The 144,179-nt window shown below is 43.0% G+C and overlaps 1 protein-coding gene across 2 annotated transcripts; it reads right to left on the bottom strand.

Moving 5' to 3' along the window:
- Positions 1 to 10,356: 10,356 nt before the first annotated feature.
- SOS1 (SOS Ras/Rac guanine nucleotide exchange factor 1) lies at positions 10,357 to 93,225 on the bottom strand. Of its 2 annotated transcripts, XM_075536104.1 has the most exons (23): positions 92,512 to 93,225; positions 66,008 to 66,133; positions 63,259 to 63,390; positions 61,818 to 61,982; positions 59,751 to 59,960; positions 57,353 to 57,496; positions 55,310 to 55,420; positions 55,125 to 55,223; positions 46,169 to 46,296; positions 44,727 to 45,382; positions 35,481 to 35,562; positions 34,456 to 34,578; positions 33,832 to 33,935; positions 32,589 to 32,811; positions 30,735 to 30,854; positions 25,728 to 25,890; positions 24,828 to 24,945; positions 22,640 to 22,812; positions 22,331 to 22,447; positions 20,802 to 21,063; positions 15,165 to 15,209; positions 13,533 to 13,651; positions 10,357 to 12,258 (listed from the first exon to the last, which is right to left on the bottom strand). In XM_075536104.1, the coding sequence occupies exons 1-23, from the start codon at positions 92,596 to 92,598 to the stop codon at positions 11,767 to 11,769; spliced, it is 3,999 nt and encodes a 1,332-aa protein (XP_075392219.1). In that variant the 5' UTR covers positions 92,599 to 93,225; the 3' UTR covers positions 10,357 to 11,766. The 2 variants fall into 2 exon arrangements, with proteins under 2 accessions (XP_075392219.1, XP_075392220.1); XM_075536105.1 differs by lacking the exon at positions 15,165 to 15,209.
- Between the last annotated feature and the right edge of the window lie 50,954 nt (positions 93,226 to 144,179).

Consider the following 144,179-nt stretch of genomic DNA (forward strand, 5'->3'; position numbering starts at 1 on the left):
GAAAACAGGCTTGAGGGTAGTAATTCTTTCACTCCTGTGGTTATGGACATGAGGAAAGGGAGTCTAGAATGTGGGGGTCAAGGAAATAGATTCCCTCATGTGGGCTGTGCAGGAGGATGCAGTCCAGCACCAGCTTTCTAGAGCCCTCGGGATTCAGAGACCACTGGTGCTCCCAGGCCCCTTGGGTTGGGGGGAAAGGCACCGACTTAACCACAGCGTCTTAAAACTTTCTTCCATAAAGCTGGCAACCCTGCCGATGCTGTCCTGGCTCTCACACAGTCATTGCTACTAAAGTCAGAATGAGATCTCAGGGCTGGCAGGACCTGACTCAGCCAAAAGTCAGCTGTCAAGGCACAAAGTTCCTGCAGCGCAGAGAAAGGAATCCTCCCAGGGTGAGGATGGCCTGGCTGTGGGGTCCTAAATTGAACTCATTTTCCCACCCTCTTTGAAATGCCCAAACATCACGGGGAAGAAAAAAAACCAAAGAGTTTTAGCCATTAATCTCCATCCAGGCAGTTACTGATAATACAGCAAGGGCATTTGGTCACAGTTCATTGAAAGTCTTGGTGTTCTCAACGGACTTCACAGTGGGTTCCTCTGAGGAGCACACCATTTGATACAGCACAGAAGCTTCACTTTCAGGTGTTACAAGTTTTCTTCTACTTTCTGATGATTGGTCAGCAACTCACTCATTAGCTTTTCGAGCCACAGGTGTCTGGAAAACTTAGAGGGTCGCTGGAGTGGTTTCCAATATTAGGCTTAAGTCAAGCTTTTCATTCCACCGAAATTGACACTCATTTGAAATTCTATTTCTATTCCCAGGCCAAGAGGTTTGGGGACAGGGCTTTGAAAGCAAAATACCAGATGGATGGGACATGGAAAGGGAAATGAGAAGTCACAATCCCTTAAATAAAATGTAAAAAGCAACCAAACTCCTTTCCCCTTCCTATTCTGTTACTCTTCAAAATGAATAGTTCCTAGGGAAGATTAAAACTATCACACATCCCCCAAATTTCATCCCCCGAAAAACCCCGAGGGCACATGTGTGGCAAGCTATCTATTGGTATGACGATTTTATGAAAAGTAGTCTAAACACTAGTAAATAATCAATGCTGCCGTTCTCAGAGTCTGAAACACAGATTCCCTGAGATGCTCTGATTGTACCTCTCTGCCCTGCATCCCTCCAACACACGTGCAGCTGTTCTTTGCCTGTAGTCCAGTCCCAAACTCCTTGACCTGACATTCAAGGTTCTCCGTGTGTGGGTGTCTTAGTGATTCCAAGTCCTATACCTTTCTCAGGTTCACTCTTATCTCCTTCCTCTCAGTTCATCTTCAAGACTCGATTTAAGTCCTTGTTTGTGACCTCTGGTGGTGTACCTGGGTTAGCTTTACATGTATATGCCTTGCCTTCCTAACAAGAATGCAAGCCCCTCCTTCCTGCAAGTGCTTAGTTTAACGGCTGTGTGCTAACATGCAGTGGGGCTAGAAAACACCATTTCTATGCAAACTTGACAAAGGGCTTCACGGTTGTCACTTTTAACTCTCACACAGAAAGAATATTTTTTTAAAAAACAGTCAAGGGAAATCAAATGCAGTTATCTTAAAAAACAGGTAAAGTGTTAACAAGTGTAGACAAACTTTAGAAAACATCTAACACACACACACAATTACTACTACTTTTTGCCTGTGTTGTTCATTTCACAGTCCTTGTAGGTAGGACTGTGAATTAACCGGCAAGATAGGCACTTGCAGTGCCAACTCAATGAGCAGTTAGTTTCTGGGAGTTAGGGTTCTGAGATGAGTGACACTTAATGTAAAGCTGCTTGGAGGGGTGACGTGACGTCAGGACAGGAAGGGGCCTGGCTGCGTCTATGATTTCCAGTGCCCAAGTAAAGCACAGTTTACATAGGAGACCACAGCTGTCTCCTGGAAGAGTTTGGGTTGATAAGCAGAAAAATACTCTCGAAGAGGAAGTTGGATATTCTTACTACACAAGCCTCGGTGGCAACAGGCTTGTGACAGCCCTCTGGGCTTTACCTGCAAGACCAAGAAAGGGGAGACTGAATTTTAGGACGGAGTAAGGAATCAGTGATACTTATCTTGAGATATAGGAACACTGGTGGAACCGTGGTTAAGCACTGTGAACCTACTAGCCAAACTGAAGGAGAAAGATACGGTGGTCTGATTCCATGAAGACTCCCTAGAGCAGTGGTTGTCAACCTTCCTCACGCCGCAACCCTTTCAGACAGTTCCTCATGTGGTGCTGACCCCCAGCCATAAAGGTATTTTCATTGCTACTTCATAACTATAATTTTGCTACTGTTATGAATCGGGCGACCCCTGTAAAAGGGTCATTTGACCCCCCAATGGGGTGTCGTTTGACCCTTAATGGGGTCTCGACCCACAGGTTGAGAACCCCTGACCCAGAGCTTAGGAACCTTAGGGGAAGTTCAGTAATTTGGGATCAACTCAACACACAATCATCACATTGAGGTGTAGAAAATGGAAAACAGCAGACCAGAAACCTATGTAAATTTGTTTAAACTGACCTTCTGTAGTCTTTAGTATCATATACTTGTAAGATTTCCATTAAATAATATCTACTTACATCAGTACTCATAATAAATGGGTAAAATTGATAGGCTGTGTAGTTCCTGAGTGCAAGTTGGTAACTTGTACTTAAAAAAACCATGAAAATAATATTATGCATTAATTTGTTTGATAACATTAAATCTACTTTCAGACTAAATTTTCTTTGGAAACATCATCACTTTCTTCCTGAGTCTTAAGAAAATAATGCTTTGGGGGATGCTTGGGATTCTCATCTCCGAAAAGTGATTTAATTTAAAGATATAGGTAGAGCCCTCTTAGGGTCTGAGCATCCTATTGCTTATGGTCTATAGACCTTAAAAAACTCAAACTCACTACCACCAAGTCAATTCTCACCTACAGCGACCCTATAGGACACGGTAGACCCTATTGGTTTCTGTGTAACTCTTTTTGGGAGTAGAAAGCTTCATCTTTCTTCCACGGAGCAACTGGTGGTTTCAAACTGCTGACCTCAGGCTTATCAGGCCCATGTGTAACCACCATGCCACCAGGGCTCCCAAGCCTGTAGATCAATGAGTCTCACATTGGGGTTGGGAAAAGGAGGGGAGGAGCTGTGGAACATGGGGAGTGAGACATAGTTTCTTAAAAAGGGATATGGGTTTGAAAAAAAGGAGAGGCTGAGAAAACTCTCAGAGATATATATTTTAAGGGGAAAAATAAGATGCTGTGTGAAATTAGAGCTTAATTTTAAACATAAGGGTATGAATTAAGGCAATTCTGAAAATACCTTCAGAATTATTTTTTTTGGTGGGGAGGGTTATTAGATGTTCACCATAGTCAAGATTCTTCTCAAATCAAGTTAACATTTATTTTAGAGCATTTGTTTTATGAAATGCTCTGTGCCTGCTCTGTAGGAAGTCGTCTAACTTTGTTTCCTGTCTACGAAACAGGAATTTTAATTCCTCCATCTTGTCTAATCCCTCTAGAGATTATAGCATTGAACACTTGATTCTCAGCAGGACAGTGAACAGTGTGTTGTGTACATGAACCTGTCGTGCTGGAAGGGAAGGACCGTCGGTGCTTCCGTCTCAGCGAGTCCTTTCAGGGCGGGACTAGTTCAAGTCCCCCTCGCTTCCTTTCCATCAGCACAGTCTCCCTTTCAGCTGGGGCCAACCCTTCAACATAAGAACAAGCTCTTATTTCTTCCATCTTTAAAGCATCAAGACCCTTCCAGCTTTTTTGACATTTTTTTTGACCCAGCTGTACCCCATTTCTGTTTCCTTTTCTATAAAAACGTGAAAGGGGCCATGTCTCAGCCTCTCTCCACCAGCTCTAATGACCCTCAGGGGAGTCAGTGACGTGCCCCTGTCAGTGTCACCACTGACTTCCATGTGACTTAGCGAGTGGCCTTCCTAGTGGTGTTTTCCCGTCGGGTCGCATTTGACATGCTGATCACTCCCTCTTTACATCCTTTCCTCACTGGGCCCCAAGGACACAAGACTCTGGGCCTCCATCTTTCGTCACTGGTGGCTGCTCCCTGGTCTGTTTGCTGGTTCCTCTGTTTTCACCCCTCTTGAGGTTAGAGTGGCCCAGGGCCTCCTTGTGCTCCAACCTCTCCTCTTTCCAGTGAGTATCCATGTCCTTGGTGATGCCACGCTTGAAAATCAGCTCTTTATGGAGGTAACTCCCAATGTTCTCTCTTAAGCCAACCCTCTCTCTTCTGGACCCCAGGCTCACATACCCAACTGCCTCCTGGCATCTCTAGATGTCTAATAACGTAGCTACTGAATCGAACACTTGCAAGCCGTCTTCCACCAGCCCTGCTGCACCTCAGCCCACAGTAGCTTTATCCTTCTGGTTGCTCGGGTCAAAAACTCTGAAGTCACCCCTGACATGCTCTTTCTCCTATTCCCCACAGCTAATCTGTCAGCAAAGCCCTCCACTCTGACCTCTTTGCCCTCCCTCCACCATCGCCCAGGCTCCTCTGTCGGACCGACCTTTTACTCCCTTTTCTCCTCATTCTCACCACAGCAGCTAGCCTGCTAAAGTGCCCTTCAGCCCCTATCCCTCCTCTACTCCAGCCCCAAGGACAAGCTAAAGTCATTACAAGGGCCTAAAGCCATCTGTGACCTGGACACCGTGACACTGCTGGCATCTCCTGTTCGGGTCACTCTCTCCTCCTTGTTATATACAGCAGACTTCTTTTTTCCAGGATGTATTTCCTGTATTTTATTTTTTATTGGGGGCTTATACAGTTCTATTTTTAATTTTTATTTTACAGCAAACTTCTTAGCCCTCACGTATACCAAGTACATGCCCCACATGGGGCTTCTGAACTGGCTGCTCCCTGTCACTTGTCCTTTGCTCTTAGGCACCCTGTCTTTCTCCTAGATGCAAACTCTAACCACCCCACTTAAATGTCACCTCTTGGCCCCTCACTGACCCAGCCACCTTCCCCTGCCTTTTTGTGCAAGGTGGTTACGATGTCCCAGTATATCATCTTTATTATCTATTTGCTATGCTTATTCAATCCCTCTAGCTCTCCTTCCCATTCTAAGCCCCTCGCTGATAATGGATTTGTCCTGCTTTGCTCCTGTTTGTGTTGCTAACATCAGATCTGACCTTGCAATGCAAACTGAACATTGCCTAGTCTGAGAGACCTCCAGACCAATTTAAGTGACGTGACAATAGCCCTCAGAGGAAGCTACTTCATAAACAATCAGCTCATGAGGGCTTCAGGATGAACAGCGCTCTCTTGAAAGCTATAAGGGCAGGCAAACCTTGTCAACATCTCCGGGATGACAGGGTCGGTCTCAACTCCTGGCCGCCCCGAGTGTGTCTGAGGAGCACTGTGCACGCAGGGTCTCCAGAGGCTGACTTTTCTGAAGCAGCTCGGCAAGCCGTTCTTTGGCAGAGCTGGGGGTGACCTGGAACCTCCAGCAGCGCACATTCCCTGTGTGCGCCACCCAGAGGCCGGAGTGGCCATGACTAAGCCCCTCCTGGGGTGAGGAAGGGTGCTTTTCATATGCCACTTGCACACTGCACAGGAAGCCCACCGAGGGTCTACTCACTCTGTACCGACCAGGACTGGAGACACTGACTGGTTACACAACCCCACACACCACAGCACACCACACCAAACCGAGCTCGCTGCCACAGCGAGCCCATAGGACATGGCCCGACTGCCCCTGTGCGTTTCTGAGGCTGTAACTCTTTTATTATGGTTATTATTAAAGACTTTTATTGGGGACTTTTACATCTCACCACAATCCATCCATTCATCCGTTGTGTCAAGCACATCTGCACATATGCTGCCATCGTCATTTTCAAAGCATTTTCTTTCTACTTGATATCAGCTCATTTCCCCCCTCCTGCCCTTCCTCGTGAACCCTTGATAAGTTATAGGTTATTATTATTTTCATATTTGACATCGTCCTCTGTCGCCCTTCACGGCACAGAAAGCATCATTCTTCTCAGGAGCAGCTGGTGGTGAACACAGATGCAGCTAATTGAAAAGCACTCGCCTTGGACTCTACCCACCACATTGCTTTTTCTGCGTCACCGGGAAGAGAAACTAGCTTCTAAATGAGCTGTAGTTCATGTTTTGCTTTTTGCACCCAACGAGACTCAAGAACCTACAACATTAGACTGCCCCTACTAACTGTATGTTTGGGTTGCCGCTCAGCCCTCCTAGCCCCTAGAATCCGTGTGTGTGTGTGTGTGTGTGTGTGTGTGTGAGTGTGTGCACAGATACCCTGTGATGAGCTAAAATGTCTAAGTGAAAAAGCAAACCACCTGGTTAAAGCTTACAAGAAGTGACATTTCAGGAGAAACTCAGAATCAGGTTCAAGTGAAATGATTGTGAACGTTATTTTCCAGAGAGCTGTTGTAAAGTCTGGTGACTACTACACACATGTTCAGGTTGTCTGGTGACTACTACACACGTGTTCAGGTTGTCTGGTGACTACTACACGTGTGTTCAGGTTGTCTGGTGACTACTACACGCGTGTTCAGGTTGTCTGGTGACTACTACACGCGTGTTCAGGTTGTCTGGTAACTACTACACGCGTGTTCAGGTTGTCTGGTGACTACTACACGCGTGTTCAGGTTGTCTGGTGACTACTACATGCGTGTTCAGGTTGTCTGGTGACTACTACACACGTGTTCAGGTTGTCTGGTGACTACACACGTGTTCAGGTTGCACAGGGGCCTTTTGTAGCGACCATGGACGACTGTCTTTGAACTAGGGCAAAGACTAGCCAGTGGAAGTCAGGCTTCCCGAGGCTGTAACTGTCGGCACTGATCTTGGCCACTTGCCATTAAGGCACCGTAGCCTAGCCCCCTCATTGGCCTAGGCCTCACTTGCCTCAGTGCGTGAATTTGAGAATTAATTGGGTTCCTATAGATTCATTTCTTTCTGCCTTCTGTGGTTCACCCTGAACAACCTGACATTTGCCTAAGTCTTTACAAGCTCACAGCCATGAACTCTTCTCTCTCCCCGGCCACCTAGAAAGAATTGCCTTCTTCAGGCCAGGCGGACCTGCTCTAACAAGTGGTCCCTGCCTCCCAGGGACCTGTGAGGGCTAAAACGTTCTCTGGAATGCCAGTGGCCCCACCTTCTGACACCAAAGGCCATTTCAAATGACTCATTTTTATCCAAAGCCTCTCTCACTTCAGTGGAATATGGAATTGTTTCCATAATAACTGGACACAGGAAATGTGCTACTAGAAGCAAGACCGAGGTGAAGAGTAACATTTCTATCTGCAAAGAATGAGCGAAACGAAAATCCGAGTGGCATCCCAGACTGCCCTATAAAATAAAGACGTGCAAAGAGAATACACGTGTTTGCTATGTAAGGCATTTTTCTTTATTTTTTTCAATTTATCTTAGTAATGCCAGAAAAATAACAGCGATTGTTTTCACTTGAAATGCAAACCAAACACCGCTGCGCAGAATGCAAAGAATACCTACAAACATGGTTAGGCACACAGGCCAGGTTAGCTGAGAGACCGCCCTGGGTGCTCCCTTCAAAGTAGGACGGACAGAGCTTTGGACACTTTTTATTTTCCCCTTTGACAATCATCTCAGCAAATCGCCGTGCTGCCAAAGGCAAACGCACACATATATACACAGACACATCTCAACTAAAGTTATACACATCACTTGGACAAACAAAGGCTTCTTCTCTGGTGGGGTCACCAGATATTTGCACCCCAAAAGTCCCCTGCCCTAATCCCGCCCCCAAATGCTGACTTGATCTGAAGGAAACACCATGAGAGATGTTCTGAATTGAAGGCACATTTGGCAGCTCCGGAGAGTGGCATGCATCGGGCACAGGCGCGCTCCCTCCAGCCTCACCACGCGACTCCCATGGCATGCTTCCCACTGCCTTGAGCACTCGTCCAATGCGATACACCTTTAGCTAACTTGCTTTATAGTTCTGCAGCAATTGGCTACTTAATGCACTATTTTTATTAAAGGCAAAAGGGAAATTTGCTCACAGTTGACAGAAAATGCACTTCACGGTGTAAAAAAAATGGAAAATAAGGCGTGGAAGTTACAAAACAAGTTACAAGTGCTTTTGTTATTTAGATTTACCATATAGACTTCATGCTGCTTTTTTTTTTAACTTAACAGCTGAAAATATTTCATTGACTCAGGAGGGATTATGAAGTGATTTCTAAAGTTAGTAATGAAATGTTTCAAGGGAGAAGAATACTGACTAAATTAAGCCTTCACTTGCCCTTGTAATTTAACCGCATAATTCGGCCTAACCAGCATTAGCCTCATGACGTTTATTTGACTGGTTAAGATTTGACTGCTGCAGCCCAACAGGACCTACACTTTATAAATCACACGATACAGGTTAAGAGGGTATGTGTACCTGCAGTGGCAGATAAATGGTACAGATGGTTTCTTTTCTAAACTCAGAGGGAAAAAGGTTTCCCTCAATATTTACACGAATAAGCTGGGGTGGGGGTGTTGCTTCCTCCTATCTCTGTTGTTTGTTTTGCTGAGCCACTTAGAAATCTGGATTTAAATTGTTATATTAAAAAAGCCAAACACGATTAAAATAAACTAGAGAATCAGGACCAGATCATGATCGCAGATACCAACTCACTTTTGGTTTGTGTACGGTGATTGTGACTTTCGGGAAACACTAAGGAAGAATGTAGGACCTCAAACACAGCCTCCAAATGAGACTGCTGCGGGACAGTCAGCAGGCATGGTTGGCTAAATGCAAATCCAGCAAGGTCCACGAGTTGTGAGAGCAGTTACCCACTGAACTCAAAATGTGAAGCCCAACAGCCATCTCTAATTAAGCAAACCTTTGACATAATATGTAGTTCTAAAATTTAGAGACTGGGAAGAGTCAAGAGCCTTTGAATAAATTTAGAACCACATTTCTTCTCTGTTTATGTTTTTTAAAGTGCTTAGATGTGAAGGGTCCCTCTCTGCTATACTGGTTATCTCTGCCCACTAAGCATATTCCAGCCTTGAAATATTCCCTTTGTGCTGTGATGCGGAGATCATGAACCATAGAGGAACCTTTCCATTTCTAATAGAAAACGCTCCATATAGTTCGGAGGCTCCTGCTGCACTGTCTTGTGAGGCCCTGGATCCCAAAGCAGCACTGTGTAGTGATACCATTGTCTTCTCAGCCACTGATCCCCCTGATGAAGTATACACTGCTGGCTACTGATGGTTGACATGCGAAGAGGGCCAACCTACAATTCCCCGACCTGTCCCTAAGGGGCTCTAATGTGAACTTTCCTAGTCGTTTACCACCGCAGAAAACATTTTTTACTCAAGTGACACTTCAGAATAAAAAAATCCACTTTCTCCACAATGCATCCGAGGCAGTGCACAGTGGTGTCCTAGAAGCCCCGTGTAGAAGAATGGCTCCCGGTGGGAGGAGGACTGGAAGTCTAAATGGGAGTCTCGCATGACAGGAGCAGGCCACTTGATTAGGGCCATCATGATTAAGGGCCCACACCCTGGCTGGACAGACACTGAATGGGCTGCAACTCACTTTTCTTGGGTTCTTCTTTGGAGTGGGGGGTAATTAAAGTGATCAGTAAGCAATTCAAAGGGACACCCTAAGGACATTGAGGTTCATCTAAGAAGCAGTCGTGGGAGAGTGGAATGTGTATTGTGATTCGTTGTAGCAGCATTGATAAGTAGGCTTAGATAAATCTTTGTTGCCTGCATGGTCTCATGGACACATTCCCTTCAAGAGTTCACTTTTTAGACTGTTCAGAGACATTTTACAAAGAGAAAACACTGGTGACCAGAAGAAGAATGGGACAGATGTTAAACAAAAAAAGACTCAATTCCAACAAATAAATAAGGGTGAGATAGGATGGACCACTTGATACAATCAATATACCTTCTGGTCTTTAAAAACCTATATACTGTACTATCCTGATGTATGTACATTGCAATGCTTTAAGAAATATCACTGGAACTTAGTAAAGTCCTAGGTTTCCACTGTGATGCAAGATGTCTAAAAATATTTCTAATGGCATGGTAAACAGAGCTGCTAAAATGTGGCCTCGTTATTCAGAAGCCACGTGCGGCTATGGATGAGCTGATCACTCTAGATGGATGACTGCACATGTCACAGACATTACAGTGGTTAATTAAGCTTTTTTTTCTTCAACAGGTTGCATGCATTTCAGTCACAGTATCTGTTAGACTCAGAAGAGCAGTACATAGGCTTAATGAGTAATTCATATTACGTTATTAACGATGCAGGTAGATGTTCTATTACGAATAATTCTGATAGAGCAAAAGACTCCAAGCAAGGTAATAGAAATGTTTAATATAAACTTTAACACACTGCATATATGTTGCCTAGGAAATTAAAAAAAAAACCAAAATCACAAAATTCCACTTAAAGGAACCCATCCCAATCTAACCCAACATTTCCCTGCATGCCAAACTGCAACTTTAGATCATTCTTCAAGATTAATACATACATACAGAACTAGAAAGCCAAGGCGTACCACAACACGTGCTTTTCTTCTTAGTGTTTGTCTGTATGTTTCAACTGATAGAAATAAAAATCAACCATTTCCCCCATATAATAATTTAATATATGCCAGCCAAAAAGTATTTTTATCTTTATTCAATTAAATTAAAACAGACCTGCCAGGTTTATTACGTAACATTCACTATATACACATGATTTAGGCAAGGTAATTCTAGATACGCTGATTACTCCACTATTAGTAAAACATGAATGGTGTCAGTGATGCCCAGCAAGTGGCTCGTTTCACATTGGATGCCTGCATTTCCGTAAGGGTTAGAGGGACAGCTACCAGCTCGGAAGTGGATTACCAGTAAACCTCGGTGGGAGGAGGAGGCGGAGGGGTGTTTGACAATCTAGCATGGATTAACAGTCTCCTGAATGTCAATCGTGTTCTTATCAGTTATGTTTTTGAAAAAGTTCTCCTCTCAGGTAATTGTCACAAAACTTCTCGTTTGAAGGCAACACCACCACATGTTGTGGGTGTGTGGGGAGGGCTGTAGGGGTATGTTCTTAAAATCGGTATAATTATTCTCTTTAAAAAAAAAAGTACCTCTTTGGTGAAGCCTCGGTACCCATTCAGTTCACTGTAATAATCTGTAAACAGGACTGTGGGACAGTGTGGGCCTTGCGTCCAACACGGTCAGGTGCCACAGCCTTTCCTCACAGTCCTTTGAATGATTTTTAAGAAAATATTCTAAAGTAGGAAGAATAAAGCAAAGAAAACCAAAGGCGGGTATTAAGATCCCTGTTTGAGTTTTTTGTTTTTAAAAGTGCATAATATTTTTAATTACAAAAACTGTCATTATGTGGGCCTGCTGGACACTAGGCTGTGTTTTCCATCCCTTTAAATGATAAGGATCACTTAACACACTCGCGCGCGCACACACACACATACACACAAAGGACTCCTGCCTATTGGCCGGAAAAAGTCCCTTTACTTGATTTTCAGGTGCAATCAGTTGTCCAGTCCCTCTAGCACAGTCTTCCATATTCTGAACTGGCATTCCATGTTCGTTGCATGATCGCGTCCAGGTGAGAATTCACTCGTCTTATACTGCATCTTGACTTGAGTCATTAGTGTTTGGAGTCTCACTGCAACTCCTCAGTGCCGGCACAGCAGTGCATCCATTGCCAGCAATGGATTCCGGGGTGGGAAGGTGCCCATCCCAGGAGCGCGAGCTCAGGAAGAATGGGCATTCTCCAACAGCGGGGGTCCGTCTCGGTGCATGGATGGGTGGGTGTGCTCCCTTTTGTACGTTTTTGGAGGGAGTTTGGGGATAAGCTGAGCAGTGCTCTGTCGTGGAGGAACAGGCGGCCCAGCAATGGAATGAAGCTCCATGTCGTGCGGCAGGGGAGGCGATGGCAGATGCCTTCTTGTGCCGTGAGGAGACGGTGTCTGAGGAGGCAGCGGCGTGAAGGGAGAAGGGCTGTTGGGGAAGAACGCGTTGCCGTGCTCGCTTTTCTTGCCCAGCGGGGGAGGCTGGAGATGCAGTGGGGAGCTTGAGAAGACGTCAGGCGTCCTCAGTGGTTCTCGAGGCGGCAACAGGGGAGGGCTTTTAGGAGGGTCTGAGAGAGAGGTCCGGTCCGATATGGAGTATCGTGGAGAATAGACTTTTGATGTGGGTTGTCTAGGAGGAATTGCCGGAGGATTGTCCAAATGCTTAGACATCATCTAACACAAATGAGAGGGGGGGGGGGAAGAGGATCAAATGCACCTATATTCATGGTTTAGTTGATATAGCATGCTGCATATATTAAGAATTATGGTGAAGTTCTCAAACATGCTATTGGCAGAAGCCTCTATGTGAACCAGGAGTTCTCCCATACACATGCATGTGTCGCTTACACATCCATGATGCGATAGGATGCTAGGTGATTTGGACATTGTACAGACATCCCACTAACACCCTGTGGGAGCCCACCTCAAGTTGTCCTTGAGGCAGCAGCTGCCAGAGGCTGGAGGGAAAGGGCACTGTGGCTGAGAGGGTGGGGCCAGGAGCTGAGTGAGCAAAAGGAATCAGGTGGAAGGGAAGCCAAGTTCACCCAGCTGGCCCACTCTGTCTGGATTTGCTTTGTTTTGGTTTCAGATCGTCACCGAGTTGATTTCTACTCGTAGAGCAGAGTAGAACTGCCCCTTTGGGTGTCTGAGGCCGCAAATATTTACAGGAGCAGAAAGCCTCATCTTTCTCCCTTGGAGCCAGTGGTGGGTTCAAACTACTGACCCTGTGGTTAGCAATCCAATGCATAACCCACCACGCCTCCTTTTAAAAACCATTAGCGGTAAATACTCAACAAAAGGAGAGCAGCTTTCCCTGAAAAACAAACAAACAAAAATCCAATAAAAAGCATTATGGGACCATGAAAGTGTATGCGGTTGGATGATGCCCAGGGATGTGAAGCAGCACAAATCAGTCTTTGAAATGGGGGCTTCTGTCCATTTGGAGAAAACACAGCTTTTCCCCAGTTTTAAGTTTATCTTGAAATATCTTTTGTGATTGCTCACCTACCACTCAATCTAGCATAAGATGATTTCTGATTTAGTATAAATTACCTGCCGATGTTTCCACTGCAAATGTACTATGTGAGCCTAACATGATGTTCTGCCAAGTGTGTTGGACTTGCTCAGGCCTTCTACCCGCTTTTGGGACAGGCCTGGGAACCACCCAGTTGACAGCTGGCCAGGAAAGAAACTTAGACAGCTGGAACAAATAGCTATCCTGAGCCGTACCCCCAATCCTGGGTTTTCATGAAAATCCCATTTAAAAGCATGTTGAGTTCACTGTTAGACAGACTTCCGGTACACACAATGATCCCCTTTCATTTGTAATGCGCTCCCATACAGAGCTGCATACCTCTCTGTGTTAAAGATTTAAACTTCCGTTTGCCCTTGACGATCGTGTAACTGTCATGGTTCCAGTCTGCAGGTAACAGGCTTTTCTACTTTACCTTAGATGGCGAAGATTCCGCCGGGGCAGATTCCGGTCGTCTTCGCGGAGGAACAGGAGGGGGGACAGGCACTTCATCAGTGCCCTTGGTTAAACTTATAGATGAAACTGAAGCAGACCCTGTAGGATGTTAAATTAAAAAAGAAAGAAAGAAACAAGTTTACAGGAAGTTCGTTTATTATTCCTTTAAAGGCTTAGCTGGAAACTGCTTATATTTACTAAAAGAAATGTGTGGAAGTATTTCCTTTAATAAAGCAAACTGCCTTGAACACATGCAGATTTTTAGCAGAATTTTCAGTGGGGCGCGGGGAGCTTCCTAAGAGATCCTGTTATTTTACCACTTGAACAAAGACCATTCCCACTGGTAATCGATTGTTAGCCGTTTTAACTGGGCTCCAGTTCTCCAATTTCTGGGTGAGGCCGCACAGTCCCGAAGGCCTTTGGAGCAGAATTGTCTTAGGTTTTTATGATGAGCTCGGCCGTGTTTTCTGCCATCGGCGTCGAATGCCCTGCCTTGTCTCTGGGAGCAGCCTTTCTCATCTTCTGGCGGCCCCCTGCCTTCCCCACATCCTCCCACAGAGGGCGCCCTCGTCTTGCTTGTGCAGAGGTTCTCAGGGGTCTCAGGGTTGCATCCATAAAAATCCGTGATGGTCCTTGCTTTCAAGCTGACCAATGCAGTAAACCCAAGCCAACGCCGTAAATCCCAGCCAGGCGAGCTTGACTTAAGGACAATGGGTGAACTGACACAAAAAGTTAAGTAAAACTTCTAACCAGGACCTAGCTTCGAAACACAGTAACAAGGGTGTCATTTAGGCTTATAAATAATTATACTTTGAAAGGCAACATTTATGTATATTGTTAGCTGGTGCATTAAAAAATGATGAAAAAGATTTTGAAAAAGTCTTATTTTGCCAATAAGATATTATAACAAATTCTAACTTAAAGAGTACTTGGTGCGCTGCTACTCACACATGATCTGCATTTTGGATCACTTACCTTTCCCCCCAAGAAACTACAGTTAAGTTAGTTCATCGCTAACATTCCCGTGCCACACATTTTAAAAACATTTGTGTGGAAGGCCAGCAAGAAAATATTAATTCATTAGCTTGGAGTTTATGGAATAACTTAGTGAATTGTTAGTTTACTAAAAAAATTTTTTTAAGCAAATAGCTACAATGCAATCAATCCTTAAGCTTATTAATATGAACAGCTAGAAATACAAGGGAGCTTTTTTCTCAAGCCACTGCAAGTGACTTCCTACAAGCTCGGCTGCCACCAAGCTCAGTCAGGCCGCGTGCAGTTGCCAGCATCCCCACACGCTCATGCATGGTCTCGCTTCTTGCTCAGAGGTAAATTAATATGTACTTAAAACTCTATAGAGTTGGAAATGAGAAATGGTTACACGTGGAACCCACCCATTTAGTGCATTCTTTAAAAGGAAGGGTGGGAAAAAAAACTTTAAAGCAAATTATTTACGATCCAGATAGCGTAAGTGAAGGCCTTACTTCTAAGGTTTTGCAAGCAAGGTCCCAATGCTGCCAGACCCAAGAAGAGTTTTAGCAGGAAGGGTTACCCTTGGTTTGAATTTCAAAGCCAAAGCAAGTATTATGAGTCTTAAACCAAATATACTAACTTGGGCCATGGGGCAGTGTAACTTGGATAAAGACGGTATCGCTGCCTGTGAAAAAAAACAAGAAAGAGTAGATTTTTTTTTCTTTTATTGATAGTCGACTCAGCTACCAAAACTGATTTATGATAAAAATGTCACGATCATTCCAGTTTTAAAAGAATGAGATAACAGTCTTTAGTAAAAAGCACATTATCACTTAAGTTTGAGAGGGAAAAAAAAAGAACAGAGTTAATATCATACTGGGAATTTCAAAGATTCTAAAATTCACAGTAACTAAATGAAAAGCATTCATGAGAGAATGAAATATTCTTATATATTAATGTAAGACTTTAAAAAATGTGGAACCCCAATGCAGGCAGAGAATTTAGCAGGACATATGAGACGTATGCCACCAACTAAAGATTACTTTAAGAAGGCAAACTTGTGAAACAAATATATGTTATATAAAGTGAAGGCTAAAAGGGAGATTTCTAACTAATATCATTATTCAAACCTTTAAAAAATGTTCGTGGGGAGAATAATCTCACTGCAAAATAACTACAAGCAGGCTTGAGAAAGTGACATAGCTATTTCCTTCAAAGGTTTTAAAAGACCAATAAATATTTGATGATTAAATATATTTTAAAGAAACCTAGTGGCACAGTTGGTCAAACACTGGGCTGCTAACGGAAAGGTTGGTGGTTTGAACCCACCAGGGACTCTCTGGGATAAAAATGAGGTGTCTGCTCCCTCGAAGGATTACAGGCCCAGAAGCCCAAGGGAGAAGTTCTACTCTGTCCTGTACGGGTGTTGTGAGTTGAAATAGATTCGACTGCAGTGACTTTGGACTTAAAAAAAGAGATATATCTTACAAAGAAAACTAATTGATAAATTAAGAATGCCCAAATTTAACAATATTGATTCTCTTAAGGAAGAAAAAGAACAAAAGAAAAAGGCCAAACCAGGAAAGTAGGGGAAGTGAAACGAAAAGACAGGATGCTCCACCCAGGTAGCCCTCCATTTACAACGGGCTTCCATGCCAACATCTGGCTCTGACAAAGCCAAACGCCTCATTAAAACAAATTCATTATCATGGTCTTTTATTATCATTATCTTTATAAATCATAACATTGAACATCATAGAATTATAACATCAGCAAATTAAACACTACCACCAATACTGTATGTAGCATGTACTACTAATGATTAGATATACCTAGAAAACCCCACAAAAATAGCTCCAAGTGCAGTTTGTTGTAACTTATCCATCTGGCATTGAGGATTCCCTGTGTTGGTTTTAAATAAACATTAATTTTTGTTACACTGCCTCACATGACCAACACATGGGGCACATACTATCCAAGAGACTTAAATATCCTGGGCTATTGTTTAGTCAAGCTTATTTGGTCAGAATGAGAGCAATGTTATGCTCCAGGTTCAGTAGGCACCCTCCTGGTGATCTGATTGGTCATATTGATACAGTGGTCTTATTTTCCAAATAGCCCCCATTTCAAATAATCTATCCCACTATCTTGCTTCTATATGTGCTGACATTTACTTAGAAGCCACAGTCACTTCTAATAAGATTATAATTAATTTTTATACTTGATTTATTCATCCATGTACCTGTTGCTGTCAACGATTTCACTATCAAGCATCTAGAACTTGATGGGGAGTAAAGGAGGATCTAGCATTAGTACTTACCCACTTTTCTTGGAAGGGAAAACATGATTACGTACTCTTGCCTCCTGAAGTTTAGTCTCAAGAATATGGTAGAACATTGAACACAGGTAGGGATGAACTCAGAACCCGAAGCTGCGGAGTGCCATGACCTGCAGTCTATTTTTGAAAGGGTGACCACTTGGGTGCACAGATATACAGCTAGAGACTTGGCTTCAGTCATGTTGGTAAATAGCACTGGGTTGGATCTGTGTTCCTGACAAGTTTGGGGGATTTTTGGGGTGGGGGTGGGGATAAGCTGGGATTTTCGCTTTAAATAGTTTGACCCCATTGTTTGGGAAATGTAATTTTAAACATCTTAGAATTAGTCTTGCTCCAATCAGTATATGCTAGAAATCAAGATGAGCCAGGTGGTCTTAACTTCCAAGCATGACCAGGTTCATTCATGACAACATGGAAGTGAAATCCAATTAATTAAGCAAATACTAGTTATGAAGTCCAAATCCCGGAGAACAGGCCAAGAATGGTTCTTAGTCCTGGCTGCACTTCAGCATCCCCTGGGGGCTTTGACAACAGTAATGATGCTCAAGTGTCAATGCCAGCCTGGCTCAGGTGGGAGCTGGGTGGAGGTGTTTCTTAAAGCTCCTCGGGGGATAATAATGTACAGTGAGGGCTAGAATCACTGCTGAAGATCTTCTCAATTTATAGAGGGGCCATTCTTAAAAAGCATTATCCTGTAGAGGAAAAAAAAATATCTATATATATATATGTATATATTAGCAGGCTTCTGTGGGGTTAAAATATTGTCCATCAAAATGGACACAAGCTGCTACACTCCAATACGTTTGAGATTGGAAACTAAGCTCCTACAACGATGCCACCCTGAAGAAAAAGTCTTGCATTCCAGCTCCAAATGCTCGAGATCCTGCCCCTACTGGCAGAGGAGAGGAAGTGCATCTGCAGCCACAAGCCTGGTTCATGACGCCTCCGGGACCTTCCAACAGGAAAAGGCACTTCTTGGTCTTCCCTTCCTTGCCCTATCAGCAGAAACAAAAGCCACTGGCTGGGTGGCCTATTCTCTTTCCCCAGCCACTGACACCTAAATCTCAGAGGTGGACCAGGCCAGTAGAAGCTAGGGTGTAGGTGGCAACCCCAAGAAAGTGGCCAATTCCCTCCCCGGACATCCTTCTCTGAAAGCATCCTCAAACCATTCTTGCTTGTTTTGTGGTCTTTCTCTAAAATCCTAGAGCACTCATGCTATTACCACCCGGCATCTGACTGTCAGTCTCCCGACTGCGGGTAGTTCTCGTCTCTCAGTAAGATCGTAGTCTTTACTAGAGAAGATGTTATTGCTCAGCAAGGAGTGAGATATGCAACAGACACTGGATAAATGAATGAGTTAGATGTTTAAATCTAGATTATAAGGGAAGGAGGCTACTATAAAAAGAATAAAAGAGTAGTATTTTTAATTGATCAACAAGTCTAGTCAAACTCTGCCTTGTGAAAAAATTAAGCAATGGAACTTTTTGGCAGCTCTGAGGGAATCAGGGCAGCACAGAGAAGGGGTGTTCACTCTGGTTGGTGACACAGTGGGGGGGGGCAGGTCAGGGCTCTGACCTGATAGCCCCAGGATACTGGCCAAGCAGAAGGGGGGTGACAAGCAGACGAGGACCTTTAGTAACACTGATGAGTCAAGGTCAAATCAGAGAGCGACTGTGCACGTGGGCACATTTGTATTGCGCTGGGTGACTTGATTTCAAAATTGGTTGTTTTACATTTTAATAAGAACAAAGGGGCCTTCTTTATCATAAAGAATAAGATGTCAAAAGAAGCCACAAGTCTACTTCTCCAGAGCCAGCCTCCTGAACCATGCTTCCCAACTTGCCCAGTGGTTTCAATGAATCCTGCTCCACTGCCCAAGCCTGGCCCCAGAGCACCTAGCTCCTACAGTGGCCCTCTTCCCTGCTTGACCAATCACAAGATTCAGCACAAAGAGGAAACTTAATGCGCATCTCTTGTTCCTCCATCTCTTCCTTCTTTTGCTACTTCTTTAGTGAAGTAAAATCTGCAATCAATGGCTCTCGTGTAAAGTTGCAGTAATTCAGTCATGTGAGAACTCATATACCTTAGTAATCTGCTGGGGGGTGGGGTGGATGGGAGAACTTGCAAGCAGTTAAATGAATGCAAAAATACGTCAGGACAGGCATACTGGAAAAAATGCAGGTATTGTTGTATTACTTAATTTAGGGGGTTGGGGAGAATACAGTTTTGATTTTTACTTTTTAAATCTAGTGTTTATTTAAACATATAAAAAATATGAGAGTTTACTGTGTGAATCCCATGACTTTCACTATCTCAGTGGCCAAATAAAGCTGAGATGTTGTAACTCTCAAGATAGTTACATTTTACTATTTGTTTTTACTCACTAACAATTTTATTTGATTGTTTTCAATACTTAACCAATTTTATTTATAATGTAAAATAAATTAAAAAGTGACAATATCAAGATTGTTACACTTTAAGTAGTAAAAATAAGAGCAGTTGTTGGTAATTTGAAATAGATGAATGACACATCAAATTCTGGACCAATTCACAACATAAGATTCCTCAAAGAATCGTTTTAAGTAGATTTTTGTTTAAAAGTATATGCTCTGGAAAAAAACAAAGTATATGCTCTGAATTGGAATAAACCTAGTTTGATCCCCAGGAGGCAGAGGGGGAGGTGTTTTATTTAAACCAGAACGTGCGTGAATAGACTTGGATGGCACACCAGGTCTGTGAACCCCTGGGCCACAGTTTCTACCCACTGCCTGGCTCTCACTAGGGGAGAGGCTACTCTGGCATATCTGAGGGTGAGGCTCAATCTGCACCTGGAGCTCAGCCAGCTAACGGGAGTGGCACAAGGAAGCTGTGAGACAGGGTGAAAGGGGCCTGAATTCAAGTTTGGATTTAGTAATGACTAAATAAAAGCAAGCTGTGTGTCCTGAGTGGTGCTTTAAAGTGCCCCATGACATCAATTTGAGAATTATGGTCTTCATACAAAAGGTAGCGCCTGCCAAGGGAGGCTGGACAATTTGGTAGTTGGCAGCCACTTGTATTTATCGAGCATTTGAATATGGCTAATCTGAATGGAGATGTGCTGTAAGTGTATAATGTATGTTGCATTATGAAAACTCTGAACAGTAACACTAAAAAGACTGTAAAAGATCTCATTAATAAACTTTTATACTACATACATGTTCAAGTTACAGTATTTTGGAGATATGGGGTTGAATAAAAATATTCTTTAAAATTAATTCCACTTAACTCTTTTTGAACTTTTGTTTCATCTGGCTGTAGGTAATTAAAAAGTATACAAGTAACTGATGTTTTTTCTACTGGATGGCACTGGTCCAGAAGCTGGGAGGGAGAAGCAGCAGGATCTAGTTTGTGCGAGCTGTTGGACTGGGCTTAGTCACAGGCAGTGAATCCTATCAACCCAACCCACTGCAGTCGAATACTCTCCAATTCACAGTGACCGTATTGGCAGGGTCAATGATCAAATGATGTTTTAATGAACAATTTCATTCTTGGGCCTTTGAGTGACCTATGTTACATTTTAAAGAGCGTTGTTCCAATAGATTAAAAAACAAACCAACCTAAAAGTTGCTCACTCAAAACAAACGTGTTGCCATCGAATCGGTTCCGACTCCCGTGACCTTACACGACAGGGTAGAGCTTCCCCTATGGGCTTCTCAGACTGTCACTCTTTGCAGAAGTAAAAAGCTTCCTTGTTCTCCCACTCAAAGTTGCTAGATTTTAGAATTTGTTTTACATTTTTTATAAGATTTGTTGAAGTAGCATTGCCGTGTCTACAAGGTCACACACATAGACAGGTGATAATAGTTTTTTTCCCTTTAGCATATCTCTAATATTGATAATTACTTGGAAGCCCAGAAACCGTTTTCCCACCTACGTGAGTGACAGATGTTTAGCACCTACTTGAGTGAAAAGGGCTCGAGTGATCAGAATCGAACACGCTGCACACGTCTGTGGCACTGGAAGCACCAGAAGCAGGAGGTGTCAGTGGGGTTCGTGGAGAATTTGGCGCCGAGGCTGTACATTCGGTTTCACTCTCAGGGATCCGACTGTAGCTAATCTTCCTGGGCTCCTGCTGCAGCGGTGTGGGGTGTCGCATGGTACCTGGTCTTGGGTTTGATGGACGGACACCAGGAGATTTTAGGGGATAGCTATATTTTTTGGGCTGTAGACACATCGAAAGAAATATATTACTCACAACATCATAACAGAAAGGAGGCTTTTCTCTATGTGCCTGATACAATGCAGCTACTATCTAGGGAGACTATCAACTGATGATAACGAAATGCCGAAAGAGCCCATTCAGAATGTCCGGGTTACACCATTAACAGCCCACTTGGCTAAAGCCATGGCTGTCTGAATTGTTAGGAAGCGCTTTTCTTAAAATAACTGAGCCTTTATCCTATCAGTACCGGCGTGCACGTTATTTACGAGCAGTGCTGCGGGCGGCGCAGGACCAGGCAGTGTTTCGTTCTGTTGTGCACAGAGGTCAGTCTGAGTCAGAACCGTCTCAACGGCACCTAACAGCAGCAGCACGTCATTTCATTTGTGGATGGGAATCTTTCAAAAACGTTGTTGTCTTTGCTGACTTTTAAAATGGCCTACTGTGAAAAACTGAATTCTGATGATAAATTTATCATGATGATAAATTACAACTCCTTCAAGTGCTACAATAGTGATGCCATCAGGACCCCTTGACTCACTGGTAGATGCGTTATGTTGCTACAGTTTTCATCTGCGCGGCTTAGCTTTACAGCGTTTTCCTCGCACAGAAACTCTCTCTCAGTGATGTCAGCCTGCTTCCAAGGACCAGACCACTACCTACTTATAATCTGCTGTTTGTATTCATCTCATCACAAACTGTGAGCTGTTTCCTGGTGAGGTAGCATCAGGTGTTAAGAGGCTTACTTTTACTTCCGCATTCCCGACTCATGTGTGAGAAAGATCACAGTCATAGCACTGAGGTGGGATGACACACTAATTTGGCTAAGCCCCGAGAAGTAGTTCAAAACACAGCAGAAACTTTACTTTCCCAAAGTATCTGTAGCCCAAAGTGGCATTTTTATAGTTAATGATTTATAATAAGTTCTAAGAAGTCATTCATGTAAAAAATGACTATAAGTTAATCAACATGAAGTAATCAAATTTTCTGCCCTTAAATTTGGAATGTCACTTGTTGAAGAATACAATAAACAATTTACCCATTTCGCCCAATTTCTTTGTCTATTATATTGGGATATGTTCAAATTCATATTAATGTTCATGCATCTGGAATCACGTGAGGTGTTTCTAGGCATACCTGTTAAGCACCTTTTATTTTTAACCGTCACATATGCACTATATCTCTGAACAACTTTATAAAAATTGACATGATACATATATTATGTAGTATGTAAAATACCACTGTACGATATAGATAGGTGAATGCTTACAAATCTTGGTAGAGGCTTAGGGTGTCGAGGCTCTATTTCTAGGGATTTGTTGAAAAGATAATCTGCGAATTCTTTTTCCATGCTGCTTCCCATTGGATTCAAGTTTTCAAAGAACCTCTGAAATAAATGCAGAGATAAGCAATTACTGATATTAAATATTTTAAATCCAGTGTGAATGCCACAAAAGTAATTTAAGAAAACATTTTAAATGACATGTTTTACTTCCCTTTTTCTCATCGACCATATAATACGACCTTCCACAAGGCAGTTTATATACTTAATCAGAAATAGTCCCGTAATTCAACTTACTTTGATATCTGATTCTACGCGTAAACAGTAAGGCTGATTTTGGTACTGCTGGATCTCGCCTGTTATTTCTGCTACTTTCCTCCTCTTGCTGAAGTTTATAAGTTCTTTTCCATGTCTTTTTAGGACCTCAGGGTTGCCTTCTTCTGTTTTCAAGATATTAGTTAAATAAATTCCTAGAGGAGCAAATGAAAATATTTCAGGGACAAAAACTGGAAAAAGTGAATTTGTTTTCTTTTCCCGAGACGTATAGCACCGCCCCATCTAAATCGGCATAACCAAAGAGTCAAGGCAAGCAATCCGTGCTAGGGGGACCAAGCTAAGCAAGCACCAAAGGAGATTTGTCTAGGTGTCAAATTCATCTGCGAAAGTTGTCTATTTGATTAACACCTGGGAAAAAGGGAGACAGCACAAAGTAACCATTTTCCATACCTTCAAATAATTTCTGTTTGACAGAAGTCAATGTTTTGTTGAAAGAACGTTTTAAGAAAACACTCAACAGTAACACGCATTTTTTTAATTGCAAAATGGGAAAATGTTAAACTTAGAGGACCACATTTTCTGCTTACTCAGCTCCTGAGACCCCACAAAAGGTAGTCACACTTTGTAATTCAGAGGCAGTAGATTTTGGATAAGCTTATTTTTAGAAATGTAGATGGATTTGCAAGTTGATCAAACACCAGACTATATATGTAATTTGTGTGTGTTCTGGTCTTTCTTCCCCAATGTAGGGCATTCCCTCCCCTCTGGTACATTACTCCCCAGTGTAGCAGTAGTCTGGGACGTGATTACCCTGAAGAATGGTTACTGGATGAGCAGGAGAACAGGCAAACGTGCAGTCCCCTAGTTCATTTTAGATCCCTTTGGTGTAGGGAGCACTTCAGTTCCTTTTGTTCCAGCAGCAAGGGTCTGAAGCCTGCGCTGCTTAGCCTCACTCTGCCTGAGTGCCCATCTGTAAAATGGGGATAGCTGTGAGAAATACCCGAGCAAATGTAGGGGTCAACTTAGAATAAAACCAGTTGCCACAGAATCGATTCTGATTTGTGATGATTCTGTGTGTGTCAGATGCATAGGGTTGTCAATGGCTGGTTTCCAGGAAGTAGACTGCCAGGCCTTTCTTCCTAGGTGCCTCTAAGTGAACTTTAGCCCCCAGTCTCAGAGTTAACAGCTGAGCCTGTATTTAAAGGTTTACACCACACAGGCCCTCCACAGGGGGTGGGGAGTACAGTTGAATAGCGCCCACAAAGAGTAAGTGCTTCGGTCCGGATTGTTACTGTTGCCTTCTGCACAAGGTACTGACTATGAAGTCTTGGGGGTGGGGGCAGGAGGTTGTGAATATCTGAGTTCATTTACTGGATGCATGTATGGACTGAGTCCCTGCTGTGTGCCAGAGACCACGTTAGGTACTGCCGGTACACTGATGAAGAGAACGCACACAGACCCTCACCTCAAGGAGGTCAGAGCTTTGAGTGTGGGCTGAGTTAACAGCACGATGTGTTGTATTATATTACTAGTGATCCATAAGGGGCCATGAGAACACATGGAGGATGTGTTGGTTCCGTCTGGAGTCGGACGGGTGAGAACAAGCACCAGAGAGGAACGTTTGGCTTGTGCAGTGGGAGTGGAGGGAGAGGGGTGAGGGCAGAGCCAGGCAGGGGCTGCACCTGTAGTTCTAAAGGCCCTTCTGATCGATGCATACCATGAAACACTAGGTTTTCATTTTACTACATCCTCGAAAGAAGGTAATCTGTTAACAGAGGGAAGGAAAAAAGGGGGTGGCTAAAAAGACTAACATTTTGCGGTGCTGAGAAGTAGGGTGCAAAGGCACCACACTAGGATTTTTCAGCCACGTGGAACTGTGTGCAAAAAGCACAGCTACAAATGGGCAGAGCAGAGGACACCCCTCTTCTATGGAGCATGTTGTTTATTAAAACTCAATTTAAGAGATTTTTCTGAGTATAAAAATATTTAATGGATAATTATTATTAGCTGGGTGAAAAGGTAAAGTGGAGGGTAGTACATTTGATCCTACTAAGTTCTAATAGAGAAAAGTTCTAAGGAGACTCAGGTGTTAAATAATTGTTAAATAAAATTTGGGTCGGTATGAATCAGCTCTACACTCAGTCATTTAATGGAATAAATATCGTATTTTTCCTAGAAACACTATTGCAATTTAAGAAGAACTACTCACCAAAGAAAGGCACACATGGTGGGTTAATGGACCTGAGTTTTGCCAAGTATTTCTTATAGTGATCTTCACTCAATTCATGAGCTTCTTCTAGTATTTTCTTTTGGCGACTTGGTATTTGCTAAAAATAAAAAAGAGCAAGCAAGAAAGAAAAGAAATCTAAGTTTAGAAGAGGAATCACATTGTGTGAAAAAATACTAAGTGCTAACATTTTACGGTGGCAATTTTGAGGCTAAGCGTAAAGCCTAAATACAACAATATCAGTTTGGTTCTAAAAAGGTAGTAACACTGCTTCAAAGAAAATTATTTTCATCGATCCTAGTACAAACAGTTGGACTTAAACATATCAGCGATAACAGAAGTAGGGCAAGCCTGTCAGCTTAGAACTGACTCGAAAGCAAGTAACACTATAAGGTGTATGTGTGTAGATTCAGTGTTTCGACAGTACGTTCTGTCCTTGCCATTTCTTCCACAGTGACGGGAGCATTTCATTGTATGTTATGTTGCAAATTAAGTGCAGAACTTCCTTCTGATTAGGCTACTGTTGTGTGCTGTGCAAGTGACTCGGGCCGGCGTGGCATCATGGGTGGGCTCCCGCCATCAGGTGTTCCAGGCTGTCACCTTTGTACAGGAGGCCGTCAGCTCTGTTCTTCTGCAGAGCCGAGAGCGGGGTCAAACTGCTGACCTTTTGGTTCGCAGCTCATGAACTTGTGTTAAGACCCATGGATATATTTTAATGAGGAAGCCTAATTTTAAAACACCAACCCATTCTTCCCTCAAATTTAGATCACTTCATCTTTCAGCCTTACTAACGAAAGGCAATTAGGTGAGACGTGTAAGAATTAACGAGCGTATTGTTAAAAACGCAGATTCTCACAGTAGGAATGAAAGTCCACAACTTACCTCAAACGTGTGGTCTAGCCTGTAGACAGGCGATGAGTTCATAGCACTGACCACCTCGAGAACACCATTGAAGTTGTTCAGCTCCTGAAAGACTTGTAGGATCTCAATGACCCGACTCACCACTGCCACTCTTTCTTCTAAGTTTTCAGTTTCTATAATACATCTGGGGATGTGAAATGAATGAAAATTTCTTGAGTTTTTCCAAGAACGCTACTACTTAAAGAACTTAATAAATAATATAAATTCGGGTGGGTGACTACAGTGAAACTATACTAAATCACACCAAACACACTGCCATTAAGTCGATTCTGGCTGTTAGGTATCATACAGCACAAAGTAGAACTGTAAAATAAACAGAACTACCCTTTCTTCTGAAGAGTAGAAGGTGGGTTGAAAATGCTGATTTTTCGGTTAGCAGGAGAGCACTTAACTACTGTGCCACTAGGGCTCATTATAGTGTAACTATAAATCAACCCCCCCCCCCAACTCTCTGTTCTCGTGTTGATTCTGACTCATAGCGACCCTATAGGTCAGAGTTTTCAAGATTGTAACTCTGTTTATGGGAGTAGAAAGCCTCCTCTTGCTCTTGCAGAGCACCTGGTGGTTCCAAACTGCTGACCTTGAGGTTAGCAGACCAACCTGTAACCACTCTACCACCAGGACTCCTCTATAGAGTATATATGTGTGTGTGTATCTATCTATCTATCTATCTATCTATCTATCTATCTATCTATCTATCTATCTACCTATCTATCTATCTATCTATCTATCTATCTATCTATCTATCTATCTATCTATCTATCTATCTATCTGAGAGAGAGAGAGATATCAACTGGCAACTCCGCCTCCCTCAGATCTTTTCCAGACAGTCACTAGAATATTTAGGCTGGTACAGTCAATCAGTAAAACATTTCCTGACTCTACTTGGTGCATTCTATGTAGTTTAGTGTTAGAATTAGCTGACAGGATGGGTATCTTGTGGAATGTATGTTGGCCTTTGGGCTGCAGGTGTGTTCTAAGTCAATTTAGTCTAGAACTCAAGAATTTGGTTGCCCCTTTTTTTTTATCTACTTGCAAAATTTTAGTAGTAATGCTTAATTTCTCCGATCTACAGAAATAATTGGCTACAGCTGTAGGAACAATTTTTAGACAGTTATTAGGATGTTGAAGAAGTCCGACGAAAACAAAAGCATTTTACATGAATACCAAAGGAGGAGGGAAAAGTGCGTATGTGGTTCCCGCTACCATCTAAAAGGATGTGTGCCATGCTCAAAAAGAAAATTCTTTATCAACCATTTCTTATTTCTAGGATTTGAAATAATTTTTTATTTTCTAATCACATCTCGATAAAAACAAAATTCTACAGTTGTTCTTCAAGAAGTAGTATTATATAATTTACCATGTAGAGGTAAAAATATATAAATCGGTATTTAACATTTGAAAAAAATTTTAGACGGTATTATGAAAAGTTCATGGAAACATTCCATTATCTTTTAATTCCATTTTTTCATAAACTTTCAGCACTTTCCTTGTATTTTCTGGGCTGATTTTAAGAGAGAACTGTTATATCTAAAACTATCAAAATAAATTTGTATTATCAAATAAATATAACTTGTTTACATGTTTCAAGCCTTAGCTAGATCTCAATAACATTTATCAGATTCTGGCTAGTGAGCTGGACATTAAACATGATATAATACATGTTTAATTCATTCACATGATATAATACAAGTGTAATGTATTCACACCTTCACTTAAGTATTTCAGTTGTTATTAAGTAGGTATACATACTGAAACCACGTCTGGGCTCTTGTCAAGGGCAGGGATCACATCAGATGTTTTAAGACCCTGGGGTGGGACTCCAGCAGCTGATTCAAAAGAAAGCCCACTGGTTGCTGTTGAGGCCACTGTGACCCCTAATGGCTGCCAACACGCCCCAGTAAAAGTGTCTCCCTCCCGGCTTTCAGGATCTGATTTTTGAGGCCATGCCTGTCTCCTATTGCCTCTGGGTGGATTTGAGCCACCAATTTTCAGGGTAGCAGCCAAGACCAATAACTGTTTGCCCCATCCAAGGATTCCACAAAAGCTCAAGAGGTGACCCTAACCCTAATTCTAATGCATGGGTGGTGAGGACCCACTGCGGCATGTGAAACAAACCTCCACAGCGACAGGGGCAAGGACAGGCTGTTCTCCGTCACCTCTTAAAGAGAGTAGGACAGGAATAAAGTGGTTTCCATGCCTTGTAAGTTATGTGCCCTCGTTTTTCACATAATTATTATGGTGGAAAGGGTCTCTTCAAACAGAAGGGTAGTTATTTAACTTGATAACAAAATCAGAAAGCAACATCTAGGGAGGGAGGCAAATTCCAATTGTTACTTTTAAGAGGCTAAGAAATAATATTAATTGAACGAAGCGGTGACTTTTGGTAGGTGACCCGGAATGTCTATTTCTCATTAAATGATGCACTGCTCTCTAGTGAGTCTAGTGAACATTAATATAAAAGAAAATTTAAAGCCATTGAAAAAGAGCAAAAAGCAAATGAAGAAAACACCTATTCACGAAAATCTACAAAAATTCAGTAAGCTTTGGCAGTGTGTGGTATCTGAAATAAGCCCACTCCCTCCTTCCCCCTGCCAGCTCCGCAAGGCAGAGACTCTACTCCAGGCGGCTGTAACCAAGATACAAGGTGCCTCTCCTCCCAGCTACCAAGCAAAGGGCATTCTTTCCTTCCGGGAGGAGCGGCGCTTCGGCATTTCGCATCATGTCCCCAGCTGCCAAGTCCTGGCTGAGTGCAATCAAGAGGTGAAATCTCCCTTCTTCTGCCGAACACCCCCTTCTGAAACAAAGGCTCTACTTCGAACATAGTACACTAAGAACATTGGGGTCCCGGTAACCTTTCCTCTGGTTCATGAGGCACTAAGATGACTTTAGCCTACTGCCCCATCCCCACCAATGGCTCATTTTTTTCAGAACAGTGGTGTCTGCTGACAGAAGACTGCCTTTCATCCCACCCACCCACCCCCAATTCCAGAGCACAGTCTCCAAGATGTCACCAGAGTGGAGAAACCAGTCATAAAACAGACAGTGCTTAATCTCTTCCCACAGAAACAAACTTCATTTGCAATCTAGAACAGAGACATTTCCACCTAAGGGCACTGAAGAACAGTGGATAAAAGTTATGATAAAAGGCAATTGGGAGAGATTAATGAATATAATGGACAGAGCCCACATAAAGGCCAGCTAACTTGCACATGTCAGAAACGATCTTTAAAGGACTCATCATTTGATTGGATTTGTTTGTTGAAAACAATAAAGCAACACAGTGGAGTTGAACAGGGAGGTGTGCTTAGGAAAAGAACGGAGGAAAGTACTGTCATCCAGGAGGACTGTGGCAGTCTCAAGGCTCGCCCTCCCTCTGGGCAGAGGAGGGGGAAGGAAGGACAGACGACTCAAATAATCCACCAAGGAACTAACCAAATAAGCGGGGTGTGGGGGGTGGAACAGGCCCCAGGATCGCTACACTAGGATATTTAAAATGTTCTGTTTCCAAGAAGAAAATTATGCAAGGCAACAGGAAAGTCTGACCCATACAGCAGAAAGAGAAGATAACAGAGGCTGCCTGAGAGCGCCACTAGAGATCAGATTAATAGAAACATGCTCCAGAGTGGCAGTGTTCGTATATGTTCACAGAATAAAGGGAAGCATGTGAAAGCAGCATGATGACAATGTTGCATTGAATAGAGAGCAATTAACTATCAATGTAAAGAGAAATACTTTTTAAACAGAATCGAATGGAAATTCTAGAGTTAACAACTAGAGTAACTGAAATAAATAACTCACTAGAGGGACTTACAGAAGATTTGAACTGGCAGTAGAATGAATTGACAAATTGAAGATCAACCAATAGTTTAAGCCAAGAATTGAGAGGAAAAAATAAAAATAAAGACAGACTCAAGATAAATGCTAGATACCATTAAGTGCACTAATATACACACAATAAGAATACTTGGAGAGGGGGAAGAGAAATACATTCAATAAAAGTAAAACTGAATATTCCCTAATTTATTAAAAAACAATAACCTATATGTTCAGGAAGCTCAACAAACTCCAAGTAGAATAAATACAAAAGGCCCACAAATACCTGTATCACAATAAAAATTCTGAAAGTTAAAGTCAATCGTAAACCTTAAAAGCGGCAAGAGAAGGGTGGTGCACTCCTGAAAAGAGGACTCTCAAACGATCGACAGGATTTCTCAGCAGAAACTACGGTGGACAAAAGACAGCGGTGACATGGAAAGTGCTCAGAGGGAAGAAACCCTGAACCCAAACTCCCAGATCCAGCAATGCTGTAGTTAAAAAAATGAGAGCAACAAAAATACTTTCCCAGATAAATCAAAACCGAGACAATTATTTATAGGCCGATCTGTGGTCAATAAATATTAAAGGAAGCCCTTTAGGCTGAAAGCAAACGATTCATATGCATATCAGTGCCTCAGAAAAGGCAACTAGGTACAGATACTACAAATGCATATTTGTTACTTCTTCTCTTAAATTATTCTAAAATCCAACTCTTAAAATATGTATATAATATATTGCTGGGCTTACAACATTTAGAATTGTGAAACGTCTGCTAATAATAGTACAAAAGAGGTGGGTGGGTATAGAGCTGTCATGGGCCGGGAAATGATGAACTGCCAATGTAGTAGTTAAAACAGCACATAATATTGATAGATGTGATATGTATAAAAATAACACTTCCCTAAAATGAAAGGAATATGGAATAAAGAACCGATGTTTTGCTACGTTACTTAAACTGCCCTACTATAAGTCTGAGCTTCACACTTCTAAGTCAAATACTCTTGAGAAAAAACAAAAATGTAGTGAAAAACTTCAACAATAAAATTAAAATCCTATAGAGGAACAAAAGGTTATGAGATATATAGGTATAAAATTTCACTAGAATTCCTAACAAGCCAGAATATTATGAAATATGTCAGGAATACTTACTTCTCAAACCACAGAGTGAGGTTAGTGGTGTGCCGAATCATTTTCAGAAGATTAGGAGAATTAATTTCTTTGTCTTCTTTTGTCCACACACTTCCAACTAATTCTGATGGCTGTACCGCTCTAAAATGATTAAAATATAATGCTGCATGTACTTTTCCTTCCAATATATTGTTTTATTAAGTAACTAGTAAATAAAACTCTTATAAATATACTTCCTATACCAACAAAAGTTTACGGTATAATAAAAACATTACAGTTATGCATCTTTCTCTGTAGATCTTTTTTAAGTTTCATGCATGTGCTTGTGTATGTCTTCTGTTATTTTATACTGGCATTCTGCTTGAACAAGACTGGGGCTATTTCACAGTATCTTTTCTAACACTGATAAATATTCCTTAACTAAGTGTGATAAAGTGTGACCTAGTAAGTTTGGGATAATTCTTTGAAATAAGGATATAAGTCAGTAAAGGCTAATATACTAATCATTAGCAGTAATGATCTTTGTTAAAAAGATATCTGTAAATTTGGCTCTTTTTCATAATTTGTTATTAAAAAATTACACAATTTAGGGTGACATTCTAAACCCCATTTAAAACCCAAACAGGCATTATTTGAAATAATAGTTATATTAATATACTATAGAAATCAAAGACAGCCTAGAAAACTAAAAGAGGCCATCATTTAAGCTCACCACAATGCTAGTTAAAAACCAAGTTGCCTCTGAATCATTCCAACTCAGATGACCCACACGTGTCAGAGAAGGACCGTGTGTGCTCCTTAGGGCTTCAACAGATTACATCACCAGGCTTTTCTTCTGAGGTGCCTCTGAGTGGACCTTTTGGTCAGCAGCCAAACAGATTAACCTGTTGCACCATGCAGGCACTCTACAACAGGGGCTCACGTGTGTCAACCCTTGCTTTATGCTAAACAGCCCAGGTGGCACCATTAGGTTAAGTGTTGGGCTGCTGACTGCAAGGCTGGTGATTTGAAAACATCAGTCACTGGTCTGGAGAAAGATGGAGCTACCTGTTCTGTAAAGATGTATGGCCTCAGAAACCCTGCGTAGGGTCGCCATGAGTTGGAACTGACTCGATGGCAATGGGTTTTATTTTGTAGTAGGCACTGTATTAAACAATTTATATATATACATGTTACCTACACCCACTCATTTATCAACCGTCTCGTTATCCAACATTTCACAATAGTATCTGACTATTTTATGCATTAATAACGTATGGCAGTAATGAATAGCTAGGTGTAAAGCAAGAATAATATTGGTTGTCATGGTTAAAGTTATGTGTCAATTGGCTGGGCCATCATTCTTTGTGGCTTGAAAGTTATGTAATAATGTAATCTGGCTAAAATGTAACAAGGCAGCCATCCTCCATTTTGCGATATATTGTAGTCATCTTCTATTTTCACATGATGCTGATCTTTGCAAAACAAGCTGGTCTTTGGAACTTAACCATGTTGATAATGAGGAGTGGGTGTACTTGAAACCTTGCAAGAACCCATGAGTAGGTACTGTTATTAAACCTATTTTACCCTTGAGTAAACTATGATGTAGAGTTAAAGGCTGCATTGGGATATTAAAGTTGCCCAAGGAAACACAGTCAAGATTTGTACCTAGCTTCACCAATGAGAGATGACAGAGAAACAAATATAAAACAATCAAAGCAAGGGGAACCACCACAGTTGAAAACCAGGACTGCCTTCTGTGCGCCAAGCTATGCTGCCGAGCCTTTCATGTACTGTCTACTTATTCCTTAACACAACCCTACAAGCAAGAAGCCAAGCTTTCACTTAAAAAATAATGCAGTTGCAATGATTCCCCATGAATGTAAAATTACATACCGGTACAGATCTGACTCGAGTAACGTGAGTTGTCGAGCAATTTCTATTGGGTGTAACGTGAGCAGGTCAAAAGTCTCTATGTGCCCAGGTCTGCTTATATGCCACTCAATCGTGGGAGGTGAGCTCTGAAATGTAATATTATGGCCTGGTCCGTTGTCTCTTGCAATTTTTTTCCTTTGGATTATCTTAGTGATGGATTCAACCCATTTTTTCATTGCTTTACCTGAAAGATGTTACATTTTTTATATAACACTTTGATGTTTTTTACTCGATATTTTATGAAAATTATTTAAAATTTCACAAGTGATAACTGAATACATCTTTGCTATAAAAAGCTCCTATGTTCACAATAAACAGTGAAAGCTTTCCTCTCCATCACCACATGGTGGGTACTCATGGTCATTCTTACAGATCCTTTCAAAATAACATTAGAAAGCAACATATGTGTAGCAATTTTTTTCCACTTCGGTGTTCTGAACCTCAGAAATAATATTAAGAAATATTATCATCCTCAAAAAAGGTCTATCTTACACAAAATAGGATTGATTAAGGATTAATACTGTAGTTAATAAACCAAAATATGCCAGAAGACTGATTTCTTCATACTAGTGTGTTTCTCTGGGGCTCTTTCTGCTCATGAAGGTGCTCCTTCTGTGTACTGTAAAATGGAAAGCAAACTTGTCTAAGATATCCTTTTGTACATAGGCTCTTAAAGCCATAAGAGAAATGTTGTATATTGCCAAGTCTGTGTCTTCACTGTTATTAATGAGAAAACTGAAACCTAAGTGATGAGCCCACCCCAGAGCTGGTTCACAGCAGGGTTATGACGAGAACTCTTGGTTTCTCAACTCTCCAGTGATCTTGCTACTGTGCTCTGCTGCCTCTAGTCACCTAATTGTGGCCCAGGTGACCTCCGTTGGTGGGGCCATAATGGTACAACAGTTCCTAACTGCCCTCTGGTACACGTGCTTTCAGATAAGAGGAGTGCCGAGCTTACATTGACATGAATTCTAAACGAATCTGTACGTTGATTCACTAAATGAAAATACCTTAGGGTTAACAGTGTGCTTATTTAGCAATTTGAGGGTCAAAATTCTTCATGAAAGTCCGCAACAATTTTCAAGTGGCTATGCTAACATAATTATAAATACCTTTTAATACTGAGCAGTAATGACATCAAGTAATAGTCACCATATCGGCATTTTAGTACATATAACACTAGACCATTTATAAAAACTCATACCTCTTACTGTTCCAATAAATTCCTCCATTCGTTGCAAAAGATCAGCATCTCTTTCAAAATCATAAAAGTGGTGCTCTACCCAGTGCCGGCACACATTTAATACTCTGCGGTATTAACACGCAAAAAAAAAAAGAATAGCTGAATTACGTGGGAAGGCAAACATACGTGTTCTAGCATAATGAAGGCATAAAAGAAATTACAGTAACATTCTAAATGATTTAGCCTTATCAGTGGCTTAGCACAGAATTAAACATTCTGTGTGAAGATTTCTATAATCCGAGGAGCCTGGCTAGCCCAGTAGTTAAGCGCTTGCCACCACCCGGAAGGTCAGTCGTCCCCACGAGCCACTGGGCAGGAGGAAGCTGTGGCAGTCTGCTGCCGTGGGAGTGTCAGTCAGTCGGGAACCCTGGCGGTGGCTCCCCTCTGTCTGACAGGGTGGCGGTGTGTTGGAGCCAAGTCTATAGGGAGTTGAAGTCAAGTCTATAGCGTGGCTCTGGAGACCATTAATTCTAATTGTTGCTTTTATTTGCTTCACTTATTGTATTTGCTGCTTCTTCCTGTCTTGGGCCATGACGCACAAGTTCAATAGAGACTTGTTTACGGCAATTATCTACTAATGCTTACCGCAGCTGTACAGGCTGTATATATTCTTTCCTAAACCTTTTTAACTCCGCACTGAGGGGCAGACCTCCATTCTCTAAAGCTATGCGATCAGCTTCTGTTGGCTCAGGCTCTGGGATTTCAAACCTAACAGAGAAGAGAACAAACCCATGAAAACACAGATCATAGCAAATTGTACAAATAGATGAAAAATAAATAAACAACTGGTCAGTACTATCAGAGAACAATGAAAAAATAACTAGGTGGGATGTATACATCAGTGAAAATAAGTGAGGTTACTATAATGCCAAGGTGAATGGTCTTTACTTTGCCAATATTGCCAGGCTTAACTGGAGATGCAATAAATATATATAGAAAACCGAAAGTCAGTGTCCCATAACTAGCAGGAGCCCGGCGATGTGGAGGGCTGCAACCTGACTGCTCGCAGAAAGCTCAGCAGTGTGAGCAGGGAGGAAGACAAAGTTGCTTATCCCATAAAGACCCACTGCTTTGGAAACCCTGGAAGGGTCACAGTGAGTCGTTGGAATCTACTCCATAATTACGGGGCAGGTGTTAATTGTTAGCTGATGGATGTTACTCTAAATGAGCTAACAGAATTTTTAAGGGTAATGTCTGAAAAACAGCCTGCCATTCATTTGGGTGGAAGAAATATTTTCGTTGGTTAGAGTATTTAATCCCTGAAAGCTCCATTTCCTTCCACACGCAGCACCTGGGAAAACATCTGTTTAGAACATCTAAAGTAACAAAATTTGAATCTCCAGAGTCTCAATTAATACCATTTCTATATAGGTGTTTAACGTGGTCAGTCCTATAAATTTGCTATTGTACACACTGAATTTCCATGTATACAAGAATATCTATTTATATATTTAAATGATCGTAAAAGGTAATCTTATAAAGTCAATGGCCATCTAAGAGAGATTTAATTTATTAAGAGTTATTCATAAACGTCAATTCCAAGAAACATAAAGATCTTAACTCAGTTTCTTTTAAAAAACAAACAACTTAAGCATTTTAAATCGACAGACCTTTCTATGATAAGACTCAGTAGTTCTTGAGGTTTGCAAAAGGATCTGTATGTGGTAAGAAATGTCCGAACAAAATTGGGATCTAAGAAGAAAAAGGAAAAATATAAAGCCTTTGATTCGGAATGATTAAAACTATTATTTACATTTCAAAAGTAATCCACTAGAAAAATTCCAAAATGTCTTGAGACACACAAAATGCTTTGGGCTTTGTACTCCGCTGCTCATCATCTCTTCCTAAATTAATGGCAAAAAGATTAAAATTCTATAGCAATTTCCATCTTGCCCTTGGCACACTCTGTCCAGCTGCCTTGGTCTTATGCTTACCATCAGCTACAATAATGGGAACTAAAAGGTAGAGGGCCAGCAAGCAACTAGGCCCCCACCTGCTGCCCAGATGGCAAAGCATCTAGTTGAGCAGGCTTCCCTCTCTGAGGAAGAGAATGGCCAAGGCCACAACCCATTACTTCCCCACACTGGTTTACCCAGGATCAGTCATCTCAATCTCTTTAAATCACATTAAGAGAGCATATAACAAGTCAGATCGTATCTAGGAAGCAGATTAAGTTAAACTGCTTTTAAATGATTTGCCAAATGACTTAATTAGAATTGCTAAAAGATGCTTACAAATACTTATAAGCTATTAAATCTATACATCTTGAAAATACGTTCGCATGCTCGCGTTTACAACTTTCAATGACTTGTATTTCAAGTGGTCACGCAAAGAATGCAGTCATAGGAGCAGGCGTCTGAACTTCACCCATGAAAGGCCCTACGTTTAACTCCCTGAAGTCAACAGGAGGCTGCAGGGCTGGGAGCGCTTGGCCAGGCCTTGCCTGAGCCCTTCCAAGCCGCAGGGAGAGGCTGCTGCCCTCTGCAGGAGAGACGGGGTCTGCCCTCTACATAATTAGGAGAAAGCCATTTTTTCCACCATGGGGGAAAAACCCAAACCATTTATTTCTGTCTCTCAAATTTCAACCGAGGGCCACATTTTGTGTTTTGAAATAGTGAAAAACTCGGAGGGGAGAATTCATTCACCTGAGTCTGAGGCTGGGAGCACAGCCGCGTGATACATTCATTGAGGGGGGTGACCGCCTTATTTTCATGAAGCTACACAAGGCACTCATTCCTTTATTGAAAGTACAATTCGTTTTATTAGCTGAGGATTTGGCAAGAACCGGAATTTATATGTCTGGGACATTTCTATTCAGGCACCTTCTATCTCATTAAGAATGACCCTAAATTTGGGCTTCATTGAAATATTTATGCTCTCTTAAATTTTCCTTCAAAAAAATCCATGGATTTATCATAAGACAACTCTATCTCCAATCTACTGATCTATGTGGTCATTTAAAAAATGAATCAACTCCAATATCAGACAGACCGCCTTGAATTGCAGTGAAAGCTCAGATGATAGCAAGACATTGCTTTCAAACAGCCCCCTTGTCCTCGAGCTTCCTGCTTTCTGGGGCTAGAGTGAGTTACTGATCAAAGTAATTGAGCTATAGCTAATCCTTTAATAATCCTCTTTGTTGGTATTTTATTGTCTTCAGTTACAGAGTTCCTCAAATGTTAAAGACTAATGTCTCAACCAGAAGAAAAGATTGTAAAACAGAAGCCTGTACAAGATTTTAAAAAAGAGCTTTAACCCGGTTTCATCACAATCCTCCCTTCTCAAGAATCTTCTTCCTGTTCTGCAAATCTATTTGCAAGGTGAGGCTGCTCAAAACAGCATGTGTTCAAGAAGCAAGCCAACAGCTCAAGGTTGGGGGAGAGAGCCCACCCCCTCTAACATAGTGCTCCCTCCTGTCCCTGAGCTGTGCGCCAAGCAGAGGGCGCACCTTCCCCTGGCTTTTAAGAAAACCTTACTTCAGCTCGCAGGTCTAAAATCAACACCCATTTCCTCTCAAACCTAAGTCGCCCACGTCAAGCTAAAACAATTGTGAGAGAGCAATTTCAAAACAGAATAAAAACAAGTTCTAACCGAATCAAAGCATGTTTTAAGCAAACTTCTAACTTTTAAGGTGCCCTATAATAAAACAGACTTTTCATCTTCTTGAACCCAAACGTTGGCCATTTCTGCACCGTGATACTGCTGGGAAAGCCATGATGTGCCTAAGGCCCCATCCGCCAACCAGACCACAGCAACCTTGGGGTCTGCGAGACCACAGTCTCAGGGAGCTCCGCGTGCTTTATTCCCGATGGTTTCGGTGGTATTCCTATTGAGCATAACGAAGAAGACCAAGACTCATCCTTAGGTACTCAGTAGTGGTGGGGATGGACACAGAACCTAGACTGTGTGAGTCCTGATTTGGTGCTCTTTCTACATTATGCAATCTCCCTGGGTAAAAGATCCCCTAAGATTGCCACAGCTGAAAAAACAAAATGTGGAAAATTAATCCATGAGCTCAATAATCACTATAGAACTGTATATACCTGATTAGCTCAGAATGTATGCATTGACTGCTAATTTGGGTTCAAAGCATCTCAAAGTCTGATAATTAACAGTCTGTGAGTCTCAAATTCTGGCTAAGCCTTCTTCCAGATTTTAGGAAGCAACAGCTGTGCCTTCCTGTATACTGTATCCAGAGGCAGGGCTTCTGGACAGAACCCGCCCACAATCAGCACTGGTGGGCTCGGTTCCTAAAGTGACTCAAACTTATGTTGTTTTTAGTTTCATTGGAAGTGAGTGAGAATGGTTTTGCCAAAAAAAAAAAAAAAGTAGAAGCTAAAAATAAACCGAGAAAATTTGGCAATAGCTTAAGTACTTTCAAAAATATCCTAAAGGCTGCATATATTCCCAGGCTAGGTATTAATTTTACCTAGATTCTATGTTTAGTCTAAAACAATTGAAATTTGCTAACACATGAAAAACATATCAAGAGAGGACACAACATTAGTATTTGACATTTTAAACACAAGAGGATACCGGGGACTTAAGAAGTTGGTGGGGGAATTCCATTATTTTTTAATTGCATTTTTCCACAAACATTTTGAAGCCACCCGTAGACACCAGGAGTCAGAATCGACTTGATGGCAGTGGGCGGGGTTGATTGTTTTATTTCTTCTGCAGTGACTTCCCCACGTCAGTGGCTGTGACACAGACCATGTCACCCAAACCCGGAGACCTTTACCTTATTGATGATGCAAATGACTCAAATAACTTGATATTAAAAACTGCCCATCAACAAGGCAGGCTGTGCCATTTTTTTAAGATGGCGAAGCACGTACATTTATTAGGCAGTGGCACTAGCTAATTTTGTACTGCTTTGGCTGTACAGATTAGAAAATTATATACCAGAAACATATGGGAGGCAAATACCTTAAAAAAACAAAACACCCAAGCCTGGGTAGGTTTGGTTAAAAACTGTAGCGTGATCCAACATTCACCAAGAAAATGAAAACAGTCAGTAATGATGTTCTCATCCACCTCTCTGCTTATCGTGCGCTTGCGGAGATGATTCTAGATTTTAGAAAGATGCTCTTTCTAAATCCTGGGATTCAGGAGGAACGAGGGAAATATTTTTTCTCTCTCTGCGGTTCTTCTCTCATCATCTCAGGCAATGTGAGTCTTGTACTTGACTCTGGAGCCCACCCCCTGACAATTCCCAGGGCAGCTCTGCTTCCCTCTGTGTCCAGCCACCGCCTCTGCCCGCAAGCCATGGCTGCACCAGGTTGTTTCAAACATGGGCTACAACGGTCATTTTCTGCTGCCTCCCTAGCTGCCTCTTTCTCCCTCGGTCTCAAACTGTTGTTTGCCTAGTAGTTTACTCCATCATTCTTCAGAACTTTAGAACTCAGAATGTACCTCCATTAATGTTCAGAATACAGTCTACTAGATTTGAGTTGGTCAATCCAATCTTTTGTTCTTAATGCCCCTATTGTGAATGACACTTGGCATTTTATTTCCAAAGTCAATAAGATTCCTGAAAAAATATTTATTACATCGTTTTGATGACAAGAACTGCCCCTCCTCCACCACCATAGAGAAGCACTGTTCATCAGGATGTCTGCTCATGTGATAACTCTCTCTTTAGTACAGCCGTTTAAAAAGCTGCAAGACACAATAAGCTCCTCAACAAGGATTTATAAACAATCACTCTTGAATTCCTTAAAAAGGAAACAGACGCTATGCTGACGCACAAACATTTTAAAAAAAAACGTATCAGAGAGTTTAAAAATAGCACAGCACTGCCCTATAGATCAAAATTGTTCAAAAGATTCAAACAGCTAACCACCTCAGACGGAGAATACATAGGACACAAATCCAAAAGAAAGGTAGTGTGCATTTCTGAGGGTTTGGGGGCATAACGTGGCAGGGAGTGTTTTATGGAAAAATATAAGTGGCTGGAGTTTTTTTCAATGCCACAGTCCATGAAAGAGACGTTCCCCGTCCATGGGAAACACCCTTTTCTCTACACTTCAGCTTGAAAGGCATGTATCATCCCTATAATGCCCTTCTGAGTTATTATAGCTACCCCGAGGTTATCTTGTATTGCTAAATTTGACTACCAAGCCAGATAGAGCACTTCCAGACACGTTTCTGCATTCTCGATCCTGATAATTACTTTGTACTGCGTGTCCTGTAGCCCTGTACCAACAGAGAAAGTTCTAGGCCCGGCTGCTTCTCACTGGGTACATTGCTTTGTACATTTTACTCTACAGTCAGGAGATACGTCTTTTCATGTCCTTGCCACATTCAGGACAATCCTTTTGACTGAAATTTTAAAAATTTCCCCCTCAGTATTTGCGACAAATACTGATCTGACATAGTTAACAAATTATGATATATAAATACGGAATTAAATCAAAGTATAAATTAATCTCTTAAAAACAACTGTTCACTTTCTAATTCACCCAAATTCCTCCCAACTTCACTAAAGTTTTCTTTCACAGAGCAACCTACACTAGACTAATGACTAGATTTGTCACTAAATACACTTACAATGACCAGTATTTGACTCCACTAAAGTTTTTGTGTTAACATGAAATTTTATCTATAGGCAGAATTTATGATCTATTTCAAAAGAAAAAAAAACTGAAAAATAGACCTAAGTTTGTCCAGATATGAGCATTCCACTTACATCACTGATAATTCAAGCCAAATAAGTCATTCCTTTTGTATTTATTATTCAACATAATGCATTAGAAAATTGTAATATTCTAATACTTTACAATGTTCACCTTGTCTGAGTCGGTGTCATACAGTGCAAACATACTCTATTAGAAACCTACTCTCTGGTCCTTGTTCTGCATTTAACATGTTAAACCTATTTTCTGCAAATATAAGCTAATGGATATTTCCCATGAACTTTCGGGGGTTGGTCATCTTTTCTAGCATTAGAAATCTACAGCCCCCTTTTGTCTAAGCACTTGAAAGATCCAATCTCGGTGGAAGCCACGTGGAAGGAGTGGGACTCGGCTCGACAGGAGTGAGTGTGACTTTGAGTGTTTTGAAGCCAGTTTCTCCTCTGCTTTTGAAGACCATGCCGGACAAATCTATACTAGTTTAAAAAGTACAAGGACTGTCTTACATCATTAGTTTAATTAGGTATTCACATGTGTTATATTCATTGTCTTTTAGTCTTATAAATCTACATAACCAATAAAGACAAAAGGTAAATTTTCACTTTTGTTTTGGTGTGAGCCATAACTTATACTGTATATTCTCCAATAAAAATACCAACCAACTAAACTGAACCCCAAATCCCCCTTTTTTGGGGGGAGGTTGAAGAAATGCAGGACAGGAAGATTAGACCAATCGGCCTTAAACTAAGTGGTCATTTCATCTGTTATCTTGGAACTGAAGATAACAAAGTCCACCTGAGCTGGAAGGAATCTTGGGAATAAGTGCGCTAACCTTGGGAATGACTTGCTGTAACACTGACCCCAAACGTTAGCTGTGCTCTTTTGGTAAACGTGAAAATTTTCGTAATGTTTCTTTCTATGACCCCCCAAACAAGTACCAGTGTGGGTCTTTTGTAAGCGTCAAAGGAAAGTTAGCGGGGCATGAAGTTAGCTTCTGAGAGTTAGCTTGCACACCTGTTGTGAGCTCAGTGACAGAGCTGCAGAGTGGCCCAAACAGGCTAGCCACACTCGTGTGTGTGTGTGTGTGTGTTGTCAGCGACAACTAAGGAGAGCTGCTGTGGGCTTCCCTGGCAGTGGTAATGTATTCACGATCTAGGTTAAGTTGGGCAACTAACCGCAAGATTGGGGTTCAAGCCCACCAGCCAATCTGCAGGAGAAAGATGAGGCTATCCTTGTGAAGGTGTGCAAAGCCTCGGAAATCTCTACAGAGAGGTCTTCATGAGTCAGATGCCACTCAATGGCCATGAGTTTGGTTTGGGCATTTTGTATTTCAAAAGAAAATGGGATGTGTGTGTGTGGGGGGGGGGGAGGGCGGGGGGAAGACAGCTCAAACAAACAAAAAAACAGTCACAGCTTAAAACCAACACAATGGTATCTGATTCCTTAAGAAATAAATGAAAGATTTTAAAAACAACCTTTTTTTAAAAGTAAAACTATCTTGTCACTTTAAATTTGGCAAAAATACTATTCAAAAGCTAAACACTGATAGGAAAGAGCAATTACCAAAGTGACTAAAAAATACCCCAACAGCAGTCCCTGGTGCGCAGTGCTGACCCTGCCAGAAGGGCCTGCAGCAAAGCAGGCATCTCTTTAGAAAGGGTCCTCGTTCCAAAAGTAAATTAAAAAGGCATTGCTGCCTTGAAATAAAAACACTTAATTGCAGTTCCAAACCTGCTTATTAGTCATCACAACAAATCAGGACTGCGGAAAGACAGCAGTTTAAAGAAAACCTTCATTGTTAATAATCAAGAGGGGTTTTACAGAAACAATGATATTAAGTTTTTTGGAATATGAAATGTCTTCTAATTCAAGTGTTACAGATTTTGATAAACCTCAGGGAGTCTTCCACAGTGTTTACCCACTTCTATTGCTGATGGGAAAAACAAAGCAGAACACAGAACTTCTGTCTTGCAAACAGACACAAAAAGCTAAGTACTAATTTTACTAGAAATAATTTAAGATCCAAAAAGAAAGGACATTCAGAATAAAATGGACCTTTAGTCTGTTTAAACTATAAAGAGTCCTGTGGATTCTCTAATGAGACACTTAAAAGTGAGGATAATGTGGTGAGAAGAGAACAATTTGAACTTTTTTTCTCTTAAAAGTGCCTTAAGGAGTAGCAAAAAGTGCTTCGCATTTGCAGATATAAGTTAATCTAATGAAACACCACCCCGTGGAAATTCTAGATCCTAAAGCATATACAGAGGGGTTAATGAAGATCAGTTAAATAGGAAGACCATGCTATTTACTGAAAATTGTTGCTATCAAAAATAGCTTTTTATTTTTTTAAACTCAGAGTATCTTTTTTCCCCTTTCCTTATAAAACCCTATATCAACCTACTCATATTCTCTGTGCTTTGGTTGTCTTTTGTGTTGTTTTTGGACTTAGTAGGCAAAAAGAAAAAAAAAATCCACCACCCAAACCCATTGTGAACTTGGAATCCCAGCTCACGGTTCTCTGTCTAATGTTTAGACTACTGCCTTTGACCGCCAAACAGTCTGTGCTTACAGAATGCAAACTGCTCTGTGAGGCAGCCTGTGGAAAGCACTAGTATGCTCCTATGAAACAAGAAGAAAAGGCCAGAGAAAAGCCTATCAATTAAAGACTAAAATAGAGTGAAATAAATAATAAAGATAACTGGCTTAATTACCCCCAAAGACGTGAAGAAATTGAAATGAATTGTATTTATCAACTGCTTTGAGATGACTCATAACAACAGAAATGCGATTTCACCTTAATTTTACTTTTTTTGCGGTAGCCGTAACAGTAGCAAGCCCGTGTTAGATAGCTGACTGTACATTAAGTAATGCCACTCATCCTTATCAAGGTGCAGTAATTAATGGGCATCTTTATAGGCTTAATTTAGCCACTGCCAGAATAGGTTCCAGAAGACTGGGAATCCACTGCTAAGACTTTACAAATTAGGGGTGGGAGATGGGGAGGGACTTTCCCCCCAGACAAGCATCTTCTAGAAACAGGAATATGTTCATGGAAGAAGTATGAGATGGAGGTTAATTTTCACATCCAGCTACTTAAGAATGGCATTTATTGAGGTTACTTTGCATTTCATATCACTTAATTGCCCTTGTAAGGAACCCTGGTGGCACAGTGGTTGAGCACTCAGTAACTAGTAGAACAGTCAGGAGGTGGATGCCATCAGCCACTCCGTAGGGGAAAGATGAAGCTGGTTATGTAATGATTACAGCCAACATGCTGGGGCAGTTCTACTGTGACTTGCAGGGCTGCAGATCAGTAGGAACTAACTAGTCAGCAGTAGATATAGTTTGATTTTTTGGGTATATGCCTTTGTAATTAAATCCTTATCAAATAAGTATACATAATATTTATAAAGGACTTTCACAACCAGTATTTATTCTTTCTAACAATATTCTGGTATAGCTAATATGTTGATTTTTTCCCGTTAAAAAAGACCTATGATCTGTCAGACTATCATGCTATTTTATTTGAAAAAAATATTTAATTACTACAGAAAATTAAGTACTGTATTTTTTCTTTCTTAGCCATTGTATTTTATTCTACCTGTAGCAACTTTCCTAGTTGTTTTTGGACATGTGTTTGTTTTTCTTTCTCAACAAAAAACTGCTGTATTGAGGTAAAATTGCTTTCTCATCTAACATCACTTGGTAAAAGGGAAAAAGGTACAAACTTAAGCTTCTAGATGACTGGATTAAGATGTGTGAGGAGTGGAACTAAGAAAAGGCAGTATTGTGTTTGTCCTACCAGCATACTTTTGATGATGAATCCATATTAAAATTGCTTGCTTAATTTATAATCAATGAAAAAGAGAGATTAAAGGGATAAAATACTTTGTAGACTAGTTTCTGCTGCTTCTCTAGTCTTATTGCTAGTACTTTCAAGCTGGACACATTTGGCCATCCTACCTCATTTTCTCACCTACAACTCTGGTTTTGAGTTTAAAAATAATGTACCTACGTAGGTCTGGTAGAAAAACAGAACATTTCAGTGAAACTCAGAACGCGGTATTTTTGGTTGAAAGAAAATAAACTTTACAAGTATGATAATCCAGAAGCCTCTTGCTGTTATAGTGTGTTTGCTATTTCCAGCTCATGACCTATAATGCAAAGAAAATCAGTTTGAAGAGGGCAAGTTAAAGTGACAGGGAACGTCCGGTTTCTTACCTGCATACATGTGGTATGTAAGCCTCTCTATCAGTTTCACCACAGTCCCTGCTTTGATAATTGGAATCCCAGCCTTGGGCTGTATGTTTTCTTCAAATATTATGTTCTCTTCGGAGTCGGGCTCAGCAAATCTATACACGTCAGCACTCGGCAGCCTCATCTGCTCCTCCTTCTCCTCCTGCAGCACCGTCACATCGAGCATTCTCTCCAGTGTGCTCCGGTACTGTAGAGAGATCAGCGCGGCCATCCAATTGTTTTTCTCCTCAGCGGACTTGGCAGAAAATATAACACTGTTTTCATCCTTTAAAATGATTTCAAATGCATGCTTGTAGTCATTGGTGTCATCTTTGTCATTAATTTGTACCTTTCTCATAAAAAACTTCTCTTTAAGACGATATTCTGCATTGCTAGCACCAGGAAGTCTTGGCTGCCCGTGATTTGATTTACAGCAAATCATCAGGCCATCAAAGAGAAATATGTGTCTCTCATGTTTGGCTCCGACACGCGTAAGAGTTCCTTCCATTATAAACTCATTGCAACACTGTCCGATGTCTTTTCCCTCCCAGCCGTCAATATTCTTCTGGATCTCGTTCATTTTCCTGATTGCTAGTTGTTTCCCCTTCATTTGTTGGCTGTAAAATCGACATGCAGATTCACTGGGATAAAGGAAAACATCATTAGCACACGTGGGCACAGAATCTGGAGGTCAGAGAAATAAGGGTAAACGAGAAGAACATCTGTAGAGGTTGCAAGTGATAAGGTGTTCGTTCGCTCATTGCCCAAATAGGCTCGTGTTACACAATCACACACATTTTGGGAAATTAAAACAACAGTGGAGACATTTTTTTTAGTGCTCTAAAAACAACTGAAAAATTCTACCCTATAAATCCAGACACAGAAGGATTATTTCTACTGTGGTTACTGAATACTTAGAATGGCCAATAGTAAAAGTACCCACAGGGAGGGAAGAAGTACTTTTAGACTGAATAATATTATTTAGAAAGTGCTTAACTGGTCTAAGATCCGGCACTGAGGAAACAGCAGCACACAGCACAGTTAGGAAACTGGAGGCAGGATGATCTGAATTAATGCCCGGAGTTCTACCATTCCGAAAATAAAGGTCACTGCTAATTACCCGGACAGAACAATGACGCCGACCTCCATCTACCCGGTCCATGTGGCTCTCCCTCTCCTTTAACTTACCAGTTGAGTGTCAGGAGGTCCTGTCTGGGAGCACGCTGGGAAAATGCACAAATACGAAAGGTCTTTCAAACAATAACACACTCGCTTGGCTTTGATGTCACTTCCTCTGAAAGACCAAGCTTGTCACTAAAACTATTTTCTTCATTGTTTACTTGAAGAGGGTGCGGGGAAACCTGAATTTATACCACAGCATGCAGGGTGAAAGCAGGGCCAGTGAAAATAAAGTGGAAATAAGTCACCTCAGTCTCCGCTTTGCAAGGCTTTTAGAACAGATTTTCTCCATGCCACTTTGAACATTAAGCAAAGCTGTTATTGCTTGTTTCAAGCACTCCTTGTCTTCTTGATCTTCACTCTTTTCTTCCAACTGCTGCAAAGCCAAAAGGACAGGTCTCAGCCAGCAGAACTGATGTTGACAAAAAAATAACAACAACCCTGCTTTCTGGAAGGATAAAGTCACACGGACGCAGTGCCTTCCACTACAGTAGCAGTGTCTGAAGGGTCCCTAAAGCCTTCTCTGTAAGAGCTTCCTTGCTCTTTTTGTGCATTACTGTGGATATGAACACGCCACTTTGCTTTCCCACAGGAAACAGAAAAAACACTCAAGGGCATCAATTGTGTTAAGAGATGGGGTACACTTTGTACACACACCCTGTCACAGGCAGGAATGTACAGTTTCTTCAACTGCATGCTACTGAGAAGCAATGAGGGGCATGATGTCTTTTTGAACTATTAGGGGATTGGCACGGCATTAGACTTCTCAACTCAGCGTAGAATTTTTTTTTTTTTAAGAGAATGGACTTGATCTCGACGTTATTTTAAGACAGGGGGACCAGGAAGATGGCAGGAAGAAAGGATGCGATACAGCGGGGGAGGGAACTGGAAGGCACAAACATCCAGGACCAGATGTTGACAACTGCTTTGTGACTCAGCAGCAAGTCACTTGACCTTTGAACCTAACTTTTCCTACCTGTCAGCCGAGGCTTATCTAGTGGAGCTAAGAATCAAAGCACTCTGTAAATGGTCATGCACCACATAGTTTTGTTTTCTTTGCAGTGCTACAAAATTGGCACCATTGGCATTATGAAGAACCCTGACAAAAGCTAAGAATTTGCACACTTAAAAACCTCGAGCACATTTTCTGTTAGTGGCAACTATACTACTCTGAAGTATATTTACACAAAGTCTCTTCTTAACAAGGACTATATCAAGAATTACTAATTATCAACACAGTCAGATTGCTGTAACGTAAGCAAGCAACCCATATATGATATGAATGATTATAAATAACAATTCAGTAACTTGTCAAACCTCTTTCATGCTATCTGAGAGGAAAAGCTACAAAGTAACATTTTTCATGAAACTAGGTAAGAACACATACATGCTACTTAACAGAAAAGACCTGAAATATAAAACCACAAAATATTCAAAGTAATTAATGGAGAAGTTTGTTTTCCAATATGCTTTACTATTCTTTACTGCTTCAGTACTTTAAGGATTTTATATTCTTGAGAGAATAGGCTTAAAGATCATCACCACACGTTTTTCCTACTTCCGGTAACAATTAGTCCCCCATACACCAGTATGTATAGATGAGCTATAGGAAACAAATGTCTTACCCAATACCCCAGACTATTTCTATAAAATATTTTATTTTAATACTCATGAATGTTAATTATTTTCAGATATTGTAGAATAAATGCCATGTTGTGAATTCTGTTTAGTACAAAGCTTTTATCCAAATTCATACACTCACTATTATGAATATATACACTGTTCTATTAATACACCTTCTCACCACACTGTCTAGTAGGGGCACAAAATATGCATACTTTTAGAAGGATATTGAGCATCAATTTGTTACATTAAAAAAATAGGGAGATTGTTTCCAAAGAATGAGATCTTAAAACCAATAAGTACATTATATAAAACCCAAAAAATCAAATACCTTTTATTCATAATATAGATATTGTTTTTCTCTGTGACAAGCTAGGCGAAAGCTAGCTAGGGCCAGGTGATCATAAAGAAAGGTACTAGTATGTTTATTTGACTGATATTACCAATAGGCTAGAGACTGGACTTCTCAAAGTACCTACCAACCCTTTACTTCTCTTAGGGCAGGATTTCTGGAGACATGAAGCGTTTCCAGCTACCGTATCAGAGCTAAGCTTCAGGGCAGCAGATAACCCAACACTGTGGAAAGTAAAGGGGAGACCCTAATGACACAGCACAAGCACCACTGAAAAGCGCTGTTTCGCTATTTCAGAAATTAGTCACTCAATCGTCCATAGACAGTCGAGTCTGTTTGAGCCTGTACTGTTTTGCCCTTTGATACATTTAAAACATATTCAAGCAAACATACCTAGAGACATCAGAAGCACACACAGTCTAACACATATAAACCACACTACGAAAAACAAATCCATTTAGACATGCATTTGATTTTCTATTCTAAAATGGTTTCAATTTTCGGAATAATTTTAACTGTAGCATTGCAAATACAGAAATATGCTGGGATCTCAAAAACATTAATATACTTTAAAACCACGAACCCAAAGTATTATTTCAAAATCCATAAATCTTTCCTGATTAATTTTAAAATGCCATTTTAACTTTCATAGCAGTAAGCAAACATCTGAAGGAAACCCCAGTGTAATAAATGACCTTTCCTAAAAGCGTTTATGTATGAAAATCCTTTCTCCTCTAAGGTTCTCTTACCTAAGAGAGCTGATTTAAACTGAGCCCTGGTGTGGAATGATTCAAGCTAACTACTACACGGAAAGGGTGGCTTTCTGTTGCTACAGAAACAAAGCAGAGGCAATTACTATGCAAATGAGACTGCACAAAGGAGCATCCTCTTGTTACCAAAGTGACATTCAATACCTGGCTCTTCAGGGTGCCTGCTGGACGGCACAGTGCAACTGCAACCCAGTTTAAGTTTCCAAATGCGGCCCATCTAAATCCTATTAAAATGACCAAATCCTGAGATTCTGTTGTCAGATGTTTGTGGTTGTACTTAAACTGACCTGGGTGGTTAGCTTCTGAGCACAATGAAAACTCAAGTACTTACAGAAATGATAAAATGGATCTTTTCTCAAGAATGAAGCCACTTTACCAGTGACTAGATTTTTTTTTTTTGGCGCCCATAGAGAATGGACAGGGCTCAATATGGTGCATGGTGTGTCCGGTGGAAACTCTGGGGGAGATGGGACTCGAAATTTTTTGGGGGAGAAGGCCACGAAATTTAAGAGGCTGTGAAAGCATATTCACAAATCATGTTCCAGGGTGAAGTCGTGTTGTACCTAATGTGTTCGACATGAGTTTAATTCATTCAGAAACATAATGGCTTCTCTTTGTTTAATAGAAGTTGAGTGTGTATGCTTTTATTTCCAGGACTCCAGTTTCTCCAACATGTGATTATAGAAAGCGAATACTAGTTTATGGTGGAGGCACACAGGACGAGAGCTCTGGTTCCATGGCCTTTTCATATGTAACCCAGCAAACAAACGTGACTTTGCAAAACAAGTGTTTAAAAAATATTCACTTAATGAATATTCACTTTTTCATTCAAACAGGTAAATGACAATGTAAAGGATGGCGAGGTATACAATGCATAGAAATAAAGATGTGTGTCTGAAATATGTACGTGCAAAGAATTTATCGTAAAATGTGAGCCAAAAAGCAACGGTGAGGATCACGTTGGTTTCGGAGTGCTGACTTGTCCGCTCCGCTCCGAGACACTAGAGCAGATGGAGAAGGGCCAGCTTGCGGAACAGACTTGCTGGCCCTCTCAATAAATGTATGAGATACTGTCCAAATTACTCCAGAGCTAATTAACCAACTCCCAATTCTGTTATGTAATCACTCCATCCACTGAAAAGGAGGAGAAGAAAAATAAGACATTCAAATATTCTTTCATGGCAGCAGGAGGCTGGCGACATAGCGATTGGGCTGCTAAGCACACGGTCACCAGTTTGGAACCACAAGCTGCTCCACAGGGTGCTTCTGCTCTTAGAGGGTCTGACAGGGGCACTATGAATCAGCACTGACTTGACGGCTGTGTGTGCGGCACGTGCGTGTGTGTGTGCGTGTGTGTGTTTTCATGGCAGCAGCACCCTTGAAAGGTCAGGAACCACAGCAGCTCCACAGGAGAAAGACTGGGCTTTCCACTCCTGTGAACAGCTCCAGTCTCAGAAACCCATGGGGGTCGCTGAGTCAACATGAACTTGATGGCAGTGAATACAGACTCTTAATGGAAACATCTGCCAGACCTTCCTGCCAATGAGCACAGGATGGGTTCGAACTGTTGGCCTTTTTGTTAGTGGTCTAGGGCCACCCAGTGGCCCTGCCAGTTACTCAACACCTCCCCACTGCCCCCGGGTTGATTCCCAACCCAAAGTGACGCCGTCTAGGGTTGCTGAGGCTGCAAATCATTCCAGGAGCAAATAGCCACGTCTGTTTCTGACACTGATCACAGATCCTGACACGGAAAGACCAGTGCTTACATGACTCCGCCACCAACTCTCCTTCCCATGACTCATACCATTTGTGAATAAGTCAGGAAAAAACCTCAGTATCATCTCTTCCTCAAAAGGTATTGAGCTGAAGTGATCTCACCCATGCACAAACTTTCATCATGCACAGATTGTTCAACCAGCACATGACGTACTAACAGTAATGGTAACTCTGGCCGTGTAAACGCTATTCGCCTCAAGCAAGCAGCCGACCGCTTACCAAGATGGCGCATCCCACAGCATAAGTAGCAGATTTTTCCTAATTGTAATGTATAGACAAAATCTTTTAAAAGATGATCAATTATTAAAAACCCAATAAAGTAGAATCTTGAGATACACATTATAACATGAGTTACAATTCACCATTAGGAAATAACCCCAAGTCCCCAGAGCTCTGAGATGGAAGTCACACATTTTTGAGATCACTGCCCCTGAGCAAGCTCTTTGTAGCTCACTTTGGAATTGCTGTTCTCACTTTCAGGCCAAGTTTAGTGACTATTAACTCTTCAAAGGAGTGAAGAATGTGAAATGAATTTCTTTGTCAAAAGAAAGATACTACAATATCTATATGAGAAAGAACTCATTATTGAATATATGAAAAAAGTGAAAACGATGTTTCATAATACCATTTTGTTATTAGTTTTTTTCAGAATGAAAGAAGACTTAGTACAGTAAAAATGTTTTTAGAACTCCCTCTAATTTGACTAATATACTGTATTGTTTGGGACTGTTTCAAGCGCCAGCATGTCAACCAAGCAAGGGGGGCGTAGAAGGGATGGGGGGGCAGGAGATGATTTAAGAGTAAGAGCAACTTCTGCAAAGTAAACTCAACCCATTTAAAATGTGCCCAATAATCCAAGGAAAAGCTCAATGAGTCCACCTCTTCCTAGCTTTGAATTGATCAAAATATATTTTCGGAATACCAACTGCTTTCCCAAGTACTCAAGTTGTAGCCCTGCATTTCACTTCCTGTTAGAAGACATCACAAATCCTCAAGAAAAATGAAACAAATACAACAGTGTATGTAGACCGAAGAGGTCTTGAGAACCCTTTTACTGAATAACGGGGGTGCACTCTGGACAAGACAACTATTGGAAGTCCTGGGAAAACCTGGGAAAGCAGGCCTGAGGCAGTGAGACAATCATTCCAAACAATCAACCCAGGAAGTGAGAAGCTGTGAGCTGGGGGCTTTCCAACCTGAGGGTTTCTCCAACCTCAGTGCCTACTTGGAGGGGATTAAAAGGGAAACCTGCAGCCCCAGGAACCTGCAGACCACGGTTCCTGAGGAAAAGTCTGAGCAAATCTGGAGGCCTGCGAACTGCAGAAGGGTTTCAGACCCCAAATCAGAGTAAACTTTCCCCAAATTCTGCTAGCTCGGACACTCTGCCCGCTGGCGGCAGCCAAGAGTCTGGTTAAAAAACATGCAAGCCAAGGGAGACTGCTCTAGAAGGACCCTGTGTGTATCCGTGAGCGCTGAGGTTCTGCTACTCAACCCCCCTAACATAACACCCCCCCCCCATTTATTGTGGTTAGAATAAAGTTTCCTGAGCAAACCCGTTTTCCTGTCAACTGGCCATACAGAGTTGGTTTTGTGCTATTGATTGCAAGCTCCATGACTCAAGTCCTTCATCCTGCCTGCGTCTCCTCTTCCCACCCCTCTTTCTATCCTGCCTCGTGCCCTCCTGCCCTCTGCACTTTGCTTGCAGTGTTTCACACTGAGTTCGTTTCCCAAGTGGAGGGCTTGCTGGTCTGAGGTGCAGAAGGAAGTCCAGCAGAGCATTTGGGAATGCAAGGGAAGCTCTCTAGGTGCAAGGGAAGAGTTTAGAGAGGGTGCTCCCAATCTGAATGGAGTATCAGCTCAATCCTAGGCCGAAGGCAAAATCACTCCCAAGGAAAGCTCCCAGGGAACCAGGCGGAAAAGGCAACAGATTGAAATCCTAAAAAAAAAAAAAAAGAACAGGGGCATCCGCTTCTGGACAACTCCGAAGAAGACACAGTTCACAGTTTGAGTCTGGAAAGCTGCCTGACTACTGGAATCAACAGATAACAATCCTTACGGTGCAACAGAATCCAGATGGCTCCCGAGTTCTCTGTAATGTTAGTGCCAGTCGTAGTGTGTCCTATAGGGCGGCTAGGCCTCGGAATTGACCGGAGGGCGACCAGCTTAGTTTGTAAGGGAGTAGATGCTGAGGCCTTCCTTCCCTGGATGCTCCACTGGGTTCTGTCCATCAGCCTTTCCTTTTGGTTAGCAGCCAGCCTGGTAACCAGTTCACGTTGCATTTAAAACACAAGGGACTTCAAAAAGTTTGTGCGGAAATGCTATTTATTAGCCTTTTAATTACATTTTTTCTACAAACTTTTTGAAGAACTCTTGTAAATGATGCCGCAAAATTCACATTCGCCTTTTTCCGATTTGTTTGATAATAGTGTTGCAATTGGGTGTTGGTGGGAGGAAAACTTTGGAAGATAAAAACCCCTCACTTTAAAAACCCAGAAAAAAAAACAACTAAGCAGATCTAGTATATAAAAACCTAGCATGATTGGAAAATTAATGCTAAATTTTAACATGTGGCAAAGAATTCAACCACAAGAAAAGGGGATTAAAATCATGCTTATTTGCTAACATAAAACTGATACCCAAGATAATAACTAAAATGTTATTATAAATTAGAACCAACGTGATACTTATTATGTCACTGGCTCTTAATTTAATCTTACCTAGAGATACATATTTTGATGTATTAAAATAAAATGTATTAAGATGTATTAAAATTAAGTTTGGACACATTTTCTCTCAATTATTTTGCTAATCGTGTACTTTCTAGTAACAATAAAGTCTAAGGTATAGAGATTTTGTATATGTAATACTCTCTAATACTTTTAATTTAAATGAAAGCAAACATATTCGTCTCAACCCCAATTATATATGTATATCCTTATTCAGATGAATCAGCCAGGAATTTTATATTCCAATGAGTTTTTACCTGTTTAAAATTCATCTATTGAAAAAATACTGTAGTTGTTGGTTTTTATTGGACGAAATTAAGTTTTAAAATCTATCATCCGGATAATGTGCTAATTTAATTGACACATACCCAAAAAATGGTTGCCGAAAGCTTATATATAGTGATGAACCAGAAAACAAAAACAAATATAATTTTTACAAGAGAGTCTCATAGAATACCCATAACTGATGTACTCAAAATAATATAATTATGAATTTCATGATTAAAATCAGGGGAAACCTTAGGTTAACTTGGACCTGGTATCCTAACAAAAGAATAAGCAATTCTCTAAAGAATTAATTAGTGTTAAGTCACTCTGGATTATTTTTCCTAATGCTTATTTACACATACCTTGAGGAGATATAATCATGTATCTAGGGACCAAAGAAAAGGTTAATATATTTGTTGAACTGAACATTGTTCTGATTTGCTACCCATTAAAATACTGGTCACCACATGCCCAGCTACTGCTGCCAATTGCTCTGAAAGGGATCACATGAGAAGTCCTGCAGAGAGGGAGGGGCATGGACTGCCAGCTCAGCAACTGCTAATCTGTCAGTGGTTCAAAGCCAATGGAGGCTCTGCAGGAGACAGAGGAAGCTTGGAAACCCCTCTCTAGGGCCACTGCCAGTAAGACTCTACCTAAGATGTTCTAATGTGACCCCTTTCAAAGCAGTTAACCTTGTCTTTGCTCCCTGAGTGACATTGGTTTTAGAATAGTAAGCAGATGCCTTGACTTTAATAAATTCAGAAAGTAAAAAGTTGAGCATTTAGTAATATAAGACTTTAATGCTATTGAAACTATAAAATCAAAACAAGTCTTTCAGCAAATTAAAGTTAGCACTCAAACCTCTGGACATTTAGATTAGCTTCACTCCCTAACAAAATCATAACATGAAACAGAATTTTTCTTTAAGAATATACTTAACTAAAAACTAAAAAGTTACTAGCTGTATTAATGCACATCTCATTTTTTCCCCTCTGAGGCTAGTTCATTAAAGGTAAATAGAAACTATTATCTCAGTTATCATTTAAAAATTGTGATAAATTGTTTCCTAGCAGGAATACATTATCCATAATCCAAAGTAGATTTAACTAGATGTTAGAACAAATCACTTTGTGCTACACTATTGATTTTTATACAGAGTAAATGCCTCCCTTTCTGTAATTACCTTCTGTGTATACTAAGAGCAAAACCATAATGCTTTCCATAAATTGGAGCTTGGAACTGTGAGCAGATAAGACATCTTACTGGGATTATACATGACTTGTCATGTTTAACTAATGATAAGTAGTTTTGTGGAAATCGTTGTAAACATAAACTTAGGAATTTAGGTACGTTAACTTCCCTTACTGAGGTACTTCTCTCTACCCCAGCGCCCTTATCTGAGTCCCTTCATCTGCTAAGGTCCCAAAGCAAAGACTTGGCTACATAAAACCACGGACACTTCCAAAGAATCAGCTGTGTAACTAAGCAGGGTACAAGAGAATTGCTTTTATTAAAATGAGAAAATATGCCACTCCTTTGAAGCTTTACATTCATTTCTTAAGTGACAGAAGAAAACTGGACACACCTTGAGGTGTACAGGTACTCACCTGACAATTTACAAAGGACTGATAAAAAAAAAAAAACGCTCACCACACTTGAGTATCTTACAAGTGGCAGGAAGTCATCTTACCTTCAAGAGTTCAAAGTAATGCAGACAGTGGTAGACTGGGGCCAGAAGTAGCCTGGGCAGAACATACTGGACAGCTTCTTTGAAACCTTCGCCAATTGACTACAAGACAAAGTGGTTTAAATTTTATTTTTAAAGTTGACTTTTCAGGGAGTGTGTATCTTGATTAAAAAAAAAAATCACTGCACCTGCAAATAGAGGGCCGCTCCAGGCTTCGATAACTGACTGAGGAAATGATCATGGAAACCAGGTCGTAAGATATCTCGAGCATAGGATTCATACGGATCAAATGCCAGTTCCTTCGAAAACAAGAGCATCACAAACATAACGAATCGTCTTCCCAGGTGAGAAGATACATCGTTTCCTACCATAAATACCAAGATTAAACTATGGGCACGCCTACACCTGCAGAATTATATTTTTGAAAGCCTCTAAAATTATGACTATTAATTAGAATTTTTTTAGTAGCTCTACTATTCTCAAGAATGAGAGTACAGAACTTTTTCCCGATGCCCAGTGGGGGCCTATGTACATTACAAAACCGTTCCCATCAAAGTGTCACAGTATAAAGAATGATCAAAAGCGTGGTCATAAAAACATGCAGATTTTGGGTTCTGGAAAACAAAAAAACTACTCTGTGTTTACAAAGGCTCGATATCCACAACCTGGTAAGATGTAAACAAATGTTTCCAATCGGTACAGGACTTCTTTTTTTCCCCCATGGCTAATTCTTGGTGGTGGATTTTCACTTTGAAATTCTGTCAAACAGTTTATATCACCTAAACCCATTGCTCAGTTTCACAGAACATGACAATGTTTCTCAAACCACACACATTCACAAAGTACATCATCAATCAGTACACTAAACAAGACTAACGGGATGGAACTAAAGGGGTAGAATATATTGGTTTTGATGATCCCCAAGGAAAAAGAAGAGAAACAGTTGCCTTAATTTTAAGAAGGGCTAGAGCCTCAAACGTCCTCTCACCTCTGGTATAAAGCTATTATGAAAATAGTGCTATAGATTCTGGCAAGAGGTCACTTTCAGAAAGAACAATTCTAGAAAGTGGGAGACGAGGACATCTAGTGGACGAATGTGGTAACGGTGGTGTGAAACAAAACAACAACTACCCTTAATGTTATTTTTTCAGATTGCCTTTAAGGCAGAATACTGACCACACTGGATCAGAACTCAGAAGATCCAAGTTCTGGTCTTTGTGAAATACAACATGAACAATAAAATTCTAAGTCAGCTTCCTTATTGGAAAATCTGATTAATAGCCACCTCATGGAATTGGTTAGAGAATTAGAGGAGCTATCATATATATGTAAGGTGTTTGGTGTCTTACGCTAAATAAATGCTAGCTAGCATTAAAATTAAAAAAAAAAGAATCTCAAGAGACAAAAGCTGACAACTGGGTATTCCAAAGCTCTGCACACATGGGTTCATTCCGAAGGACACTGTGGGGTGGCTAGCTCTTCTCTCGATATGTGTGCGTGCTAACAGATGGCTTCATGATTTGGCCAGTGGTTAGAATGCAGCGTACACTTGTAAGACTTAAAGAAAATGTTAAATCGTCAACACGCAAAATTGCGCTAGTAATCAAAACCGGAAAGTGTTTTAAACATACGGAAAGTACAGAGAATAGACCAAGCTAACTAAATCTACCATCTAGCTCAAAAAGGCGGGAACATTTTATATTTCTTATTTCGGATAATTTTTTTAAAGAACTGAAAGATAGAACGGATCCCCTGGCCTCTTTTTCGTAAGCCTGCTCTTCTAAGAGTTTAACAATATTAGGTCTTTGATTCGTTTTGAATTAAATTTTGTGTCTGGCGTAGGGGTCCAACACTCATTTTAGTGCTTTTAACTTTCTGGTATCTTGTCTTGAGCAGTACTTGCTGGCGCTTGCTGTGTTTCCTCGATGAATCCGTTCCCCACCTCAAAATCTTCAGTATGTTCTATATGAGCAGGGGATTCAAAAAGTTAACGGCAAAATGAATTTGGAAATTGAAAAATAACAATGGAAGTTTCCCACAAAAATTGTAAAGCCCCTTGTATTTTCATCCCTGATCACAAAGTTCTGCTTTTTCATTTTCAGATTTATAATCAATCTGGAACTTTTTTGCATTTAAGGTTGTTAATATCAACGCCTTGTGCTGGAAACAAAAATTTTAATGCTAATCACAAAAGAGGCCTATTTTGCTGCATATGTAAATGAAGCACTTACCTCTGCTAAGTCTTCAAAGCAGCTTCCAACTAATGGATGGGGACTGCATTCATCCGTCATTTCCACAGTATCTTCTATATGGCCCAGTAACTTTACACTAAGTTCATGTATATCTACTATGCGACTAAATATATTTTCTACATCCTGTGGGAGGGACAAACATATTCATGTGTAAAGTAATGAAATAGAAATTTGAGCCAATAAGGCAGTTTAGAATCACAAGACTTAACACAGCAAATACAGTGAGAAATTTTAAGTACTTAAAATTATAAACAATTTCAAAAATTATTTTTGCAGTGATATATAATTTATAGATGTATTTCTCTAGCTCAGTGGTTCTCTGAAAGTTGCTGTTTCAGGACTGCGTCACACTCCTATAAACCCACTAGATGTAGCATGGCATATTTGGGGGGAAAGTATCAGTATTCTTCTAAAACAAAATATTTAGTGAGAAGAATGGCGCTGTTTTATATTTTTGTAAATATCTAATATCTGGCTTGGTTGAGTATAAAAGGGGTTTTATGCCTATATCTGCACTCAATCTGCTAGAACACAGTGTTTTAGTTGAATTATGTGAAGCAAATCTAACTTTGCACAGTTATTTAGTTTAAAAATGTACTTTCTGTCTCTATAGATTTGTCCACTCTGGACATTTCATCCAATTAGTTAGTGGATTTTGTTTGTATGACACTAAAACACCATGAATTAGAGTTTCTCTAAAGTTAATTACTATGTGAAATTAAAACCGTACCAATTTTGTAAAATAACCTTAAAAATCTGTGGTCTGTTCTGAATTGTAATGGATCCCGTGCAAGGTAACGGAGATATTGTTTAAGTTTTACAGATCATCCCGTTTTGAATGCATTTCCCCATGTAATATTAAAAAGTAAAATTCCTCACATTTCAGCCCTGATGGTGGGAATGGTTAAAAGTTTCCAAAAATTCAAATACCAATTCCAGAGTTCAAATTTGAACACAGGCTCGCTCCATTAATTTTTGAGACAATGTCTACACATTTGGCCATTTGTATATCTTATAAAGTGTAAAATGTCTTACACTATTTGTATATCTTACTTTATAAAGTTTTCAAAAATTATTTGCTCATTCAAATATTCAGATTGCTTTCTTATTTCTGCATTGTAGACATTCTTTATAGATTTTGAATGTAAATCTTGCGTTAGATACATGCATTTCAATATGTTCTTCCATCTGTGACTTGTCCTTTTTGTCTTATCCTGATGTTTTAATAAAATCCAACTTATTTCATGACTCTTGATTTTTGTGTTCTAGCCAAGAAATCCTTATCCTTTACTACTATTTTTAAACACCACTGAAATGTAACTTTCCATGACATTCATGTGTTTAAGGGGAACATCTCAAGCATTTGCGGGACATTCACAAAGCTTTGCAGCCATCACAATATGCCCTTCCAGCTTGTAATAGTCCCTCATTGCCTGACCGTGACCATCGGTCCCAGCCTCTCTATGAACACTGTTTCTTGATCAGTCACTCCCAATTATGTGGGTAGAGTTCCAAGAATTACTACTAACGAACTTACATACATGTTCTCCTTAGCACCCCTTCAGACCAGTAAACCTCGCTCTAAGTGTCAGTGCTATTGGCTCTTTCCTCTGTACTCCCTGCCCTCTGGTCATCAGTCATATTTCTATTACAGCAGCTACCACGGTGTACTTAGCTTTATGCCTCTATCTCAAGTACGCTCAATTTCCTTTTTCTTTTAACTTTTTGTGTTAAGGTGAAACCTTATACCTAAAATTAGGTTCCCAATGAACAATCTCTGCACAAGTTATTCAGTGGTACTGGCTGGCATTTTTCACTCTGCGTTTTGACTCTTATTCATTCTGATTGTACCGGTTTCAGTACTCTGGCCTCCCTGCTGCCTTAAGAACATTTGACTATTGGCCTCATAAAGATACTTAGTGGTCACAAGTGATGTGCTTTATTTTATGAGCCAGTCTGCTCTCGAGCTGAAAGGTAAACCCAGGGCATAATTTTATTTTAAGGTTTGAAGGGTACCTCAGGTAGGAAATCATGCTTATTCATCTTTAAAACCCCACCACCAAGCCTCGGGCCTTTCCGTCGAGTTGATATTGATGAAATGTTGGCTGAGTGACTCAAATGAATCAAAATAAATAAAAATATCTTCCACCTAGTCAAGAAACTTTATTCCTTGGCACACAAGACCAGTTCTAAGAATTTGTTGCCATCTACACCATCAGTCTAGTTTAGATTTGTCTTAATATCTGATGTTTAATTTAATGAAGTGGTTTTTGTACTTTGTGAACATAGTCGCTTTTATATAGTTATATAAATTTAAATGTGGTGATGCAAATTTAACAACATAGGCAGCAATAAACACATGTACAATGATACTTACATTTGCTGAAAACAGTTTTGAATTGGACACAAAGGGCTCTCTAAAAACTTTTATAATGAGATTTAGCTCCCTTATATATTGTCGAATTTCTGCCATAAATGCTTTCACCAAGTCATAATAATTTTGCTCTCCTGAAGTGGAAGGCTCTTCATCAGTTAAAGATAATACGTTTATATCTTCTACATCTTGATGAAACATATCCATCAATACCTATGTAGTTGGATGTTAAAGAAACATAAATTATGAATCTGTACACATATTCAAAGTTAAACATCCTAAGAAGTGCTCTGAATACAGTTTTTAAATTAAAAAATCAGACATACAATTCAAATGATTGAAAATTATAACTTATAAATTTAAAGCTTAGTTTGCTGTTAAATTATATTTTGCCACACTTGAGTAACAAAAACTGAAAGAGTAATAAGGCATATGAAAAGTAAGGGATTCGTTTGAAGCTTTTAAGCTTTTTTAGATTACAGAGATTCGCCTTGTTTTGTAGGTCTATGAAATAACCGTGCTGTGGTCTCCTTTCCAAAGGTCCATCTATGGCTGCCACACCCCCTCCACACCGTCTCTAAAACAGAATTCTTCCTCTGGTATCATGAACAGCCTCCAATACTAGTATCTGTTTCTCTCTTTTACCTATTCTTTCTAATTTACCCCCAAATCCTGTCTTAGATTCCCCCATTTTCTCTGCTCCATGTGCTTCCTGTTATCCCGTCAGTGCAGGGCCGCATCCCCGTACATGCTCAATTCTGACAGTTGACTGGATGACCTCCTTGTCTGCGCTAACCGGGAGCAGATGATGCAGTCCTGCTTTCTCTAGAACTTGCTGACACTCCTCTTTGTCTCTTGGCAAACTTTGGCAGCGTCATTCTGCCACGACACAGCCAAATAATAGCGTGTCTTAGCCTGCTTTTTCTTCATTCGTGAATACAGATATCCTTCATCAACGCTGGCTTACGTCTCCTCACGCCTTTCCTACGGGAGTCCACGGTGAGGGCGCCAAAGCCATTTTCCTGATCCATTCAAAATTAATTTTGCTTTTATTGAAAGAATATGTTGTATTCATTTTTAAATACTTTAAAAAACCAAATACCAAGCCATAAAAACAACATCTTTACTCCCCCTCTTGCTACTTGCCCCCCCCTGCTCTAGAAGAGAATTCTGCATGAAAGCCAGAGGACTCCACTCCACCGTGCTCTCCAGCAGCATGGCGCTCTCGCCCGCTAACAGATTACGTCTGTCTGTCCTTAGACCTGACCTCCCGTTCCCCAGTTTCTTCTCTGAACCCTTGGTGATTTTTAATGTGTACAGTTCACATTCGGAAAAAAAGAAAAATCCAACACAACAAAGCACTAGAGCATAATGAAGTGATTACGTAATCAGAGCCAATGCCAAGCGGCAAGCGCATAGTAATGCAATTACATGCTTCATCACAAAATATTTTCTTTTCCGCAAATTCATTTTAATAATCGTAAAATACTGAGGCAGAATAGTGAAATCTAAGAGCTTTCGATTCAGAGATAGAGATCAAATTTAGGCTTTAAAATTTCTCAAAAAACTCTGGGAAAATGTCTTAATTTCTTAGTTTCAGTTTCCTTTTTATAAAATATGCATGAGTGCCTACCTTAAAGAGGTCTTAAAAGAACCAAATGGCACATAAGTCAGGTATAAACTTAACTTTTAATAAATGTTTTGTCTGAATGTCATTAGACTAAAGCCAAGAAGAAACAGCTAGAGCAACCTAAGATTTAATATCTTATATTAAAATATACATATATCTTCAAACATATTCCATAACCGCCTAAATCACTCAATCCAGAAAAAAGGTAACTATTGAGAGTCTTACTCATATTAACTCGAAGTGCAGCAACACTAAGAAAAACCTCAAGGCATATTTAAACACATTTGAATATGATCCATCAAATATTCTATGCTATAAGATGTTATCTTGAATACTTGCTATTTAGTGTACTGAAAACCTCTCTTAGCAAAAATATACAATAAGAGCATGGGACATTCCACTAAGTTACACGTGTAGACTCCACCAAAGCAGTCTCCTACCTTGTCGGCACACATCGCCACTTTAATGTCTTGTTTTGTAATCTCATAGTGCCGTATATTTCGTACATAATTTCCCACCAGCTTTAAAATGTCTGCAGAAATGTATTCTAATACTGCTACTATGTAAACAGAAACTTGATGATCAATTTTATAACCTAGGACCTCCTGTGAAATTAAAAACAAAAAACACGTCTAAACAACACAGTCTCTAGAATGTAACACTTTGATTAAAAATAAACATGGATACAGCTCAACTTCCATTGAGCCCTATCGTTACCAAAAACATTTACTTTCAAGTGGTTCGACTAAGAGTAATGTATGTACTAGCAAACATAAATTAAGCCAAAGTTAGGGTAAAATACTGGAAAGCATCATATATTACTAAATAAAATTTCCTCCCCTAGAAAGAAAGGGTCAAATGAATGCTCAAATTTGGGAGAGGGGACCAAATGTTCTTTGTTCCCGAATTCAGAGTACCCATGACTAACTGTGTCGAGAGAATATATTCTCTTATTTAGAGAAAGAGTTGTTAATACATGATTGATGGCTAGGAATATCCACTGGCCTATAATTCCTTTCCCTCCTTACTGAAACAAACTGGCCTCGGTCAAGCCACAGTGCTTAGATATCACAACAATTAGAATTTAACAGGCCCGTTCAGGTTTTATGATGTTAGTTCAACCTGGCGGAGCCGGAATTCAACGGGACTGCCTTGTTTTCTCAGCATCTTTCAAGTTCTGTGCCTTCGGCAGCTTGCAGTCTCAGCATTTGTCCATCACTACTGGTGGGAAATCATTCGGTTTTCCTTCTCTGACTGGTTTTGTTCTTATACGGGGTTCAGGCTTTCACAGGTTTTACTGTAAAATAATGTACTCATCATTTTTATGTAAAAAGCAATCAATCGTTTGCTCATTGTGTTGAAGACAGTGAAACTAAAAATGTTAGCATTTCTAGGAATTATCCTTTCTACCGGTTCTGCTGAGAAACTTGGCTGGCTGATTTAAGTGGCAGGTATGACTAGAGAATCGATGTACATATTGCCCTATGGCAGTCTCACAGTGGTCCCTACACAGAACCGTAGTGTCTGAAGGACTTAGAGGAACGAACACCAGGTACAACTGCCAGAGAGGCTTAGACCTTCTCTTTGCAGCGGTAGCAACACCAAAGAGGGATGGAATCCCTAATAACAGCTTCCCTTAGCCTGCTACTCTGCTTCATGAGTACGTGTGGACATGAACGTTATTTTAAAACATGTCGCCCAATTCACACTTTGTTCATGGCCTTCCTCCCCACTGTAATCCTCCCCACTGGGAAACCTAAAGGGGGAGCATTTTATTCCTCAGTCAACACTATTGTACATCAAGTCTACGCTGAGTTTTTGAAAACACTTGTAGTGGTTGTTTTGCTTCTGAAAGGCAAGAAGGTAGTAGCTCAGCTTTACCTTTAGTAAAGGATGGATTTTTTCCACTGGGAGAGATAAAGGGTTTCTTCGCTTCCTCTTCTCAATGGCTGATTGGGCATCGGCTATTGCCCATTTATCAATTGGATGAGGGAAACTTTTTTGAACACGTTCCTTGGAAAATAGGAAAATTATAACTAAGCAGCAAATATGTTAAACAGTGCTTGTTACTGACAATTTACCTTTTTTTTGACAATTTACTTTCAAAACCAAAGAACATCCAAATCAGAGATTTTCACATGTGCTATAATTTACAACTAAAAACACACTCCAGCTAAGAAAAACCACCTTAAATGCCAATGTATTCATTTCTCAGTCAGGAGCTCAAAGGTCCCTAGAAAGGTAGATCACACACTGATTTTCGATTTCACTGTGATAAAGTTAATGATAAGAATGAATAAGAGGAATTGTTTTATAACATTATTTGATTTAAGCTCAAGAAGCAAATATCTAAATCCGGTTGTCCTTTGTCCAGACTTTTAGTATCAATGGCAAGCTCAAGGAATATTTTGCAAATGAAACCTCTTAAGAAGATTTTCCCAATACAATGGTACTCGAATTCACAACTATTTGCAAATGATGACATGCAAGGCTTTATATTGGTAACAGCAATTTCAATGTACCGTAGCTTATCATTAGAGTTAAATAGGTCATTAATTTTGAACAAAATAAATCAAACCAAAAATCCACACTTGCACTACCAGATGGACTAGAGCGGCCTCCTCTGTCTCCAGGGGCAGCACCGCTAACCTTGCACTTAGCAGTTCGACACGGAACCCACTTCTTTCTGACACCAAGGCTTCAGATACTGCGTGGAATTCCCAGCAGCCACTCTGTCAGACAGGAACCCTGATCACTGTCACGCCAGGGCTTCGAGCCCACTGTCTGCTTCTGGAAAGATTGACAGTCTTGCAAACCGTACTACTCTGTCCTAGAGGGTTATTATGGGTCAGAATCAATTCAATAGCAATGTGGAGGAAGGGGGGTTTCTGTCAAATTTCCCTTTAAAAGTAAAAAAAAAATTCATGTTAGTGGAGCATCTGAATTTCTTTATTTTAATAAACTAACGTAAAAAAGATAATTTTTTCATCCCTTTGAATTTTTTAAACCTCCGAGTAGCATACCATAGTTTAAGCCAGCAGAGGTCGCTGTTACATAACTAATTTTTACATTTTAAATTAATTATTTAAATAGTATGACTGGGCAGCTAAGCAAAGGGTTGGAAACTCCAGTCCACCTGGAGGCTCTTTGGAAGAAAGGCCTCAAGATTTTCTGAACAGTCAGCCATTGGAAACCGTAGGGTTTTCTACCCTTGCGGCACACGCGGCAACTTCGTCAGAACTGACCGCCCAGCAACCCAAGACGTAGATGAAATTAAACATCATCTCGGATTATAATACAAATAAGCAGCTTTGTGAGTCGCTATTAACATGGAAACTAAAGAGATTTCAAATGTTATAATCTGGAAAGAAAATAACAGTTAATCCAAGCACAGGTAATGTGCAAATTTATAAACTGAGACTAAGTTGTGTTTTTTTTTAAATCTCTGTACCTACACTAACGGCTAATTCATTTGCCAAATTAAAGAAGTGATCATTTAAATCTAATTATTAAAATTGGGTGTGTGTTGAAAGATACTATTTTTGTTAAAAATGGATTTACATACTTGCTATGAAATGCCGAGCTGCCAGGATGCTACCCCTCCCGTGATTAAGGCAAAATATTGGGTGGGCAGGGCCAGGCAGAAAGGACGAGAGAAGGGAGCAGCGATAGAACAGACCATCTGAAATGAAGTCTCTTTTTCCAAATCAAATTTTACACTATGGTTGATCACATGGGTTATAATCATAGTACAAATCTACAGTTTTGTGACTTCCCACCAGCTTTCTTCCCCACCTTAAGTTATAACAGGAAATAATGAATCCTTAGTATGTATTACATTACACCCTTATGTATCCACACATACACAGAACAAAGTTTCATAAAACAAAACCTGCTCTCAGCATGCATACTACACTGATATTTCATAAAAAGTAAAATGGTTGGGCAATGCACCAAATTAACTCCATGACTTACGAGTCATGACCTACAGTCTAAAATCACTAGCATACACAGGGGCAGACACAGAAGGGAAGGGACCCATTTGATAGGCGATTCTATTGTCATGCTGTCATATAACCTATTGCCAGCAGCTCAGTTCTGACTTGTCGTAACCATAGTAGGGTTTCCAAAGTTGTAAATTTTTACAGGGACAGATAGCCTCATCTTTCTTCCAAAGAGTGGCTGGTGGGTTTGAACTGTTAATCTTGAGGTTAGCAATTCAATGCTCACCTGACTAAGGCTCCTTATACTATCATATAGATCTCTTTCAAAAAGAAAAAAAATATTCATCCCCAACCCCAAAGTGAGATACGTAAAATCTCTCATGCCTACCTGTATTCTTAAGAACCCAAGTTAGCTACTTAAAGAATAGCAAGGCAGGGCAGAGGCTAAATCTTAGATATCTCAGAGCTCACTCTTTTAGGTAGATATAAAAAATCTGTAAGAAACCCTCTATGATTTAGGGGCTTGAACATCTAAATATTGATTTTATCTCTATGAGGGATATATTTCTTAGCTATTTTTGAGAATTCTTTTGTTTTGCACAGTTGAGGAACGGACCCTTTTTTTCTTAGAGACTAGCACACAGATTCGATGTACGTAAGGTGGATAAAAGGCGAGCGTGGCATACCTCCACATCTACAACACTTCGGGGCTGAGCCTGGCACAGCATATTCAGTAACTGCAGAATCAATTCTTCAACATACTGAAGAGCATTATCATTCGACTCGAGTGTAGGGTGAACTTGTCCCTGGACCTGTTAGCAAAACACAACAACAAAGTAATTAAAACATTAGTTTATTTTACCTCAAGCCAACCAATAAAAAACCCTTTCAATGGGGGTTTGCACTCAATAGATGACGTGGTCTGAAAATACAGATTTAAAAGTTACCGAACCAGAACTCAGAAATTCTCAACCTTTTGCCCCAATCACATGCACCAAACAAGTTTATGGACATGCTCCTAGAGGTACAAAGCCCTAACTGCATAATTTCAGTATCTTATTTTCTTAAACCATATGGCGGACTGGGAATGTGAGTGGGCGATGAGGTGGGAATAAAAGATGCAGTTCATATGTTTTGGGGGGCTTGTCTTTGTGTTTTGCAGAAACCAGTAGTAGTTAGAACATGTAGTCAACATGCCGTACGTTCACTCTGTACCTGCTACCGACTGACAGAAGTTCAGGAGAGGCTTGTCCCCTCTGCTCCTCTGTCGCTGTGCGGGGCCTAGAGGACAAGCGCTTAATACGTACCTGTCCACTGCAAAGTCGCCCCCACATCAGAGGACCCCAAATGGGTATTTTGACACTTGGGGATTTTGTGTCTACCCTTGAGGATGCTCACCGGCCCGGAACTGCTAGTCCTGGGTCCCTTTCTTCTGCTTGGCCACGTCTTGGAAGGCACCTCGGGGTCACTGGCCTTTGTGAGACTTGTATCCGTAACAGGGAGCACAAGAGTCTCCACGTGCGTGCCTCTGTTACTCAACTGCTGCCCATTCACCGGCCCGCAGGGAGAGCAGCACCAGCAGACAGACCGACCGACAGACAGACAGACAGGCAGCTCCACCCTGGGCAGAGGGAGGGCAGGGTCGCCGGCTCCGCGGGATCGAGTTCCATTTGATGAACAGAGCACTTTTTAAAGGAAACTGTCTTAGAGGCACATGCCATTCCAACCACTTTAGAGCTCCATGAGGAGGTAAGACAGAAACGACGGATATCTGAACAACTTTTCATGCGACAGGTGGAGAAGCTGAGCCCCTGCAAACTGTTGCCACGCATTTTTGGCCCCGGTTGGTGTGCGATTACCAATCTGATTGTCTACGGATTTGCCTCCGAATCTCCTCCCGATTAGAGACTGAATGGTTGTGGAATCCGGGCTCAATAGAGAGTAGAGGTCTGTAAGCGAACGGGCAATCGATGTACAAACAGTCTGATACGATAGATGTATGGGTTGTAACAAGAGTTGGAAGAGCCCCAATAAAATGATATTTTAATTAAAAAATAAATAGCAGTTTGCACTAGAGCCCTCAATGGGGGGTTCTGAAATGCAGCAGTGTCCAGCCGCTCTCCAGGCCGCGCCCTTAGTCCTCCGCCCACCCGCGCATGTTCCCTTAGCTGGAGCTGGACCAGAGTTTCCGGTTTGCACGCGGAATTGCGTGACCCCTTCGCTTCCACCGTCTCCTTCGACACTGACCCTGGATCTTGATGGCCGACTGGTCTTAATTTAGTAATGACTTCTAAAACCACGTGGTCGCCTGTTAACACCTGGTTCTTGGTCAAGTCACCTTTTAGTTTTGAAACGCTCTCTCTATTCATACATATAGATCTATATTGATGACTCAATCTCTGCTACTTCTCTTACTTTTGGTTCCTTCTCCATTCTCCCATAGAGCCCATCACTCAAAGGTGGATTCTCCAGGCCTGTCTGGCTGACCCCTTCTGCTTTCTCCCCTGTAGTCACATGAACGCCCACACTAGAACTATCAGCGGAGAGGACTCCCAATCTCTCTACTTCGGGTTTTCTCTTCTGAGCTTTAAACCTGTGCTTTAACTGACCTATTAGATGTCTCCACGTGGGTATCCTCCCAACAGCCCAAGCTTAACTTAAATTTATACATAATTATAAGCACTTAATAGGAAAAAATCACTTTATAGATACACGTACTATTTAATCTTCTTTAAATGAATATATATTTCAGAAACACACAGTATAATAAGAAACCCGGTTTAACTAAGATGCAGTCCTGAGAAACGTAGTTAGAATTAGGGGTTACAACTCTGTCCAAGGCCCCAGTGTCCTATAGCTATAGCCTTACACAGGATTTTATAATGAAAAGGGACTTTAGAGGTTATTTAGTTCAATGGTCTATTTAACATATGAAAAAGGAAGACTTCCACGATCCTGTAGATAACTAGTAATAATCTTAAGTGTTAGAACCCAGACCTCCTGGCTTCTAGGCCAGATCTCTTTCCACTCCCTCGACCATCAAACCTGCAGGAGCCTGGGAAGGGCCCTACTCCCATCAGGGTAGACAAGTCTGGCTGGGAATTACGTTTTCAGACATCAATAAGCATCAGCCTATCATAAACCCGAGGATGCATTTATACCATGTATTTCCGTAATTTGGAAAAGTTAAACCATTTACCCATCCCATAGGTAGGAGAATCACTAATTAATTATATGATGACCCAATGCATTATAAATCACATACAATTATAACTTTGCTAAAAATCTGACATAACGCTAAAATGCTAGGCTTAATACCTTTTGAAACACCATACTTAACCAGTAACAATTTTAATCACTTAAAAAAAAATGCAGCCCCTGGAGAAGGCCATCATGCTCGGTAAAGGAGAGGACCAGGGACCAAGAGGAAGGCCCTCAAAGAGGTGGTGGCATAGTGGCTGCGGCAATAAGCTCAAGCAAGGAGCAGTGAGGAGGATGGCGGGCCGGGCGGTGTTTGCTCTGTTGTGCGCAGGGTTGGCACTGAACCAAGGCACCTGAACAACACATCTGCTCCCATAAGGGTTCCTTTCCGAGACCCTAGACAGGTTCCTGGTGGTAGTGAGTTTTAATGCTACAAACATATGTGAACACGCTATGTTCCGTAATCATGAGTGTTTACAGAAAATGCTCAAATTCTATGAACTGCTACTAATTGACCAAGTAATTTTGGAAGAAAAAAAAAATACTGGAACTGAAAAACTGCTAACAATCTGCATGAACTAAATTTTTGGTAAGCTTCACATAAATTCTGCTTATAATAACTAATTTCTTGGCCATTCATTTCCTAAACCAGTACTTTATTAGCTTTAGTTATTATATATTTATTATTTAATACATGTGTATTGAGAAGCATGCTAGTTAGTTGCTGGACAGACTTAATTCATGTTTTAAATGGTAACTGATATAACAGAACATTGATTAAGTGTATTTATTGTATATCAGTGCTTTTTAAAAAGAACTTTGTAACTTGTTTAATTTTAGCAATAACCTCATTAGAAGTCTGCTGAAAATAATATACATAGTGTTACAGTCTGTTAACTAGAATATTATTTAATTTGCCGGAAAAAATATACAAAAGCCCTTTGAGGAAGCGGTTTAGGTGCCCTAGAGAGTTACAGCCTCAACAAATCAGTGGTAGCTCCCCCGGCCCTATGAGCTGCCACCGACTTGATGGCAGGGAGTTTAGTTTTGGGGTGTTTAAAAAAATTTTTTTTTTTAGTTTAAACACATTTTTAGAAAACATTCAGGGCAATGCAAACGCATACCTCAAGTATTTTGCATGTGCTAGTGTCTGCTTTGTTTTTTAAAATAATGTTACTTTTCGAAGAAGCGTACAGAAACATAATTTCTTCACTAATATAATTCCGTCCCCAACTGCTCAGCCCTTTATACTTTATGCTGAAGTGATCCAAGACCGTTTCCAGTTGGTGGAAATATGGCGTGTAGTCAGTCTCACCCACACCGCCCTCCAGGCCGTGTCCATTCTCTTACCCTTCCAGCCACCTCGTCGCGTTTCAAAACCCAGATCGCATGTCAGTTGGAAGGATTTGGTCCTTGCTTCTTTGTAAGCAGAATTAATCTCACTCATTTGTTGAATCTGCTAAATACCAGACCCTCTGCTAGATTCTGGATATATAGAGATAAACAGAACATATCCCTGCTCTGGTGGGTCTGACACTCTGCTAATCCCTGCACTCTGGACCACACTTCTGTTATCAGGTTGGTCACCCAGAATTACAATTACTTGTTCCCCTGTCTCTTTCCTCTATTAGACAGTGATGCATCTATTTATGGAATCATTTTCTCTTTGCTTTTCACTCCAAAATGACATTTAGGGCAAACTCAAAAGTCTCTGTGTGTCGAGGAGCAAGCGAGAGGGGTAAACTATTTTCTTTGCATTACTATTGAAAGAAGACGACAGCACGGCTAGAGGGTCTGTTTGGCTGATTCAGCCTTTAAAGTAGAAACCACTCAACACATAGAGGCAGTTGTAACTAAAACAGATGCTTATTATGTATAATCAATGAATTGTGTATAGCCACTGCAGTGAAATGCAGTGGTCAAAACCAAACAGAACCCCCCAATTAGATCCTGATTATAATCCAGGCACATGTATTTAAAATATTGATTACGATTGATTGGCAAGCAACATGTGTCCACTTCTCAAACTTAAATTCAAACGCTCTTATTTATGAATGGCTTCTACTGACCTTCTGGACATTAATTTTTATCGCATTTTAAACCTGTCAAATTAGGATCACAAGATTCAGCCATACAAGAGACTAATTGTTTTAACTTCCTTCAAAACAAAAAACAAAAACAGGATTTCAAAACGTCAGAGTAATAAACATGGGCAGTGATCCATGCTGGAAAGGCGAGCAGAGATCCAGTTTCCAAAAATACACGGGTTTTGCTCTTTTCTCTTTCAAGAAAGATGCTGGTGAGAGATTTCCCGAAGGAGCCACAGGGACCGTGTGATATTTCATTTAGCAATAGAAAACAAAGGGCTAATTTTCTATGAGCTAGTGTTACAACTAACATGTCCCATTGCATCATAAATGGTGTTCAAAGACATTTAGTAGATCAAATGATCCCAGCCTGTTCGGGAACTGAGAGAATAGATTACATAGCCAAATGTTAGGTGGGCCTTCAGAAGCCATTCCCACCTGATAGTTACTGAGGTACGTGTGTGTATGTGTGTGTGGGTGTTGTTTATAAGCAACTGAAACAAGCACATATGGAAATTTTCCATTATACGGTTTTCAAAAACCATACATTTTATACTGTTTATTAAACTAAAATGGTTCGCATACCAAAGTAATTTGAATAAATGCAAATGTTTCAGTGAAGACTGACAATCCCTGAATAAGAATGTTACCATGCCACTGACTCTTCTTTCAGGGTAAAATCTCCATAGTCAATTAAAGAGGCCCTCATTGAATTTTCAACCTCTTTCCCATCTACCTAATCCTACCCTGACAGCGTATTTTGTCTCTAGTAGTTTTGCTGGTACCTGGCCAGCATCTGTGGCATCAGAGAAAGCAAAGGTTTATGTCTGTATCAGTTCCTAGTTGAACAGAGACACGAATCTTCTCAACCTTCTGGAATCCCTTGGGTACAGCTGTGAAAAACACTATGTTGAATTCTGATGAATCTTTAATGGCCTTCTCTGGCTAATGGCTCTCAGAAGAATGGAAAAGGCTACTCGATTGAATTCTATACTGAGTCCAGATCTGCTACTTTTACTTATAAATATAGCAGGAGGGTTGGAAATAAGACTGGAATTGAAACCATTGCCCTTCTAATACAAGAGTGGAAGTTCAAATCTCTTTCTCTGTGACTAGTCACTGGTTCATATTTCAAGTGCTTGTTCCTTCTCATGCTGTGCTTAGTTTATTTCAAAATCAAGGCAACATTCTTTGTTAAAAATTAATCTAACAAAGAAAAAAAGACGAAAACCAGGCACTATAAAACAACTTAATTTTCCCATAAATAAAACATCCTAGAAGTCTTCTCACACATCTTATGCCTATTTATTAGCCTTTTGGTCCATCTAGCTAACAATGTTTTTATTTTTCCCTCCTTGAACTCCGGCTATTTGCTGGATACACAAAAATGAATGAGAAGAGGTGCTGGGCATGTACACAACTGCTTATAAAACTGTGGTGAGAATGAAAATCGACTGGCTAAGGTACCATGATGACAAACACCGGAAAGCTTGCTAGGAGAAGGTGGGGGCAGTGGGAGGGTCTTTCCTAGGAAGACACTAGCCGTGGGGCATGTGGATGCATAAAGTTTGAGAAGCCACATAAAGAAGGTGCTAACTAACAGGCTTAGCATATAAAAAGGGATGGAGGTCAAGAGCAAGATAGGAAGAAGTGGTCTTGGTAATGATTTTGGGAGTCATAGGGCAACAATAGACAGAGAAATGTGAGCCTTAGTCTATGTACTACATTTACAAAGTCGAGGTGGTATTTTATCAAGTGGTTATTATTGGAATGTGGTGGGGTTTTTTGTTTTGGTAGGGGAGAGGTTATGGAGAATTTGCCTAAGCAGAGCTTCAAATACTCAAATAACAAAAACTTCTGGTAATTCACAAAAGAAATTTCCTTATTAACACATTAGCTGTCATAAGTAAAATAAGAAAAAATGTATTTAAAGGTTGTTTACAAATAACTTAGTCATGATTTTCAGGATTTAAAAACTAATTTCAAAAGGCCAATGGTTTTAATACAGTAAAGTGGGCCAAAGGGGTTAAATTCGCTATTGCATCTTTGACTCTGAATAAAATACACCCCTATTGCCACCTGGTTGATTTCCACTCATAACAACCCTAACATACCAAACAAAGATTGCAGATCCTTGCACACCGCACAGAAATAGAAAAGATGGCACACACCTGTTTAAATAAGAGGAATGAGAAAAATAAGTATGCAGTCAACATCAGTAATACACTCTAGTGCAATTGCTACTAAAATATAGGAAAATAAAACTTATGGGGAAATACTATCAAGAAGTACCACAGTATAACAGGAGAGACTCACATATCGTGAATTTAAAACCTTCTAAGCATTTAACTCTTTGTTCAAAACAAAACCGTCTATGGCAACCCAAGCCTGGGACATCTTGTGGTGCCAGAAAGCAGGAAGCGCTCCACGGTGAGCGGGCACATCGTGGAGGGGCTCTCATTCGCTACGGACTACAGACGGTGGCAACACCTGAAAACCAAAACAACTGCAATGGACTGGAATACACCGAATTCATAAACGATCCTCTGAAAGCCCAACCCAAACCAAGAACACCACTTTGAAGAGCACAGAAAGGGTGAAACGCGCATCCTTCTTTTCTGTCTGAATTAGCCTTGCGGAGAACCAAATAGCCCTTGTTGACAAGCAAAAGGTCTTCCTTCCATACTGATTCCAGATTACGTATGTAGAAGAAATAGAGAAGTAGAAAACACAAGTTTGCAACTGGAATGACATGAAATTCAGATAGCAAATGTTGACCGATGTAGCAGGCTCATCTTTTTAAATGCGGACTTTCTGAATCAACTGATAGATCTGAGTGTCACTAAATTGGGATCCGACTTTGATGCAGCTCGGGCCGCAGCACCACCTGGGAAATATGCTTGCCAAAAAGGCTGAAAATAAATCTAATCAAGCCTCTAACAGCTAACTTACATTTACAGAGAGGGCGACAGACAGAAGAACAAGTTAAACAGTATCACAAGGAAGCAAACAAACCTGCTGGACATTTACAGGGCGTTTCGCCCAGTTCCTACAATAAGTGGAGGATGGGTGGCCTGCAGTAGGAAGAGTGAGAGAAACACTAACTCCATGTAATGTGTAGACTTGGTTTAAAAAAAAAAATTTTTTTAACTTGATCTGACTCGTGATTCCACTAAACCAACTACCAAAAATGAAAACGTCACCTCTGACGGATCAGAACAAACGTAATTGTGACTGGTATTGGCTTTAATAGCAATGACGATGGCATCACAATTATATAGGGAAAATGTGTGCATTGCCGTTTGTAGGGGAGAAAGTGACCTCTGATAAGGGGATTTGCTTCAGAAGGCTTTTGGGAAGTGGGCAGGGAAGGTTGACAAAGCAAATGTGGCAAAATCTAGATAATCCCGGAGTCAAGGTAATGGGCACAGTCAGTCAAGTTTGTGACAGACGGCTGAAAGCAAAGGACACATTTACTATACGACTGGTAAATATTTACAATATTTTACCTATATATTTACTTGTGTTTTATTGACTATGCAAAGGCATCCTACTAAGTGACTCCTAGCAAATTATGGATCACCCTGGAAAGAATGGAAATTCCAGAACATATGAGTGTGTTCATGTGGAACCTATACAGAGCCTAAGAAGCATTCATGAAAAAAAAAACCCAACAGAATAATGAATGGTTTAAGATCAGGAAAGAAGTGTGTCAGAGTTGTATCCTTTCACCATTTGTATTCAGTCTGTGAAAAAATCACTTGAGAAGCCTGAGAACAGGAGCATGGTGAACTACCTGTGACACATCATGACTCATCTTGCTAGGAGCCAAGAGCACTTGAAGCCCTTTACTCATGAAGATCGGAGACTACGAGCTTCAGTCTAGATCACAACTAACTGTAAAGAAAACAAGCATCCTCACCACTGGCCCAATCAATAACAACATGATGAACGGAGAAAAGATCGAAGTCACAATTTTCAGTTTACTTGTATCTACAATCAAGGCCCAGGGAAACAGCCGCTTAGAAATCAAATTATGCATTGCACTCGGAAAAATCTACTGCCTAAGACACCTTTGAAATATTAAAAAGCAAATATGTCATTTGGAAGATTAAAGTATGCTCAACCCAAGCCGTGTAGAGCCCTGGTGGTATAGTGGTAAAGTGTTGGGCTGTGATCCACATGGTTGCCAGTTCAAAGCCACTAGCAGTTCCATGGGAGAAAGACTGGGCTTTCTACTCCTGTAAACTGTTACAGTCTTAGAAATCCTCATGGGGTCACTCTGAGTCAGCATGGACTGGAGGGCAATGAGTGACCCAAGCCAGGATATTTTCAATTGCCTCATCTGCATGTGAAAGGGGAACAATGAATAGGGAAGATTCAAGAAGAATAGACTTGAACTATGGTTTGGGTGAAGAAAATTGAATATACCACGGACTTCCAGAAGAATGAGCAAGTCTCTCGGAATAAGTATAGTGAATCGTTCCTTGGAAGCTATGATTTCGAGACTTCATCTCAGACAACGTTGGACCCGCTCTCAGGAGGGGGCAGGCCCTGGAGAAGGATATCTTTCTTGGGAACGGGGAGGGGGCTGGCACAAAAAGAGGAAGCCCCCCAACAAAAGGCATTGACCCCACAGCTACAAGAACAAGCCCCTATATGATCACCATGAGGATGATGCAGGACCAGGCAGGGCTTTGCTCTGTTGGACCTTACGCAGGCAGCGAGAAATCAGAACGCACTGAGGGCACCGGCAATAACAGCCCTGTCCAGTCCCGCATGAAGCAGTCCACCACCCCTCCCTCTGTCTCCAAATAGCTCCGATTAAGCTTCCTGGTCCGTGCCAAGGTCCCACGGGACTGTTTGTCTTGGTATTTCTTGTACTCATCAGGTTGTCCTGCTTCGAGGGCTTTGCATGAGCTAACCCCTCTTCTGAGATGCTCTTTCACCAGACTTTTACATGGCTGGCTCTTTCGGCACATTCTGGTCTCTTCTCAAATGTCACCTTCTCAGAGAAGCCTTCCTTGGCGACTCTTTTTATAAGTGTACAACTTCCTTGCCTCTCTTTATTCCAATCTGCCTTTATTTCCTTTACTTTTTAGCTGAAACCACGGTATCTCTTTGTCTATTTATGTGTCTGCTTTCTCGTGAAAGAGGGATTTCATTTTGTCTCCTGCTGTGTATCTGTGACTGCTCAGACTGGCAGGTGCCAATACCAGTCGTGAATATTTTAATACGGTGCCTGTGCCCCATCAAGTAAACGTTTAATTTATAAAGTGAACATCTTTAAATGGCAGAGTAGGTATCATTTCTCTGCCTTTTCTAGTTTTCTAGTTATCAGCCAGACGGATGGTTGTGGAGACAACTCCAATTCAGAGTGATTCTCAGGGCAGAGCAGAGCAGCTCCAAAGGGCTCCCACGGCTGCAGTCTATAAAGAAACAGGCTGCCATAGCTTCCTCCAGTGGGCTCAAACTGCCGACCTTGGGTGAGCAGGGAGTGCTTAGACACTGAGCCATCACAGGCTGTCTTTTTACACCAGCCACCCTGGATCGAAAGCAGGGTTTCTGATCCTCAGCACTGCATGTGTCTTGAGTAGAGTGACTGGGTTTTTTGCAGGGGATGTTCCCGGCCCTGTAAGATGTGACCATCATACCTGGCACCTCTAACCAATAATACCTTCCCTCAGATATGACTACCCAAAAACATCTCCGGACATTGCCAAATGTCTCCTGGGGACAAATGGCCGCTGGTGGAAGATGCTGATCTAAAGCACTGACCTCCTGGTGGACCACCAGGTGCAGCTAGAATCTTTGCCCTACTTAACAATTCTCAGATTAAAAAAAACCCCAAAACTCCACCATTTCCTGTCTCCAACCTAGCCCAATATACTTCCTACCCTCCTCTGCTTGGTATAGATTGCCTACAACATGCATTCACATTTTGTTGTCCAACTTCTAACACAGCTCAAAGTCCACAGAGAAGAGGAAATCCCAAGCAGTTGCTAGCTGGGAGCCAGTTCAGACAAGCACAGCCCACTGCAAATCGAATGCATTTAAATGTGTCTCTGTGACCAGAGGGTGACTGCAGAGAAGGTCTCTCAGTAATACACTGGTGTTGGTCTCAATAAATTAAAAAACATAATGCCGAATCAAAGCAGTCGTGTCTGAGGGGGATCTGCCAGGCCAGTTCAACTGGAGGCAGAGAGAGGGCTCAGCTCAGGGGGTTATGGTGACTGTTTTTTGGGGGGGGATTCCCAAGAGATCTTCTAGATAGATTTTCTCAGGGGACGCAGGACAATTTGGGGGCTTACGATGAAGAAGTTTTCCAAAAATTAAAAATTGTATCAAGGATAAAAAAGAAGAAAAGTTGCAGAGAATGCCCCCCCCCCCAATCACAATGCTCATTCTCGGAGGGTTGTGGGACTGTCCTATGAGGATTTAATGATCAACTGAACCCCCACCCACCCCACGGTTCTGAGCTTACCCCTTTGGGACTTTTATTTGTTCCCCAAACTCAAGGATGCAAAAAATGCCAACCATGGAATGTAAATCAACGTGCACAGAATTTTGAGGGGAGGGGGTAGAGTGAAGGAAACACCGTTTTCAAATGCTTTTGAGTGGCCACGTAAGGCTCAACTATTGATCCCTCCATCAGAAGCAAAGGCGAGAAAAGAAGATCAAAGACACATGGTGTGGTAGCTACATAATATCCGGTGTCAGTTTGGGACTTGAGAGGATTCAGAGTGAAGGGGTGGAGTCTAGTCTGTCAATCAGATCGTAGCCAAGGAGGCCTCTGTGTGGGCGTGGCCTTCTCCTGAGACGTCTGGGAACTCCTGTTTTCCTCCTTGGACAGGGGAGACACGTTCTCTCTGCTCATTCCCTTGGAGACTCTACTGACAAGCCACATGGCACTGCGCTGATAGAGTCCGTGTGCTGGGAACTGGAGAGGTCACGCGGGACCCCTACCAGCGCTGAGATGCTTACAACGCCACTGGATCCAAAAACTTTCTACCCACTGGCCTGTGATCGTCCTGCATTCAGCGTTATTGCATATGTTTCATGAGTCTGAAGAGCACTTTATAGATTGACATCGAACTTAGGGGCTTGGACTGGACTTGGCTGGGCTGCTTTCTTAATGTACAATTACTCTTTATATATATGTTATACACATCTGAGTTTCTACGGATTTGTTTCTCTCATCTACCCAGACTAACACACATGGAAATGCGTACATCATGTGAACATTAGCCTCCCAGACCTGGAAACAAGAACTAGAAGGTGCTAGTGTACCAGTACTCTGAAAAAAGTCTCATAGTCCTGGATAGAGTAGAAGAAAAATGTGGAACAAAATTCAAAATCAATTCTTAAAAAAGACAACCAAAGACAAACTTACTGGCCAGACAGAAACTGGCCGAAGCCCTGAAGACTAGGGTCTGCGGTGACCCTTCAGGTCTAGAAGCGGACTCGTCCTTGGGGCTCTGTTTTCTTCCATGTAGTAGGCAGGTCTGTAATGGGGACATTAATTGTGGAGAAGCATGTGCACACCTTACATAATCAACCAGGTGAGATGGAAAGGGCAGCCTTTCCTCAAGGACAAAACTCAGAGGGTTAGAAAGGAGAAGGAGTAGAGCCCGGAACCACAGAGCACGTGGGATAAGTGATGTTACGTTGTGGAGATTGCAGTCGGCGACATGAAATAAGAGCATGTGTGAATTGTTGAATGTAAAACCGATCTACTCTAGAAACTTGCATCCAATTCACACCAATGTGTCTTAAAAAGGAAAAAAAATTATATCAGCCTAGATGAAAGAGAAGTGGACAAACAATAGCATCACATATTGATATTTTTGGAGTCCTTTGTTTTGACTTACCCTCATATGTACATTTTTTCAATGTACATTTTTAACACTTTATCCACTATGCACAGGAAATCACATCTTTTGGAGGTAAGAAAAGCAGGTGACATATTTAAGACTTGAAATAAATGGGGAAAATATGATTCAAAATATCCCCCCACAGAGATGATTTCAAAAATTTCAAATAAAATCTTTTTCAAAGTGAGATGAATTTAAATCCACTTGGATGCTTTTAACCAGTTGGGAAAAAATACACTCTTCAAATTAGACATTTATTAAAAATGTCACGTCACTCAAATTCCCAAATTAAAGTATAAAATGAAAATGACAATTACTCCTAAATATCAAAGTGCTAAAATTCTCATGTCAGATTTTAATATGGCTGTATTACTTCTGTAGGAAAAAGGCAACCCTTAATTTAGAAAACGCTCTAAGCACATGCAAACCACTGCCATCGAGTCAATTCCGACTCAGCAGCCGTAGAGGACAGAGTAGACCTGCCCTTGTGGTTTTCCGAGGCTGTGTCTCTTCAGGGAAATACAGAGTTTCACCGCTCCGCAGAGGAGCGGCGGGTGACTTTGAACCACTGATCTCGCTTCTAGCAGCCTGGGGTGAAACTCCACTATGCCCCCGGGTTCATTAAGCAGCCACAAGAACCTCAAATTAGTTACTACAGAAACACTTCATAAAGGAAATGAAAACATTTTTAGACTAGCACGATTTAACTAAATGTATAATAACAGAAAGCTTGTTATACATTACATTTAAGCCTTCAGACAATCTTAAATACTGGCAGTATGTTCTCCTAATCATGCAATGTTATACTGTGTTAACTCTGTGGCCACCTGAGAGTAGGAGATGCATCTTTTGAATCATGGTATCCTGGGCCTCACAAAAACCAAAGCCCACCGCCACAGAGGGAATTCAGACCCTACCCATACCCCATTTAGAGGGTTTGAAGTCTGTAAACCTTTATGGGAGCAGACTGCCTCATCTTTCTCTTGAGAAGCCGTAGGTAGGTTTGAACAGCTGGCCTTGGGGTTGGCAGCACAGGATTCAACCCATAGCACCACCAGGGCTCCTTCTCTGGCCTCAAACCAAACGAAACTCACTACCATCAAGTCAATTCGGACTCCTGGAGACCGTCCCTCACCAAGTGCTCAGTAATTGGTAAAATTAGCGAAACATAGAAAATAAACTAAAAACCCAGCTTCCTTCAGATGTGTACTTATTAAATGATATAGATATATATATCTGATGTGTGCTTCTTATCCAGTTTAGAAATCTCGATTTCATTTGTTTCAAATGATCATGTTTAACTTTCTATAGAGAGAACTGCAAAATGGTTTAGGTCTCATAGAGACTCTCAAATCTCTACAAATGCCTAAAAACCTGTTCATAAGCTACCTTAGGGTGAGTGGAGGTGTGGGCTTCCTCTGAAAAGGCTTCCTAGTCAGCGAGAGACACCTCAGCTGACCGAAAGGCATCAGCTCCCAGCTGGGAGGCTAGTAGGAAAGGAACACTCTTCCAAGTAGGATGAGGTATGCTTCCTAGTTCTGCACCCCTCCTCACTCCCGGACGTGGGTAGGTAGGTGCCAAAGGCCAGGTCCTTAAGTCTAATCAGCCTCAGGCAAGAGTCCCACCTCGGCTTTGGTGCAGGCATCCCGTTCCTCCCCACCCTCATCTTCCTGGGCCCCTCACCATTTACTGGGCAACCCAGAGCATCTCAGGATGCTTGTGGCACAGTGGCCACCTACCGTGCCTTTTCTGCCAAGGCCACAGGGGTGCCACTTGTCTTCTACCTATGGTCTCCCAGCACCTGCCCTGGAATGGTCTCCATTTCTCCTCCATATGCTCCAGTCCTGAGGTCCCATGCAACCCCACTCCTCCTCCCCCTACCTTTGAACCCTCACCTGGCCTCTCCCGCCACCTGGAACCTGGTGTCATCCTGTTGTCACCCCACCCTCCATAGTCGGGCTGACATTTCAGATAAATGGAAGAAAGTATCTCATGGCTGGTTGGCAGCTGTCCCTTGTAGAACAGAGGGGTCACTGGGGTCTCCAGCGTATCATTTTGGGGGAGGCATGAAGGGCCCCTGGGCCTAGCTGCAGCCCTGTATTGGGGCCCAGATAATCAGAAGTGCTGCCTGAGAATTTTTTCAACGTTGTTATAAATGAAAAAATTTGTCCCTCGTCAGATGGCGGATGGTGCTAGCTTGGAACAATCTAGATCAGCAGTTTTCAACCTTCCTAATGCCGTGACCCTTTAATAAGGAGACTAATTAAGCATTCTTTTGAACAGATATTTACTAAGCATGTATTTTGTGCCAAGCATCAGGCAAGACCTTTTTAAAGTAAACTGAGAAGCCTTCAGCCAAAGAAGGAGGCCATAAAGAGCAGCCAGCCCAAAGAATACAGTATCTGCAGCAGTAACATGATACATGAAAGTAACAGTATCCAAAGGCAACAGAATCTGCAGAGCACTAGCCAGGGGAAAGAGCTTGCGAGTGAAGGAGCGCACCAAGGGCCGTGCAAGAGTTAAGGCAGATAAAGACACAAAGGTAGGTTAGGGTCGAAAGAGCAGGTCAGGCTAAGAATCTACACATGATTCTATAGTCCTAGGCAAGCATTATGAATTTATAAGCAGCGAAGTAACAAGATTAGCTCTGTGTTCTATTCTTATAAGATCCATCTTTCTATAAAGGGTAGGTTAGCATCGAGACTCAAAAATGCAGACTGACTGTGTGACCAGGAGACCTAGTTTGAAAAAGCTTCCAAGGGCCTACACTGGCGTTTCAGACTCAGTCTGTCTATTCTTAGTAGCCTTCCAAGTAATGCTCACAGAGCCAGTCTCACTGTAACAACCAGAATAGCAGATAATGTGAAGAGTGACAAGGATTTCCCAAAGGTGGATCCTGGTCCTTTCATCTCTGTTTTGAAAAAAAATTCTTCAGGTTTCTCCTCTTCTTCAACCTCCCTCTGCCACCCAGTCCACACTAGGTTCCTACCTATGTTGACCTCCCAGAATAGAATGCAACCCCCTGGAAGACAATGTAACAGCGCTAAATTTAAATGAACGTCCTCTACATAATTACTTTAGGAACCCTAGAAGATGATAGTCAAGAAGATTATCTCTGTCATGAAGGGAGGAGGACACTCACAATTTCCTAATTTCTGTTAATCTACATTTGGTCATTTTTACAGGGTGGAAATTCCTACTTACCTGTATTTCTCTAACCCCGTGGTCCATGAACAAGCAGCACCACCATCCGCTAGAAAATCCTTAGAAATATAAATGATCAGGCTACCAATCATACATCTGATCTGAGAATGGGCTTATATGAAAAGAGACAATGAAAGAACTCAGTGCCTCAACCGTCAGAGTACGGCCAATGTCGACAGCAGAACAGGCCGTCCAAGGGTTATACACAAGTTCAAACTGAGGTTGAAGCAAATGAAAACAAACCGCAAAGAACCACAATTTGACTTGGTGCATATCCCACATGGCTTTCAAAGACCATCTCAAGAATAGATCTGATTCACTGAAAATTAAAGACTGAGGACCATGCAAGCGGTGGGATGACATCGCAGACACCATACACGAAGGAAACAAAAAGGTCATTAAAAAGACAGGGAAGGAAGAAAAGACCAACAGGAACGTCAGAAGAGAGTCCGAGACTTGCTCTGGAGCAGAGACTAGCCAGAGCAAAAGGAAGAAATCACTGAGAGAGCGCTACACATAAGGCTCCAAAGGGCAGCTCAAGAAGACAAGGGTCTCATAGTAAAATGTGCAAAGACCTGGAGGAAGAAAGGAAAAGGGAAGCGCCTGCCCAGCATTCCTTGAAGTGAACACAGTAACATGTTCAAAAACAGGGAGGTGCCTAACGTTAGAGTCTTGGAAACCCACAGGGGCAGCTCTACCCTGTCCCAGAGAGTCTCCGGAAGTTGGAATTCACAGGATGGCACTTAGTTTGGGTTGGTTTCCCTGCTAACCGAAAGGCGGGCAGTTAGAAGCTGCCCCTCCCCCACCCTCATCTGCTTTCAGCCATTTACAGTCTGGGAAACTCTAGGGTGGGGGGCAGTTCTCCTTCATCCTATCAGAGGAGTCACAGCTTGAATGCAAAGGGTTTGGGTTTTTTCTCAGGTTTGGGGAGTTAACGATGGTAGAGTTCACATGCTCAGCCACTAACCAGAAGGTTGACAGTTCTAGTCAACCCAGAGACACCTGGGAAAAAAGGCCTAGTGATTTCCTTTGGAAAACTCACTCCCCTGGGAACTCTATGGCACAGCTCTGCAGGTGCTCATGGGGTCGCCAGGCATCCAATGTACTCAATGGCAGCAACTGGTTGTGATGTTAAAATGATGTCACTTAAAATAGTTGTACATAGGGAAGTTCGGTTATTAAATACATGGCAAAGATCAAAGTCCTGCCCGTGTCTGTAAACAAATACAGTTGAGAATGTCTGATCAGCAAGTGCATTCTATCACAAACGATTGAGCCATAGGGACCAGTCTGTCCACTTGCAAATGGTGTAGGTTACAAAAAAACTAGAAAATGAGGCTTCCTATGACCAAAAACAAAAACAAAAAAGAAAGAAAGTTGTTAGTTACCATCCAGTTACCTTTCACAAAATGTCTGTGTTAATTAAAAATTCAATTTGGGTTCCCTTTTTTAAACTTAAGATTTGTCTTTGTTGCTTGATTTCTCCGAACCAAACTACCTCTATATTTACAATGACGCTTTCACGCAATGGGCTGTTTCATTCTGTCTTGCTCACCAGTCTAAGTTTCATGAAAGCATCAATTATGTTTTACGTCTTAATTGTGTGTCCATATTGCCTGACACAGAATTAGGGGTCAACAAACGTGAATAAAATCAAACCAATCAAAGTGAGTGTGAAAGGGGCATTGGAGACTTGCCCAAATCATTTTCGATTACAGTTTAAAGATGAGAAATGATTGAGGAACTCAAGGCCTACAAAACCAAACGTTTAGACTGCTTCTCTTCTCTGTTTACCTCTGCATCCTCAGCTCAAGCAGGGGGTGACCAGAACTAGACTTTATGAGGAATTTCTTTGAATACCTCAGTGTCCTGGGTCTTATCATTTTCTAATACTGATGCGCTGTGTCTGCCTACCTCAGGTGGCCCAGCCTAAAAGAAGGGCAGCAAGCAGTCATCAACAACCTACACTGATGTACACTGCTTCCCTAGTGTACACACCTAAGAATCGGGGTCATTTGCATGGTTTCTTTTGACCCGTCATGTTGCTTGTGTGTGCGCGCACGCCAATAGATTCCATTACATGTGCACTGCGTGTGTGATAACCATGGAAGACTGGATGCCATGTGTTTCAATGGCAATTAAATGTTAAACTTTTATGACTTTACCGTACAATATCTGTTTTAAAGCATCAGGCAGGGTTGTTTCTTTGCTTGGTTTGGTTTTTCTTATCTGCCCACGTCTGTCACTTGTATAGCTGCTCGAGGACCCTGGATGGCTTGGTGAGACTAGCCTCTTGGGTCTCCGGCTACAAGAACCATCATTGACTCAGGGCCCATCGCAGGCCACACTTCTCAATGACTGCTCAATCAATGACAGAGTCAACGAGCGGCCAGGCAGGCAAGCCACAGGGCAGGGCTCTTCCTGGGATCCCACTTTGGACTTCCTGTGATGGGCAGAGTTCACCGGAGAACTTCCTGATGGTCACAGTGAGCTTTCCATAGAGCTGCACTGCCTCCCAAACAGTAGAGTCCAAACTGCCTGCCTGGCCGCTATCCTGGATTTGGATCAGATTTGCATCGCGTCGTGGTTTGAGGACTCTTCCTGCCTTCTCTCTCCTTTCCCCACTCTCTCAGGAGCATTTCCCCTAATAAGTTTCTCACATGTTTAATCCATTTTGACATTTGGTTCTCAGAGGACCTGGCGTAAAACAACAACCAAGTTGCCTTGAAGCATCATTCTTTTTTTTTTTTTTGATACATCATTCTTTAAAAAAAAAATCCTACCATTTAAAATGAATTATTTCTAACATAAACTTCGTTTGTCTGTTTGCAGAAGAAATGAAATAGGATGTTGTTAATACCTGTTGCCTGGTGAAGATCTCAACTAAGACTCACTGAACTAATTAGCCAGTTCTTGAAGGGTACACACTCCACAATCTTACAGCTCAACAAACACTGAGCACCCATTGTAATTCATGAGAAACATACTAAGCACACATAAGAATACAAAGGAACTGTACTTACTCTCAAGGAACTGCCCATCTAGGAACAGGGAGAGGATCTCAAAATGAACTTCTACAGGCCCCAGGCCATAAAAACATGACTAGTGAGCGTGAGGGACCAGAGGTAGCATTTGAAATGTACTTTGAGAGACCTTCAGTTACACCTGCCTGTAACTAATAAAGAGGCGTCCCTACCTGCCATACTTATTAGGCCCCGCTGAAGTGCAAGCCCTTGTTTGTAGCAGTGCTCTCACATCTTCTCCTCTCTAAAGCGTCCTTTCTGAGTCCCCTCTAAATGCCCTCCTCGTCCCACACTTCTTCATTTAGCATTATCACCACCTAGAGAGCAGTCACGTGGGGACTCTGGTGACCCCTGTCCACGCACTCATCAACCCAAATCTGTCTACAGTCTGTCCTCTTCTCGCTTTCCGCACAACGACTGCCCCTGTCCATCCATCACCATCCCACCCATGAACTGTTGTCTAAGTCTCCCACCTGGCCTGAGGGCTCCCATTCAATCCATGCTCCACAGAGCAAACCACAACCTTTCACAGTTCATGTTTGATCATCAGTGCCCTGCTTCAAACCCTCCCATTCGTCCCCATTGCTCACAAGAAAAAAAGCAATCACCTGGCTCACAAAACCTGACTCCATTCTCCAGTCACTCAGCACCCTCCGATGTGGAGTTCCCCTTGGCCTTCAAACCACTACACCCCTTGGAACACACTCCCTCCTTGCCTTCATTGGCAAGCTTGGACTTCCATCGGAAACGTCACTTCCGCCATTCCCAGACGTCTGTGTGCTCTTAGCTTCTCGCTGCTATCCCATGCCCTCCACTCCTTCAGCCCTCTCCTTCCTGGTCCACGCTTCTCTTTCGACTGAAAATCCAAACTCACTGCCATCAAGTCAATTCTGATGCCAAATAAGGCAGGCTAGAACTGCCCCTGTGGATTTCTCAGACTAATTCTTTACAAGGGTAAAATGCCTCATTTCTTGTCTACAGAACAGTTGGTAGTTTCAAACTGCTAACCTTAGCAGCCCAATGTGTAACCTATGAGGGCCACTAGTGCTCCTTCCAGAACTAGTGCCTTAAAATTCTTTTTAAATGCAGCATCATTTTTCCCCTCCCAATTGAAATCCTATCCGATTGAGATCCCGCGTAAAAGGGCTGAGCTTCTTGCTTAAGCAGGGAGCTTCCAAACACTTCATTTAGCTCAGTGGTTCTCAACCTTCCTAATACCTAGACCCTTTCATATAGCTCCTCATGTGGTGGCGACTCCCCAACCATAAACTTACTTTCATTGCTACTTCATCACTGTCATTTTGCTACTGTTATGAATTGGGTGACCCCTGTGAAAGGGAAAGGGGTCACAACTCACAGGTTGAGAACCTCTGATTTAGCTCCTCTCTCCCAGAGCTTCATCCTCAAAACCTGGCATCTTGGAAGTCTACACTGCCTATGGGGTTGCTATGGGTCATGACTGACTCAATGGCAGAGAGTTTGGCTTGAGCTTTCCTCAAAGGTTAGCTGGTGTAGTGGACAGATTGTCTCTGACACCAGATAGACAGACAGACTCAAATCACAATGCCACTCCTTATTAGTTATACGAATAAACTCTTGAGCAATGTGTCTCTTTGATGATCCATTTCCTAAGCAGCAAAACTAACGTGTTACCACATTGAAAAGTCAATGGGTGAAATAAGTAAGTAAAGCCAGCATAGTGTGTGGAATATAGCAGGAATTCCGTAAAAACATTAGCTACCCTGGTTTATCCCTAAAATGCAAGGTTGTCTTAATATTCAGGATCAATCAACCTAATTCACCATATAAAAACCCACTGCACTGAGCAGAGTCCAACTCAGAGTGACCCCACAGGGCAAAGTAGAACTGCTTCATCGCAGGGCTCCGGAGAGGGAATCTTTATGGGAGCCAATCGTCTCATCTTCTCCTCCTGAGTGGCTGATGGGTTAAACTTGTGGTTTGCAGCAAAGCGTTGAACCCACTGTGCCATGCAGGCTCCTGGGATTTCCTATCTCTTGCTCTCGCTGCCATTGAGTGTCTATTACTCGTTCATAGGGACCTGTCAGCCAAGTTAGAACTTTCCCTGTGGGTTTCTGTGAGTAACTGTTTATGGGAGCAGGAAGTCTCGTTTTCTCCTGCAGAGCAGCTGGTGGATTCAAATTATTGACCTGGCAGTTAGCAGCCCTATGGGTAAGCCATTAATGCCACCAGGGCTCCTATTAAAAACAAAAACCAGAGGCCCTTGTGACTCAAGGTGACCCTACAGGACCAGGTAGAACTGCCCCTGTGGGTTTTGGAGACTGCAACTCTTTACGGGAGTAGAAAGCCTCATGTTTCCCCCACAGAGGGACTGGTGGTTTCGGATTGCTACCCTTGCAGTAATCATTACGCCCCAAGGCTCCCATAGACAAATGATGAGAAAATTCTTTTGACCACTCTAACTGATGCAAACACATCATGTGACAAAATTCAACACCCACCTCTGCTAGAGGGAGAGACCCAGGAGTGAAGAGGAAGCTGAGCCTTTCTGGAAGGAGGTTTCCTGCTGGAGTGGATGGAGTACCTTGGGTACTGCCTCCTGGAGCTAGTGTTATCTAGCACTTGCTCAAGGCGGGAAGGTGCAGGAACGAAAGGAGCCTGTCCAGTGAGGACCAAGGGGCTCCTGTCCTCTGCAGGAAACTGAGAAGAGAGGTAGCAGCAGGGATTCAGGGAGGCTGCTTAACTGCTTCTCCATCGCATCAGGATGCTGGGTCCTTCCCTAGCAAACCCTAGAACTTCCCTAGAACTCTACGGGAGACTGCTGGGTGGCTATTGTTATTCATTTCTGCCCCCAGCAGAGAAGTAGAGAGTGCTTGGGGGTGGGTGGGGAGACAGCTGGTGTCAGAATTGGTTTAAAAAAAAAAAAGAGGTAGGAAAGTAGAAGCACATTTGACCTCCAACCTCATAGGAGCCAGTCTTAGGCTGATGTTGACCTTGATTCTCTCTCTTTCCCCCTTGTGAAGTTAGATGTGATCAGATGCCCCCCAATTCCCCGCAACTTTTAAAAACAAACTTTAACACACTCCACCCCTGTCTAGTCCATTCTTAGTGTAGTGAGGTGCCTTGGGGCACTTGCTAGGCTTGCCTCTTTTTTGCTGACAGTCTACTTTACCAAGCATGAGGTCCAAAGTACATGAGACAAAGTCTCACCATCCTCACTTCTCAGGGGCCTTCTGCCTGGAGCTCTGTTGCATGGTCATTTCATGTCCTTTGCAGCCCGGCAACCCGACACTCCCCACTCTTCTTTGAGCTTCCTTATTCACTGTCCAGCTGTGGCTTGGGTCTGAAGACTTCACAGTGCCATCTTTGCCTTTCTGCTTACCTTCATTACTGGGGTCCCCCTTTCGTGTCAGGGGCTGTAAATCTGAAAAGAGGCTTCGACCCTGTAGGCACGGGCTGTAGGGTGAGGGGAGAAGGATGCCAGGCAGACCTAGAAGCAGAATCTTTCATGTGTACAAAAGTGAAATGTTCCCTACAGATTAGGAAATCCATTCTTACTGTACACGTATGGAGTGAACCTGGCCGGTATTTAACCCAGAGAACTAAAAACGGACACGCACACTGAAGCTTTCCGTCAGGACTCATTGCAGGACTACTCACAGTAACCAAAATGTAGAGCCGACCTAGATGCCCATCCACAGGTGAACACATGAACAACGAAGGGGTGTCCAGGCATAAAGAAATGGTACAAGCTACAACATGGGGAAACCTGGAATGCATTAGATTGAGTGAAGTAAGTCCATCTCAAAGGGGCACTGTAGGATCCCGATATAAGAAATGTGCAGACTAGGTGAATGCCCAGTGTGTGAGCGCTTAAGAGGGGCCAGAAGATGTGGGAAACAGGGAGTCAGGGCTCAGAGTGCTGAGCTTCTGTGAGGGGGCGATGAAAACACTTGGAGACAAATAGTGGCAACGGCTGCACAATAGGAAGAACTCCATTAACACCACTGAATCGCAGACATTACAAATGATGAGATTTTGGTTATCTAGATCCACGTGCCACAATTAAAATGATGGGGGAGATACTTGGAGGACAATGAATTAGGCAAGCCCCTGGGTGGAAGGAAACGTGCAGGAAAGGTTATCTGGCGAGGACAGTTAAGTGGGACACATGAAGCGCTCCTAGAGAGCTGCACTACAGGGGGAAGCAACCCAATGTCTTTAAAAAGGCAGAAGATCTGGGGAAACACGAGCAATAGGAGGCAAAGTGAATAGGCAGTCAGACCATGAAAAAGTGCTCGCATCACGAGCCTCGGGGTAACTGTGCATTAAGACCACAATGGCAGGGCACTACACATCTGCCAGAGGGCTCAACTAAAAGGCTGATTCTGGTAATATCAACCGATAGCAAAGATATGTGGCAGCTGAAAGTCTCGTGCATTGTTGGCAAGGCTGTAAAATGGTACGACTATTTTGGAAAAAAGACTGAGCCATGTCTCCTGGTGTGTGCTCAAGAGAGCAGATAAATTAGATATAGAACTGTGGGGAGGGAGGGGGCCGTGTATGGTGCGGAGGGAGAGACGACTCACAGGAGGAGAGTCAGAATGGTTGCCCAACTGGAGAATGTGATCAATATCACGACATTATACATGTGGAAACTGTGGAAATTGGTGGCTGCTTCGGCTGTGTATCTGCTTAACAAAATAGGTTAACATTTTAGAAAAACTTGTCAAAGTATTAATGGTAGCGTTAGCCATAATAGTCCCACACCAGAAACAGTCTGGGTATGCATCTACAAGAGAATAAACGGTGACAAATTCATATGACAAATGGCGACAGATTCTTGATCTGCATAACCTCAAAAACCTGGCCAGAAGCAGGTACACCATAAGATCCCACTTGTAGAATCATCTAGAACAGCTACAACGAGAACAAAATATCACCCCTGCTTTCAAGGAACATACAGCCTAATTGTGGAGATGGGGGAATAATGATGTGTTATTAGGTGCTATCCAGCTAATATCAAATCACAGTGGCTCCAACTGCCCCCACAGGGTTTTCTAGCTTGCTATTTGTTCCTAAGGAACAAACTGCCAGGTTTTTCTACCACCCTACCACCACCTAGCTGCCAGCCCTTGGCTAACAGAGGAGCACTGCACCCCAGGCTTCCTCGGACAGGCCATAAGATATGACCCTACTTACCACAATTAAGTACCACAATCAAGCAGGTCAAAAGTGCTAAAAGGAAACAAATAAGGAATAATAATATCCGGCTCAGCCCTGGGGATTTGGAAAGCGCTGACTTCCAGAGTGAATCTGGAGTGAGGCGCGCTTTGCCAAGCAAAGCCTGCCGCCTAGGTGTGGGAAGCAGCGGACATGAAAGGCCTCAGGCAGCACAGCACCACACCCTAGCCTGAAAGAAGAGTCAAGATGCAAAGTCCGGCAAACAAAAAAATCCACCTGAACTCCCAGCCACCGAGTCGATTTCCAACTCATAGGGACCCTCTAAGACAGGGTAGAACTGCCCCTGTGGGTTTCCGAAACTACATTTTTATAGAGTCAGAAAGCTCCATTGTTCCAGTTGGTGGTTTCAAACTGCTGACCTGTGGTTAGTAGCCCAACGCTTCACCCACTATATCACCAAACTAAAAAAAAGAAAACCAAAGTCTCTACCATGGATGGAGTCGGTACCAACCCCGCTGTCAAAAGGTCGGGGCAAAGCCACCCGTAACTTTCTGACATGGGAGTTTCTCCCGCACAGTGGTTTCGAAATGCGCACCTTGAAGGCCGCAGTGCAAGGCGTAACCACTCCGCCACTGGGCCTCTTAAAATGGCGGGCAAGCAAGAGGAAATTCAAGTTTTGAGCTCCCAAAGCACAGCCAGATCAGGAATGTATTTTCAATCTTTTTTTGATGAATGAGGAGTGGAAGAATCTCAGGTATCAGCCAACTGTGCATCCACCTGCGTGTAGGGAGCTGTGGGAGACTTGGGGCTGCACACCTTCCTTAAAGGACTAGGCCATTTCCTCAGCTCCAGCCTCACTTACAGAAAGATTTTCCCGTCTTCGAGAAAAGCTCAACATTCTAACTGAATGCAGTAGCTTCCATTTTTTTTAATGCTAGCAACAAATAACAAAACACCAATGTGCCAAAATGGAGAACCAAACTCGATGCCAGCTCGGAGACCCCTGGATAGGGTGAGTTTCCGAAACTAACTCTTAAGAGGTAGGCAGCCTAGTTTGTCTCCCCATCACGGGTGCCAAACTAAATGCTTCCGCGCACAGAGGATTCAGCACGGGCCACCAGCATGGCGGTGTCCTACTGGTCTGCCGACGCGTATACGGGTCTTTCTACTACTTCAATCGATTCGTTATCTTGGCCCTTCCCTCGAATTAGGAACCCACCGATTCTGAGCAAAATGGCGCCAAATGGGTAACGAGTTCTTCTGTACGTGTTCAAGCAACTTTTCTGTCTACCTTCCTGCCAGAATCCCTGCATCTATTAAAAACCCAGAAGCCACGCTCACAAATAAACCAAAAGTAAATACCGGTAGGTGGGGAGTAAGCCAGAGGAGATCTCTAGTGAATGAAGTATGTAGGCACTGCGCCATATCGTTGGCTTTCTGAGAAAACACGATGACCGTAATAAAGGACAGCAGCTTAATTTAAGAAACATTGTTAACGTACAAATGCTTAGCACCAAGAGCATGCCATAATCTCACTACCCAGTAGAAGCAGAAATTGTATTTTAACAAGATAACTTTAACTGGGACTTAGGAACGCTATTTTAAGAAGAGTCTTCTGTAACCCATTGCGATACGACTCTTAGTGACCCGCGTAGGGTTTCCCAGGCTGTACATCTTTACGGGAGCCGACAGCCTCATGGGTCTCGCAGCCGTCTCTGGAGTTATAGAAAAGGTAAATGAGGAGAGAGAACCACAGTCTGGTAGTGGTCTTTATACTCATCCAAACGCACCACGTCCCGAGTTTTGATGTACTTATGGTCACGCTGTTGCTTTCGATCCAAAACTCCAACCGTACTTCCATTGAGTCAATGCCGACTCATAGAGACCCTATAAGATAGGGTAGAACTGCCCTTGTGAGTTTCCAAGACTCTAACTGCTTGTGGGAGTAGAGGCTATTAAAATGTAAAACCTTTCCTAATTATACTAAAGCAATTAACAGCTCTGGACAGGGGAAAGGACTTGAGATAACAACAGTGGTACACTGGAAGAAACACAAAGTTAAGAAGGTGTGGGAAATCAGCAAACCAAGTGACAGGACCGAGATTCAGATTTTCAGACTCTTTAAGGAGAGGGTAGAGAAAGAAAACTCAACCCTGGAAAGAGTGGCCTTTGCACCAGCCCCTGTGACTCGGCGGAGTGGTGGAATTTAGGGGAATGGGCTTAGGTCGAACCGGGCGGATCGCGTTCCGGCCGCTACAAGCAGGGGGTCTGCAATCATTTCGGGCCTGCAGGATGGCCCGAGCACCCCAAGACCCCCTGAACCGAGCAGAGCTGACGGCCGCACTTGGGAGGCGGACGGCCGCTTCGGGCTCAGACGGAGAGTGGCTGGCCTGCTCTGACCTCCACTGAAAGCGAGGGTCTTCCAACTGGTGTCACCGAATCCAGGGTCAGGGCATTGAGTCCCGGGGCTGGACTCTTGGGACAAACTCTCCCTGGCTTCTTGGGGCCTCCCCACACCGCGGGTAACGTCCACGCCGAAAGGCAGAGGGGCCAGCCGTCCGAGCGCGCCCCGCCTCCCCAGCCGGGCCCGGCCCGCGCCCTCCTCGCCCGGGAAGCCGGGGTCCCACACATTCCTCACCTTTTTCAGGGCTGGTACCAGCAACCCCCGCCACTTGGGCGAGTTCTCCTCGCTGAAAAACTCGTAGGGTAGCAGCTGAGCCTGCATGGTGCCCCCGAAGTGCCTCTGCGCGGAGAGGGGGGCGGCGGCAGCACGGGACCGGGGAGCCGAGAGAAGGCAAGAGCGCAACACGGAGTAGCGCTGTGACCCACGGAACAGCCCGGCCCTCTCGGGGCGCTTTTCAGCGGGGTTAGCCTTGGCACTGGGCCTGGGGGGCGAGGTCCGAGACCGGCCACCCACCCGACACTGGCACCAGCAACGGAGAGAGAACGCAGCCCGGAGTCGGCGGCGGCATCCCGCACCACCGCTCCGGGAACCAGCCTGCGCTCCTCCCTGGCCTGCCGGCGCCGCTCGGAGCTGCCCCCCGGTGGGACCACCGCTTGCCTGCCTGCCGGTCGATCGGCCGGGGCTAGGATCGCGATCCCGATCCCGGGCCCGGCCTGGCTCCGCGGTGGAGTCGGTGGCTGGGGGGAGGGCGTGTGGAAGGACGCTCTGGCCCGCTGCTCCCTCTGCAAAGCTGGGACCCCAGGAGCCAGGGGGCCTGCAGAAGCAGACCCGGGCCCGGGGTCTAGCGGGGATCAAGGGCCCGGGGTCGTGGTTCGGATCCCGCTGCGCTGGGGTGCCGCTGCCGCCGCCTCCGACACCGGTGTAGCGCTCCGGCTTCCTACTTGCGAACTGAACCTGCTCGCTATTGCGCACGCGCATCGGGGCTGCTCTGGTTCGCTCTGCGCTTGCGAGCTTGCCAGTGGAGGAGTGAAGTGCGGGAGAGGGAGGGTATTAGGCGAAGGGAGGACAGCCGGAGGGATGTGGCTGTACCCCCGGGGCTTCTGGGGCGGGACCAAGTAGCCGCAAGAAGCTGGACCCAAGCGGAGTGAGGCCAGGAGGAGAGTCACGAGAGGGCTGCAGCTTGCAGGCTTTTAAAAAGCCCCCACCCCGCCCCCTTCCCCATGATATCAGCTGGCTGCTAGCGATCACTCTGTTCTAGGATCGCACCCAGGCCTTTCATAATGAAAAGAGGTGTATACAAGTATTTGCGGGTGTACTTTGTTCCCTAACACGAAGATAAGGACTGACCAGAACATGGAATGTATAGTAAACAGACCGAATAAACCAGCGCTCTCTGCTCATGGAGCCTACCGCTCAATACAAGCGGGCTAGAAGGGTCGCTATGAGTCTGAATCGACTCAGAGACTGTAACCGTGAGTACGAGTGATCGCAAGATTACCAATAATCAAGACCAAATATATAGGAACATCGCTTTTTCTCTGTGTGTGTTTAGATTCGATCGGTTCACTCTCAAACCCACTTAAAATCGGCCGCAGAGTTTGTAAGCAGCAGTACTCTGTGGCAGGCAGCTCCGTTTTTTTCAACAGTGAGCAGCATCTCATTGAAACCTCATGGCAACACTGTTGTTGACTGGAAACAGTGTAGAGAACAAACCAGGTTTGACGCGGACGCGAGAAAAGTTCTACACTGGTTCTTTACAGGATCTCTTAGGGCATCTCATACTCTTCGGACCTTTCCTTTGTAAATGTACCGACATGATCGACATCTGTCAAAACTCGTTCTCACCTTATCAAGGGGTTCATCGTGGAGTTTTGAACTCCATGCATCAACTTTCTGGTAAGAAAGAGTAGAGGAAGCACAAGGGCCTCCTTCCAAGTAAATGACTTCCATATGGAAGAAACGTACCAAGAGGTCGGTGCTTTTTACATTCACAAGATGTGGTATCCTGAACACATAAAGATTTTGTCATTGTTTCATCAGACGCTATTGAGTCATCCTAACTCAAAGCAAGCCCCCCCACCCCCCGCCCCCTACAACAAATACAAACACTCCGCTGTCCTGTCTGGCACCATCTGCACAATCAGGACTCCGCTTCAGTCCACAATTGGCAACCTGCGTGTCAACCGATCTAGTTAAGTGTCCTCCTCTCTTGTTTAGCTGCTTCTCAACTCTATGAAGCATGGGGGTCTTTCGTTCTTCAGGGTCTGGTCCCTTCTGACATGTCCAAAGTATGTGAGAGAAGTGCCACCAGCTTTGCTTCTCGGGAGCATCCCAATTGGACTCATTTGACGATAGAATAGTTCATTTTTTCTGGCAATCTGTGGTATATTCAATATTCTTCACCAACCCCATGATTCAAATCAACAGAGTGTTTGAGATCATCAGCAGCTCCAGAAAGACTTGCACTCTGGAACCCCACGGGGTGAGTTCTCCCCTGTCCTGCAGGGACGCTATAATCGACTTGATGGAGGTGAGTTTGAGACGGGGTCCCTAGAGGTAGAATCAACTAGGGAGTGATTTTTAGGGTGTTTGGAAATGGTGGTTCGTGTGGTTCTTGGTGATAGCGATCATTGCCTTCGATTTCAGTTGGAATCTCACGGCTTTTTCATACATTTCAAACTTGTCGCGGCCTTGAGAGCTGTGCAGCTGGCTCCATTTTACGCGCCCAACCTATTCTCAGCATTCCAGCACAGGCTCCCACTCCAGTCACGCGGACTTTAGGGACATTCCTAGATTATACCTCACCGTTGCCTCGGGAGCTCTGTTCTTAACCTAAGTTTGGAACTCATTCTTCGCCTAGTTGTTTACTTGTCTGCTTCTAAATCTCATCTCAAATCAGTCTAATTGTTCCCACTCGGATTTTTCTACCACTGACCCCAAAATGCAAACTCACTGCAACTCAGAAGAACCCCGATGGCGTAGTGGTTATGTGCCGGCTGCGATTCGCAGCCTCTTAGAGGAAGAAAGACGGGACTTTCTGCTCTTGTGAAGAGTTACGTCTCGGTCTCAGAAACACACCCTGTCCCATTAGACTCGCTATGATTCTCCACCACGATCGTCTGCTTCTTTGCTGCAACCCAATCACAGTCGCCATTTTTAGTTGTTGGTTTCCTGCACTAGAGAATAAACTCCAAGGGTTCATCAATCTCATAACCAGCATCATATCTCTGACACCTATTGGTGCCTAGCACATAGTAGGCATTCAATAAATACTCTCTCATACTGCTATTGAGTTGATCCCAACTCTGGTGATTCTGTGGGGCAGGATAAAACTGCCCCTTTAAGTTTTCAAAGACTACCTTCTTATGGGAGGAGAAAGCCTGGTTTCTCCTGCGGAGCACCTGGTTTCAAACTGCGGACCTTTGGTTTGCAATCCGACGTGAAACTTAATACTCTAGAGCAGTGTTTCTCAACCTTCGTAGTCCTGCAACCCTTTCTTTAATACAGTTCCTCAGGCTGTGGTGACCCACCCCCCAACCATAAAATTATTTTCGTTGCTACTTTATAACGGAAATTTTGCCACTGTTATGAATTCGACGACACGCACACCCCGGGGTCGCGACCCACAGGTTGAGAACCTAGAAAGATTTAAAGTTGCTTGGAGAAAATTTAGCAAGGAGCGCTGCATAGTCAATAGTTGTCCCCAGGGAACGAGGGATCTTTGGAGGCGTGCAGATAAGAAAGGGTAGATACCCTCTCGGATCTTGGGAGGTGTGCAGATAAAAGAACGTTAGATTTTCTCTCTCTCTCTCTCTCTCTCTCTCTCTCTCTCTCTCTCTCTCTCTCTCTCTCTCTCTCTCTCTCTCTCTCTCTCTCTCTCTCTCTCTCGACATCAACGAGAGTGAGGAATATGAACTCGACGTCCAGTTCCCGAGTTTGATCAGATTGAGAAGGAAACAAGCCTTGGAAATATTCATTTCATCCTGGGCTGGGCATGCTTGGCTTTCAACTAGCTGGACGGTGGGGAAATTACAATCGAGTCTGGCGCTCCCGAGCCAGGAGACCTCAGGGACCGGCGCAGCTCAGGAATTCGGTGTCGGGTAAACTAGGCGTATTCCAAGGACAAAATGAAACACCTGCGGTTGCAAAGCGAGGCGTGTCACGCCGGACTACAAAAAGTGCCAGCAAGAACACGAATGACCCCTCGGCATTATTGGCCTCCTGGGTCCGTGCAGCGCACGCGCACACGTCTCCGATTGCTCCCCTACTCAGACCGAGCCTGCCTGCACCAGATCGGATGTGACGTGCAGGGTCATGGCCAGACAGAAGTAGCCGAGGCCCAAGAGAGTCGCTTCCAGGCGGGCTAGTTGAATTTCGAGCGCAGGCACAGCGGACCCGAGAGGCACGGAGTGGCGGCGCAGCTTCGAGCCGCGCGCCCCCTGCAGGTGGACGGCAGCGCCCCGCCGCTGGCGCCATCAGCGCCACACTGTTGCCTGACTCGCTGCCGCCAATGAGCTCCCTGAAGCCCGTTTCAGCCACCTCCACTTTCCCCTCCGAGGACCTCCATTGGCTCCCAGGAGCCAGTCCAAAGTCCTCAGCCCACCATCCAGTCTTACACAATTGAACACTGCTTTTCTTCCCCGATGGATTTCTCAGCCAGGATGAAGGACGATGGCCTCCTCCAAGGCCACGATGCCCCACGCAGCGTCTGCAACCACGGACTCCAGTGGACCGCGCCGGACCGGCAGGTGGTCCGTCCTGTTGCGTGGACGGTCTCCACGAGTCGCCACCGACCGCATGACACCTAACAACAACTACCGGCCACCACAACGCGGTCACTTTTTGGTCTCCTGCGCACGCTGTTGCGCTGACCCATTTTCCTCCAGAGCCACCTGCCACAGCCCCACCTCAGCGTTCAGATGTGCTCACGGGGCAATGGTCACGCTCACGATGGCGAACCTCACTGCGGGAGCCAAGGCTGACACAGAGAGACCCCCTGCGGGTTTCCCAGACCAACTGTTCACGGGAGTAGAAAGCCAGTCTGGCTCCCTCGCAACTGCGGGTGATTTCAAGCTGCCGACCCTGCGGATCGCAGCCCAACGCGGAAACCATGTCGCCACGAATCTGTACTACGATTGCAAACCCTAGCCAAACTCATGCCATCGGGTTTTTGCCACCGACTCATAGCGACTTGATGTGTTGAGCTGCTAGCTGCAAGGTCAGCAGTTTGAAACCAGCAACCACTCCAAGGGAGAGAGAGACGCGGCTTTCTATTCCTGTAGAGATCCGGTCTCGGAAAGGTACAGGGGCAGTTCTACCCTGTCATATAAATAGGTGGTGGTGGTAGTAGTAGTAGTAGTAGTAGTAGTAGTAGTAGTAGTAGTAGTAGTAGTAGTAGTAGTAGTAGTAGTGTGCGAAGATTGCATCCTTCCACCACATTTATTCAATCTATTACATGCTGAATGAATAAGCCGAGAAGCTGGACTATAAGAAGAGCTCAACATCAGGGCTGGTAGAAGGTTCATGAACAACTTTCCATATGCACTTGACACAACCTGGCTTGCTGAAAGCAGGGGGGTACTTGAAGCACTTGATGAAAATCACACTGCAGCAGTCACTAGGGATTGCACCTCAGTGTCAAGAAAAACAAAATGCCCACAACTGGACCAGTAAACAACATCATGACAATTGGAGAAAAGATTTAAGTTGTCAAAGATTTCACAACAGCACTCATGAAAGTAGCAGTCAAGAAATCAAATAACATTGCAGTGGGCAAATCTGCTGCTCGAGACCTACCTCTTTAAAGTATTAAAAAGCAAAGATGTTACTTTCAGGATTAAGGTGCCCCTGACCCAACCCATGGCATGTTCAACAGTCTCATATACAGGTGAAAGCTGGACTATGAATACATAAGATGGGAGAATAATTCATGCCTTGGAATTAGGATTTGGCGGAGAATATGGAACATATCACATACTGCCAGAAGAACAAACATATCTGTCTAGGGAGAAGTCTAGCCAGAATGTTCTTTAGAATGGACAATCACAAAATTCATCTACATACTTGGGAGAGATTGGTCCCTGACGAAGGACATAGGCTTGGTAAAGTGTAGGGTCAGTGAAAAAGAGGAAGACCTCAAGGAGATTGGTTGACACAAACACAGTTGTGATGATGGCACAGGACCGGGCAGTATTTCCTTCTGTTGCCATCGAGTCGCTCTAAGTTGGCCCCTAACAACAAGAACGTAGTGGTGCAAACTATTAGCACATTGGGTTGCTAATGAATAAAGTGGGAGGTGCCAGCTCAAAGATGTCTCACCAGAAGATTCTGGTCATCTACTTCCTAAAAATCAGTCCTTGGAACTTTTATTTTTTTATTGTGTGTGTATGTTGGATACAGAGTCTTTTTAATTTTATTTTTAAAAATCATTTTATTGGGGGCTCATACAACTCATCACAATCCATACAGACATCAATTGTGTAAAGCACATTTGTACATTCGTTGCCCTCATCATTCTCAAAACAGTTGCTCTCCATCTAAGCCCCTGGCATCAGCTCCTCATTTCCCTCCCTCCCTCCCCACTCCCTCCTTGGACCTTTTATGAAGGACATTTCTATTCTGCCACCCACAGTGATACATGAGTCAGCGTCAGGGCAACTGATTAGTTTATTGTTGGCTTTTGTAAAGTCTCTCTAGTTGAATCAAGCTGGAACAGCTACCTTAAACTGGTCACACTCCCACCAAGTGCAACTTTAATCAGATTCCTAAAGGCCTTTCTTTGATAACAAAACTTGATCAACAGATTCTTAAATGTATATGGAACAACAAAGAATAAAATATAGCTAGTTCTCTTGTAAAAGGACAATAGGGGAACTTTCTTTTACAGATAGGAAGATGTATTATACAGCTAAAGTGATTAAATAATTTGGTATCAGCACAGTAACAAACCTATGCACCAAGTAAAAGAAATCCACTGCCATCGAGTTGATGCCAACTCTTGGCGACCTTCTAGGATACAGTTGAATGCCTCTGAGTTTCTGAGACTGGAACTCTTTATGAGAGTAGAAAGTCCTGTCTTTTTTCAGACTTCTAACCTTGAGGATTGCAGCCCAATGTGTATAACCACTGTACCACCATGGATCAGTAGAGATCAAAATATACATATTTTAAAAACTATGACACAGAAGACATTGCAAATTAAGAAAAAAGTACATATTCTTCACAAAATTAAAAAGGGAAATTGATAGTAAACATGGGGAGAGGGGGATTATTCCTAGCACACACCCCACACAAAATTTAAGGTGAATTAAAGGCTTAAATGGAAAAAGCAAAATCAAAGTATTCGATGAAAATAAAAAATGTCTTTATGAGTAGGACAGAACTTCTCAGTAAGATACAAAAAAGTATGTCATAAGTGCGAAGTTGGGTAGATCTAACTTAATCGAAATTAAAAGCTGCCATAAATCAAAATATACCATAAAGGAAATGAAAAGTCAAGCCACAAATAAGGAGGAAGTAGTTACAATTTATATAGCCAAAAAAGAATGAGTGAGTATAACAGGTAGTTTAGAGAAGAGGTGATTATAAGATGTTCAACCTCATTAATAACCAGTGAAAAACAAGTTAAAGGCACAACGAGATATTATTTCATACCTATTGGATTGACACAAATTTTGGCAAATTAAATTCTTCTCCAACACTGATGGGAAAATAAATTAGGATAGCCACTTTCATTAACTATTTGTCTTTTCCTTTTAAATGGTGGACATGGGTATATTCTTTTTTTTTTTAATATTGCATACTTTATTTTTTTTTATTTTAACAATTTATTGGGGCTGATACAATTCTTTTCACAGTTCATACATATACATACATCAATTGTATAAAGCACATCTGTACAGTCTTTGCCCTAATCATTTTTTTCTCTTTTACATTTTATTAGGGACTCAAACAACTCTTACCACAATCCATACATATACATACATCAATTGTATAAAGCGCATCCATACATTCCCTGCCTCAATCATTCTCAAGGCATTTGCTCTCCACTTAAGCCCCTTGCATCAGGTCCTCTTTTTTCCACCCCCCTCCCTCCCCATTCCCCCCTCCCTCATATGCCCTTGGTAATTTATACCTCGTTATTTTGTCATACCTTGCCCTATCCGGAGTCTCCCTTCCCCCCTTCTCTGCTGTCCCTCTCCCAGGGAAGAGGTCACATGTGGATCCTTGTAATCAGTTCCCCCTTTCCAACCCACTCACCCTCCACTCTCCCAGCATCGTCCCTCACACCCTTGGTCCTGAAGGTATCATCCACCCTGGATTCCCTGTGCCTCCAGCCCTCATATGCACCAGTGCACAGCCTCTGTCCTATCCAGCGGACATGGGTATATTCTATGCAACCTCTCCTATCATAGATACCCAGAGAAAGCTTTTCACATTGAAACAAAGTTCCTTACTGCTTTGTTTGAAACTGCATATCAAAGCACAGATAAACTGTGACATAGCATACAGAGCATCATCTGGGGAAAGAGGAGTATGGTGGGCTAGGTTCTCATGAAAGGCAAGACCAGTGACACGTTTATGTAAAGAGAGACTTTTATGTCAAGAAAATGGCTTACACACATTTAAAAATGAACATGTTCAAGTGCAAGCAGGTTCCAAGCCCCTAGGTCAGATGTGAAAGTGGAGACTTCTCCCGACTCTAGTAGCTTCGGGGGCAAATGAGGAGGAATCTGAGGGCAGCGGATCAGGCTTGTGATTGGAGAAGAGAATGAATCCAAGGCCAGCAGGTGAGAGAGCAGGTCCCAGGGCTTTGGGGATTGGTAGGCAATATGCAGGCCACTGGCTCAAGTCCGTAAAAAAACACCAGATGTCAATGAGCCAGAAGTAGCATCACGAGGTGCCCCCCCCAAAAAAAGCAAGCAAGCTTTCCCACAGCATCTACTTATATAGGAAGTAGACTGCAGCCCCAAAGAAACTTCCTTTCCATTGTCTCAGGACTGTGATCTGAGTAAGGGGGTTGTGCTTCAATCTACTCTTACAATTACCAACAGATCCCATTATGGAGTTGATTATATTGTGTTAAGTCATGAGGCCTAACTGTCAAACCAAGGAGCCTTGATGGCATACACTGTGCTGCTAACAACAAGATCAGCAGTTCAAAACCAGCAGTCACTTCCAGGGGAGAAAACTTAGGCTCTCTACCTCCATGAAGATTTATAGCTCCCGAACCTCAAAGACACAGTTTCAGTCTGTCCTTTAGGATAGTTAACGAATCAGAATGGACTTACAGCAATGAGCTGAGAACTGCCAAACGACTTAGCATCCTGGCCCAGGCAAATTGACACAAAGACTATCACGATGAGGCTTTCTGCTCCCATAAAGATGTATCATCTCAGGAATCCTAATCTGTCCTATAGGGTCCTTATGAGTTAGAATCAACTCCATCATAGAAGGTCTTATAGGATATCAAAATGAATGAACTCAAGCTATATACATCAACATAGATGAATCTTAAAAGCATAAAGTGACCAAGACACAGAAAATGATACACGACACGGTTCATTACATAAAGTACAAAATGCCAGTAAAACGAAATTTCATTATTTATTGTAGAGCCAAACCTTCCAAGAGGACCCTCAACCTCCTGGCATTCATGCCCTAGTACAGGACCATATCAAGTCTGCAGAGATCATGTGTGTGACTTCCAAAGCTACCTCATAAAAGACTCAAGCAGCCCTCTGGCAAAGCCCACGTGATGAGGAATGGAGAGTCACTGCCATCTGATCAGCCAAGTGAATGAACCATGCTGGAAGTAAATCTTCTAGCCTCAGCCAAGCCTTTGGGTGACTGAAAGCCCAGAATAATTTATTTATTGTCTATATTTATTGACAACTATGGGAGCCGTTGTGGTGTAGTGGTTACCCTTTGGGCTCTGGTCCATATGGTCAGCATTTCAAAACCACCAGCCACTCCAAGGAAGAAAGAGGAGGCTTTCTACTCCCATAAAAGTCTCAGACTCACAGGGGCAGCTCTCCCTTGTCCTGAGATTGCTCAGAGTTGGCATCTACTCAGTGGCAGTGAGAAGGGGGCAAACGGATTTATTGACGATTCTCAATAGGACAACAAGCCTTAGAAATGCATCTCAGAAAAGAAAAAACGCTTCCCACTGTGAATTATAGATCAGAGTTGGACTAGACTAAAAACAAGCACAAGCAGATAACAGTTTAAAGACAAACTATAGGAAACACCTCTTCGACCACCAGCTTTCTCTTCTCTCACACACAAAAAGGCAGACATTCCCAAGACTTCGCCATCTCAAATACTGAACGGTAGAGAGGTTGACAATAATAACTACATTTGATTTGAACACAGGTCAGCCAACTCAAACTCCTTATCGCTCTCTGTTGCTTTGGGCTAACTACATAATATCTATTCTAATGCATCCTACAAATTGCATCCAGAGGAAATAACGTCATCTATCCATCAACATTATTTATTAAGTACCAGCCATAGAAGGAGTTTCAGGAATCCCTGAGTGGTGAAAACAGTTACCAGTAAGTAGTTGAATACTAATTGAAATGTCAGCAATCCCAAACCCACAGAGAAGTGCCTCAGAAGAAAGGCCTGGCAAACACACGAGGGGGCCATCAAAAAGCTCTTGGTACATTTCCATGATCTTTTCAATCCGTTGTCCCACACCCTTGTTGAAGCCCCTCATACTTTGAAAAGACCACAACCATTGACAACTCTCTGGCCCCTTTTGCGTGGGAGAGAGCCTGAAGACAAGAGGGGTCACCTGCAGCTCTACCGGAGCCACCCGCGGAAATTCGGCCAGGGTCCCCTTTCTTGCCGTGTGTGCTCAGACCGGCACAGTCTGATTGGGAAATACGGCCTCCATAGGTGCCATTAGTGTTTCCATCTACGCGAAGGCCATCTGCTTCATCAAGCTGGACTGTGATCGTTGGATGGACTACCCAAGGCAGCTACCCAATAAGAAACAATGCCAACTATTTGTCCATAAAAAAAAAATTCAAGCCTGAAAAAAAAAGAAAACCCTATGGCGTACAGAGTCAGAATGAACTCAAAAGCAACTGATGTGTGAAAGGTTCAAGGAAGACCTGAAAGACCTATGGCAGACCATGATATGTGTGTTAAAAACAAAACAAAAGTGTGGGGATGGCATCTGACCTCCTCCAATGTCATAAAGGGGAGACAGAATTACCATCATCAGCTGTCCAAGGTTGATTTCAATGACGCAGGGGCCAGACATGCTTCCACCCTCCAACCACCCCTCCACACAGCACTCTTCACTGGCCATGGCTGTGCAGAACTCAAGAGTCACACTCACGATTAGAGAAGTTAACAGGTTGCAAATAGGGATCCGAAATGTCCGTGATATAATTCTATGGTCAAGATAGCCTCTTTTCAGCTGTGCCCACAGGCATACCTTTCTCTCTGGCCTCTCAGCCACGTGGCTCCGTGGTCTCTGCTCTGTAACATTTCTTTTAGTTCTGCCGATAAAGATGCAAAGGGAACACAGCTTTGCCATAAGCCTTAACTGTCCCTGCATAAAAGAGGTTCGATGCTGGGGAATCTCAGAGCCCAAAGGACGCTGTGTACCTTTCCTGACTCTTCTTTCCTCGTGGTAGTGAGATCCCCTTCCGGGTTCTTGGATGGCTACTTTAAAGCCTATCCGGACAGAAAAGCAACCAGAGCAACAGTCTTATTTGAATTCTAAGATTTTACAATCACAATTAACCCTGTTAATAATCACTCACAACTGAATCCTATCAATATCCTCCCCCAGACCCATCGAGAAAAGGAACTCGGCGGGAGTTACAAAGGCATGGCTAGAAGAGCCATATAATTCACTGTACCGCAAGTCACCGTCAGCTCTTTTAGACATTGTCCCTTTTCAATTGTTTACTTTAAAACACAGCCACGAAAAACATCCCACCCCTTAATCTCCCCACATTTTAGATATCCAATGTTTAAATTGCCAGTCCTCTGAGAAGATGAGCATTTTTTTCTTTTGATAAAGATGTTTCTTAAGTTGAAGGATCTTCCAAGCCAGTTGAAAGTTTGGGTAGCTGCAGCTAGAAGCACAGTCCAGTCCAAACCAAGCCATCAAACTGCAGCAATTTTCACCAGCTTCCAGTATCAAGCATATCACACCCCCCCCTTCATTGATCAGGTTCTGGTGAATTCAGGCCTAGTCATCCAAACTAGGTCAAATTGGTACCAGCTGAGGGCTTGGGCATCCCTAAACACACACATCCCCCTGCACTTCAGACCAGCTAGCAACTTCACTCTCATTTCTCGCTCCTACAGACTAGGTTGTTGACCATATGCTCAGGTGTCCACAAAACTCCCTAACTTCATCCTCGCCAGTCCTTTCCCTACTTTCTCATCTCTGACTCTGTGAACCAGGTCAATGGTTCAAAGCCAGCCTGTCATTGTTGCCTCTCCCCTGCTTCCACTCAACAAGTGGACCCAGGTGGTTTACAGGGAGCACACGAGGATGTCTGCTCATTGGCTTCCTTTAATATGACATCTTAGGAAGGACTTTTCTCCAATGGGTGTGAACTTTCTCTGTTTTGAAGCATCGAAAGGCAAACTGTTTACTTGAAATTCACATTGCCAAAGAGGCATTTTCCCCCTGCAGGTCTTTCCTTCAAACATATTGTGGTTAGGTGCCATCAAGTCGTTTCCAACCCACCATGACCCTATGCCCAATGGAACGAAACACTGCCCAGTCCTGCACCAACTTCACAATTGTCCCTCTGACGGAGCCCATTGTTGCAGCCACTGTGTCCATCCGTCTTATTGAGGGCCTTCTTTTTGCTACCCCTCTACTTCTCCAAAAACTGGTCTCTTCTGACAGGTCCAACGTCTGGACGATGACGTCTCACCATCCTCCCCTCTAAGGAGCTCTCTGACCGTATTCTTCCAAGGCAGATCTGTTTGTCCTTTGGCAGTCTGTGGGACTTTCAATACTCTTTCCCAGCACCACCGTTTAAACCCATCTATTCTTCATAGCTTGCTGATGAAGATAAAAAAATTGGAGACTTAAGTACGGATTGCAACTCAATGCAAGAAAATCAAAATCCTCACAATTGGACCAATAGACAATATTATGACGAACCGAGAAAAGACTGAAGTTGTCAAGGATTTCATCTTGCGTGAATTCACAGTCAATGCCCATGGGCCAGCAGTCAAGAAATCAAAGGCTTTATTGCATCCCCCAATTCTGCTGCATGTGATCTATATGAAGTGTTAAAGAGCAAAGACGTCACGTTGAGGACCAAGATGGGCCTTCCCCAGGCCATAGTTTTTTCAGTAGTCTCATATTCATGTGAAAGCTGGTCAAGAAGTAAGAATGGAGAAGAATCGATGCATTTGGACCATGTTGTTGAGGAACACTGAAAGCAGGGTGGACTGTCAGAACAAACATCTGTCCCAGAGGAAGTACAACCTAGAACGCTCCTCAGAAGGGAAAGATCGTGAGCCTTTTTCTTATATACTTGGAACATATTTACAGGAGGGACCGTCCTTAGGAGAAGGTCAGAGAAAAAGAGGAAGTCCTTGACAAGCTGGACTGGCACCATGACTGCCATAGACTCAAACATAACAACTATTGTGAGGACGGTGCAAGATTGGGCAGTGTTTCACTCTGAGTCTGAAGCACTCAACCGCGCGAGAGCAACATCGCGTATAAACACCTCAAATGTATTGCTGATAAAAACATGTCGTTCTCAAAACAGGTTCCTTTCCCCAAATACCTGCAAAAATCAATACAGTTCTGAACCCATAAGTCAAAGGCTATCGTTGCCTATCAATGTGGCGAGGTTGTTTAAACAGTTTACTTGAGATTAACGTAGCTCCCACAGCCAAACTTTATCAGAGTGCTACTTTTTCTTTGTGTCTACCGGACAACCTCTTCATCTTTGGGTCAGTAAATGACCAAGAACTTGCGAAAAGACAGCAAAATAAGTAAACAAGCACAAAGCAAACAGAAATTATCCCAATGTTTCTTGAGCAACTGTTCGGTTCCCTAATTCTTTGAAATTACATATACATGCATGCTTTATGGAGAGAATATCAGAAACACAGCTTCATACGGATTGTATTAAAGGGTCCTCTCCCCGAGGCAAAGGCATTGCTGTCTCAGAATGACTTTTCTCTAAATGCTCTTTGTCTAAAAAAAAAAAAAATCAAGACAAAGTTTGCCTTGATTTAAGGGTATATTGTTTTTGTTTACTTAATTTTAACCTGGGCATTAAAACAAAAGCAAGCAAAACCTTTGGGTGAAAAACAATAGGAAGCGTCAAAAAGAAACGGAATTTTAATTTGTTCTGCTGATCACACCACAATAGTTTGGCTTAGAGCAAATGTTTTGAGAATGATGAGGGCAACGAATGTACCAATGTGCTTGACACAATGGATGGATGGATGGATGGATGGTGATAAAAGTTCTATGAGCTCCCAAGAAAATGATTTTAAAAAAAGACTAGTTTGGCTTTACAACTGAGAGCTCAGCGGGAACAATTGTCGGCGGAGTATTTGACTGAAGTATTCCTTTTATTTGTTGACTGAATTTCATTAAGGGAGTGTGGACCACGTTCTTAAAGGGGAGAGAGAGAGAGGGAGGGAGGGGCGGAGGAGGGGGGACGGAGAGGGGGAGAGAGAGGACGAGGCCTGAGATGGATGCTGCGCAAAATAGGTCTAGCATATTTCTTTAAGTTGAACTCCGGGAATCATCAACTTTTGTTGCTTTGCGACCTGGAATTTTTGAATTACAGTTTTACCTGATTGCTACTGGGTGGCAGAGAAAGCATTGTTTTGTTAATATTTGAGCAGGGCGCCGGAGCGCTCTGTGGATGATCAGATACGACAGAGCAGCATGTGGCTGTCAGTGATGAAGTTCAGACTGCAGCATCTTCCCTCCTCACCTTTACTTCCCAAATCACGAATCTCTAAAGATAGCCAACACTTTCCAAACCCTGCACGAAACTCTCCTTTCCCTCTGGACTGGCGCATTGCCCTAGGGATTCTGGTGGGCAGGGCTCCATTAACCTGCTGAGTACCAACATTTGGGTTTCAAAGAAAATGAAAATGTTCTCCAGTCCCGCTCCTCTGCAAAGCCTTCCAAAAGAAAGAGTTTGGACACAGCTCCCAAAGACCCGAAGACCCAAGGGCCGGTGGGTGATGGGACGCTTGTCCCTCTTCTCACAGAGGGCGACAGCAGAAAGGAACGTCAGGGCAGATTCCAAACGCGCATAAAATGAGCAACTGCATGAACGCCTTTGTTTTTGCCGCGTTGGCTTAACTGTGGTTCTGTTCATTTCTCTTTAGTTTTGATGGTTTCCTTTCTTTTTTTAAATAAAAATCTATTGGGGATTCTTAAAGCTCTTGTTACAATCCATACATTGATTGCATCAGGCATGTTTGTACATATGTTGCCTTCATTCATTTCTAGACATTTACTTTCTGTTGAGCGCTTGATATCAGCTCTTCTTTTTTTTTTTTTTCTCCCACCCACTCCTCCTACCCTCACAATTCCTTGATTGGGGGGAGAGGAAGGGAGAAAGGGGGAACTGATTGCAATGATAGACACATAACCATACACCCCTCACCAGGAAGAAGAACTACAGAAAACACAGGAGAAGGGAGACAGTGGTCAGTGTAAGATATAGAAATAATTTATAATCGATAGTTAATAGATCTTCTCTTAGATTCATTTAGCTTACAATCATTTTATATGCAAACCGTGACAATGTTGCCTCCAGTCATGTGGCCAGTCTTGGAGGAACGGGAACAACCCCAGGACCTCATAAACACTCTGCCTTGACCAAAATTGGGAAAGGAGGCCCCACTGATGTTGAAATCCGTTGAATGGAGAAGTCATCTCCTGGAGTAATCAACTGTTGGTCTGGCAGCTGGATCCAGAACTGTGCTGCTGATGCCACAGTCTAGTCCAACAAAAGACACGCTCTCACTACTTAAGTAAGACACTGCCCCAAGTTGTTGAAGTCTCACCTGAGTGCTTCTCTTGGGTGGGACCCAAATCACATCTTTTTTCTTTTTCCTCCTTTTCTTCACATCTTAAGCTTTAGCAAGGAGACTGGGAAGTGTAGCCTCCTGTCTACCTGAGAGATATAGAAATGAGGTTTCTCATCGGTATACCCAGTCTAGAGCATGCCAGTATCCAAGCCCTGCCACAATATCTTTAAACATGCTTAGAAATTGTAGAGCAGAGATAATTGTCTCTGCTATGCTCCGTCCCATAGAACATATGAGCAAAACAAAAATGTCTGCTTTATGCTATTAAATTTGGGAGTAGCTTGTCATGTAGCAATAGATAGCTTATACCCTACCTAGTGATAGGATCATGTAGCTATTCTTGCATCTCACTCTTTTCAAAACAAATTTATTGGTATGTAATTCACATCTCATAAAATTCAATGGTTCATGCATATTAAGAAGCGTGTATTATCACCACAGTCACTTTTTAGAATATTTTCTCTCTTTTCTTTTTGGTATTCATTGTTTTTAGCGCCCCATTACTCCCAACCTTCCCTGCCATCCCTGCAAGGAACCATTAATCCCCTTCCTGCCTCTATGGATTTACCTATCCTGGATTTTTATTTTTTACATGTTCCAAATCTTTTATTTTACTTACTAATTTTCACATAATTTTTTGTGTTAATATCCAAATTCAAATACTAATTTAATTGTATACATTTTAGTTTTTCAATAACTTTATTTATTTTAAATTACTCAAATTTATTTATTTATTAAATTTATTTTAAAAATCATTTTATTGGGGGCTCGTACAATTCTTATCACAACCCAGCTATCCAGCCATTGTGTCAAGCACATTTGTACATTTGTTGCCATCATCATTCTCAAGATGTTTTCTTTCTGCTTGAGCCCTTGCTATCAGCTCCTCATTCCCCCCCTCCCCACTCCTCCCTCACTCATAAACCCTTGATCATTTATAAATTGTTATTTTGTCATTTCTTATACTGTCCGATGTCTCCCTTCACCCACTTTTCTGTTGTCTGCCCCCCAGGGAACAGGTTCCTGTATTTTATACACAGAAAAACACCCTCCACCCCAAACAAACAACCATCACAAAGTAAAACAGAAAAATCTCAACTGAAATAAAAGCAGACAACATTAAAAAATGAGAACAAATATAAAATAGGACCGAAGGAAGATCGACTGATAAGGTGTTATATTTTTACCTAACACCATCTGCCATAATCTACTTTACCATGCTCTCGGTCTGATAACAAGACCATTCAATCCCTCGACAATGGTCCGAGGGGAGTCACCAGAGGCTTAATCCACGTGGGGACCCAGCAAATGGATTTTGGGCTTCCACTGTCATCCAGAGCCTTCGCAACTGAAGCTCTGGAATATTCCTTCTTTCAGATTTGGATTTCATTATGTATAATTCTTGGATCAAACAGGCTGGTGTGTTCCTTCTGTGTGAACTTAGTTGACAGATCACTTAGATGGATGCTTGTTTGGAGACAAGGCTTTAAGACTAGACACTATTGCTTCTGATAGGCAGGCACTATCTAGTGTCTTTACCACTGTTTTCTGTAGCACCCATATTTCCAGGGATCTCTTCATGAGGGTAAACTAATTGTTTATAGATTGGGCCTAGCATTAAATATGAGCCCCAAAATCCATTCATACATCTATGGTTTACATATGTCCCTGGTTCACCTTAGAGAAATCATTGTCATCTTAAGTTAGAGAACATTATCAATCATCCCTCTGGGACATAAGGCAATTCTACTGATAGGGTCGTTAATTTAGCCAATGGAATAGAATTTAAAACACTATTGAGAAAAGGAAATTAGATAAAACTCATTACATGAATTGTTGACTTGCATAGATCAAACACTTAAGCAAGTGGACACCATTTACACAAACAAGGGGGGTTAGTGAGAGGGCAAAACTTTCAATAATATTAATTCACAACATCAGAACCCTGCCTGCCAGCTTAATACATGTCATAATAAAGCAAGGGCGGTCTTAAAATGGTAAGCATTGATTGTCCCAGGCCACCATTCACTGGAGACCCTCAGGTATCTCTCTTCTTAAAAATGTACAATTTTAACCATTTTAATGCATAATCCAATGGTTTTGATTATATTCATACTGTTGTTTAGCCACTACTACTATTTTCAAAACTCAAAACATTCTTATTATCTGAAACAAGAAATGACACAAGAACAGGAATTCAAATTCACAAAATAAGAATACGATTTGGGTGGGGGGGCGGGAGAGGAGTTCAATCCATGACAAACTGCTTTTCCTTCCACCGGAGCAGAGGACATAATTCAGGCCAGAGGGAAAGAGCTATTCATATCATCCTCCTTCCACTTCCAGGGCAGTCTGTAGTTGTCTTCTCTCCTTATTTGCTTTAACCTCATGGTTACCAGGATTCAAGTCCCTTGAAGATCCAGTTCATTCCCTTGCCCGTCTCCCTTGGGCCACACTTGTCCTGCCCAAAGCCTAGCCTTGGGTAACGCCAACCACCCACAGGGCTGTGCCTGCCCATGTGCAGGTGAGCGTTGCTCAGGATGTCCACAGTGGCCAGCATGATGCCCTTTCATTTCCCGATCACAGTCAATCCACCGAAAACGAATGCACACGCTGGCCTTGGTTATACCGTATTTCTCTCATCCCTTCCGCCCTCCCTTAAGGCCCTGATCTTGTGTCTTCCTTTGTGGAGAAGATGCAAACCTTCAGCCCAGTGGTCCCCCATGTTGCCGCCAACCACCTCCTTCCTTAGAAAGACCCTGCTCTTTCAATCCCTTGCTGCCGCTGCTTCTCTCAACCCAGCGGGTGGTTAGCAATGAAAAAAAGGGAACGAGGACCCCCACCCCGTGGACCTGACGCCTAGTTTCGTTTGTGGAGCAAATGTAATGATCTCCCTTTTTGGGGAGACAAAGAAATCCAGGGTGGGCTGCATCGAGCAAGCACTCCGGCCCGTACCACCCAGCGTAGCGCGGGCTGCAAGGTCAGCTTGACTTCACCGAGTCAGAAGTCCTCGTGGCCAGGATTGTGTGCACACTGCTGTTTCAGATGGATCTCCGCGGGAAAAGACGCCCTTAGGGGAAGGAAAGTTCTAGAAGTTTTGTTCTTTAACCCTCCAAAGGACATCTGTGTGTCAGGTCCACCTGTGACTCTACAGAGTCCCCTTCCCAAATCCCATTTGTGTTCCTCCATGTTTCCATATGAAGAGGTCAGCCTGACATGAGCCCCTGCTCAGCTCTTACTGTCACTGCACATTGGAACAATGGATTCCAGGGCGAGCCTACAGAACCCCAAACGTAGTTCTCTGTTTGAGAATGTCTGTGTGTACAGCTCCGTAGCTGAGCACCCTGTAGGCTTTTGCACCTGGGACGGGCGCAAGCTCTTGGTACAGGTTAAAGTGAGGACTGGACTTTCTCATCCCGACATGTTGAGTTAGGTTGACGCTAAGAGACTCTGCCCCAGGCAGGTTCATAGGGACCGCGGTTCACACCACTGCCCATGTTGTTCTTGCCTGAGCTTGCAGCATTGGGCCCTCGTGTCCTTGTTAGGTCACGGGTATCTTAGCTTGCTTCTTTATACAACGGTGCCTCCTTCTCGGGAGTCACCCTTCTCCGTGGATGCCACCAAGCCCCTTTATCAACCGTCTCTTCCTTGGTTCAGAGATGGGGCCTGTGTTCCCGTAGGCCCCCCACGTCTCCCTTGGAAGGGTACTTCGCTTTCTAATAAACCTCTGTGCGTGCTGGGCTGGATACTCTCTGGTCTGTTGTGTTTACTGCTCAGGAAATGAACCTTCACTTGGAGAGATGGTCCAGTGACAGTTTCACAAAATGAGGCCCAGACTCAGTTAAGAATTTAGCAAGCTATAAATAACTGTAAGGAGCGGGGGTGGGGCTATTTTCAATAATTTTATAAACCTTTTAAATTATAAATTATAATAGGATATATTCTTGAAAGGCCAAATAAATAAGTGCATATGCTTATGTGCCCTTTGGAATGTCTTTCATTAGGTTTCTAGTGGATATAACGATCCTGGAATGCAGGCAAGCCAAGGGCTGAATAGCCCACCCTTCCCTGCAGTCCCGACCCCACTCTACCTCTCCACCTGCACATCTGCCTGGGACTTTCAGTCTGCAGGCGGAATCTCTGACCAGAATTTGAGTCCACCAAATTCCTATGGGAATTCTGGGGACCCTAAGGAGCACAGGGGCTGGATAGTGCATACCTAGACAAATGGAGTTCAGCCTTATAGAGCGACACTTGGCCCTTCTTCACAGGTTCTGCCACCTGCTGCAATGACAGAGAGCGACACAGGGCATCTCACTGGGGTAGGACAGAATGGGAAGAGGACAGGGAGGCAGTTCTGATTGAGGCCTGGGATTAAAAAATACATGGGAGCATTTGGCCTAGAACCAAGTAGTTTCAGTCTTATCGGTTTTCCTAAAAGTGATGTGTAAAATCCACTTGCCCCACAAGGAAAACGGAGGCCGCCTCGGGTCATCCTCTTCTTCCCCCTTGACAAACACGCTGGGCCTTCAGGTTGTCCGGAGCCTCCCTCCACCCAGACCACCCACCCACCCACCCACTGGCGGCCTCCATGGTTAGCCTCCCTATTCCTAACCGGACACCTAGTTCCTGGCCCCATACCTGCCTAACTCCAAACTGTGGTTTCCCCAGAAATTCTAATGTCATTGAACCAAACCTGTGTTGTGCCTGTACAGAATCCCTTCCCCTCCCCGCTACCATGCCACCACCCCCCACCTGCCTGAGGGCTCCTAAATTTTCTTTTGGAGAACCCGCCCATCCCCCATTGCACATCTGGTCTACCTTTCGCTGGTCAAGAGGACTGGATTGACAATGATGGGATTTCCTATCCATAGAGAAGGTGGAGAAGAGGTCTTCCTCTTAGGCCCGCCCTCACTCCCATTTTATTCATGAAGAGAGTCTTGGGAAGCATCCTCTTATGGACTCCAATGCACAGATCTTGCTTGGAGAATTAATCTGATCCCAAAAACATAGACGCCTCTGAGACAATGATATTAAGGAATTATCAATATTTTTATAAGTTCTATAAATGATACATTGAAGCTATATGAAAGGTCCGTTTCAGAGATATATGAAATATGAAGTATGTAAAAAGGATGTCTAAGATTTGCTCAATGGTATGCACTTCAGAAAAGAAAAAAATAACAGACAGAGCTCCTGGCAGATCCGTTCTAGCCAAAGGCAAGAGTCCCAAACAGCCTTACTGTCAGGCAGAGACCATTGTGATCTTGGTTGTGCTGGATCGAATTCGATCCTTGGTCAGTTGATCTCCCTAGAGACATGACCTGAGTTTGTTCTGGGTGCAAGCGTCTCTGAGATGTTCAGAAATTTCTTCCCTGGCTTCTTGAATGTCGACGGGGCTCTTCTCCCTCTCCCACATTACTTGTATTTTTATCTTCATACTAATGTGATCTTATCCTTACCACCTGGGTGTGATTTGTTTTCATTGTCTTCTGTTGGGATTCTCAGCTGTGAAGCACAGGAGGCCTGGAGGTATAATGATCATCACTGATACAAGGTGTTGCAGGGGTTGGGGAGGGGCGAGAGGGAGGGCGAGGGGATTTTCAGGAGTAAATAAGGAAAGTGGGAGCGGGGAGGGAGCACTAGAACCGATTGGGATTGCTCCACTCGATTTAAAGGTGATTTAACAATGGCGGGGGGATATAAGACATATGTGGTGCTGATTGTACAATTCCCCCTGACATAATTGAATGACTGAATTATTCAACTGTCTGATATATAAACTGACAATAAAATGTTGAAAAAATTGTATAGATCTGTATGCAAAATAAGTGTGGGAAAATATTGAAAATTCTTAAGTACTGTTGAGCATATGGAATATCATACTAGTCACTCTGGTTTACGTATGTTTAATCATCTATTTTAAAATATGACTTAGTAAATGAATTGCTACTGAAGACTTTAAAAAAAAAAAGGCTGGAATGGGAGGCTTAAAAGGGGTTAAACTTTGGGGCCTCTCAATATTGTACTGAGTATAAACGAGCCGTGCCTTATGTCAAACAGGGAAAGAATACTCAGTTCAAAAGAGCCCAGTGAATGTTGGTGTTGCAGAGCAAAGTGCTTCCTATCCTTTGTACAAATCAGAGAGACACTGGAGCATTGATATTTTTTTTAACTTGTCTTAAAGCATTTACCATTTGCATTCTTTAAAAATGTTTATAGTGCTATCTTTCTTAGAAAAAAAATCCTTGATGCAATGTTATAAAGGGAATTTTCACGGGTACGGCGGCTTTTTGATTAGGGTACAGGGAGTTCTTCCAATCTCCTTTCTGTAGACTTTGTACACCTTTTTCATTAGATCCCAGGGATCTAATGAGATACTTAACTTCAGGTGTTCATTTTGTCCATAAGGGAATCGAGGCCAAAGGGAAGCAATTGCCCAAGGTCATGTTAGCTGCAGACTGTAAGTCATGACTCCTGAGTCCTGGTGCGTCTTCTTCACAGTGGGATGAAAGGCTGTGCTGTCCCCATGATCAGAGTCAGATCAGTCCATTCAGGAGTAGGTCACCAGCCCTTTCTTCCTAGTGCATCCTAGTCTGGAAATGCCAATGAAGCCTATTCAACTTCACAGCAACATGCCAGCCTGGTGGTGCTTGCACACGAGGTGCATTGGCTGAGAACCAAGCTCTGGGTTCCCTCCTCCTACCCCACCCAAACTCACTGCCATCAAGCCAGTATGGTGACTTGACAAGAGAGGGTTCTGCCCTTGTGAGTTTCAGAGACAAGAGTAATTCCTTACAAGAGTGGCCGATGGTTTTGAACCGCTGGCCTTGCAGATGGTGCCCCAACGCATAATCACTAAGCCACCGGGCTCTCAGGGCTCTCTCACAGAGCAAAACCAAACTCTCTACTATCGAGTCGATGCCCACTGATAGAGACCCTATAGTAGGTATCCCCATGAGTGAGAGGGCTTGCTCTAAAGTGTTCTTAACATTTAGGTGTGGACGAGGCTGGCGTTTCCGGGAAGGAAGGCTCTCCTCAGATCCCAACACTCCAGGACCAGACAACACAAATGGGATATGAACTTGGAAAAATACTGCTGGTAATTCTTATCACTCAGACATTCCCGACCCCCCGCCCCCTCCAATCTTTTTATCTAAAAGCCTGTGTTTGTGTGAGTACCCTGTTCTTAACCAACCCCTTGCCAAATTGTTCAGATTCAGTGATTCCCCGTCTGCGGTCATGAAACCGGCCTCACCTGGGGCTGAGTCAAAAACCAAATTCTTTACTCCTGTCCCAGACCTACGTACGGAGTCAGAAATGCTGGGGGTGGGGCCCAGGAATCTGTGTTTTAACAGGCCTTCAGGCAGATTCTGACCTATGCCGAAGTTTTGAGGAGCATGGGTTTAGAAAATCCTTGTTTGAATTAATTATGGCTCCAAAGTTGAGCAAAAGTGAATTCCTCTCATCCATTGAAATCTTATCGCCTGATAGTCTTCTGCAGAGAAGCTTTACTTTGTGCCCCCCCAGATCCCTGCCCCCCATGACCGTGGATTCACAGGAAGTTCTGAGCGCAAACTGACAGTTTCCATTTTTCCATGTCCGCAAAGTCCCTCATTGACCTGACCTGAGGGAATCCCCTTCAAGCTGTACTTGTGTGCTTTCCACTTGGCTCCGGGAGCTGCTGAGCTCATCCTTGCTGTCTGACCAAAGAAGACTGCTTCTTGGCTTTGTGTTTGTCTGTTTTCATACTGAATCTTGGGGGTAGGAACAAAGCCCATTATGTGTCCAGTTTTTGTAAGGATAAACAATCTTCTATGCAATAAAGGAGTGAGCCAAGTCAGCTTGCACATTATTTTGTACAGCGCCAAAGGTTGTTCAGAGCTCTACTGAAGTTCCCATGATTCTTAGACTTCAGTGACTTGGGGCTGGCGCTGTAAGTCACAGTATTTTGTGGTGACGTTAGGGTAATCACTTTGATTCAAATCTGCTTCTGATCAGGCCAGAGACACAGCAAAACTGAACCAAACTCGCTGCTGTCGAGTCAATGGTGACTCAGAGTGACCTCCTCCTGTGGGTTTCCAAGACGAAGTGTTTACGGCAGTAGAAAGGCCAGTCTTTCTCCCATAGGCCTGCGGGGGGGTTTGAACTGCTGACCATATGGATTGAAGCCCCATTAGTAAACACTACACCACCAGGGTTCCTTAGGCAACAGAGATACTTATTCATAAATGGCAAGTGAATGCTGGATAGACTAGAGCAATGAGATATTTGATTTCAGTCTGTCGTTGGTTGAGATAATAAAGGTTTATTGTGCCAACCTAGTCAATAAACACATGTGGGATTAACTGAAGGGTAGAGAGATAAATGGCTCCGTGAGCCTCAGCTTTCTAGTTCTTGGGTCTCTTGCTTTCTGATGGTTGGACCAAGGTGCAGCTGCCTTAGCCAGTTCCCTGCTTCAGCTGGCAAGGCTCACTTCCTGCAAGACATCCCTGAGGAGAAACCCCATGCACCTACCCCGATGCAGCGCTGGGTGCTGGAGCAGCTGTGTGGAGACCCCTGCCAGCGCTGAGATGCTTACATGGTCAGATTCGGCTTTCCTCCTGTAGTCGGTATCACTGCATGTGTTTTGTGAGATTGAGGAGGATTTTGTGGATTGGTGTCGGACATATGGGCTAATGTTGGATTTAAGGGCTTGGACAGCACTGGGTTGGTTTGCTTTTTGAATATACACTTACCCTAATATACACTTACCTCTCTTATACATATGAGTTTCTGTGGATTTATTTCCCTAGTGTACTCTGACGAATACATTGGTAGTTTGGAGATTTATGTAATACAACCCATGTGCAACTACTTAAAGTAATGCTTATCAGAACGGCCGGAACATAAAACATTAATTTGTAACAATGCAATGCTTTACATGTATTACATGATTCATGTCTGCTAGGCACTATACCCCATTTCACTTGTGCTACTTTGTCATTTGCCACATTCCCAAACCCTACGGGGTAGGTGCTTTTATGCTGCGGCTGTCCTGGTCTACAGAAGGGGAGCTATTTTACCCGACGGTGTCTCAAAGCTTAAGGCCGAGTTCCACAGTCCTCTTTCTGACCCCCCACACCCTGATGCCTTTCGAAGCATCCAATCGTAAATGTAATTTACTGAAGCATCCGCTCCATAATTGCCTTATTTCTCCGTTTTCTTACCGTTTTCAGTAAGAGAACAGAAGCCACGTGATATTGGGGAAAGAGCCCAGGTGTCTTCAATGTCATGACCTAATGGAGAATCCAACTAAAACCAGGCGTGCCTCGCACAAAACTGTTCTTTATCTAAGAAATACCTGTTTTACCTACTCATGGAGTGTCGCATCAGATGGTATCGTGGACAGGAAAGTACTTTGTAAATTGTAGAGCAATGAACAACAAGAAATTGGTTAGGCATATAGCCTTAAAAAACATTTCTGTTACAAAAAGCCTAAATTTTCCCATGTATGAAACAAACTCTCAATCCAGTTTTAAATAGTCTAGATCCCCAAATCATTCCTTTTGCCGTGTATTTATAATGGGGTCTTTCAAACTGCCAATCCCACCCCCACCCCCCACCTCTATAATTATTTGACATACTTTCCTGGGTTTATAAAAAATGTTATAATATTATTATGCCAACAAAGTGTCTGCCATCTCCTTCTTCCCAAAGGCAGATTTTAGCTTCTTGTCATGTTTCCATTTTATCTGCAACATTCAGGTGACATAATCTGCTGCTCCACTGGCTCATGCCTTTGTGTTTTGCACATTTCATACAAGAGAATGAAGGGAAAATAGAGAAGTGGGCCAGGTGGGATTCTCGTTCAAGGTCAAGAAGAATGAGAAAAATCTGCATGACCACAATCTCTTCTACAGGCAAAGGATGTTTGTTTTCAGGACTGGCAGGGGACAGAGGGGAACAAATCCTCCCTGGATTTCTGAGGTAGTCCTAGGTTTACAATCTGAGGTTCTGCAACTCGTCCCCAGATAAAATTATTTCCAAATGTAATCAAACCCAAGCAGACAGCTCATTGAAAAGAATCATATAAAACAACAGGCCTTTTCTCCAAAATTAAACACACTTAATAAAAAAAAACTATCGATTTAGACAGCAAGAGCCCCACCACCTGTACAGGGTAGGAGAGGAGAGGGTGCTGGCGTTTTTAGGAGGTGACTCTTCTTGGCAGCCACCTCCATCCAGTCTTCCTGGAATTGGTCATGGTCAGCTTCTGCCAAGATACGATTTTGTACTGGATGGGTAAAGCTAAATAAGAAAAAATTTGAACTTCTTTTCTATACTTTCAAGGAGATGATTCAAGTCAAGCCCTTAGAACAGGGTACGGATGGCATCGAGAAAGAGTTCAACAAGCCATACATCCTCCCTCCCCAAAGCCCTTGCTGTCCAATTCCCCCAGGCTCTGCCCTACTACCCAGGAAGTGGAATGTGGTTCCCAGAAGGCTTAGGATTTACATTTTAATTTGCATGGGTGATTAATCCAGTGTTTGAGCCTTTGCCAGCAGATAATCAAGCAGGCTATTTCTCTAACCAAAGTTCTTTTCCTTGAAAGTAAAACCTCAAGGGTACATTGAGATGGCCAAGCAATGCTGTGCTCGTGGATACTGACGGGAGACAAGGACTCCCCCCTGGGGTGAGAAAAGATATGTGTTTGGTAAAGCCACAGGTAATCTGTTATAAAAGCAATAGATCACTAAGGAGCCCTGGCTCCATAGTGGCTATACATTGGGCCGAGATCCCAAAGTCAGGAGTTTGAAACCACCAGCTGCTCTGTGGAGAAAGAACTTTCTCCTCCCTCCAAGAGTCGACGTCGACTTGAAGGCAGTGAGAGGTAACGAAGATATAAGTTGCTATAACAATAATAACACAGACGAGTCACTTTCTTAAACAGAAATTTCTTCGAACGCAGTTGAGGAAGTTCAGGGTGCTGGTTCTGGGGAAAGGGTTCTCTTCTCTTAGCATTAGGGGAAGTCCTTGTCTTTGAACTTCTGCACCTGTCTGATTGTCATGTGGTTTGGCATCTCCCACCATCTGTTTCTCATGTGCTTTTTCATCAAAAAATGAGGACTCAAAACACACCCTACACTAATTTTGCCTCATTAACATAACGGACAGCTCTTCCCAAATGGGATATAAACACAGGCATAGCTCGGTGCTGTGGAGCAGATTGCAGCTCACAGTGACCCTACGAGACGGAATAGCACTACCCCTGTGAGTTTCCAAGACTAACTTTTTAAAACAAATTATTAAATACTTTTATTGGGGGCTCTTCCATCTCTTATCACAATCCATACATTCATCCAGTGTGCCAAGTACATTGGCACATATGCCGCCATCATCATTTTCAAAGCATTCTCTTCCCATTGAACCCCTGAAGAGTAACTATGGGAAGAGAAAGTCGTGTCTTACTCCTGACCACTGGCAGAGGTTACATTTTACAACACATATTTTAGGGAGATTTAATACAATCCATAATCGGCAGGTTTCCCTTGTTACATGGCTTTTAAAAAAATCCCCAACAAAATCACACCTAAAAACAAACAAACCAAAAATCTTGTGCATCTACTCACATGGAAAAGTCAGAAACAAAAGTAGCTAATGTGTTTTAAAATCTTATAAATGAAGAGACTTAGTAGGCTATAGGTCTACTTGTTACAAATATGAAAATTCAACATCTTCCGATTCGTTTACAAGAAGAAATGACTGACTGAAGGAAAATGTAAAATTTTTGCTAACCACATTCCCATCAAATGTTGACATAATAGTTGAATGAAATTGAAAATTGAATATTATGACTTAGTAAGCTTGGCCTGTGACATTTTTGTGAAGTGTTTGGGTTTCCCCCCCACCCCCCAGTTATAAGAGCCTTTAAGAATGTGTCAATAAAAAAGCAGAACATAAACGTAGACCTTTGATTGGTTCATTGCAAAACATTAAATCAGTAATTCTTGATTGTGGCATATTCAGATATTTGCTTGCACCAAAAGTGTTATCAATCATAACACTGTTTTAGCAAGGGTAGTTAAAAAATTTATAATGCATAAAATGCATCTGTTCTAATGTACAGTTTGGTGTACCTCAGTGCTTCTAAAAATCAGCTAAGGTAGCAGTGATCTGATCCTCAATTGATCATGGGAATGGGGCAAGATTGGAACTGTAAGTCTTGGGCTAACAACAATCTTTGCATAATTATAATAAATGGAGATATATTGGGACTACGTGTTCAATACTTTAAAAATGTGTTTATTTTATTTCAGTTTCCAAGTTGGTAAGCAAAATGCTCCCAAGATCCTTCAACCTTTTAATTATTCTGGGAACACGTGGTCTCTCCTTTGGCCACATAGTAGGAAAGGCTAGCTGTCCATCAAGGACCTGAGTTCCCTCTTCCACGGGAAAAAGTGCCAGAGAAGATATCCTCCAGACCAGGGGTCCTCAAACTTTTAAAACAGGGGGCCAGTTCACTGTCACTCAGACCTGTTGGGGGGCCAGACTATAGTTTTAAAAATACTATGAACAAATTCCTATGCACACTGCACATATCTTATTTTGAAGCAAAAAATAAAATAGGGCAAAAACACACAGCAGGCTGGATAAATGTCCTCGGCAGGCCACATGTGGACCTTGGGCCACTAAGTGTTGTCAGAGGAAGGGGAGTAAGGGTGTGAACACAGCCCATCTTCCCTGCTGAGTGGGAATTCCTGGCCCTGCTCTTCTCCTCTTCTGCTGGCTGGAAAGCTACAGGCTTGGAAGCTACGCAGCAAAGACATAAAAGAACACCCAGCAACGTGGTCCCTGGAGGCCCCTGAGGAGTAGAGTTGCCAGCAACCTGGGCTCCCACCGGGACGGTTACATGACAGAGAAGTAAACGTCGATGTTGCTTCAACAGCTGCACTTGGACATCTCTTTATGCAGATAGTTTAACTTTTTACTCCAGGATAAGCATTTCTGTTGACTTCATGAACGGAATACTGTTTTGTTGTGGTTGTTGGTCGCTCCATTAAATCTATAGAAAAGCTTCTTAATTTCTCACTGTCAACCAGACAGCCGGCTGCACTTCTCCTGTGACCTTTTGGGAACAAAGGTAGAACATTTGGGGACAAATGTAGAAAAACATTCAGAAGCAGCTGCTTAGCAGACAAGTCACCAGTGTCCCCACTAGCCACACCTGTTTCCCCGTTCCTAGACTGCTTCACCTTGTTTCTGAATCCACCCTGCAGGAATATTCGTCCAGCCTTTCCTTATCAGATGCAGGGATGATCCTGAGAACAGCCTGACGCCATCACTGTCTCAGCCATTTGGCAAGGGGTCACCTTGAGCCTTTGACTGGGAACAACAGAAGTTACCAGGTCATAAATAGGGATTGGGAAGTCATGCTCAAAACTTTAAACATATTCCTATTGGTTTTATTTCAGTTTCTCAATTGGTAGCACAAGTGCCTGCAAGTTCTTTTAATCTTTATTTTTTTTAAATTAATTGGTATTCACATATCAAACCTTTCAGTCACATCCAGTAGATGAATTGGTATGAATACATATATCAAACCATTCAATCACATCCAGCCGAATTGTCCATTTGCTACCCCAGTCAGTTTCCACACCTTCTTTTTCTACATGGACCCCTTGGACATCATCCCTCCTTGACCTTGCTCCTCCCTAGTTCCTTCCATCTTTCAGGTCTTCTACGCACCTCGCCTCTTACCAGCGAGCGAAAGGGCAGTAAAGGGATGTTCTGTTAGGAAAGTGGAACTTTCCTTTCTGATTTTGAACTGAGATAAAGCGACATCCCAGAAGATAGACCGTGTGAACGTGCACTCCAGGGCTTCTCCGGCTCCTCAGAGGCTGGTGCAACGATCACCACTAAGGCCAGGACACGTTTCTCACCCCGGGAAGAGCTCTTTCCTCCAGCAGCAGCTGGGCCTCCCACCCCTGTCCGAAGTCACTGGCCTCCTCTCTGTTCCCGTAAACTTGCCTGCAGTAAACATCTCGTTCAGTGGAATCATGCAGCCGGTGGGTTCCTGCCTGGTTCCTTCCATTTTGCACAATGCTGTCGAGATCAACCCAGGCTGTAGCATCCATTCCTCCTTGATTTCTTCTCATGCTAGACCTGCATTACATGGACAGGATGCATTACACTTATCCTTTCATCAGCTGATGGGCACTTGGGCTCTTCCCACTTTGGGGCTATTATGAAGGATAATGCTGTGAACATTTGTGTTGAATTTTTTCAATTATTAATTTGGTTTCTGTTCAGAATATATACAGCAAAACATAAACCAAAACACGTTTCCACATGTACAAGCAGTGACATTGATTGTATGCTTTGAGTGATACAACTCCCATCTGCCCCGTCTCTGAGTTACTCCTTCTCCATTAATATCAACTCAATGGCCCATTAAATTCCCATTTAATATTTGGAGTTGCTATTTTCAGTTTGATCTAATATAGACTTATCTTCAAAGAGAAAAATGGTCAAGGCAGCTGTTATTTGCTAGTGATGCTAATCTGCTGTTCAGCTTCAAGAAGATTTCAGGAGATAATAATTTGGTTTAAAGATAACAGGTAGTTTTTAAAAACTTATTTTAATAATTAAATCATTTTATTGGGGCTTGTATAACTCATCACAATCCACACATCCATCCATTGTGTACATTTGTACACAAATGTACATTTGTACATTTGTTTCCCTTGTCATTCTCAAAACATTTGCTTTCTACTTGAACCCTTGGCATCAGCTCCTCATTTCCCCCCTCCCTTTCCAGTCTCCCCTCTCCCATGAACCCTTGATAATTTATAAATTATTATTATTTTGTCATGTCTTACACTGTCTGACATCTCGCTTCACCCACTTCTCCACTGTCTGCCCCCCAGGGAGGAGGTTATATGTAGATCCTTGTAATCTGTTCCCCATTTCTCCCTCACCTACCCTTCACCCTTCTGGTATCACCACTCTCACCACTGGTCCTGAGGGGTTCATCTGTCCTGGATTCCCTGTGTTTCCAGCTTCTATCTGTACCAGTGTACATCCTCCGGTCCAGCCAGATTTGTAAGGTAGAATTGGGATCATAATAGTGGGGAGGAAGGAAGCTTTCAAGAACTAGAGGAAAATTGTATGTTTCATCATTGCTATACTGCACCCTGATTGGTTCATCTCCTCCCTGCAGCCCTTCTTCAAGGGGATGTCCAATTGCCCACAGATGGGCTCTGGGTCCCCACTCTGCACTCCCCCTCATTTACAATGCTATGTTTTTTGGCCTTTGCTGCCTTATACCTGATCCCTTTGATACCTCATGATCTAATAGGCTGGTGTGCTTCTTCCATGTGGGCTTTGTTGTTTCTCAGCTAGATGGCCGCCTGTTTATCTTCAAGTCTTTACGACCCCAGACGCTAGATCTTTTGATAGCTGGGCACCATCAGCTGTCTTCACCGCATTTGCTTATGCACCTGCTTTGTCTTCAGTGATCATGTTGAGACAGGCTGGTGTGCTGCTTCCATGTGGGTTTTGTTGTTTCTCAGCTAGATGGCCACTTGTTTATCTTCAGGCCTTTAAGATCCCACAGGTGGTTTTATAATAACATTTTCAGGTGATTTTATAATAATATTTTCGTCCAGCCTTCTTGGCTCTAGAAAGAATGGATTCTATGAGAATTTGAAGTTTTTTTCTACATTTTCCTCACTTCGATAAAAAAATTATTCTATAAAAGCTTTCATCAAAATGTTAAAGAAAGGTAGGCGGGAACCTTTCAATTTTCCTGGTCTCGTGGCAAAGGGAGCAGTTGTTCATGGAGCTAATGGACCACACATTCTATCTTCTCCTCCTTTTCCAGACTCCCCTTCTCCCTTTGCTGCTCCAGGGGAATGGAGACCAGTTGCTGTGTCTTGGATGGCTGCTTGCAAGATTTGAATACCCCAGGCACTGCTCAATAAAGTAGGAGGTAGAACATTGACATGATCCAAGATATCGGCTCAATCAAATGGGATATCCCATTAATTCATAGCCTTTAATCTCCAAACCATTCCATGGTTTGTATGTGAGCAGCCTCAGTAGACTTGTTTATTGGTCTATTTGCTTTTGTCCTTGTTGTAAATATAATTCAGCATTTTACATGTGTACAAACTACTGAGAACAATTACATTAATTAGTTGCGTAACCCTACTTAATCAATGTGGTTTTTTCCATCACTATAAATGGAAACTCAGGACTCCAGGACAACTCCCCAATTTCCACCTCCTTGTCTCTTCTACTCCTGATATTTGCCTAGTCTTCTCTTTTCCTTTCAGCAGGGTAATAAACTAGCTGTCCTGTTGTGATTGACTTGTTTCACTCAGCATGATGTCTAAGAATCCTATCCATATTGTAGCATAGATCAAGATTTCATTTATTTTTTTCTGGCTGAGTAATCTTTCTATTGCACGTATGATAAAATGTATTATATTTTGTTTATCCATCCATCCGTCGATGGGCACTTAGATTATTTCCGTCTTTCACCTGTTGAGAATGAGCATTTGTGTACAGGTTTCTGTTCAAGTCTTTGCTTTCACATCTTTAGGGGCATATGCCTCTGAGAAGAATTGCTGGGTTTTATCACAGTTCTATATTTAGTTTTCTAGGAACTGCCAAACTGTTTTCTATAATAGACGTGCCATTTGCATTCCCAAATGCAATGCTTAGGGTTTCAATTTCCCCATCTACTTGCCAATCTGCACGCGCGCATGCGTGTGCGTGTGTTTGTTTTAATCTTGCTCAGGTCAAATCCACTGCCAGCATGGAAGTGCTGCATGGAGTATCTGAGGCTGTAAATCATTCTTGAAGCATGCTACCTCGTCTTTCTTCGGCTTAGTAGTCCAATGCTCAACGTACTCTACCTCCAGAACTCCTTACCCACGCTCCTAGGAGGAAAATGGTATTTCTTTGTGGTCTGAGCTTAAAAAGATTTCAGTATAAGCTATCCAAAAAGAAAAATAAAGGTTTAAGTGACACTTCTCTCTAGCAAGACTAATGGAACTATAATGTAAATGCAAACTACATAGGTAGTTTTAAATGTTATAACAGCCCCAACCAAAAAAAGAAAAAGATGCAGATAAGACTAAATTTTATTTAACTCAATATATCAAAAACAATATTTCAGCATGTAACCCATTAAAATTACTGAGATATCTAACATTTTTTTCTATCACACTGCACTTTTGTAACCCAGGGTATATTTTATACTTACAGCACATCTGAATCTGTTGTCGTCTGTTTTTTGTTTCTTTTAGTTTTTTAAAAACTGTTTTATTGGCACTTCATCACATATCATACAATTTGGTAGTTCATTCAGATGAAGAAGAATTGTACAATCATTCCACAATTAATTTAAAATTTTTTCATCTTCTTTGTAATCACTGTTATTCATGTATTATTTTTTTCTAATTGTGGCAAAAATTTATGCAACAAAACTTTCTCCAATTCAACAACTTCTTGTATAATTCACTGCCATTGATTATACTTTTCATGTTGTACAACCATTATTGATACTCTTTTTCAAATTATTCCACCACCATTCATATAAACTCAACGCCCCCTAAGCAAAACTCTTCCTTCTTCACCCATGGTAATCATTGGTCAAATTTGGTTTCTTTCCACCCCCTCTTTTTTTAAAGTAGTTTTCTTGATAAAAAATTCATATATCATACACATTATAGTTAAAATCACTTTTAAAAAGAGTTATATATACATCATCCCATCAGTTGTAATACTTCTTCCTCACTCCTGCATTCATCGTTTGCTTCCTAATTTCCCTTCCCCTCCCCCATCTGGAATAAACCATTACATCAGTTATTGTCTCTCTGCATCCACTCCTTCTGAGCTTCATAAATTGGAAAACCTAACAGAAACAATAAAAAGCAAAACAGAAAGAAGAAAATAATAATGTAAAGATAAAAGAACGAATAAGAAAAGACCAATAATATTTTTAAAACCACAGAAGAAATTTCTATCATGGAACAAGTGAGAACTATTTAAGCCCAGGTCGAGTTCAGGTTGGATCAAGAGGTCGGTCAACTGACTGAGCGTCGTATTATACTGTGGTTGGATCCACCACAATTGAGTTTACAATAATCTCTGTCTGATGGTAAAGTAGTTCGAGTCCCTCGCCTGTGGCTGGAGAGGATCTGCTAGAGGATTAGATTAATGGGTTAGAAATTCTGCAGATGGATTTTGGGGTCCCACTGTCCTCCACCTCCTTCCACAAATTGGGCATCCACAATTTCAACTCTGATACTTTTCCTTTCATCAGATGTGGATTTTGTTATCATCATCTTTGGACCACACAGGCTTCTTCCAGGTGGACTTGGTTGATGCCGCACTTAAGGACATCTCAATCTGGACCAGTCACCGCTTAAAGATTTAATCACCATACAGAAGCGAATGTCTGCTGCATTGGAAATACAGTAGGTCTAGATGAGTTGGTTCGAGCACAATTAGAGTTCGTTATGGGCAGTGGTGGATCATTGGAAGAATTCTCATCTTCCATGGAGAAGACCTGATCTGATCCCCTGCCAATCCAGTCTGGGAAACCCACAGGGGCAGTTAGTTCTCTCGTGTGCTGTAGGATCACTCTGAGTCAGAATGGACTCAGTGCTAGTGAGCTAGTGCACCTCATGTGCAGCCACCACCAGCCAGTGGGGGGTTGCATAGTGCTATGATGTTGAACAGATTTCAGTGCAGCTTCCAGACAAAGATGAACTTGGAAAAAAGCCAACACAAACCAGCCAATGACCACAATGGTCAGACCTTCAACTGGTCATGGGTTGGTGCAGGGCAGAGCAGCATGGGGCAGCATGACTTCATACCTGTGTCCCTGAGGTCACCATGAATAGGAGCTGACCTGATTGTAGATGATAGAGTTCTTTGTTGTCCAAGGGTTGCTTTATTTAGCTTCTCAGTCCCTTACTATGGCCGTCTCATTCTGGATTCGGTTGTTGAAGACAGGCAAGTACAATCTATTTTCCCAGCAATCTTTCACAGCAAACAATAAAAAAACAGGAAGTGACCATCTGCCCTAGTTCCATATTAGACATTGTCTAGGATTTGTAAATCTTTCCATCTAGCAACTCCATATCTACTCCTTTGCTGGGTTGAGTCTTATTGTTAGATGCTGTGGAGTCCATTTAAATTCACACTGACCTATCTGACAGAGTAGAACTGTCCCAGAGGATAGTTTTTATGTCTGTAATCTTTATGGAAGGAGTTTGCCCAGACTGTCTCCCACTGGGCTGCTCTGGATTCAAGCTTGCTGACTTTTCTGTAGCAACTCAGTGCTTAACCATTGCGCCACTAGAATCTGACTGGGAAAAATTTACAGGTGATGCAATAGATCCGCTAGTCCTGCCTACCCTTGTCCAAAATCAAATTTCAGGCACTTGTATTTTAACCACGATGGTGATATTTTAGCTATTATCTTTATTGGCACGCCTGCATCTGATCCAGAGAGCAGTAGCTGCTGGTTCTGTTTTAATTATTCTTCCCTTGAGCCACATTATGGCTGCTTAACGTTGTATGCCATGTTCCCACACTGCAGGTACAATCTAATACGCATTAGTCTCATGTGTAAGGAAAATATGAGTATAGTAGGTAATATCTAAAAAGGACAATTATCATTCTAATGAGTATGATCCCAAATCAGGCAACTAGAGACCTGGGAGTTACCCTCCTCTAAAAGCAGTAGTCTGTTAATACCGAGGCAAATGGGCTTTCTTCTGCAGGTTACGGATACATCGCTGCTATTTGTTTAGTCCTGGATGGGCAGTAGGACGTTTTTAAGCTTGCTCATGAGAGTGGTGCTGTTGGGGAAGACCTGCACTGCTCACGGCAAGGTTGTCGGTTCAAAGCTACCAGTCGCTCCACAGGAGAAAGATGAGGCTGTCTGCACCCATAAAGATGTACAGACTCCAAAACCTGATATGGGTTTGGATGGGTTGGAGTCAACTCCATAGCAGTGGGTTTGGGTTTGTTTGTTTTTTCCAGGTCCCAGGAGTAATGCAGAGTGGTTCCAGGGTGGCTCAGTCAGGTAACCAAGAGATCGATGTTCCAGCTCACCCACAAGTGCCGTGGAAGAGAGGTCTGGTAACAAACAACACTGTGAAGTGCAGTTCTCCACAATACCGTGAGTCAGGATCCAATCGATGGGACCTGGTAATGAGGTTAATTGCTTTAAGCTGAAATGGTAGAAAACTGGTCATTATCATGTGCTCAGCCGTGCTTTCAAAGCCCTTAGAGCATATCAAGGTCATTCCCTTCAGCCCCCTCATTTTATAAACGAAGAAAGGGAGGCCTGCGGTGTGAAGGCTGGGCTGTTCTAGGTCTTTGGATGCCTGAACCGACTGCTCTCTTGCTACTAAACTGCCAAGGCGACGGAGAAGCAGCCTCCCAAGAGACAGCATCCAAACCATGAAAATGCACACGAAAAGCTTGCACGGAAGGAAATGCAAACAAAAACCATAAGATACGGTTTTTCATCAATCAGATCGGCAAAGGTACAAAATGATAATCAGTCTTTTATGGGAGGTCTTGGGGAAACAGATCCTCAGGCATTCAGGTGACAGCTGCCTGAAGTTATGCAAAGCGAGATCTTTTTCTTGGACTTGGAACGTTGTCTCTTGTGTGACCTGGACAGGAGAAGGAACGTGTAACACTGTACTTGTCACTGCTGTCTCACGAGGAACGAGCGCTTTGGCTCCTTCCCCGAGAGCAGGATCTCACCAGGGCAGAGGGAGAAAGCAAAAAGGAAGTGGGGCCCGTGGTGCGATCAGCAGGTGCCCGTGTTTGTGTGAGTCTGCTCAGGAGACAGAAGCAAGTGGCCCTCGTCAGTTTTACTGTGAACCTGTTCAGCTGTCTTTCGGTTTGTTTTCAGTCCATGATAAGATAGGTTCAGGAAGTGTGAGTCACTTGAAGAAGCCTCTCCAATAAAAACCCCAAATGCTCCCAAGACTGTAGGATCCTCAGTCACCTTCGAGGTCAGGAATCGAACTCGGCTCCTTGGTTGAATCATCAGGCGTTGAAGATCAGAAGTACATCTAGCCACTGAACAGGACTACAGTGTTAGGACAGACTGGGAAATGGAAATGAGAGAGCCGGGCAGAGCGTGGGATGAGAGGACATGTCCACCGAGGGCCATGCAGTGAATGCCTCAGATTCCAGTCTGCGTGAAAACTGATGGATGACCTGTTCTATAAGCCTGTACCTAATTCACAATAAAAAGCTTCCTTCGCTGTTTTTCTTTCACTCTTCATAGTGGACATTTTGGTTGAGGGGTTATTCAGTAAGCATTTCTTTGCTTTTTTTCCCCCTCAGAATTCTGAGAGTTTTGATTTTTTCCTTAACTTGAAAGAAAACTTGATTTAAAAGCAAAGCAAAGCGGGGTTGGGAAACTCTGAGCTGGAAAGTCGGTGGATAAGAAGAACTTCCCCAGCCACGTGAGTGAAACTGTGTACATGTGTGTACATTGTACACACGCAGGATGGACACAGACATGCGTGCTTCTGGGAAAAGACACACCCTTCATCGGTAGACCTTCTGCGTTCGTGTTTGGTTCCCCCAGGCGTAATGGCTGGGTTAGACCCGTGAGCGTTTTTCCTGGTGGGCTCTCCCCTAAGGGCTCTCGTGTTCATTTTAGTCACAAGTGAACACAACCTGTTGCGTTCTCAAACACCCCTTTCTTTGGGATGGCTCCCTGTGTTTTTTCCACCCGCCAGTTTTCATTTAGATTGACTTTACTAGAGGAGCATTAGACCAGTTTTAAGCCAGAAAGCGAGACAAAAACCACAGAAATTCTCCGCCTGTTTTCTCACAGCCGGCCTCAGTACCGCTCATCACAAGGCCCCTGGGCTGAGAACAAAGCTCAAGGAGAAAGAAAAGGTTTGGAAAACGAGGATGGCAACACATGCACAAATGCGCTTGACACGACGGATGCACGCATGGAGTGCCACAAGAGCTGTCCGAGCCCCCAATAAAATGATCTTGATCTTTTTAATGGTCATTTGAAGCTGGAGATAAATTTGGGGCCCTCCCTTTTGCAGCTTCCTGTGAATTGGCATCAACTCGATGGCAGTGAGTGAATGTCTGATTTGCACAAGACTGACAAGTGGAAGTGTGATGTGGACTCAAACACGTGGAGTTAAATATGGAGAACTCTCTCCATGTAGGTACCAGGGGGAGTGTCAGAAAGGTCCATGTCTCTGTGTATTCAGCCGTATGGTCTTTGATTAATATATAATACACATCTGCCTAAGGCAGCAAGAACTGCTACGGTCAATGCAGGACTCTCATTTGTGCACTTGGACTCTGTCATTGAGTCAATGCCGACTCATAGAAACTCTGCAGGACAGGGTAAAACTGCCCCAGTGAGTTTTCAAGATTGAAACTTTACTGGAGTAGAAAGATGTATATGGCCCCTTCAGAGCAGCTGGTGGTTTCAAACTGCCAACCTTGCAGTTACCAGCTCAATGAATAATCCCTTTGAAACCCGGGCTCCTGTCATTTGTGAACTCACTGCCTTTGAGTCAATGCTGACTCATAGCGATCCCCTATGGGTTTCTGAGACTGTAACTGTTTACTGAGGTAGACAGCCCCGTATTTCTCCCTCAGAGCTGAACTGCGGACTGTGCAGAGCCCAGAAGCCTAACTTGTAACCAGTATACCGCTAGGGCTCCTGTTTGTTTGGACATGGTTGTGTCATGGTTAGATAAGCCAATCAAGTCCACCAGAAGCTTGCTAATAGGATGAGTGAACTCAATGTGCATAATACTTTATGATTTACAAATGGCTTTCGTGTTGCTGTTTAATCTGATTCTCCACACAAACTTGGTTGCTAAGGTAAGTTCCTATCAACAGGGTACATGCAGGGCTTCGAACCTCTTGGAACAGGTTCTGTCATGGTTGGCATAACCAAATGGAAGGAAACCTGAATGGTAACAAAATGTGCGCATACCAGATGATGATAAGTAGGAAGGGGGAAATTACAGGCTAAAGCCCACGAATGGGTGACCTGGACAAGGCATACCCACAGAGGGTTTTCAGGAGCTTTCTGTGGAAGATGGATTATTAGCAAAACTGCAGAGATGGAAACACATTCCAAGGGCACCGTCAGCTGCTCTCTTGGAGCAGAGCATCGTTGTTTCTGATGTGGGTCCAGAGAGCTGGTGATTATAGGAAGAAGATTAAGTTTCTAGCAAGGTGTCCACCCAGGTTTCCCCATTCTGGTTATAATTCTGGTACGTCTACATTTTACAAATCTGTATCCAGTCCACAGTTTCGCCTTGTCAATCGTGACAGAGCTAGGAAGAACTACTAGATCAAAGTTCTCTTTACAGGCGAGGGAACAGAAAATGGGAAACTCTTTCCTTTGCCAGCCTCAAAATTGGTAAGCAGAAGCTGAACTACGACACAAGCCTTCTGATTTCACATCCCTTGCTTATTCCACTGTACCACAAAACAACAAAGGAAAATAATCACCTGTCGTTCAAATTAGGAATGATGAGTCCCCACCACCTTTACCAAGTAAATTTCCCCCCTTGGAAAGAATTCCCTTATTCTTTTGGGAGGTTCCCAAGGATGTTCCTGAATAAATTATCTGTAATCTGCTCTGATACCCTACTTAAGTTACCACACCGTTCCCTCAGCTACTACTATTCTTTCCTGTGACCCCTGCACCACTGGGAACACGTGGTCTCTCCTTTGGCCACATAGTAGAAAAGGCCAGCTGTCCATCAAGGCCTCTGCATTCCCTCTTCCACGGGAGAAAGTGCCAGAGAAGGCATTGTCCAGACTCTCCTGCAACCAGCGATCCAACTAAGTGTTGCCAGAGGAAGGGGAGAAAGGGTGTGAACACAGCCCATCTTCCCTGCTGAGTGGGAATTCCTGGCCCTGCTCTTCTCCTCTTCTGCTGGCTGGAAAGCGGCAAAGACATAAAAGAACACCCAGCAACGTGGTCCCTGGAGGCCCCTGAGGAGTAGAGTTGCCAGCAACCTGGGCTCCCACCAGGACGGTTACGTGACAGAAGTAAACGTCGATGTTGCTTCAACAGCTGCACTTGGACATCTCTTTATGCAGATAGTTTGACTTTTTACTCCAGGATAAGCATTTCTGTTGACTTCATGAACGGAATACTGTTTTGTTGTGGTTGTTGGTCGCTCCATTAAATCTATAGAAAAGCTTCTTAATTTCTCACTGTCAACCAGACAGCCGGCTGCACTTCTCCTGTGACCTTTTGGGAACAAAGGTAGAACATTTGGGGACAAATGTAGAAAAACATTCAGAAGCAGCTGCTTAGCAGACAAGTCACCAGTGTCCCCACTAGCCACACCTGTTTCCCCGTTCCTAGACTGCTTCACCTTGTTTCTGAATCCACCCTGCAGGAATATTCGTCCAGCCTTTCCTTATCAGATGCAGGGATGATCCTGAGAACAGCCTGACGCCATCAGTGTCTCGGCCATTTGGCAAGGGGTCACCTTGAGCCTTTGACTGGGAACAACAGAAGTTACCAGGTCATAAATAGGGATTGGGAAGTCATGCTCAAAACTTTAAACATATTCCTATTGGTTTTATTTCAGTTTCTCAATTGGTAGCACAAGTGCCTGCAAGTTCTTTTAATCTTTATTTTTTTTAATTAATTGGTATAAATATATCAAACCTTTCAGTCACATCCAGTAGATGAATTGGTATGAATACATATATCAAACCATTCAATCACATCCAGCCGAATTGTCCATTTGCTACCCCAGTTTCCACACCTTCTTTTTCTACATGGACCCCTTGGACATCATCCCTCCTTGACCTCGCTCCTCCCTAGTTCCTTCCATCTTTCAGGTCTTCTACGCACCTCGCCTCTTACCAGCCAGCGAAAGGGCAGTAAAGGGATGTTCTGTTAGGAAAGTGGAACTTTCCTTTCTGATTTTGAACCGAGATAAAGCGACATCCCAGAAGATAGACCATGTGAACGTGCACTCCAGGTCTTCTCCGGCTCCTCAGAGGCTGGTGCAACGATCACCACTAAGGCCAGGACACGTTTCTCACCCCGGGAAGAGCTCTTTCCTCCAGCAGCAGCTGGGCCTCCCACCCCTGTCCGAAGTCACTGGCCTCCTCTCTGTTCCTGTAAACTTGCCTGCAGTAAACATCTCGTTCAGTGGAATCATGCAGCCGGTGGGTTCCTGCCTGGTTCCTTCCATTTTGCACAATGCTGTCGAGATCAACCCAGGCTGTAGCATCCATTCCTCCTTGATTTCTTCTCATGCTAGACCTGCATTACATGGACAGGATACATTACACTTATCCTTCCATCAGCTGATGGGCACTTGGGCTGTCCCTACTTTGGGCTGTTTGAATAATACTGCTATGAATGTTTGTGTTGATTTTTGTTGTTGTTGATTTTCCCCAATTATTCATTTGATTGGTTTGTGTTGTTGAGAACATACACAGGGAGAACATACAGCAACAGATTTCTACTTGTCCAATCAGTGACATGAGCTGTTTCTTTATGACTCCTCCACTAACATAAACTCACCGACCCCTCAAATTCCTACTCTTCCACTTGCCGCTGTCAGTGTGACCTCATAGACTCTGTGGCACAGAGAGAGAGCAAGGTGCACATTATTTTCTCATGAAGCTAAATGGTCACTTGCCTTTAAGAAGACTTCTGGGAATATGTTGGCTTAGGGTGTCAAGATTATTTTATAATAATAGTTTCAGGAGTTCATTTAGTCTTCAGGGCTCAGGAAAGCTGGGATTTATGAGAATTGGAAGTCTTGTTCTACATTTTCCTCCTTTTGATAAAAAATTATTATATAAAATCTTTCATCAAAATGTTAAAGATGGTGGCCAGACACTCTTCAAATCTCCAGCAGAGTCTTTTGTCCACATTCTTTAGGTCTCCTTGAAAGTGTTCCTTCTTTGTTTGTTGCTCCAGGCAAACCGAAACCCGTGACTGAGAGCTGGTAGCTGATCAGGAGGTGTTTAGACCTCGGGGACGGTGCGATAGAGTGGGAGACAGAGCAGTAGCACCCATCTCGGTAGCAGGTCAATGAACTGGGATGTCCAGTGAGACCAGGACCTTAAACTTCCAAATGAAGGAAGGAAATTCCCTTACAGAAAATCCTATTCTCAGCTACAGAGTCCAAAAACCCAACCAAACCGTCACAGACCGTCTGTTATTAGTATACTCTTATTTCTCAAAAGCTGACTCACCCAGTCTTTTTTTTTTTTTCAATCTCTACTCTGGTGGGCTTCAACGAGGGACGAGTGGTAGCTGTGCCTGAGATGCGTGGTCTGGGAATAGAACCTGGCACACTGAACCCCAATGGCCTTCACCACAGAAAACACTAAAGGTGAGGGCACATTGAAGCAATGTTATTTAAGTCAAACTCTGTCCAGCTCTCTTGCAGGGTTTCCTGAAACTCTCTACAACATGTTCAAAACCTCCTCTAGTCCAATAAAGTTACCTTGTTACACTTGGTTGTGACATTTTTCTTCCTTTTTAAATTTTGCATTCTAAAAATAAATCTATTCTTTTGGCTCATAAAATATACCCACCAAGGGCTCAAGTAGAAAATGATTTGGAAATGATAATAGCAACATATGCACAAATATGCTTGATACAATTGATGTACGGAATAAGAGCTGTGAGAGCCCCGATAAAATTATGTGTGTGTGTGTGTGTGTTTGTGTGTGTAATTTAGGATAGCTATAGATGACCCTTTTGTTGTCATTTGGGGGAGTTAGCATATTTCTTTTAACTCCAGTACTGACCCACAACCCAGAAGCCATCCTGTTCGGTACTCTTCTATAATCCTTGTACATATGTTGTCACGTGTTCACAATGGAAGTGCTGACACTTTCTCCTTCATCTCATTTGGGTTTTGATATCCTCATCTTTGGATCTCACAGGCTGGGGTGCTTCTTCCATGTGGGGTTAGTTGACACCTCACTTGCATGGCTGCTTGTTTGAATATGTGCCGCAAAGTAAATTTTTAAAATGTCATAATAATCTATGTTTAATGAAATGGAAAGGCATTCCTATTAGAAATGGGTAATGAGGAGGCCTCAATTCAACCTGGGGAAATTACCTCGGGAGACAATCCACAATGGTTCCCTGCTAATCTGGGACTAGTTTACATAATCTGTGAAAAGTTCGCTAGGAACATTTTTGCCCTCCAATGTCTGCTGACTGTTTGCCAGTGCTGGCTGAGAAGTTTCTCCCTGGTATATGAGTTTACCTGAGAAGTTACTCCCTGGTATATGAGTTTACCTGAGGAGTCTGATAGCTCAGCCACTGACTCAAAGTTCAGACGCACCAGAAGTTCTTCGGGACAAAAGAGCAGGTGGTATTCTTCCGGGAAGAGGACAGCGTAGGGAACACCGTGGAGCATTTCTCCTCTGTCCAGGAGGGCTGCTGTCGTCAAAATCGACTTGATGCCACATAACAACATATGAGTTATCGATCGCTCCGAACAAATTGCCTCCCCCCAAATGTTGTGGCTGAAATAAAAGACACCACAGCCAGCCGCAAATGTTTACTATCACATGCAGTGTCTGCGGGTCAGGATCCAGGAGGCGGGAGCTGCAGAATGGACCTCGTGACCGGACCGTCATGAGATCAGGTGAGCCGTGGTCATCAGAAGGCTAGACTAGGGCTGGAAGAGCCACTACCAAGACGGCAGACCCATTGGTGCTGTGTTGCCAAGACCCTCGGATCTTAGTCACTTGGAGCAAGCTCCCCAGCTGGCTTAGACGTCATCATGACACACCAAGGGGCTTCCTGAGAATGAAAGAGCCCAGAGAGCAAGGCAGAGGACTCCATGTTTTTTTGTGACCTTGTCTCAGAAGTCACGGTCACTCTGCTGAAAAATAAAGAGGAGGCTGTCTACTCCTTAACGGTGCCATCTCAGAATCCCACCAGGGTTGGGATGAGTTGGGATTGACTTGATGGTAGTGGTGGGTGTCTAAAGAGGGCTCCCTGGGTGATGCAAATGGCTATGGTTGGAGGGTCCAGTCTACCAAGAGGTGCTTTGGAAGAAAGAGCATGCACTCAGGACACCCAACTATTGAAGCCCCCCTCCCCCCACCCGTGAAGCCCAGCTCTTCTCTAACATACAGGGTCATGGAGAATTGGAGTTGGCTCTGCGGCAACTGGTGGTTCTCAAAAGAAACAAAATGGTTGTGTAGAAGTAGAACGAGAAAAAAATTTTTTAAAAGAAGTAGAACGAAGCTCCACCTTTTAGTATTTGGGATTCAAAATGGTCACAAGAGTTCTCCTTGCTCCCTTCCCCCCATCCATCTAAAACTATGCATCGGAGCTGGTCAAGGGAGTGAGCAGCAGGGCTGAGGCGGAGGAGGTAGTCAGCCTCTGTGGAGGACTTGAAGCGTTCTCTGGAGTCCGTGGGTGGCGCTTGGCTGCTAACTGAAAGGTGCGTAGTTTGAATCCACCCAGTGGAGCCACGGGGGGGGAAAAGCCTAGTGATGTACTTCCAGAATATTCCCTGAAAACACTGTGGAGCAGAGTTCCTCTCAGACTCCCATGGGGCCACCATGAATCAGAGCAACCGGTTTGTCTTGCTCAGAGTCTAACACTGTGTCTGGATTCTGCCGGGGCTTCCTCATACACCTGGCCCCCAGCTCCCTTCCTGGTCCCAGGGCATGTCTCTGCTGCAGTCACCCTGGCCTCCCCTCTGCACAGTGCCCCGAAGCACACCAAGCTGGTTCCTGCCCTGAGCTTCTCCACTTCGAACTCCTCTGCTGGGGACATTCTCTCTCCTTCAGAGTTCTGATCAGCTGTCATCTCTGACTTCCTCTCTTTTCCTTGCTTTATTATTCTTCACTGCATGACACAGTATTCTGTATCTATTTGCTCTCTCCCATTGGGCTGTAGGTTTCATAAAGGCAGAGGATCCGAATGGCTTGGGTATGCTATATCCATAGTGCCCAGACTATACTTGGCTCACTGCAAGTTCTCAGAAAGTTGTTGTTTTTAGGTGCCAGTGAGTGGTTGCGACCCTACGTACAGCAGAACAAACCACTGCCCAGTCCTGCACCACCCATCCCTATCCTTGCACCCCCGGGGTCAGTCCATCTCTTTGAGTGCCTGCCTGCCTTCGGTAGCTCTCTACTTTAGTAAGTACCATGCCCTTCAGCAGGCAGTGGTCTCGCATGACAACATGTCCAAAGCATTTATGATGAAGCCTTGCCATCGTTGTCTCTAAGGGCCATTATGTCTGTAATTCTTCTAAGACAGATGTTTGTCCTTTTGGCAATCCAGGGTATTTTCAATATTCTCCACCAGCACTAGGTTTAGAAGATATGTGTTGACTACATAATGTTAATGTATGTGCTGATGATTGTTTTTGAACTGTTCTTATCAAACTGGACAGAAGCATGAAAACAACTCTAATTACAGAACACAATGTGTTGACATCAATAATGCAAATTTCAGCGGGCAGAAGCTAACAGGTGTTGAGAGGAGAGGTGATGGGGTAGGTCGGTGCAAAAATCTCTCCCCTGTTGTGAGTACTGTTTGATTTTTAAAGGTATAACTGTCTTATTGAAAGCTATCACTCAAAACAAGCCAAAAGTCACCGTCATCCAGTGGATTCTGACACAGTGACCCCATAGGACCGGGTAGAACTGCCTCTGTGAGTTTCCAAGATGATAATTCTTTTTCTTTTTTGAAGATCCAAGTGTCTTTTATTTCTGGTATCCTGCAGGGGCGGGAGTGGCATGGGGTGGGTCACGACTGTCACTCTTAATGGGAGTAGAACTGCCAAACCACTGAGAATCCGGACTCAGCTAAACTGACACCAAACCTAATTATCATGCCCCCCTGACATAGTGGGTCTGAGCTGGTCCCGGGACTCCCTGGAACCCGTAGAAAGTAGAGAATTGACACATTGTCTGTCCCGGGCCTAGACTGGTTTGATGCTCTGGAGCCCTGTGCAAGCAGGCAAGAGGGCCCATTCCCCTGCGGGAGAAACCATTACCCTGGAGAAACCACAGATGCAGAGGGAGGAAGGGAAAGAAGGAGAAAGAGAGGGAGCAGAGAGAAAGGGAGGGGGAGAGTGAGAAAGAGAGAGAGAGAGAGAGAGAGAGAGAGAGATGCTGAGATGACAGGGCCATCCCAGCGCCGGCTCCTAACCATCCTCACCTAATGCTAGCCGTGTGAGAGAAGCCATCTCGATGTCTCCCCCCCCCACCACTCTCTGACTGCAGCTGCCTGGAACCCCAAAGGAGACCAGCAGAAAGACTCCCCCAGCTGAGCACCAGCCAACCCACCGAATTAAGAGGGTCACAACAGGCCCGGGCTGTTGTGATGGTTTCCTGCCCAGCAGAAGAGAATGGAAGCAGCCATGCTTGATCTTGGCGGGGTCACCCCCTTTCCGCTCCAGTCCCAGCATGTCAGTCCCCAAATTCCAGGACGTAAAGGGAGTGAGAGGGTGAGAGGGGAGATAGGGGCAGGAAGAGGAGAGCAAAGACACGAGGTGGTTGGTTTGAATCCACCAGAGGTGCCTTGGAAGGAAGCGTGGTGACCTACTTCTGAAAAGCTCTCAGCCCTTGAAAACCCCGCGGAGCACTGCTTTCAGATGGCCGCGGCGTCCCCAGGGGTCGGCGTTAACTCGGGTGCCAACTGTGTCGCTTTGGTCTTTGGTCCTTCGCCCTGTGCCAGGGGAAGGGAATTCCCATGTAGGCACTGCTCTGTCAGCCTGGGTTCCTGAATGAGAGTCGCAACCTGGAGCAGAGCAAGAGCTGCGTTGGCTGCCACGGGCCCGCAGATGGAAAGTTTGCTATGCAGCTACTAATCTGAAACCCAGCCCCTAAAACGCCCAGGAAGAAGAGGAAAAAATAACTCTAGTAATTTAGAGAGACCCAGGCCAGGTAAGGCCAGACCTTCAGCAGAGTCTTGCTTTCAGACATAAGAGGACAGGCTTCTGAGTCTTAAAACCAGCTTTAAAACAGAAGAGACCAAGAAGATAGGCTCATGGGTGCAATGACTTGGAACGCTGACCATCCTGCGCTCCGTGGGAAACCAAAAGAAAAAGGCATTGCATTATATTTTTACCCCGTCGAAACAAAAGGAACAAAAACACTATTTACCTTCAGTGACGGGCTAAGGAAATCATACAGAGAAACAGGACAGTCGAATTACACATTTCCTTCCTTGTTTCTGGAGGTTTTAACCAGCTTATCTGAAAATCCTCAACTTTTTCCTATTATTGGCGATGGCGATGTATTGAAAAGAAATTGGTACCAGTGAGGGCAAAGATTCAGCTACTCCAGCGTGGCATGCGGATTTATAAAGGAGGGCAAGTAAAACAGTAGTGTTACAGAATCATAGAAACCTTTATTAAACAACGTCAAAACGTGAAGCCATTGTGTCCCCGCGTGTCTTCCATCTACGTCTGTACACGTTCAAATTGTTTCCATCGCTAAGTCTTCCCCGAAGGATCCTGGAGTCTTCAGTTGACACCATGGCAGAAATAGGCATTTGGGCATCCCTAAGGGACTCTAATTGTGTTCGTTTTAAGCGTTGCGTTTGGGGAATACAAAGGAACCTGAAGGGGCAAATCAGAGATGTAGACTGGGTCGGGGCAGAGTTTCCCAAAGAACTTCTTGACGGGCAGCCCTTGAAGAACTGAAGAATGAGCGCCAGGTGAATGTCAGGATGGGGAAACTGTTTTTCCCTTGGTCAATTTTCCTGTACTTTCTCTCCCAAGTACAGCGATCAATTTTCTGAAAACGTCTTCATAAGAAGCCCTTGTGATCATCGCATCCTTCAAGGAAGCCCTTCAAGACACCTGCTTGGGATCTCTCCATACAGTCGCCCTCGCCTTCGGGGTGATTGGTCGCTGTCTTGAGTTTGCTTCGTGGGTCCAGCGGGTCCTTCCAGAGGCCACGTATCTGAAGGGACCTTTTCCCTGGAAGGGGCCCGACGAGACGAAGACGAAGACGGGTGTATTGACTTGCCTGCAGCCATCCACCGACCACAGAGGCATGTTCAGACACTTTCAAAAGCAAGAAACAAATACCACCTTGCATGGACGGACTGGCATCCGAATGGCAATACTTTTTTAAAACTGATATCTCTATCTAGATACATATCAGGAATTAACTATTATAATGAAAAATATATATTCCTTTAAATAAATAATTCATGAGCATGTTACAAAACTTAAAATGATAAAAAGAGCTAATTTGTTTTTTTAAAAATCATTTTATTGGGGGCTCGTACAACTCTTATCATAATCCATCCATTGTGCCAACCACATTTGGACATTTGTTGCCATCATTGTTCTCAAAACATTTGCTTTCTACTTGAGTTCTTGGTATCAGCTCCTCTAGGTCTTTTCCCACCCCTGGCAGTATAGCGATTAGGGTTGGCTGTGCTCTGCAAGGTCAGCAGTTCGAAACCACCAGCTGCTCTCGGAGGAAAGAGCTGTCTATTCAGATGAAGCGGTATGGTCCTGGAAGCCCACAGGGGCAGTGGTACCCTATCAGCAGGGCTCGCGATGAGTGGACATTGACTCGATGGCAGTGAGTCGGAAGTCTCTGGCCAGGAGTTTCTCCCCTGAAGGCAACTGACACCAATTCCTTTCGCAATCCCTAAGTCTGAGGGTCCCTGGGCGGCACAAGGAGTTCAGTGCTGGACTGCAACGGAAAGTGGCACCTCAGAGACAGGCCTGCGATTTGCGTGTGAAGGTTCACAGCCTGGAGAGCCCCGTGGAGCGGTCCTCTGGTCCTCCTCGGCACACAGGGTGGTGCCACGAGTCAGCACGGACGCCACCTACGTCCAGTTCCTCACTGGTCTCCGCGGATTGTGTCTCGTCATTTGCTTGGACAGTTTAAGGAGAGGCTTTTTGGAGATGCTCTGGAGCAGGGCATTTCATAACAGAATTCATTAGATGGGGGGGGGGGGCGAGGATAAGCAGCAGGTTAAAATACGGTTCTAAGCTGCAGTCGTCTGGTTCAAATGCTTAGCACACACATGCACATGTTCATACAAAAGCTTGGCCGTGTGCCATCACAAATTCCTGGAATGGCACATCCACTGTGTCCTTTGTCCTGGTGAGCTGGCCGGTAACCAAGGAGACGGCCCTGGTTTATGAGCTAAAGAAAGACTGTGAAGTCTTCCAGGGGAACACAAAGGACAGGGCTAACCTATTGTTCCCTGGGTACCTGGTGATCTTCACGCCCTTTGTCCTCTGATACCACGTCTGATGCCAACTACTTGTGATACCTTGCGGTCCTGGCCTCCAAATTAAGACTCTCCCGCTGCCTGAAGCTACCGTCTCATTTACTTGCTAATAATTCATTAATACAAGAAGCGATCAGTCCTCTCAGGACCACAGAAGCTGCAGAACCCATCCCTAGGGCCAGCTAGTCGCAGACCTTGAGACCAGATGCTAGAAATTAGTCTGAGTTTTCCCTTTTTGGCCTTCTCTCTGGCCGGATGCTGGACAAGAAGGGCAGAGACTGGCCAGAGCTGGGTCGTTTCAGAAGGCTGCCGTCGTTGGTCTTACCTGGGAGTTCTTGAAACAAACACAAAAATCCCTTTTTAAAAACTAAAAACAAAACAAAAGCAGAGACTTATTTCAGAGCAATTTCAGATTTACAGAAGAGATGCATACAGAACACGGAGCATTCCTGTAGACCTCTCGTCTGGTCTCCCCCCCCACCTCCCCGACATCGTCTGACATGACCACAGGACGTTTCTGAAAAGGAAGACACTGACACTGGTACCCGACGACTAACTAAACTCCCGGCAGTCTTCGCGTTTCACATTCTCCCTCGGATGCCGTGTTTCCCCTCCTGGGGCCACACTGTATGCACCATGGCGTCTCCTTAGTCTTCTCGGCTGTGAGGCAGACAGGGGTCTTGGTCTTCTTTGTCTTTGGAGACCTCGAGAATTTCCAGGAGCTCACACCTGCTATTTTGTAGACTCTCCCCGCCCCCATTTGGGGTTGTCTGATGTGTTTCTTTCGCATGTTATCAAGGCTGAGGTTGGGGCTTTTGTGACGAATACCTGAAGTGGTGTCCAAATCATCTCACATCAGGGGGAGTGTGATGGCCACAGGACTTGACACTAGCAGTGGTAGCCTTGAACACAGGATTGGGGCCAGCCAGCTTTCTCCACTAGAAAGCTACTGCTTTCCCCCATCTTACACTCTAGTCTTTAGAAGGGAGTCACTAAATCATCCCCTCCCCCAAGAGGAGAACTAAACTCCAGTTCCTGAAGGGGGCATCTGCATACTCAGGTATGATGTTGAATTTTTCTGTCAGGCAAATTTATCCCCTCTCTCTACTCTGCATGTATTTATGCACTCAAATGCTTATTTCTATACATGTCGTCTTTTAGTTGGAAGAAAGAAATCCTCTTATTTAAGTAAAAGGAGTTGGATCATTTCTTATGCTTTTAACCAAGCTGACCGGCCAGGGTAATGGGACTGCCATTGAGTTGGTTCTGACTCGTAGCGGACCCTATAGGGCCGGGCAGGACTGCCTTTGTGGCTTCCCCAGACTGTAACTGTGTGGGAGTAGACAGCCTTGTTTCTCCTCTCATGGAATGGCTGGTGGTTTCAAGCTGCGGACCTCGCGGTTAGCAGCCCAAAGCATAACCCACTACACTACCAGGGCTCCTAAAGACTCCGCTTGGGGATCCTAATGGATATCTTCATAGGGGCTCTAACAAAAGAGAGTTTAATTCTAGCTCTGCTGCACTTAGCGGCTCTGCGGCTCAAAGCTGGACATGTAATTGTTTTCAAAAAGGCATATATTATATAATCCCAGTCCCAACTATTCTACAGGGGTATAAAGATTCAATGAGACCATTCACTGTAAATATACACATGTGCTTCAACATGTGATTAATACTGAATAAATATTAACCACCTATTGCTCACTATTTAATTTTAGTAAATTAAGGATACGTAGCATATACCCACATAGATAGATAAATTGAGACGTTGGTGGTCAGGATTTTATTTTCTTCTCTTTCCTTATTTGTACATTCTAAGTTTTCTTTTTCAGAAACCTTGATCATTTCTCTAATAGAGTGAAATAATAAAGGTTAGTTCCCAGATTCATAACAGCTGGCATTGATGAGCACGATCTCATACAATTGCTGGGAAGAAAACTTGCTAAATCCTTTCGGAAGAGTGTCTTGGCAGGATGTCTCAGATGCCTTAACATTTTGCAAACCATCTGACTAAGCAATTCCATTTCTAGCTCTTTATGCAGATAAATATATTGCACACATACCCAATGATTTAGCCATAAGACTCTGAGGGCTCCAATCATAAAATAGAAAATGGGTTAACAACTGAATTATGATCCTGTGTGACCAGAAAGATCATCCTGTAGCAGACTGCTTAATAAGATGTTCTTAACATGTTTAAGGGACCAGGCTAGTGGTAAAAATGATGTCCCGTAGAATTTCATTTTTGTAAAAGAATAAACACACACATACATGAAATGATTATTACACACACATGTAACAGTGTTTTTTATCTCTGGGTAAGGGAGTCAGCAGTGATTTTTTTTTCTTTTCTTTGTACTTTGGGTTTATCTGTCGTTTCCACATTGTCTGCAAAAACCTGCATCATTTTTGTAAGGAGAGACAAGTTTCAAAGTGCTATTTTTAACATGTTTCTCTAGAGATTTATTGTAAAACAAAGCAAGCTGCAGAACTGAAGCACACACACAGACACAGTCAACAGATGATTTGGTTATTTCTGAAGAAGAAGGTTTGTGGGAAGATATCTGGAGAGTTCAATATGTTC

Source organism: Tenrec ecaudatus, chromosome 17 (genome assembly GCF_050624435.1).
Source record: "Tenrec ecaudatus isolate mTenEca1 chromosome 17, mTenEca1.hap1, whole genome shotgun sequence".
NCBI classification, from domain to species: Eukaryota; Metazoa; Chordata; class Mammalia; order Afrosoricida; family Tenrecidae; genus Tenrec; species Tenrec ecaudatus.

Coding starts and splice junctions, on each gene's coding strand:
- SOS1 (XM_075536104.1), bottom strand. CDS start 92,598: ATGCAGGCTCAGCTGCTACCCTACGAGTTTTTCAGCGAGGAGAACTCG. Junction 13,652..15,164: donor TACACTGCCCCATGGCCCAA/GTTAGTATATTT, acceptor AACATCCTACAG/GGTCTGCTTCAGTTTCATCT. Junction 12,259..13,532: donor CGGAATCTTCGCCATCTAAG/GTAAAGTAGAAA, acceptor CATTTGTGTTAG/ATGATGTCTAAGCATTTGGA.